The sequence below is a fragment of the Desmodus rotundus genome, chromosome 5 (assembly GCF_022682495.2).
Source record: "Desmodus rotundus isolate HL8 chromosome 5, HLdesRot8A.1, whole genome shotgun sequence".
Taxonomy (NCBI): Eukaryota; Metazoa; Chordata; class Mammalia; order Chiroptera; family Phyllostomidae; genus Desmodus; species Desmodus rotundus.
Genome location: NC_071391.1, coordinates 138,783 through 254,654, shown reverse-complemented (window position 1 = coordinate 254,654; position 115,872 = coordinate 138,783). Strand labels below are relative to the sequence as shown.

General features: G+C 60.7%; 12 protein-coding genes and 3 long non-coding RNA genes across 26 annotated transcripts; 7 read left to right on the top strand and 8 right to left on the bottom strand.

Annotated features, from left to right (window-relative positions):
• Positions 1 to 13,263: 13,263 nt before the first annotated feature.
• Positions 13,264 to 14,412, top strand: LOC112317450 (interferon-induced transmembrane protein 3). The gene is made up of 2 exons (XM_053923607.2): positions 13,264 to 13,512; positions 14,077 to 14,412. The coding sequence occupies exons 1-2, from the start codon at positions 13,327 to 13,329 to the stop codon at positions 14,269 to 14,271; spliced, it is 381 nt and encodes a 126-aa protein (XP_053779582.1). The 5' UTR covers positions 13,264 to 13,326; the 3' UTR covers positions 14,272 to 14,412.
• Positions 14,413 to 15,690: 1,278 nt separating this feature from the next.
• Positions 15,691 to 29,823, top strand: LOC128780798 (uncharacterized). The gene is made up of 3 exons (XR_008426794.1): positions 15,691 to 15,827; positions 28,736 to 28,911; positions 29,126 to 29,823. It is a non-coding gene; the product is annotated as an uncharacterized lncRNA (long non-coding RNA).
• LOC128780797 (interferon-induced transmembrane protein 3) lies at positions 16,806 to 17,796 on the bottom strand. Its single transcript, XM_053923608.2, has 2 exons — positions 17,568 to 17,796; positions 16,806 to 17,078 (listed from the first exon to the last, which is right to left on the bottom strand). The coding sequence occupies exons 1-2, from the start codon at positions 17,751 to 17,753 to the stop codon at positions 16,935 to 16,937; spliced, it is 330 nt and encodes a 109-aa protein (XP_053779583.1). The 5' UTR covers positions 17,754 to 17,796; the 3' UTR covers positions 16,806 to 16,934.
• Positions 29,824 to 34,914: 5,091 nt separating the features above from the next.
• On the top strand, positions 34,915 to 36,002 carry LOC128780796 (interferon-induced transmembrane protein 2-like). The gene is made up of 2 exons (XM_053923606.1): positions 34,915 to 35,097; positions 35,671 to 36,002. The coding sequence occupies exons 1-2, from the start codon at positions 34,915 to 34,917 to the stop codon at positions 35,863 to 35,865; spliced, it is 378 nt and encodes a 125-aa protein (XP_053779581.1). The 3' UTR covers positions 35,866 to 36,002.
• Positions 36,003 to 36,138: 136 nt separating this feature from the next.
• IFITM5 (interferon induced transmembrane protein 5) lies at positions 36,139 to 38,353 on the top strand. The gene is made up of 2 exons (XM_024574318.3): positions 36,139 to 37,762; positions 38,131 to 38,353. Exons 1-2 carry the CDS (start codon positions 37,571 to 37,573, stop codon positions 38,341 to 38,343), a joined length of 405 nt encoding a protein of 134 aa, XP_024430086.1. The 5' UTR covers positions 36,139 to 37,570; the 3' UTR covers positions 38,344 to 38,353.
• Positions 38,354 to 40,271: 1,918 nt separating this feature from the next.
• PGGHG (protein-glucosylgalactosylhydroxylysine glucosidase) lies at positions 40,272 to 46,719 on the bottom strand. 3 transcript variants are annotated; one of them, XM_053925415.2, is made up of 14 exons: positions 46,608 to 46,719; positions 45,895 to 46,178; positions 45,354 to 45,564; positions 44,843 to 45,278; positions 43,890 to 44,009; positions 43,403 to 43,534; positions 43,094 to 43,205; positions 42,852 to 42,924; positions 42,628 to 42,764; positions 42,380 to 42,513; positions 42,174 to 42,269; positions 41,911 to 42,008; positions 41,625 to 41,836; positions 40,272 to 41,532 (listed from the first exon to the last, which is right to left on the bottom strand). In XM_053925415.2, exons 1-14 carry the CDS (start codon positions 46,619 to 46,621, stop codon positions 41,477 to 41,479), a joined length of 2,115 nt encoding a protein of 704 aa, XP_053781390.1. In that variant the 5' UTR covers positions 46,622 to 46,719; the 3' UTR covers positions 40,272 to 41,476. The 3 variants fall into 3 exon arrangements, with proteins under 3 accessions (XP_053781390.1, XP_053781391.1, XP_053781392.1); XM_053925416.2 differs by having other exon boundaries at positions 43,890 to 43,973; XM_053925417.2 differs by having other exon boundaries at positions 46,448 to 46,703.
• A 2,097-nt stretch (positions 46,720 to 48,816) lies between these two features.
• Positions 48,817 to 55,580, bottom strand: NLRP6 (NLR family pyrin domain containing 6). 2 transcript variants are annotated; one of them, XM_053925323.2, is made up of 8 exons: positions 55,323 to 55,580; positions 54,346 to 54,626; positions 54,056 to 54,094; positions 52,037 to 53,813; positions 51,441 to 51,536; positions 50,245 to 50,415; positions 49,985 to 50,152; positions 48,817 to 49,560 (listed from the first exon to the last, which is right to left on the bottom strand). In XM_053925323.2, exons 1-8 carry the CDS (start codon positions 55,349 to 55,351, stop codon positions 49,422 to 49,424), a joined length of 2,700 nt encoding a protein of 899 aa, XP_053781298.1. In that variant the 5' UTR covers positions 55,352 to 55,580; the 3' UTR covers positions 48,817 to 49,421. The 2 variants fall into 2 exon arrangements, with proteins under 2 accessions (XP_053781298.1, XP_045039443.2); XM_045183508.3 differs by having other exon boundaries at positions 51,441 to 51,533; positions 55,323 to 55,578.
• Positions 55,581 to 65,995: 10,415 nt separating this feature from the next.
• On the top strand, positions 65,996 to 68,646 carry LOC123478088 (uncharacterized). Of its 2 annotated transcripts, XR_006653219.2 has the most exons (3): positions 65,996 to 66,010; positions 67,271 to 67,502; positions 68,483 to 68,646. It is a non-coding gene; the product is annotated as an uncharacterized lncRNA (long non-coding RNA). The 2 variants fall into 2 exon arrangements; XR_006653218.2 differs by lacking the exon at positions 65,996 to 66,010 and having other exon boundaries at positions 66,740 to 67,502.
• A 260-nt stretch (positions 68,647 to 68,906) lies between these two features.
• PSMD13 (proteasome 26S subunit, non-ATPase 13) lies at positions 68,907 to 80,069 on the bottom strand. 2 transcript variants are annotated; one of them, XM_045183509.2, is made up of 13 exons: positions 79,938 to 80,069; positions 78,711 to 78,789; positions 75,890 to 75,924; positions 75,752 to 75,807; positions 75,488 to 75,531; positions 75,222 to 75,308; positions 73,660 to 73,831; positions 72,852 to 72,931; positions 72,653 to 72,778; positions 71,375 to 71,437; positions 69,988 to 70,068; positions 69,684 to 69,842; positions 68,907 to 69,220 (listed from the first exon to the last, which is right to left on the bottom strand). In XM_045183509.2, the coding sequence occupies exons 1-13, from the start codon at positions 80,030 to 80,032 to the stop codon at positions 69,125 to 69,127; spliced, it is 1,173 nt and encodes a 390-aa protein (XP_045039444.2). In that variant the 5' UTR covers positions 80,033 to 80,069; the 3' UTR covers positions 68,907 to 69,124. The 2 variants fall into 2 exon arrangements, with proteins under 2 accessions (XP_045039444.2, XP_024430058.1); XM_024574290.3 differs by having other exon boundaries at positions 69,726 to 69,842.
• Positions 80,070 to 80,260: 191 nt separating this feature from the next.
• On the top strand, positions 80,261 to 92,309 carry SIRT3 (sirtuin 3). 3 transcript variants are annotated; one of them, XM_045183511.2, is made up of 7 exons: positions 80,261 to 80,366; positions 84,320 to 84,508; positions 84,590 to 84,822; positions 85,302 to 85,402; positions 86,958 to 87,119; positions 89,372 to 89,581; positions 91,083 to 92,309. In XM_045183511.2, exons 2-7 carry the CDS (start codon positions 84,462 to 84,464, stop codon positions 91,101 to 91,103), a joined length of 774 nt encoding a protein of 257 aa, XP_045039446.2. In that variant the 5' UTR covers positions 80,261 to 80,366; positions 84,320 to 84,461; the 3' UTR covers positions 91,104 to 92,309. The 3 variants fall into 3 exon arrangements, with proteins under 3 accessions (XP_045039446.2, XP_024429895.2, XP_071077462.1); XM_024574127.3 differs by lacking the exon at positions 80,261 to 80,366 and adding an exon at positions 80,530 to 80,663; XM_071221361.1 differs by lacking the exon at positions 80,261 to 80,366 and adding an exon at positions 81,017 to 81,103.
• LOC139440900 (uncharacterized) lies at positions 89,393 to 90,937 on the bottom strand. The gene is made up of 2 exons (XR_011651173.1): positions 90,278 to 90,937; positions 89,393 to 89,854 (listed from the first exon to the last, which is right to left on the bottom strand). It is a non-coding gene; the product is annotated as an uncharacterized lncRNA (long non-coding RNA).
• On the bottom strand, positions 92,027 to 97,648 carry RIC8A (RIC8 guanine nucleotide exchange factor A). The gene is made up of 10 exons (XM_024574126.4): positions 97,387 to 97,648; positions 97,093 to 97,140; positions 96,402 to 97,007; positions 95,959 to 96,050; positions 95,318 to 95,468; positions 94,330 to 94,425; positions 94,108 to 94,252; positions 93,894 to 94,038; positions 93,507 to 93,626; positions 92,027 to 93,225 (listed from the first exon to the last, which is right to left on the bottom strand). Exons 1-10 carry the CDS (start codon positions 97,468 to 97,470, stop codon positions 93,105 to 93,107), a joined length of 1,608 nt encoding a protein of 535 aa, XP_024429894.1. The 5' UTR covers positions 97,471 to 97,648; the 3' UTR covers positions 92,027 to 93,104.
• Positions 97,649 to 97,755: 107 nt separating this feature from the next.
• BET1L (Bet1 golgi vesicular membrane trafficking protein like) lies at positions 97,756 to 102,216 on the top strand. 3 transcript variants are annotated; one of them, XM_045183513.3, is made up of 4 exons: positions 97,756 to 97,933; positions 99,458 to 99,549; positions 99,791 to 99,863; positions 99,961 to 102,216. In XM_045183513.3, exons 2-4 carry the CDS (start codon positions 99,508 to 99,510, stop codon positions 100,317 to 100,319), a joined length of 474 nt encoding a protein of 157 aa, XP_045039448.2. In that variant the 5' UTR covers positions 97,756 to 97,933; positions 99,458 to 99,507; the 3' UTR covers positions 100,320 to 102,216. The 3 variants fall into 3 exon arrangements, with proteins under 3 accessions (XP_045039448.2, XP_053779679.1, XP_053779680.1); XM_053923704.1 differs by lacking the exon at positions 97,756 to 97,933 and adding an exon at positions 98,120 to 98,580; XM_053923705.1 differs by lacking the exon at positions 97,756 to 97,933 and adding an exon at positions 98,129 to 98,580 and having other exon boundaries at positions 99,791 to 99,847; positions 99,961 to 100,272.
• An 830-nt stretch (positions 102,217 to 103,046) lies between these two features.
• On the bottom strand, positions 103,047 to 106,796 carry CIMAP1A (ciliary microtubule associated protein 1A). Of its 3 annotated transcripts, XM_053925762.1 has the most exons (7): positions 105,741 to 106,796; positions 105,458 to 105,573; positions 105,077 to 105,277; positions 104,612 to 104,713; positions 104,408 to 104,529; positions 103,650 to 103,790; positions 103,047 to 103,332 (listed from the first exon to the last, which is right to left on the bottom strand). In XM_053925762.1, exons 2-7 carry the CDS (start codon positions 105,564 to 105,566, stop codon positions 103,243 to 103,245), a joined length of 765 nt encoding a protein of 254 aa, XP_053781737.1. In that variant the 5' UTR covers positions 105,567 to 105,573; positions 105,741 to 106,796; the 3' UTR covers positions 103,047 to 103,242. The 3 variants fall into 3 exon arrangements, with proteins under 3 accessions (XP_053781737.1, XP_024430341.1, XP_045039495.1); XM_024574573.3 differs by having other exon boundaries at positions 105,458 to 106,796; XM_045183560.2 differs by having other exon boundaries at positions 105,077 to 105,231; positions 105,458 to 106,796.
• Positions 106,797 to 106,894: 98 nt separating this feature from the next.
• SCGB1C1 (secretoglobin family 1C member 1) lies at positions 106,895 to 108,096 on the bottom strand. Its single transcript, XM_024574563.3, has 3 exons — positions 107,989 to 108,096; positions 107,280 to 107,479; positions 106,895 to 107,018 (listed from the first exon to the last, which is right to left on the bottom strand). The coding sequence occupies exons 1-3, from the start codon at positions 108,041 to 108,043 to the stop codon at positions 106,986 to 106,988; spliced, it is 288 nt and encodes a 95-aa protein (XP_024430331.1). The 5' UTR covers positions 108,044 to 108,096; the 3' UTR covers positions 106,895 to 106,985.
• Between the last annotated feature and the right edge of the window lie 7,776 nt (positions 108,097 to 115,872).

Below are 115,872 nucleotides of genomic sequence, written 5' to 3'. Positions count from 1 at the left end.
GACCTGCCTGGTAGGGACGTGGGCTATCCTCCGAGAACTGGGCCCACTTCCAGGCCGTGTGTTGGGGACAGGGACTGGGGCCACTTCTCCAGTCAACTGCTGAGGAAGGTCTCCCTCCTCACCTCTGATGACCACTCTCGGCTACAGGAACAATCACTGTTTGCACATGAACTTTGCACCCGGCGACCTCCCCCAGCCCTCTTACTAGCTCTAACCACATCTCTGTCCCTCTGTCACCATTTCCTATGAATGTGAGGCTTTTCCACACTCTGTGTCTGCCTCCGCAGGGGTCGCCTTTGCAGCTATGACGGAACCCCGGGCTCTGTGCTCATCGAGACAAGGGGCACTGGTCCTGCCTGACCATGACCTGGGGCCTCGGGGTCCTGGGTGCGCCCCCGGACTCACCCTGGCGGGCGGCAGAGCCTGTGGCTGTTTTTTGTCTCACCCGGGAGCCGCCACCGTCACAGCTGGTGCTGCTGACAGCTGGGTTGCTGGACACGCGGGCCCCAGTCCTGGCTCTGCAGGGTGTCCCCACAGAGTCCCTAAGTGTGGGGGGCCCCTTCAGCTTCCCCCTCAAGGCTTTGCTGTAACCTGAGCCCTCTGCTTTGTTTCCCTGAAAACACCCTCCTTTCCGCTCTGTTCCCGGACAGCCTAACCCTGGGAGCGGAGTTTTTGGGCAGCCTCGGTGACCGTCCCAGGGCCCTCTGAGTCTACAGTTGTGATGCCAGCTGCCAGCTGCGTGTCACCACCCTCAGGAAGCCTGTGCCCTTATCAGGCTCTTTGTCATTCTGCTGTTGTGTTTGGTTTTCTGCGGTTTCAGTGGGACGTGGGTTCGCCACTCTTTCTTCTCGTGGAGACAGCTCGGGCTCCTCAGGTCCTTGGTTCTGGTCTCCCAAATTCTCGGGCAGTGCCTTGTCACACATTGTGTCTCCCATCACTCCCCATGCCCTCCCCTTCCGGACCCCAGGGCAAGGGGGTGGAGCCTTTGCTCTTCTCGCCTCCTCCCACTTGCCTGCCTGTGTCTCCCCTCTTGGCCTCGGTGCTTCCCACTGAAAGATGGCTTCTCCGCCAGCTCAGGGTGTGTCCCGTGGCAGCTGCATGGTGACCAGACCCTGGGCGTTGGCGGGACCCCCGTATCTGCCTCAGGGCACAGGCACTGGCAGGGTGGCTGGTTCCCGGGCAGATCTGCAATGGCACCTGTCACGGGGCCCCCTTCTGTACTGAAATGTGGGACTCACCGTTGACCTTCAGGAGGTCACCTGCAAATGCCAGTGTCCAGCGTGTCTGTGGCCTGAGTTTCCGTGGATCCTCAGCCACGTGGTTCTGTGTCTCGGGTGCCGGGTGCCCAGCCAGGTGGGGGCTCGGGTGACGCCCTCCTGAGAGGCCCCTCCCAGGTCTGGAGGTCCCAGGCCGAGACTGCCCTGTGTTTCTGGGTGTTTTCTAAGTTGCATCTCCTGCTGAACCTCGTCCTGTAAATCCATACTCGTTCCATGAATTTCTCTATTGAGACTCAATTCCTTCACGGTTTTCATATCAGTATTTGCCCAAGTTTTGTTTCTGCTTTCCATACTCGTTGGCGTTCATGGATGATCTTTTTCATTTTATAACTTCTAGGGAAAGTTCTATTCATTTGTTTATCCAGCAGGGACTTCCTGAGCCCAGACTCTGGGAGGAGCGGCTGCAGGGGTGGACACTCGGCCGGCCTGTGGTGCGTGGTGGCCGTTGGCTCACCTGAGGCTGCCTGTCCCCGTCCATCCCCCCCCCAGTCTGCGCGCTGGGGCCTGGCCCCTCTGCTCTGTGGCTCCCTCTCGGTCCTCTTGTCCCCCCGACCCCTGCTGGACCGGCCAGCCCCGCAGCTGCTGGGGGCGGGCATGGCTGCCCTGCCTCCTCCCTGCTTGTGGGGGCTGGCTTGTTCTTGGGACACAGGCATGGGACCCTGACCCCGCCAGGGCCCCGGCCATTTCTGGGCCTGGCTTCCTCCTCTCTCAGTTCCTCCTCCAGTGCAGATGTCTGGGAGGGACGCGTCCTGAGGCTTCCTGGTGCCCGAAGCAGGCCCTTCCAGGCCGCGTGGTGTGTCCCGAGCTGGACATACTTGGCATATGCTAATAGATTGCATGCCCGTGGGAACAGGGGAAGTGCTGTTATTTTCCACATCATCGCACAGGAAAGGGAGACACAGAGACGTTGGCCGCCTGGCCCTGGTCACACAGCCTCCCAGCCCCAGAGCAGGGCTGTCCTCCCGGCCGCTCTGCCCCTTTTTCAGTACTTCTCTCAACATGTGACTTCTCCAGCTCTGTATTCTGATGCATATTGAGACTTAGGAAGGATGGGAGGCAGTTCGGAGAGCTTCGGGCCCCCTCCCCCCACCCAGAACTTCCTGTTGACGCCTTTCCTCTGCCCCCAGGACCCAGACCAGCACTTGCCCTGAAGGGAAACCCTCCCCGAACAGAACACTTCACCTGCTGTCTGCAGGGCATCACTGAGGTCCTTCCCGGGGCCAGGTCCCTGGTCCCACCAGTGGCAGCCTGTCCACGTGTCCTGGCCCCTTGTGACGGTGGCCCCAGGGAGAGCACCCCTGTGACTTCACAAGCCGTCCAGTCTGTGCTGTGCGGGGCGGCATGAGGCTGCGCATTGCTGGCAACAATGTTGCAGAAATGGGGTTGGGACCTGCTCAGCACCCCTCTCAGGGAGCTGCCCAGGGTGACTGTCTCCACAGTGACCTGACCCAACCCTGAGCACCAGGCCCGGGTGGGTCTGGGGGTGTCTCCCCGTAAAACCAGTTTTCGGGGCCCATGGTGGTGCATTGCACAGACACTTCAAGGCTCGTGTTGTCCAAACTCTGCCCCGCGAACCCAGCCCATGGGGGAGCTTCCCAGGGTCACTCCCGTGCCATCTGCCAATGGTGATTTTCCATTTCCTCTGTCCCCCGTCACTTGCTGACTGGAATGCACTGTGAGGACGAGCTGTCCCTCCCCCGGGGACGTGCCAGCAGTGACTCCTTTGGGGCACTGAGGACTGTTATACTACCCTCGGCTGAGAGCCCGCTGCTCCAGCCATTCCCGATTCCACTGTTCGGAGCCCCACTGGGGGCCGCCCAGCCCTACAGGACCCAGCGCCTTTCTCAGCAGGGACGGGTCCAGTTCCCGTCACAGAGGCGGCCGCGTCTGATCAGTTCCCAGTGCAGATGGCGCAGTGTCAGGGTCCCCAGACCACACTCCCGAGAGACGTCCCTTCGTGAGGCCACGCGGGAGCTCCGTGCTGGGTGCTGCCAGCACTGGGTCCAGGGTGCCCGTCCTGCCCGCCTGCGGGAGCGTGTCCCCTGGAACCCTCGCTTCCTCTGCTAGGCTGCGCCTGTGTCCTGACGCTTTACAGTGCTGGTTGGTCCGGTGCGTGTGATCATGGACAGTGTGATCTGGGCTCTGAAGCAGAGAAATGGGGCCATGGGGACAGGGTTGGGGCGCAGCCCTGGACAAGCTGCTGCCGCCCACTCCACTCCAGCTACGAGTCTCCTGGGGACCCGGGGGGGTTTAGGAGATGCTCGCTGCTGGGGGAGGAAGGGCGTGGAAGTGCTTGTGGCAGGGAGGGCAGGCTGGCGTGGACCTGCGCTGTGAGGCTTTTCAAAGGCTGGGCGTTTGACCCTGGCTGGTGGGGCTCAGTGGATGGAGCCTTGGCCTGAGAACCCGAGAGCCGCAGGTTTGATTCCCAGTCAGGGCACATGCTGGGTTGCAGGCTGTGTCCCCAGTCGGGTGCCATGTTTCTCTCCCTCCCCTCCCCTCTCTCGTAAAGTAAGTACATGTGATAATAACAGAGAAAGTGAAGGCTGGGGGCTAGAGGAGGTCTCAGGCCAGGCGGGGTGTCCGTAGAAGACTCCTCTCCTTTCTGCAGACCCCAAAATGAGGTCATTCCCTGCACTTCCTGGTGCTGGGTGGGGTCGGCCAAGGGCACTGACTGGACTTCTGCTCTGTCTCCCCCAGTGGGTGGTTTAAGCAGTTTGCCCTGTGGTTGGGGTGAAGTGCAAACCATTTACTCCTCAGTGTCCTTGGTGGAGGGGAGATCGCATCTCCTAGACGGCTGCAGAGTGCCTGCTGGACTGTCTGTCTCAGTGTCCCTCTTCCAGGGTCCTGCCTTCCTCAGTGGGACCAGAGAGGGGGGAAGTGAGCGCCCCAAGGCATGGGGTCAGGAGGGACACTTCCCTGCAGCGACACTCTGCCAGGTCCACAGGGCAGGCGCTGTCCCTTTCACGTGACCATCTCCCCATCCAGTGACTCTGGGTCTTTGTTTCATTGGCACTCGAGAACATTTGCTCACTGCTTTTACAGAGAGGGAGAGAGAGGGAGAGAGACACTGATTCCTTGCCTTCCCATCCAAGACCCGAGAAGACATGGAACCCTCCACCTACCTAGGTGCCCTGACCGGGAATTCCAACGAACTGAGCCACACGGGCCAGGGCCACTCTGGTCTTTTCAGACGAGTGGCTCTGGGCGCAGCTGACTTAACTCTGGGGCCCCAGGACACCCCCAGGCAGAGAGGGGAAGGCCTGGCAGAGAGTGATAAGGGAACCAAGGGCCTCTCCCGGGTCCCTCCAGGAGCAGCCTCTGAAGACCTGGAGAAAGATCTGGAAGCAAACAACCTGTTCTGATTGTCAAAGCAAAGCTCAGCTGCCCGGACCAGCAGATCTGCAAGGTCTGGGCCTCCTCTGCACAGGTCCCCAGGGCAGGACCCCGTTCCAGGCCCCCAGCCCCCCCGGCCCGCCAGCCCCCCCAGCGCACAGCCTGGAGTCAGATGGGCGTTTAATCAGAAACAGCACCAGACCTTTGCTTTCCCGGACAAAGTTCTGTTTCCCCTCGTTTGGGATTGTTTTCCTTCCCACTACTGCAACTTTTTGGACTTGAACTTAAGAATTTTAGCCCAAGTCCTTTGACGCTCAGCTCATTGAGGGAAAAGATTCTTTATTTCCTCCACCAGAGTCGACAGACAATATTCTGTCAGTCTCGGGCGTGCGCCCCCGTGGTAGGCAGAACTGAGCCATCACCCCCATGCACCTAGTGCCCACGAGACACCGTCCATGGTGCCGACAGGAGTGTCCCCTAAGCCGCCCTGACATCCCGTGACTATTCTGTCATCCCCAGCGAGTGCTTCTCATCCCTTCACCTGGCTCAGCTGTCCCCATCACCCCCCCCCCCCCCGTATCTCTGAGTCCCCTTCTCTTTCCTTTGTTGGATTCCCCATAAGTGGGCTCACGTGACTTCGGTCTTTCTCTGGCTTGTCTCTCACACAGCGCGATGCCCCCTGGGTCCATCTGCTCTGTTGCCAATAGCTCCCCTCTCGGCAGGGCCTGTCTGTCCGTGGTCTGTCTGCTCCCCTTCACTTGTGCTCCCTGCGCAGCGAGGCCGCCTCCTTCCCTCGACTGTTGTAGGTGCAGCAATGGACTCGTGGGTGCGCGGGTCTCCTCTAACGAGTTTCTTCTGATCCATCATCAGCGGTGGAGCCACCGGGTCCTTCTTGGCCTCTTGTGACCGTCTGTGGGTCACAATGCCTTTCCTCTGGTTTAAGTATTGGTACCCCAGCTTTTTTTGTTTGTCCCCGATATCGTGAAATGTGTTTTTCTCCACCCTTTTACTTCAGTCTGTGTATGTCTAGTTTTGGAAAGATCTTACTTACTCGCTTTCAGAGAGAGGGGAAAGGAGGGAGAGACAGTGAAACATCGATGGGAGACACTGACAGGGGACTCAAGAGTTGGGCCAAGCCTAGTAAGTGAGGCATATGTTAAAGCTTTTGCTTCAGAAACTACAGACACATAAGGCCCATTCTGGCTCCTGGGAGATAGCCCACCTCCTGGGGCCCTGGTAAAGATGACCACCTGGGGACAAGTGGAGGCATCCGGGCCCTTGAGTCCCAGGGAGAGACAGACCACCACCAGCCCCTGGGAACAGTTAACTGCCCAGGGCGAGAAGAGTGCAGTGTTTTTCGAATCTAATCTTCCCTTTTCTGGTTTCAAAACATCAGGTGTTGCCTCTGGACCAGGCCCCACTGGGACCAAATCCGCAACCCAATCTGGGCCCTGAGTGGGGCGGGGCGGAGGGTAGTGGGGTGCAACCCGTGACCTCTGGCTTTGCAGGACGACCTTCAACCACCTGAGCCCCGAGGGTCGGGGCTGTGAGCGTCTGTGTATTTGAGGTGTGTCTCCTGTAGACAGCGTTAGCAAGGGTACGGACTGGTAACCCTTCAGCCCCCTTCCACGTGTGTCTTGATTTGCACAGGAATTTCTCCCCAGACAGCGGATACGGGGAAGGGGCTTCTGTTCTCAGTCCGGGATCTGGGATGCTTGCTGTCTCAGCCTCCGCGGGGGGCGTCTCTACTCTGCACCCCTTCCCGCTTCCTACCGCCCCGCGCACTGCGGAGTGAGCTGGCGCAGGCTGCGCTAGAGGCCGCGGGGCCGGACCAGCGGGAACTCGTCTGACGCATGCTGGGCTCGTCCTAGTCCCGGCGAGAAGGAAGAAAAAGCTGCCCTCGCCGTCCCCGCGCCGGGGAGGACAGATCTCTCTGCCGGCCGCCCCCTCCTCTTTCTGGGCAGCGGCCGGGTGCGGGATGGGGCGCTCCCCGCCCCCGCTTTGCCTCCCGCAGTCCCGGCAGCTGCCCTGCGAAACTCCGACGACCGGGGGCGGCCAGCAGACCCCGAGCCAGCACGCTCTCCACGCCCACTAGTAACCGCAAGTTCGCGGCTCCCCGCCCCAAACCCACCCGACGCACGTGACTTCGGGGAAACAGAAAACTGCTCCGCGGGCAGGTTGGGCCCCTGTACCGGAACACCCGCGCCCCAAGTCTGGCCCCGCCCCTCCGCGCTGTCTCTCCTTTGTGCTCCCGCCCCTTGCACCAGCCCCGCCCAACCGCAGACGCCCCGGTCCAGCCCCCCTGCCACCCTACCGCGCTCCTCTTCCCGCGCCCCTTCACTTCCGGATCCTCTGCTAGTCCTCCCCCCCTGCGCTCCCAGCCCCCCACCGCGGCCGGGAGCGGTCCTTGGCGAAAACACGCGGTTTCTGCGGCACCTTCTGGACAACCGTGACCCAGCCGCGGCCTCGAGCACAGGGTCTGGGCCGGGCACCAAGTGCACGGCCTCCAGGACGCGCCGGGAAACGGGTCCCCCTCCCGACACAGCACGCGAGCTGCCCGACGGCTCTGGCCCCGTCGGCCGTCCGCGGGGTGCAAACCCGCGCCCGGAACAGCGAGTCCGCCCCACTGCCGCGGGAGCAGCCCAGCCGCTCGGCCTCGACGCCTCCAGCCACGCGTGGTCCTGCGCTGCCCCCTGGCGGCATCGCGAGCAAACAACGGCCGCTGGGTGTGTGCGGGGCAACGCCAGGGGGTGCGGAGTGGGGTCTCTATTGGCGCGGTGTCACCTTATGGGCACTGTCAGTCCCCCAGTCCCAAAGCCAGGGAGGGGCGTTAGACCCCGTAAGACCCAATTCTGACTTCATCCGAATTCTGACCCAGATTTGTTTCCACCGCGTTCCGATGAGACCGAAATCCAAATTAGGACGCGCTTTAACTAGGGGCCAGAAGGCCTGTCGCTGGACCCAAAGGTGGTGTTTCCTGGTTTAACCTGTGGCTGTTGGCCCCGCGCACTGGGGACGACCTGCAGAGATGGGCCAGGAACGGTGGCTGGACCTGTCCCTGCTGGCGTGCGGTCAGGGCCAGCATCCCCTGGGAGGGATTGCTGCTTTTTCCCAGAGTCCTTTAGCGCTGCTGGTGAATCCCAGGACACCCCCGTCTGAGAGCTGCAGGACAGATACCCCCAAGAACACCCCGCATTTGTTAAACGGCCAGCGGCCAGCAGAGCGGGAGCAGGTGCTGAGAGTTCAGGCAGAGCCCTCTGAACCCACACACCCCTTGAAGAGGAGGTTGGGTAAGTGTCCCCAAGAGTTGGGGACACGCTGGCAGAAGGTCCAGGCTGAGTCCTCACGGAGCTTCAGGTGCAGCAGGGTAAAGACAGGCGAAGAGGGAGCAGGGTACTTTCAGAATTTGTGAGGCGGGGAAGCTGTATGAACCGATGAGAGGGGAGGGCTTGCCAAGGACCCTCCAGGGGAGAGAGGGGGATGAGAACCCAGACCTTCAGGGATGTGGTCAGAGGAGAGGCTGTGTGAAGGTCTCCAGTCCCGCCCAGTTTGCAGCTTGAGTCACATGCTTCCCAGGCTGGTAAGGAGGAGCTGCTGGGCGCAGGGAAAGAGGCGGCTTGGGGGCCACTTTGGGGCCACGTGGATCCCAGGCTGGGTTCCATGGCTGCCACTCAGGACCCTGTTGACCACAGAGCTCTGGGGTCCTCTAAGGCCAGAGGAGAGGTTCTGGATCAAGCTCCCTCTGGACAGTGTGGGCCGAGTGGCACCCAGGCGCCTTTCTCTCCTTGCGGGGCGAGCTTTTGCCTGGTGGGACGGACTGACGGGCATGATGGCTGTGGAGACGAGGGCGCAGGGCGACCCCTGCCCCACCCATGTCCTGCCCCTCACACACATGGGAAGGGCAGATGCGACCTCTGACCTCCTCAGCAGCCTGGCCGGGACACTCAACAAGGTCAGCTCCCGGAAAACAAACAAGGCCCCAGGCCTGGTGGGGAAATCTTTCTAATTCGCCCAGTGATAAACCCTTGCAGATCCCCAAGCTGCCTAGGGTCTCGAGTCTGCATTGTGCTGACGGTTCGGAAGGTCCCCAGGACTTGGAATTCTGAGTGCCCATAAGGTCAGGGGCTCTGGGGCCCAGGGTCAGGGAGGTGGTGGAAGGCGGGTGCTGTTGAGTGCCCAGGGAAACGCAGGACCTGGGGGGCAGCGTGTGGCTCTGTGCTGCCCTGGCCCAGTTTCTGTGAAACGGGGGAGAGCACGTACCCTTCTGAATCCTGGGGAGCGCTGACAGGACAAGCTAAGACCGCAGTTCGGGAGGGGGAAAGTGCCTGGCCCTCAGGAAGAATAGCCCACGCTGAGCGGTGGGGGGGGCCCCACGGCCCAGGTGCACCCTGTCCTCCCAGCACTCAGTCCCTGTTCTGTGACACAGGAAGAGAACCCTTGCCTTCCCCGGGGCTTAGCCGCAAGGAGCCCTGCAAGCCCAGACCACCAGGCCAGGCGCCTCCCCGCCCTGGGGCAGCGCCATGTCTGCCCGGCCCAGGGAAACCGCCTGGCACTGCTGATGTTTGGGGCGGGCTGGCCTCTGTGGGGCACTGTCCTGGGCACTGCAGAAGCCCCGAAACATCCCTGCTCTCCAGCCCCAACAGGTGGGGAACATTGTCCTGCCCGACTATGACCAACACCTCATCTGCAGGCAAGGCCAGCTGTCCCTGTGGGGACCACCAAAGATCAGGAGCCCAGCCTGTGCTTTGTACCGTGTCTGGCCCTCCCCTGGACAGGGGCACCTCAGGCTCTTCCCGTCCTGCACCCAGCTGGGCCGACACTGTGTAAGGGCTCAGCCAACCTTTCCTGCATGAATGAACCAAGGAGCCAGCCCACCATGGGGTGTGAGCGCCAGCAGCAACTTCCTGGAGCAGGCCTGCTGCCAGCCGGGCGCTGGGCGCCGAGGGCGGCCGCCTCCAGGCAGGGTCCTATGAGACTCTGTCAACCTCTGGCAGTGGGCAGGTGCCCTTCCCTGATGACCCGAAGGCCTACTGAGCTCGACAGTGACACCACTTGCCAGGGCTCCTCCCCATTGTTGCCGACCTTGGACTCTGGGCCACCACCCAGTCCCCATCACCCAGGCAGGAGGCAGGCCCAGGCCAGGGACGAGTCTGTCCCAGTTGTAACAGGGGCGCGCGGAGGGTGGGGAAGCAAGCTTACCAAGTCTTTGGTTCTGTGTAAAAAGGAGCACAAACTCACAGAAACGAAGGTGGTGCAGAAGTGACTGTTTACTTAGAGTGAGGGTAAAAAGACAAATGGCGAGTTTGGAAATCTGACAAATACTACAAACACACACAATGTGTAAAACAACATGTTTTCATTCATCAGCTGCCCGATCCTTCCCATAATAGTGGTTCCTGCCTTGTTTGGCCGCTCACTTGGAGGTCACCTCAGTGTGTGACAAGCGTCACCATGTTCCATAGAAGGACTAGAGCAGGGGCCCCAACCCCAGGCTTTGGGCCTTGGACTGGGACCAGTCTGTGGCCTGTTAGGGACCCGGCTGGCTGCAGAGCAGGAGGTGAGCAGCACAAAGGTGAGGGGAGCTCTGCTCCCTTTAGGGCCTGACTCTGCCTCCAGTCTCCCCACCCCCCGCTTTGTCCGTGGAAAAATTGTCCTCCATGAGACCAGCCCCTGGTGCCAGAAAGGTCGGGGACGGCTGGTGGAGCCCTTTCCTCCAGTGGAGTGGCCTGGGGTTTGTTGTCCTTCCCTACCTCGGGAACCCACCCGCACTGCTCACGCACACAGGAAGCTTCCTCCGCCCAGAGCAGCAGATGTGATCAGTTCTCATCCGTGATTCCTTCTTAAAACCAATTTCTAATCGTGTGCAGTGTGTGGTCGGCAGCACTTTCTCGGGTTGGCGGGGGCCACCGATGCCCAGCTCTGCCTCCACAGGGCCCCCGGTGGCCTGGACCTGCCCCGGCAGCTCCTGGTGCCAAAGGGATGATTTGTGCCTGAGTCTTCACTTACAAAGGTGACCGAGTGAGGACTCGGAAGCCAGTGAATGAAAAGTTCAAGGTAACTCCCAGAGCCCTGGAAAGGAGGGCCTGGTGGTCCCTGAGGCCACGGCCAGGGCCTGGTTGGGGCAGGCTGGGTTTGGAGGCAGGAGGAGAGGGAAGAAAGGCAGGTTGTTGGGGAAATCGCTAGGAATGGGCTGGTTTGAATAATTCCAGGAGGCTAGGGCACAGGGGCTGTCCCCCTCTCTGGCACCTGGCCCTGGGTGGTTTGGCCTGAGGACCATCGTGGAACTGTGTTGGTTAAGGCGGTGGCCGGGACTGTGGACTCAGCATCACAGGGGGTGCAAAGCAGGTGGGCTGCTGTGTGGTGTTCTGACTGGTGGAGGCCAAGTGGACGGATTCAGGACCCAAGAGAGGGCGGGACAAGGAGGAGCCAGCTGGGGGCCCGTGTGGGCAGGGTGAGCCCGGGGCCGTTATTCCTCTGGCCCCTGCTTTCCAGGCAGTAAATTCTGCTCCTGCTCCCCAAACCGCAAGTTCCTTCCCAGGGAACATTCACACGTTCACCCGTTAAAAATACAAATGCATGGGACCTGCCCACAGACAGAGGAGAAGCTTCCCGAAAATTAATTTTCTGATCTCAGGAGACTGGCGCAGCTGCTCGGAAAGAGAAAGGAGCACGGTTCATCTGCAGGGAGCCTCTCCCAAGGCCTTGGACAGTCAGCGTGTCAGGGGGGATGCTGGGATGGAGAGGACATAGGGGCCCCACTGGCACCGCCCCTGGAAGGAGGCCTGAGTGTGGCTGGTGAGCCCGGGAAGTTTGTGAGGAAAGAAACCGAAGGGTCTCCCCTCGCAGGCGACACGGCCGTCGTGGGATGGGCCCTTCAGCTCTGTACACACTTTCTGGTAACAGGTGGGGAGTTTAGCCAAGTCGTGGGTTCAAACTCTGTGTGTGGGATTCACCCGCAATCGCACACGTCAGCAACGATGTTGGGAAATGGAGTGCCACCCCAGTGCAGGAGCAGCGCCCAGCGTCACCCGGAGAGGCCGTGGGGCACTGTCAGCAGGCGAAGAGATGACACAGGAGGCCGTGTGGGAGCGTTTCTTCAGAAAGACGCCAAGAGCACCAACACTTGCCGGGAAATACTGATGATGTCGAGTGAATTAAGCTGTCTCTGCTCCAAAGACGCCGGCAAGGGTGAAGCAGCCAGGGATGGTGGCAGTGGCAGCCCAGGAGGCTGACAAAGCCGCGGTGTCTGGAGCGAGTGAAGACAGGAAAGGCCACAGCCGGACGGAGCAATGGGTCCGAGGACGTGACCGGGAACCTCGTGGAGGAGGAACCCCAAGTGGCTGACGAGGACCAGGGTGGGCTGGGTGGTCAGGGAGACCCACAGTCGGCCCACGGGAGGTGCTGCCCCAGAGTCCCTGGGCGCACCGTCCAGGCAGGCACCGCACACCACGGCGTCCAGCCACGCGGCAGGACAGCACTGACATCCGCTCCAGTGGAAGAATTGCGGGCTGTAGGACCCGCAGGGTCAGCTCCTTGGTCAACACTCCAAAGAGAAGGGGCGTGGGCTGCTGACCACGGCCACCGCCCTCGGCGTAACCCTGTGGAGGCTGAAGGTGCCAGGACCCCACCCCCACCCCGGGATCTGAGCCCACAAGGTCTGTGTGTGCTGGTCCTCCCCACCGACTCCCGGAGCTGGGTCGTGGCATCTGACGTGGGGCAGGAAGGCCCTGCCTGAGTCCAGTCGGGGGCTGCAGGGGTCTGGCCGTGGGGCCCTTGGGTGTGGTGGCCCCCAAGAGCATGGAAGCGGGAGTGGGGTCCGCTGGATGAAAAAGCACAGCACCCCATCCCCAAAGCCTGCTCCCGACATCCTCGTTAGCCCCAATGTTTCCTTTTTTTGAAGATAATCTTCTGAGTTCTCAGAAAAACTTGACAATGGCTATAATAAGACACCTACAGTGAAGCTCTCCTGGCTCTCAGGGAACCATGTGACCGAGCTGGGAAAGACACCCAAGGTCAGAAGGCACTGCCAGGCCCTAGCGCCACGGGCCCCACAGCCCTCCGGGGCCAGCTCCTCAGAGACACAGGGTCACTGCTCTGCGCCCCTCGCCCACGGTTCTGAGCTCACAGGGACAGAGCCACACACGCTGACGGTGGTTGGTGGTTCCAGACTGGAGTGTCACAGCTGCCTGCATGCTGTCCTCAGAGCAGACGCTGGGCTGCAGACAGAGGCTCCTACTGGGGGTCTCAGGGAGGCACTCAGCAGCTGTGAAGAGGCGCCACCTGGTGCTGGTGACAGTGCCAGTCACAGACCCACTGTGATGACCTCTGCCAGGGAAAAAATTTAAATCTTGTATCCATCACTTGATTAATTATTAGCTCAGGAAATCTCCCTGCGAACACAAAACCCAGGGTCCCTGTTTGTTCACCTGGGAAGGGCCCCTTGCCGGACCTGGAGCAGAGCAAAGCTGGGTCCACCCTGGAGAACAGGGCCCATAAGCTTTTATCAGACACTCATTCCTTCCTTCCACACTCCTGGTTACCACAGTATTTACCAACACACAAACCGCAGGAGATAGACACTCCCGAGATATCAGAACTGCCCTGGAGCGGGAGGGGCCCCGAGCACTGGCCCTGCACCTAAAAGCTCCTGCTCAGGGCTCTGCTTCAGGAAGCGTCCACCTTCTTCACTGGAGACCACACCTGCACCTTCAACCAGATGATCAAGGAGGAACACAAGGTGGCGAACTGGGGGTCTCCCCAGGGCTCAGGACCCGTGATGTCCACCGTGGTCAACATCCACAGAGAGACCGAGGTGCCCGACCACATCGTCTGGTCCTTGTTCAACACGCTCTTCTTCAACGTCTGCTGCCTGGGCTTGGTGGCGTTCGCCTACTCCGTGAAGGTGGGTGGGTGCCTGGCGGCTTCTCAGAAAGTGCGTGTGGGCTCCGAGGTTCCCCTGCCCACGGGACCCTTGACACGGAGGCTCCTAGTGAGACAAGTTTTCTGAGTGGGGGGGGTGGGGGCTCCTTCCCCACGAGAGTCCAAGGGGGGCTACATGGACGTCCTCCCGATGGGAGGGTCTGCACCATGTCCAGGAGCTCTCCTTTCCATCCCAGTTAGAGAAATCACGTCCTTCACACATCCAACCCAGACCTCATGTCTGGTCCAGAAAAGGAAAAGATCCTCAGAGACGCTGACCCCTGGTGGGGTGAGGCCAGCAGAGGGGCCAGGGCAGGGGGAGGAGGTGCCAGGGACCCCAGGAGAGGGTGAGAGGCTCTGAGAGAGGGAACCCCATGGCCAGGACCTGCCCAGACTCCAGGGAACAGGCAGAGGAGGGTCCTGATGTGGCTGAAGGGCAGGGGGAGGGGCTCTGGGCAGGGACCAGCAGGGGAGGACCTGAGTCAGCAGCTGGCTCTCCCCAGGCCCAGCTCCACTCTAGGCCCCCTCACCATCTCTTCTCCCCCAGTCTAGGGACCGGAAGATGGTGGGTGACGTGACCGGGGCCCAGAGCTACGCGTCCACCGCCAAGTGCCTGAACCTCGTGGCCCTCATCCTGGGCCTCCTTGGGACCATAGTGCTCATTGTTCTCTTGGTGTTGGTGGTGTTCCCGGCAATCAACAATGCAATAACACAGGCCGGGCAGAACCACGGAGGGTACTAGTTGCTGCCCTTGGCAAGGGGACCTCATCTTCGCCACCCCCTCCTGGCTCTGCCCCCACCGCCCCCCCCCCCCTGCATTCAGCACTCTGTGCAGACATAGCTGTCCCCACTGAACCCAATAAAGTGCACTTGGATGTCACAATGCCGACGTTTCCTGGGCCACAGCTCCTGCCAAGTGCCCAGCCTGCCCCTGATACTGAGCCCACTGCCCCCTGGCCCACCTGCTTGCTTCTCTGAGGGGGGTCCAGCTCTTTCTCAGATGGTCCTGGTTTCTGGTCTCCTGCTGGGTGCAGCAGCTGGGTCCAGGACACCCTGGGCCCCTAGGACAATTCTCCCTGACCCCAGACTGTCTGGGAGCAGGGTGAGTGCTGCAGACCAGTGCCCTGGGAGGCCATGGTGTTTGCAGGTCCAGTGCAGGGTGGAGCCCAGCCCCACAGCCCCACCTGGGTGGTCCCGCCATGGCTGTGCTTCCCCCAGCCCACCAGGTCTGTCCTTGCTCCTCCTCAGGGGATAGGAGCAGGGCTGTGCTGGGGCCTGGGAGGGACAGAGCAGTCAGCCCTGAGGGACAGAAACCCTGAGGGAAGGACCAAATCCTCCCACCAAACCGCTGGGCCTGCTAGCTGGAGCCTCTGCCAGTGCTCAGGAAGGGTCCTTCAGCCTTCCGGGATCCCCAGGCTTGGGGTGGGAGGCTTTGCCAGGTCTGCTGATGAACCTGGGCCCGGGGCTGTCCTGAGCTTGACCTGTGCCCTCCCCCCAGGCCCTGCACACTCACCCCAGAGAGGCTGGGGAAGTCCCAGGGGGCACAGGCTTGTGTCTGGGAGGTGAACCTGTCTCCACAGGAGCCTCGCCCTTTGGGGACGAGCCCTGGGCTCGTGTGGGCTCTAGCTGTGGGGCGAGGTCAGTCCTGCTGGTTCCGGTCTGTGGGCAGCATTTCTTCCCCCTGTGGTCTTGTTGGGTCCTGGCGCCCAGGCGCTACACAGATCCGGAACCCTGGCCCCTGTAGCTGCGCCCCCTCCCGCCCAGTTACAGACACTGGGGCGCCCTGACTCTGGGGCCCAAAGAGGGCTGGGCTGTGTCTGCGGTGGGCCTTGTCTAGGGCGATGCGCAAGGAGGGGGTCAGGCCCAGGGAAGGGGTCCTGCAGGAGGGGACGCTGGCGGACCTGTTCCTCTGGGTCGGGGAAGAACTTGCTCCTGGCGGGACCAGAGCGGGATGCCGTCACGTGACTGCGACCTCGGCTCCAGGTACAACCCCTGCCGGGCACCGGTCAGGAAGTGCGCTCAGCACTGAGCGGCCCGCATCTGAGCGGCTGCGACTTGGGACGTAGTCGGTGCTACGCGGGAGACATCGTGCGGCCAGCAGACCAGCCGCGGTGTGGAGCTTTGGGAAAATTACACTGGCGCTTGAGGCTTCACGCAGGCGCAGTGCAGGCCCTTCGGAAGGTCCTGGGTCCTGTCCGCTGGGCTCCCGACGGCTCGACCCCGAGCTCCCAGAGTGCTCGGAGCCGCCCCAGCATCTCCGTCTGGAATGTGGGTTGACCAAGCGTCACCTTTACCCAGGTGGGCGTTTCCAGGGTGGCGGGTGGAGTGGAGTCCAGGCTGGCTGGGTTCAGAGAGTTGCGTGACCCCACAGTGGGCCAGGAGGGGCGGGCCTAGCAGGGGGGCGTGGCGGAAGTGGGCGGGTGCCAACGTGTGGGCGGGGCCAGGCCTGCGGGGAGGGATCCAGTTGAATTTTCCCTGCGGTTCTCTTCTCACAGTCTCCAGCGAGCCCCTCCCCACCTCTCTGCGAGTGTTTTGGGGACCCAGAGATGTTGGTCCGCCATCGTCCCTTGTGCAGGACCATCTTCCTCGGGCCTGACCCTCTCTTGCTCAGAGGTGGGGCCCCCGGGGACAGCCTAAGATCCTATGGCTTTTCCTCAGGGCCCCAACTGGCCAGCCCTAACGAGAGTTAGTGCGCCGCTGTTGGGGACAGAAAGGAGGTGGGGGTGAGGGTGTGGAGGGTCCACAGCAGGGGCTCTGGGCAGAGGGAGGAAGGGGCAGTCTGGGCTGGCCCAACTCCTAACACTCCTGTCCCGCTGGTAACCGCTGGGTCTGCCCTGGGCCACCCTTAGTGCCCGACATCTGGGAGCCTTGAGAGAAAGTGGTTCGGAGCTTACTTCCAGGTCAGGGCTGGGTTTCTCTTCCACCTAAAGAGAAGGGAAACCCGGGGCTGCCTCGCCAGGTGGCCTGTAGCCTCCCAAACTTAAGTCCCCTGCAGCCTTCTGGAGCTGATAGGGGCCTTGGGGGCCGAGGGTGTTCTGGACCAGGGCCTCTGTGCCTGAAATGAGCCATCCTGGGTCAGGGCTCAGACCTCTGGGGAGGAGAGGCCCCCACCCCTAGCTTTTCCCTTTGTTGCCCCAGCAGGGTCTGGGTGCAGGTAAGGCCACAGCACAAGCTGCACCCCACCACCAGGGCCGCAAGCAGGTGGGAGGGGGTGCGGGGTGGGCTCAGCCCCAGGGGCAGACTGGGACTCTCACAGGACCCCTCCCCAGGGGAAGCACAAGGATGTCAGTGCGTGTCCTTTATTGCGTTCAGTTGTGGACACACGAGCGTGTGAACAGCTGCGGGAAGGGTGACGGCCTCAGAAGCCTCCTATCTCTTCATGACGTCATAGCAAGTACTGAATAGTTACACCAAAGTCGTTGCCTTAATTACGATTAAAATGATGACCAGAATGAGGCCCAGGACCAGGGCCGCGATGTTCAGTTTCTTGGCAGTGGACGCGTACTCTTGGGCCCCAACCATGTCTTGCACCCTCTTCCGGTCCCTGGACTGGGGGAGAAGAGATGGTGAGGGAGGCCTGGAGTGGAGCTGGGGAGAGCCAGCTGCTGTGACTCAGGTCCTCCCCTGCTGGTCCCTGCCCAGAGCCCCTCCCCCTGCCCTTCAGCCACATCAGGACCCTCCTCTGCCTGTTCCCTGGAGCCTGGGGAGGTCATGGTCACAGGGGTCCCTCCCTCAGAGCCTCTCAGCTTCTCCGGGGGTCCCAGGGGACCTCCTCCCACCCTGCCTTGGCCCCTCTGCTTGCCTCACCCCACGAGGGGTCAGGGTGTGGCAGTCCCTTTGTTCTTTCTGAGAGAGCTAATTTCTGGATGCTCAGTAGGGAACTGCTTGGAGTCCTGGGGACCAAGGCTGACCCTGTCACCCCATGCACCCGGTATAGACTCACTGTGACTTGTACACACTCGTGTGCATACACCCAAGGACTCCCCCGTCCCAGGGCCATGTGGGCAGGAGGACCCTCATGGACTAAAATGTACCCACCTTCATGGAGTAGGAGAACGCCACCAAGCCCAGGCAGCAGACGTTGAAGTAGATGGAGTTGAACAAGGACCAGACGACGTGGTCGGGCACCTCAGTCTCTGCCTGGATGCTGACCACGGTGGACATCACGGGTCCTGAACCCTGGGGCGCCCCCATGATGGCCACCTCGTGTTCCTCCTTGATCATCTCTGGGTTTGGGGAGCAGGTGTGGTCTCGAGTGAAGAAGGTGGAAGCTTCCTGAAGCAGAGCCCTGAGCAGGGAGCTTTTAGGTGCAGGGACAGTGCTCGGGGCCCCTCCCTTTCCGGGGTAGTTCTGATTTTTCAGAAGTGTCTATTTACTGAGGTTTTCAAAATTGGTGATTTCACTGCACACGAGAAAGTGGGAAAAACACATCACTGTGAGTTGGCGGAAGTTGGCCTAAGGGCTGCTTCCTGTCCCTGTCACTCAGGACAGCTCTGTTGCTCCTTCAGGGCTGTGGTGGGCCCTGGGGGCTTTCTCTCTCCCGGAGGTACCCCTCCCTTCCCCCTCCCCAGGCCCTGGACTCTGCAGGTCTCACTGTACCCAGGCAGGGCCCCTGCAAGTGGCCACACAGACCCCCGCCCCAGCCCAGGGGGAGCCCCGCCCCCACAGCCCACACCTCTGCTGTCACAGGCCTCCTCTCTGAGGTCCAGACTCCAGATGGGGTTGGGTGCCTCGTGGGTGCAGACCAGGACCCTCTGCCTGTTGCCTGTCCCCTGGGAGCTCAGCAGGGTCCCTGTGAGGCAGGACACGTGCAGACATAGGAGGCAGCTGTGGTGGGACAGGGCACCTGGCTGCGTCCTGGAAGCACAGGGTGGCCGGCTGTGCAAGCCCCTGGTGCTCCTCCCTCCTGCCCCTTGTGGGGCAGAGGTGTTGTGGGGCGGTCACGGGACAAGATCGAGGTGGCAGGATGAGTCCCGACTCTGGCCCGGGCCCCCTTCTCAGGGAGAGTGCAGAGCTGCCTCAGGACCCTGCTCTTTGGAGATGAAGAGGTTGAGTTGTGCTGGTGGCCATCTGCAGGTCTCACCTGCGAGGAGGAGGGAGCAGGATGCTGGTGGCCCAGGCCTGGACTGTCCCTCAGGACCGTGGCCCTCACTCTGGCAGCCCAGCTGGGTCGAGGCTCCAGACCCGTGTCCCGGTGCCCCATGGCTCCCTTGCGTTCCAGAGGCCGGAGTCTCCAGTGCTGGGCCTTCCCGCAGCTTCCGGGTTCTGGTCCCGTGGACATCTGTCTTGTGTCCCCTCACAGGGCAGCAGCCACTGCCCGCAGGTGGCACCTGCCGCCCATGTGCACGTGATGTCGTGCTGTGGAAGGAGCTGGTGTGGCTGTGTGTTCCTGTGGACCCGCCAACACAGGGGTTGGTCCGATGGGCGGAGCCAGGGCACACTGGGCAGTCCTGGGCGTGGAGGGTGAGCCCCACCCCTGGTGGGCCTGGTCTCGGGACCCGTTAGGGGGCAGGGCAAAGCTGACAGGTGGGCTGCGTGCACCATCTCGCCTGCCCCCTCGCGTACTTCTGTCTGTATCTCCGGGACGGTCTGCGCGTTGGCAGAGGGAAGCCTGTGGCGTGCGGGGCTCTACGACTGACTCGTTCAGTGTAGGAGAACGGTGCTCGCCGCTTGTCGGGGCCTGTGCCAGTGCTTCCCTCCTTTTCACGAGAAATCCCCGTCCATTATGCGGGATGTCTGTCTTTTTATCAGTGGCAACTTCGGGGATGTTTGAGCTGTCTCTGCCATTTGCCTGCCACGCATGACGTGGCTTAAACGCGTGCACAGTTCCGTGCGATCACGTTTCATCACTGGCTCTCGCGTGGTGGATTTGGGGCCTTCTGAGTGTCTGTATTCAATCTTTCCTGATCTGCCTCGTGGTTTCCTCCGTCGTGGCCCAGTTCCTCAGCCTTGGTCCTCGGATCTCCTTCGGGAGCCCTGTGGGTGTGGCCCAGGCCGGGGGGAGGCTGCCCACAGCCTCCTCTCGAACCAGCCCTGCCCTTGGCTTTTCCATTTCCCCTGAGGTTATCCAGAACAGCTCCAGAGCCCCAGGCGGGTATTTCTCACCCAGCCTTGGGCTGTGCTCTTTGGTGAGGCCAGGCCTTTGCTAAGAACAGCAAAGCACCTTTTGGGCCCTTACATCCCTTTCCCTGCCAGAGCGCTGCGCTCTGAGAGTCTGCTGGGGCTCTCGGAGATCACACTCACAGAAGTGTGGGGCGCCCTCTAGCGGGGCCCCGGGAGCTCCAGTCCCTGGAGTCGGTCTCCACCCGCTGCCCAGCGGAGAGGCAGTGCAGAAGCGGCCCGCCGGCTCGGCTCCCGCGGCGGAGGGAACCTGCGCGCCTCCCGTCCCCGGGCTCCGCCTGTTTTGGGTTTGTAGTTCGCACTGGGACCTCACTTCTCTGACAGAGCTAACAAGAAGGGATGATTTTCAGCGTCTCCATCTTTTTTCTTGTTGTAAGGATGGGAGTCCCAACTTCCAGCACCTGTACTGGAGATCAGGAGTTTGTATTCAATTTAATTTTTAAAAAGATTTTATTTATGTTCTCCCAGAGAGAGGGGAAGGGAGGGAGAAAGAGAGGAAGAGAAACGTGGGCATGCATAAGTTGCCTCTCATGCGCCCCCCAACTGGGACCTGGCCCTCGACCCAGGCATGTGCCCTGACTGGGAATCGAACCCGTGACTCTTTGGAAACTGAGCCACACCAGCCAGGGCTCATTTGTTTTCTTAAGTAATTCATTTCTTTTTATTCATATCCTCTCTCTTAAGTGACATTATCCTCATAGCCTCCTTTCTTGTGTGATCAGGTCTATAATGGCTGGTGTGAATTCTTTTCCTTCGAAAGGCGCCGGGCTGCCGGGCTCCCACGCAGGCTCTGTGGCTCGACCTCTTCTGGGGGAGGGTCCCATGTGTGGTTTCTGTCAGAAACTACACATTGTAGATGGTATGTTGTCCTCCCTGTGGGCGCCAGTCTCTCCCTCTCGGAGCTTGTGGTTGCTATTTGTGCGTGTTCAGTGACCGAGGGGTCGTTTTGTTAGTGCAGGGGGCGCAGGTGTGCTACCCCGTCCCGCCGCTCACCCGCTAACTGCATGGACCCCTCGACGGCCCTGATGGCCCCCCAGCACGGCGGCCACTCTGTGTGCTGAGTCCTCGCTCCTCTGAAGGAGCCGCGTCTGATGTGAGTGCTGGTGGCTCTTCTGACCCCAGGAGGGCTCGCCCACGGCTCACTCCTACTGGTCCTCTGCCCTCATGGTGTCCACGAGACTCCCCCCGATGGCCTTGCCTGCAACCTCCACTGCTTCCAGACTTCCCACTCTGTTGTGAATGCAGCCAGTTCCCTTGGGAAGAGATTGGGAGCCATCTGCCTGACGGGCTGCCTGTCCTCCCTGCCAGGACCCCTGCCCAGTGCTCTGTGGCTGCAGGGGGGCCACGGCCAGCTTCTCTCTGAGTGACTGAGCAGTCGGAGCACCGGTGGAGGAGGGCAGCCTGGAGCCCTTCCAGCCCGCCTCTGCTGGCATGGAGAGCCACCAAGCCGTCAGCAGAAGCCAGGACGGCCAGAGCTGCCCGCCCGAGGCAGAGCCTCTGTCCCGTGAGCAGGGGCCCCTCTGGACTGCAGCCACCTGGGCGTCAGCCTCAGCAGCAGAGCTGGGGCAGCCATGTGGCGGGCCCTGTGGAGAGGCAGCCACACCCTCCTGGTGAGGGCTCAGTGCCTGAGGGCACAGACTCTGCATTCACAGACTCTGAATTGCAGACTCGGAAATGCAGACTCTGAATTGGCATAACTGCCCTTGAGTCCATGTCTCTTCGTTTGCTCTTTGCTTGTAGCAGCACGCCAGAGGGTTTACGCGACTGTTGTACATAATTATCACCAGTCTCCCTGGGAGAGGCAGGGGTGGTGGGAGACTTCCTGGTTCCAGGCCTTCAACCTCTGCGCCCACATGAGCTCACCTCTCAGGGAACGGATGGACCCCCAGGCTCCAGTGAAGCACAGGCTGAGGTCCCCTGCCCTTCCCCACTCCACACTGGGGGCTTGGTCTTCTGGTTCCCATCCCAGGCTCTGGGGCTGGCTTCTAGGGCCTCAGACCTTGTCCAGGACGCCACGGGCTTCTGGTGTCTGGTGGTTGCCGCTCCCTGGGAGTGTCCCAGCTATTTTCAAAGTGAGTGACTGGTATGAGGAGACTGATACTTGTCACAATTGGTCATTTTGTTTGTCTGTCCTAAGGCATCCTGTCCCCAGTGAAGCTGGTGGGAACTGGCCAGGTGGTGAAACCCTCGTCCACCTGTGCCACCCAGGGCGCTCCGCAGCCGGCGGTCCCCACGGGTCCTGGGTGCGCCAGCCCCAGGGGACGGTGCAGGAGAGCGCTCTGGAGTCACCAGTACTCCTAACATCCTGACCTGCAGCTCCATCTCCAGAGGCACATCCAAGACCCAGTCGTCCCTGCAGCTGATCCCTGTCGCCGCCCCACAGTGTGGCCCCGGACACGGCCCCGCCCAGGGCAGCCAGGACCCGCAGAGCACAGGGCCGAACCCCGGGGAAGCGAGTCCAGTTGGGGCCTTGGGTTTTCACTAAACTCACTTGCCCGTGAGTCATTTCTGTTCTTTCATTTAATATTTTACATATTTGCCTCGTGTCTCCCTCAGGACACCAAAGTGTATAAATGTATCAACAACATGTTTCTGACTAGACGCATATTTTCCCAGTCTCTCAGCTCAGGCTCACCTGGAAGCCCTGCGTGAGCAGGAAGTGAGAAATGAGGCAGGTTGCAACCCCACCCCACACGCAAACACACAAAACCCTTCCGGAAAGACTGGTTTCGGCCACTGAGTCTCTGGCTCGCCCACCGCGCAGTGTCCGTGCCAGGAGGACACAGGCTGCGCGGCACCAGCCCCGGACGCGGTGGCCTGACAGCGGCACACGTCCTCCGGGCAAACGAGCCCTGTGTGGGGGGACTGGGCTTCCATGTTGCCACATGACACTATTTGAAATGTCCGGTTTCAAGCTCAAAGTATTGGCTATCCGAGTGGACAAAGGGAAACACCCATGAGAGAACGTGCTTGAAGAAGCCCAGGCGTCAGGCGAAGGCTTTTTTTGTGTGTGAACAAAGAAAGTGGTTATGTACTGAAAGGTTAGACAGATTTTGAATAATGGCAGATTTCTGCCTTTACGTCCTGCTCCCTTTAAAAACTCCCAAGAACACATAGTCTGGCCTCCCTCTGCCAGACCAGGCCAGTCCAGAATACGCCAGTCGGAGGTCCCGTCTTTCAGAGAAGCAGGAGCCTGCACATCAGCCTTCCCGGTCACAGCTCAGCTCCCAGCGTCCCTCAGAATCCGGGGGGCGAGGCAGGTCCTACGCAGCTCCATGGGCTCTGCCGCCGTCTCCCGCAGGCAGACTTGAATCTGGGCGGCTGGGCAGGCCCACGGCCGCACGCCAGCTCTGCACACTCGCTAGACTGTGGCTTTCAGAGGTCTTCTCTCCACTTCGGACTGCGTGGCTTCTCCCTCTTACTTTCAGATCTCCCAGTGGGCCTCTGGACGTACCCTCCCGACCTCGCGGTGGACCTCCAGGTGAAGACGTTTAATCTCCCCTTTAAAATGCCCCAACGCAAAGGAGCCCATGTCTAACAAGTTAGGGGAAAGTTTGAGAGTAATGTTTTACTAAATAGAGACCACGAAGAAAGAGGGAACATTTTTAAAGGAACCAGGTAAATATTCTGAAGCTGAAAAGCACAACACGTGAAAAATCAGTGGGGCGAGAGCCCGCTGACCTCCCGCAGGAGCAGGAGAGTGAGCCCGAGGACAGGCAACGGGGGCGTCCAGTCTGAAGGACAGACAGTGCAGAACAGGGGGTCAGCCCTCAGACATGTGTGGCCAAGGGAGAGCCAGAGCAGAGGGGAGAGAGCATGGAGCGAACACGTGAAGAGAGAACGTCTGAAAACTCCTCAGCTTTGATGAAAAGTCCACACTGATTCACATGTCCAAGAAGCTCAGTGGATCCCAGCAAGGACACCCTGTAAGAGAGACACCCAGACCCGTCACAGGCCAGCCGTCGAGGCCGAAGCCGAAGCCAGCCGCTCGCTCCCCTAGTGGAAAGCGGCCTCCCCTTGGGGCCCTCCCCTTGGGGCCGCCCTCGTGCTCGGCCATGACCGTGGTGCCCAGGTCATCCGTGACGCTGGCGTTGTGATCTTCCCGGAGAGTGTCTGTCCGAGCCCTTTGCCGTCTCGAATTGGGGCGCTTGCCTCGTCACTGTTGAGCTGTGGTATCCACCTCCTCGAACAGGTCGTAGGAATTCGACTGTTCCCTCTAGATTATCCGGCTTGCTGGTGGACAACTGTCCCTAGTTGTCTCTTATAATTCTTCTTTTATGAATATTGGGTTATTGTCTCCACTTGCACCTGATTTTAGAAATTTGAGTTTTTTCCTCTTTTTTTTCAGTCAGTCTAGCTGAAGGCTGGTGGTCAATTTTATTGATTTTTTTTCAAAGAACCAGCTTTTGGTTTTGTTGATTGCTTATATTGTTTTTCTGTTTTTGATTTTCTTTTTTTTATGTTTTATTGATTATGCTATTAAAGTTGTCTCATCCCCCCGTTTATTCCCCTCCACCCTGCACGCCCTCTCCCACCAGCATCCCACCCACCTCCTTCAGGTCATGTCCATGGGTCGTACATATAAGTTCTTTGGCTTCTCCATTTCCTATATTATTCTTAACCTCCCCCTGTGTATTTTCCACCTACCATTTATGTTACTTATTCTCTGTACCTTTTCCCCCATTCTTCCCCCTCCCACTCCCCTATTGATAACCCTCCATGTGATCTCCATTTCTGTGGTTCCGTTCCTGTTCTAGTTGTTTGCTTAGTTTGTTTTTGTTTTCTTTTTTTTTTAGGTTCAGCTGTTGATAGTTGTGAGTTCGTTGTCATTTTACTGTTCATAGTTTTGATCTTCTTTTCCTTAGATAAGTCCCTTTAACATTTCACATAAGAAGGGCTGGGTGATGATGAACTCCTTGAACTGGACCTTATCTGGGAAGCACTCTATCTGCCCTTCCATTCTAAATGAAAGCTTTGCTGGACAGAGTCATTTTGGATGTAGGTCCTTGCCTTTCATGACTTTGAATACTTCTTTCTAGCCCCTTCTTGCCTGTAAGGTCTCTTTTGAGAAATCAACTGACAGTCTTATGGGAACTTGTTTGTAGGTAACTGTCTCCTTTTCTCTTGCTGCTTTTAAGATTTTCTCCTTATCTTTAATTTTGGGTAATGCAATTATGATGTGCCTTGGTGTGTTCCTCCTTGAGTCCAGCTTCTTTGGGACTCTCTGAGCTTCCTGGACTTCCTGGAAGTCTATTTCCTTTGCCAGATTAGGGAAGTTCTCCTTCATTATGTTTTCAGATAAGTTTTCCATTTCTTGCTCTTCCTCTTCTCCTTCCGGCACCCCTATGATTCGGATGTTGGAACATTTAAAGATGTCCTGGAGGTTCCTAAGCCTCTCCCCATTTTGTTGAATTCTTGTTTCTTCATTCTGTCCTGGTTGAATGTTTATTTCTTCCTCCTGCTCTAAACCGTTGATTTGAGTCCCAGTTTCCTTCCCGTCACTGTTGGTTCCCTGTGCATTTTCCTTTATTTCACTTTGCATAGCCTTCACTCTTTCCTCTATTTTGCAACCATGCTTAACCATTTCTGTGAGCTTCCTGATTGCCAGTGTTTTGAACTGTGCATCTGATTGGTTGACTATCTTTTCATCGCTTAGTTGTATTTTTTCTGGAGCTTTGATCTGTTCTTTCATTTGGGCCTTTTTTGGGGGGGGGGGGTCTCAGCAGGCCTGTTATGTAGTAAGGGGCAGAGCCTTAGGTATTTACGAGGGTGGGGCAACCCATGTGGCTCTGTTGTGGGCTGTGTGTGGAGGAGGGTCCGAGAGGGAACAGTGCTGCTTGCTTGGCTCTCCACCAGCTTTCAGTCACTTCCCCCACTTCCCGCCAGCAAATTGGGTCCTTCTGGTGCTGATTCCTGGGTGGGTGGGTTTGTGTACATTCTAGGCCCCTGTGGGTCCCTCCAACAAGCTCTCCTGTGAGGCTGGGAGTTTCTCCCACTGCCACAACCCCCACAGGTTTTTATAGTCAGAGGTTTGAGGCTTTATTTCCCCACGACGGAACCCTGGGTTGCACGGTCTTCCTTGCTCCCCAGTTGTTCCTCCTGGTTTATCCACATGTGAATGTGGGACCACCTGCTCCTCCAGCCACCACCTCGCCCTCCCAGGTCCTCCAGCTGCCACCTGGCCTCGAGTCCTCTCTGCCCGGCTGCCCGGTCCGCCCCTCCTACCAGTGTGGGTGTGTTTCTTCTTTAACTCCTTGGTTGTCGGACTTCCATACACTTCTGTTTTCTGGCAGTTCTGGTTGCTTTTTGGTTTTTAAATTTGTTGTGGTCCTGTTTTTGGTTGTGTGAGGAGGCACAGTGTGTCTACCTACGCCTCCATCTTGGCCAGAAGTCCTGACGCATGGAACTTGTGTCCATCGGAATGTGAGTGTCTTGTAGGCTTGTCACATTTATTGCTGTGTCTCCATTGCCACACTGCAGTCCGGACCAGCCACATTTCAAGCATTGAACAGTCACATGTGGCTCTTGTGTCGGACAGCCCAGGGCTAGCCAGTTTTCTTTACATTTGCTCTAAACTTTATGACTTCTTTCTTCTACAAACTTTAGGTTATTTTTAAATCCTCACCCAATCTGATGACATGCTCATTGATTTATTTTTCAGAGAGAGGAGAGGGGAGGGAGAAAGAGAGGGAGAGAGACATCCATGTGTGGTTGCCTCTTGTGCACTTCCCACTGGCCCACAACCCAGGCATGTGCCCTGACTGGGAATCGAACTGGCCACCCTTTGGTTTGCAGGTTGGTGCTCAATCCCCTGAGCCACACCAGCCAGGGCATTTTTTTAGTTTCTTAAGGTGAAGACTTAGGTATTGTGATTTTGATATTGATGTCACCTGTATGTGTCTCTCTTGGTACTGTTTTCGGGGCACACACGTCTCCCCACCCCTTCGCTGTCAGCCTGTGTGTGTGGTCAGGTTGGGTTGTCGTGTGCAGACTGCAGACGCTGGGACCGAGTTTTCTTCCTCGTCTGCCCTGCCCGTCTGTCCCCCGCCCGTCTGTCCTCTCACACGCAGTCCAGTTATCTGAAGGTAAACGTCTGTCTTGACAATTTGCCATTTTTCATATATTGTGCTTTCTTTTCTATATTCTCTCTGTCAATAACTGCCTTTTTTGTATAAAACAGATCGTTTGCATTTTAATATCTTTTATTATGCTTTTTGCCAGTTACTTTCTTAGCAGTTGCCTGGGGATCTACGTTAACAATGTAACCTGTGAGGAAATGGTTTGGATCGATCTCAACTTGATTTCAGCAACACGCAGCGTGTTTGCTTCTGGGAAGCCGCGTTCCTCCTCGTTCGTGCCGCGCCGATGGCTCACACGGCGACTCTATTGGTTGTGTGTAAAGGCACATGGTGTATGTACCAGCTGGGTAATATTTCTCACTGCGTGTGACTTCTAACTCCGGAGAAAAAAGTCAGACCCATTTATAATGTGTTTAAAATATTTCCAAAGATAGTTGCCTTGACCGGTGCTGGTATTTCTCCATCTAAAGTTGAGCCAGTGTGCTTTCATTTCAGCCTGGAGAAGCCGTGTGGGCATTTCTGCAGTCCAGAGTCCCTTCCGGTTTCGCTTATCTGGGAACGTCTGTTTCTCCTTCATTTTGTGAGGCCAGTTGAGCTGGATACAGAATTCTCGAATGACAGCCGTTTCCGCTCAGCTTTGCGGGGCCTGACCTCCCAGCGCTGGGGAGGAGCCCGTGCTGGTGCTGCTGAGGGAGCTGCTGCGGACAGCGGCTCCTCTCTTGAAGCCTCAGAAGTCTCTGCTCGACTTTTCCTGCACGGCCTGGTTGCATCTGTCCAGGCTGGGAGCCTCCGTATCGTTCTTCTTGCAGGTGAACCTCTTGGACGTGCAGGTTGCAGTTTTTTGCCACATTTGTGAGGTTTCAGCCCTTACTTCTTCCAATACGATGCACGTGCCTTTCCTACAAGCCCTCCTCTCCTGGAGTACCAGCACTCGGGCGCCAGTGCGTTTTACGCAGCCCCAGGCCGGCACAGCAGTTTCCCTCTCTTTCTCCCTGTTTTCTGCTCCCAATCGGGGTGATCTCACCTGACCTCTCTTCGAGGTCACAGGCTCCCCCTGTCCTGTCTCAGGTGGGCCACCGAGCTCCTCTGTGAGATTCCGTGTTCCGTGTGTCGTCTTTCGGTGACTTCTATCTTTTTCCTGATATTTTGTGTTTGGGGAGACATTCTTCTCGTACTTGTCTTCGGTGTGTTGGTACGGTTTTCTTTATGTCCTTGAACGTATTTCAGATAAGAGAGTTAGAGTCTTTTTCCAGCAATTACAGTGTCTACGCTTCTTCAGAGACAATTTCTGTTGACTACATTTTTTTCCTGAGTATGGGCCATAGTTCTTGTTTATTTGCATTTCTCATAATTCTTTGCTTGAAAACTGGGATTTTTAAATGATAACATGTGGCAATTCGAACATCGAAAACCAGATTCACCTGTCCCCCTGGGGGGACCGTTTCCCCGTTTTGCTGTTGCTCCCGCCCGCTCTGCACTCTGAAGCAATTCTGTGACATCTGTCGTTCATCCTGCGTGGCCACGGATGTGCCTGATGAAATCTGTGGTAAGCTAATGTTTGCACAGCAATTACTTAGATGCCTGAAACCGGTAAGTCCCACATCTTTGCCAAGGGGTTCAGGGAATGTGTTGGGGTGCGCTTGCAACACGCAGCCTGCGGGCACCGCCGGGTCTTTCCCGGCCACAAGCATCTATCTCCCCGAACATGCGTCTGCCTTCAGAGGAAATCCGAGTCGCAGACAGCTAACCTTTCAACACTGCACAGTTCGGTGGCATTTACTATATCCACAATGTTGTACAACCCCCACCTGTCTCTAGTTCAACTTTTTTCACCCCAGAAAAACATCCTGTGTCCATTAGCTAATCGCCCTCCACTTCCTCCTGCTCCCGTCTCCCGGTAGCGAGTAACTGGCTCTCCGCCTGCTGGAACTGCCTGTTCCGGATGCACCTATCGTTTGAAAGGAACGCTATAATACGTGCCTTCTGAGTCTGTCTTCTTCTTCTCAGCAAGAGGTTTCCGAGGTCCGGGCAAGCTGCGGGATGCATCAGGCCTGTTCCTGCTCGTGGCCGAGTGGTCTCCGCCCAGTCTGTGTGATGGCTACTTTGCTCTCTCACCCGTCACCGGGCCTTTGGGTCCTGTGCGCCCTTCGGCTGTCTGCAGAGTGCTGCCGTGACCACCCTGTGTACGTTTCTGTGCGGACACACGCTTCACGCCTCCGCGGACCCTGGGGGAGCGTGCGGGGTCACATGGCCCCCCACACCCTTCACATCCGCGCCCCCCCGCCCCCCTGTTTCTCTTCATCTGCACCCACACTTGTCACTTTCTGGCGTCTTGCTGACAGCCGCCCTGATGGGTATGAAGCGGTTTCTCATCGTGGTCTGATTTGCATTTCTTAGTGATCATGATGCTGACGGTCTTCTCACGACTTCGTGGCCATTCGTGTATCTTCTCGGGAGAAACGCGGTTCAGGTCCTCGGCCCCCTTAAAAATCATCGTTGAATACTTGGACAACAATAAAAAACATGGGGAGAAAACGACAAAAACAAAGAAAGAACATTTACTTTAAATCAGAGACAATACTTTTGTTTGCATATATGTCTTCTGGCCTTTTTTTCCTCAAAAGAATAAGGGTAGGACAGGCACATAAAAACACCATCTGTTCTCTCTCCGAGGAAGTAATGAAATTTAAGGTCGGTGCAGCTGATAGGTGGCAGACTTCATGGCAAATGAGAACTTCTGTTCAACTTCCTGTGAAAATAAACTGATTTTTACAAAAAAACCCATCAGTTACAGCCCACTAACACGATGGAATTTATGTAGTCTGGAAAATAAACGAAACAGGTCTGAATAAATAAATAAGGCATAGAATAGTGTGTGGAAAAACATATACAGAAAGTGTGGAAGAATAAACCAGAAAATGTTCACACCAGTTACTTCTCAGGAAGGATTAGGAAGAATTATTTGAAATGTTTGGTTTTCTGTTAAAATCAAAGAAAGCAAAGAAGTTATGATATTTTCATAAGCTTATTCTTATTTAAATATGGATTAAAACTGGGTGGTGAAAAGAACAGGCAAATGTTAAGAATATCGAACTGACAGAAACCAGAGGGGGGGGGGGTTGGGGGAAAGGGGAAGGGTTTTCAGGAACATGTATAAAGGACACGTGGACAAAACCAAGGGGGGTGGGATCAAGGGTGGGAAGTGGGGACGGCTGGCGGGGGCGGGGGGGGGCAGTGGGGGGGGGAAATGGAAACAACTCTACTTGAACAACAATAAAAAAATATATATATATGTAAAGCAAGAATAACTTCTGCTTGTCATAAAAAAAAAAAGAGAGAGAATACCAGAGAGGAAAGTCTTTTGACTGATTAAATAAGTGAAGGATATGTGTATAAAAAGTCATTGTTGCAGCTTTTCTAAGGCCCCTGCGGCTGTCTCACCCCCCAGCTTTTCCTCTGCAGCTTCCTGACCGGCTTATTTCCCTCCCGCCCTGCCCCCCACCGTGACAAACAATTGGTCCTGCTTCTGCCCATTTTGAACAAATGTCCCTGGGGGGCAGCTCTGAGTCAGGCCCGCAGAGGAGATGTTGTGGGCAGTGTCCCCAGGCGTCCTCGCAGACCCGTAAGAGTGACAGTTCTGTGGGCAGGAACCCCAGCCTGACAGGCCCCACCCCACCCGGGGTTGTGGGCTGTGGGTTTCAAGTGCCCAAAGGCTGATGACAGCAGCCGACAGAATACGGGAAGGTCAAACATGGTGCAAGGATCAGGTGCCTTTCTTGGTTATCCCACACCCAATTAGGGCAAGGGTTTTATAGTTGCTAGAGTTCGGACAGTTTCCATCCTTACATGTTTTGCCAGTGTTACCATGGCTTGCGTGGCAGAGAGGGTTTGGGGTGGGGAGGGGGTGCCACCTGACCACTGTTGCTGAAATCACCCCATGTGTTTTTTTAAGTAAGAGCCCTGCCTTGAAGTAACACTGCGAGCTTCACGGGCCACGCGGGAAACCGAGAACAGACGTTGCCGGTCCCTCCCTCAGCCAAACACGGCAAGAACCAAAGACATCGTCAGCATTTCCTGTAACCTGACAGTTATTCTTATTTCTCACTCAATTAAAACTTAGAAACAGAATATTTTTTTTACCTTCACTTATTCCTCCTCTAATGCATTGTCTGTCTTAGTGGAGGTCCGAGTTTCTCACCACAGTTTGGTTTCAGCCTGGAGAACTTCTTCTTTTTTCCTAAGATTTTATTTATTTATTTTTAGAGAGGGGAAGGGAGGGAGATAGAAAGGGAAACATCACTGTATGGCTGCCTCTCAAGCGCCCCCTACTGGGGACCTGGCCTGCAACCCAGGCATGTGCCCAGACTGGGAATTGAACCAGCGACCCTTTGGTTTGCAGGCCAGTGCTCAATCCACTGAGCCGCACCAGCCAGAGTGAGAACTTCTTTTAACTTTTCTTACAGGAGCAGGGTGCTGGCATACACATTCCCTGATCTCGTTCACTTGGGAAAATCCGTTTCTCCTCCAGTCTTGAGGAATAATTTCACCAGACAGAGAATCCCGTACAGGGGGGTTGTTTCCTCTGTCGGCGTCCGGTTGGCACCTTGCCTCACTTCTGGCCGCATTCTTTCAGACACGGCAACTGATGAGATTCTTCTCTTTGATTTCACCATAGATAAGGTGTATTGCGTATTTAATCTTTTTTCAATACTGTTGTACCCTATAACAGAGTATGATATGTCTTGGTGTGGGTTTTTTTTTTTCATTGTGAAATATCCTGTTAGTAAGGTTTTTTTCCTCAAAGTCTACACTGTTCAATAGTAATGTAAATGCAAAACAACCTCTTGGTTAATATTTTATGGTGTATATTTTTGTTTTATAAAATTAAAACTTTTCTAGCCTTTTCTCAAAATTTGTGTCTGATAAGAAGCATAAAGTTTTATTTAAAATTTTTAAATCAGCTTTAGCAATCAATGAATTTAATTCGAAAAAGTTTAAAATCTTACCATTTTAGCCCTGGCTGGTGTGGCTCAGTGGATTGAGTCCCTGTGGGGGGGCTCCACCTGCAGAGCGCCCCCTCCCTCTGCCCACCACGGATGAGAATGAGTTTACCAAGACATGATCTGCTTGGGGAGGAAAGGTGGCTGATCTCTCAAAGGAGAAGGGCCAGGAGCCTGTTACTCACTGGGTTTAATTTGCACAGGAATACAGGTAAAGCTCATCAATCTTTGGGCCGTAGTGATCAAACAATAGATAACATTCAAAGAACTCTGAGGGCTTATTCTGAGTCAGGGTCAGTTAGCTAAAGGGCCATAAAACTTTGGAGAAACAGACTCATTCTATGCTTGGACCCTTATCATTTAAATTGAGGGTATTCTTAGTAAAGCAGGTTTCACAGGATTTTATGCATTCTTTCTTAGGTCTGATCACCCTGGGGAACCTGCCCTTTCCTGCCCTTTCTCTCCACCTCTGGCATTGTTTCAGGCTTCAGTCAGGCAGGGGAAGTAAAGCAGCCAAGAGATTAGGAGGCTTCTCACAGACAGAATGAGGACTTAGGCTATGTCAAAGCCAAGGGGTGAGGGTCCATCACCCTTTTTTCTATAGCCCCCCAAGTCCTTCCCTGGGGGACCCCTTCACAACTGTGTCTGTCTTAGGTTGTCCCTCCTTTGAGGAATCTTACTTGTCATTGGCTAACCAGTCATCCCCCCAGGGACCAAGCAGGGTGAAGTAAAGGGGGCAGAGGTGGTGCCCCTGCCGGGGAGATAAGCTTTGTCTCCTTAGTGGCTTATGGTCCCAAGGTCCTTTACTCAGCCTTAGCCATGGGGTTACAGCTTCTGAAACCAGGCAGGGCGGTTCCCAGCAAGTCCCAGCCTGTGAACTATAAGGTCACCTGTTCCCAGTCAGAGCACATGCCTGGGTTGTGGGCTAGGTCCCCAGTTGGGGGCGTGGGAGAGGCAACTGATCAATGTATCTCTCTTACATGATGTTTCTCTCCCTCGCTTTCTCCCTCCCTTCCTCTCTTTCTAAAAATAAATAAAATCTTTTAAAAAACACCTTCCAAAAATTAAAAATAAAACCTTACCATTCTATTTAACTTTCTTTTTTCTGTTGTACATTCATTTTACCCCCTTTCTTAGTTTCTTTGAGGATTCACTATTCAACTTTTGTTTTATTGAAGATACGTGTGTATACCTTGTAGTTCAAATTTATTAGCGTCTATATATTAATAGTTAGCTACGTAAATATCCCCTGGACGATGAAAGGACCTCAGGAGCTTTAACGCTTGTCACCTGCTCTACTTCACCTTTTTTCTTTGCATTTTAATCCTGCTTTTGCACCTGATGTCCCTACTCAGCTGACATGCAATTCGGACGTTCGGGGCTCCTTTTCTGATTTCCTACCTGACGCTAAGCACCGAGCGGCTCCCTCCTGCGTTTCTCTCTCCGCCGCGTCACCTTTCGATAGCAGCGTCTACACTCACCCCGCTGTCGTTGTGGAACTGACTGCGAATTTGAAAATGTCTCCTGTCTGTTCACACTGAAGGCAATTGCACAACTTCTATGAACCTTTGAAACCCATGCTGTGTTTATCACACCCACACCCTCTGCTCACACACACAGCGCGTGGTGCCAGAGAGCCAAGTAAGTCGATTATGTTACTGTTCTCTGGCGTTGTCACTGCAGCCAGCACTGTCTTCCCGACGACAGTGGACAGTGGTCCGCTCGGCTTCGCGGGACCTGTGTTAGATGCGCACAGTGTGGCTGTGCTCGCAGGGACAGGCACAGGCTGTGTTTGCTTTCACCTGGTGCCGACGTCTTGGGTGACCGCCCCCCAGCTCTGTGACTCCCATCCAGGAACGGTTGCCTTCTCTCCCCCTCCTGCCCCAGGGTTTCATGCAACTTTGGCAAGTGTGCCGCTGGCAGCACAGCCGGCTGGCCTAGGCCTGGCCCCGGACGTGGGACCTGGGTCGGGGCTCTGCCTCAGAGGCGCTGCTGGCTGCTGGCAAGCCCCTTCCTGCAGCTGGGCCACCCCTGCACAAACTCGTCACCTTTCTGGGTTTTCTGTGCGGATGTGCGCTCACCAGGCGCTCAGGCCCTGGGGCTGGGGCCTCCGCTCCCAGTTCACAGGGACTCCCAGTGTCCTGGTGCCTTCTGTCCCCCAGCCTGGTCACTGCCCCGTTCTTCTGTCGACAGAAGCTCGCGTGCTGGGAGCGAGGTGGAGACTCAGTCACAAGCACTGTCCTGAGTCCGGAGAGGGACGTGAGTCCCATCGTGTGACATGTGAGACTTCGGCGTGTAGACCAGGTGGAGTAACTGGTCCCCCTTCTCCCATCTGCCAGCACCGGCCGTCACACAGAACGACTGACCCTCAGCAGCAGGAGCACTGCACGCGGGCATTGCTTCGTAAGTCTCTTTCTTTCCGTTTTCAAATCGAGGCGCGTGGCATGCCGCGGCGTGGAGCCTGGCTGGAGGATTCTGCAGCGCCCTTGCCCCCACACGCATCCTGGTGAGACACCCCGTGAGGGGCCACTCCCATCCTCCTGCCAGAGTGGCTCTTTCGTCACCAGGCGCCTGTGCGCTGGTGGTGGCCCACCGTGAGCATCGTCGAGGGGTCAGGGAATCCCAAAGCCCATCCCTCTGGCCACCAGCATCAGAAGAAACACGTTCAGACTCTGGAGAGCATTAGAAGCTCACAGAAACCAGCGGATGCTGAATCAAGAGAAGACAGGGGGATCTCAGCACAGAGCTCCCCCCACCCTGGCTGGATTGGGGTCTGTGTGACCCCTGGCAGGGGCCCTGCATGGGGACAGTCCAGGGCTTGGGGTGGGGTGAGTGCAGGCTGGGAAAGGTCCCCAGGGCCCACCACAGCCCTCAGTGAGGAGGGGGGTGGCTGAGACAAGCCCCGACGGGAGTGCCTGGAGGGGGAAGTGCTTCTCTTCCTTGCCTGCTTACCTCCCACATTCTTCTAGTGTAATGCACATGAGTGGTGTGTGCCACTCTCCGAGGACCCAACCAGGTGACCAACTGACAAAACACCAGGAAACAAAACTGACAAACCAGAACTCCCCCGGAGCGGGAGGGGCCCTGAGCACCGTCCCTGCACCTAAAAGCACCCTGCTCAGGGCTCTGCTTCAGGAAGCTTCCACCTTCTTCACTTGAGACCACACCTGCTCCCCAAAGCCAGAGATGATCAAGGAGAGCCAAGTGACCATCACGGAGGTGCCCCAGCGCTCAGTACCGGCGATGTCCACCGTGGTCAACATCCACAGAGAGACCGAGGTGCCCGACCACATTGTGTGGTCCCTGTTCAACTCCATCTACTTCAACATCTGCTGCCTGGGCTTGGTGGCCTTCACCTACTCCATGAAGGTGGGTGGGTGCCTGGCAGCTTCTCAGGAAAGTGTGTGCGGGCCCCAGAGGTCCCCCTGCTCACAGGGCCCTTGACACGGAGACTCCTAGTGAGACAAGGTTTCTGAGTGGGTGTGGGTATGTGTTGGGTGGGGGCTCCTTCCCCATGAGAGTCCGAGGGGGGCTACACGGACACGCCTCCCGATGGGAGGGTGTGCACCGTGTCCAGGAGCTCTCCTTTCCATCCCAGTTGCAGAAATCACATCCTTCACACATCCGACCCAGACATCATGTCTGGTCCAGAAAAAGGAAAAGATCCTCAGAGATGCTGACCCCTGCTGGGGTGAGGCCAGCGGAGGGGCCAGGGCAGGGGGAGGAGGTGCCAGGGACCCCAGGAGAGGCTGTGAGGAAGGGACCCCCCCTGGCCTGGACCTGCTGGGGCTCCAGGGAACAGGCAGAGGAGGGTCCTGATGTGGCTGAAGGGCAGGGAGAGGGGCTCTGGGCAGGAACCAGCAGGGGAGGACCTGAGTCAGCAGCTGGCTCTCCCCAGGCCCAGCTCCACTCCAGGCCCCCTCACAATCTCTTCTCCCCCAGTCCAGGGACCGGAAGATGGTGGGCGACGTGACCGGGGCCCAGAGCTATGCGTCCACCGCCAAGAAAGTGAACATCGTGGCCCTGGTCCTGGGCCTCATTCTGACCATAGTGCTCACTGTTCTTCTGCTGGCGGTGGTGGTCCCGGCAATCAACAATGCAATAACACAGGCCGGGCAGAACCACGGAGGGTACTAGTTGCTGCCCTTGGCAAGGGGACCTCGTCTTCGCCACCCCCTCCTGGCTCTGCCCCCGCCACCCCCCACTGCATTCAGCACTCTGTGCAGACATAGCTGTCCCCACTGAACCCAATAAAGTGCACTTGGATGTCACAATGCCGACGTTTCCTGGGCCACAGCTCCTGCCAAGTGCCCAGCCTGCCCCTGAGACTGAGCCCACTGCCCCCTGGCCCACCTGCTTGCTTCTCTGAGGGGGGCCCAGCTCTTTCTCAGATGGTCCTGGTTTCTGGTCTCCTGCTGGGTGCAGCAGCTGGGTCCAGGACACCCTGGGCCCCTAGGACAATTCTCCCTGACCCCAGACTGTCTGGGAGCAGGGTGAGTGCTGCAGACCAGTGCCCTGGGAGGCCATGGTGTTCGCAGGTCCAGTGCAGGGTGGAGCCCAGCCCCACAGCCCCACCTGGGTGGTCCCGCCATGGCTGTGCTTCCCCCAGCCCACCAGGTCTGTCCTTGCTCCTCCTCAGGGGATAGGAGCAGGGCTGTGCTGGGGCCTGGGAGGGACAGAGCAGTCAGCCCTGAGGGACAGAAACCCTGAGGGAAGGACCAAATCCTCCCACCAAACCGGCTGGGCCTGCTGGCTGGAGCCTCTGCCAGTGCCCAGGAAGGGTCCCCCAGCCTTCGGGGACCCCCAGGCTTGGGGTGGGAGGCTTTGCCAGGTCCGCTGATGCACCTGGGCCCGGGGCTGTCCTGAGCTTGACCTGTGCCCTCCCCCCAGGCCCTGCACACTCACCCCAGAGAGGCTGGGGAAGTCCCGGGGGGCACAGGCTTGTGTCTGGGAGGTGAACCTGTCTCCACAGGAGCCTCGCCCTTTGGGGACGAGCCCTGGGCTCGTGTGGGCTCTAGCTGTGGGGCGAGGTCAGTCCTGCTGGTTCTGTCTGTGGGCAGCATTTCTTCCCGCTGTGGCCTTGTTGGGTCCTGGCGCCCACGTGCTACGCAGAACCTGACACATCCCCACCCCCTGACAGTCCCTGACTCGGGGGCCACATGCACCCTGTGCTGTGTCTGCGCTGGGTGATGCCCAGCATGAGGGCGCCCCTGTCCCCAGGGACCCATGTCTGAGCAGGAAGGGTGAGTCCCAGGGGAGGGGTCCCGCAGGAGGGGACACCAGCAGGGAGTTTGTTCTCCCCAGGTGGGAGCCTGGTGTCTGGATGGTGATTCGGGCAGAGCCTGCCCGCTGGGCACTGGGGATGGAGAGACAGTGCTTTCCGCAACCCTGGCCTCAGACTGCCCTGAAGCCGAGGTGCCCTTGTCCCCACCAGGGCCCCCAGGTGGCCCCTCTGCTGCGCAGGAGGAGCTGTGGTGTGTGGCCCGCATCCCCTGTCCATCCCAGCAGCAGCCTTCGCTGAAGGTCAAGGAACAGGGTGCACAGAGGGGGCATCGCTGGAGGGTGCTGTGCGGCTGCCGCAGGCCCATCCACGGGCAGGGGACTCTGGGCGGGGTACCAGGGTGTGGGGCCCTGAAGCCCCGTCCCAGGCTCCCTGCTGTTCTCAGCGCGCAGCGGGGCCCGTCGGGGGCGGGGTGCAGCGCTCAGTGGCTGGGATTCCGGGCTGTCATTTGTCGTTATATTTAGCGGCGGCACCGGGCCGGCGGGAGGCGGCGGGTATAAGCGGCCCTGGACTCCCCTCAGAGCGGGAGTGGAGCGCGCGGCGGCGACGGCGCTGGAACCCATGGACACCGCGTACCCCCGCGAGGACCCCGCGGCCCCGACGCCCCGCACGGCCGCTGGCACCGCCCACACGGCCGTAGCGCTGGGGCCGCCGCGCGCTCCACCTCGAGACCATTTGATCTGGTCGGTGTTCAGCACCCTTTACCTGAACCTGTGCTGCCTGGGCTTCCTGGCGCTGGCCTACTCCATCAAGGTGGGCGCGGGCTGTGGCGCGCCAAGGGGCGGGGACTGGGGTGGTGGTGGTGTAGGGGGTCCCCCGCAGGCAGCCGGAAGGGGCTCCTGAGTTCCTGAGCTGCCCACTAAGTGGGGGCTGCTTCTCATAAATGACTCCCCACTCACTGAGGGTCCTGGAGGCTTGCGCTGGCGGAATCCCCGCTTCAGGGCCACAACCGTGTCTGGCTGGCGGCAGTGAAAGGAGGGGGTGAGCCCAGGGCAATGTCCCCTCAGGCCACATCCTAGCGTGCAGATTTGGGGTTCAGCATGGCTCTCCGTGGTGTGGACCCAGTGCTGCCTGGGGTGGAGGGGCCACAGGTAGAGACCCGACCCTGCCACCCTTCGCAGGCCAGAGACCAGAAGGTGGCTGGAGACCTGGAGGAGGCCCGGCGCCTGGGCTCCAGGGCCAAGTGCTACAACATCCTGGCTGCCATGTGGGCCGTGGTGCCGCCGCTGCTGCTGCTGGCGCTGGTGGTGACTGGTGCCCTGCATCTGTCCCGGCTGGCCCGGGACTCGGCCGCCTTCTTCAGCACCAAGTTCGAGGACTCGGACTATGACTGAGTGGCTGGGCTGCCCCCTGACCCCCTGGCCTGACGCCATCCCTGGCTGCTGGCTGGGCACCTCATGCTGACCATGAAGACCCTCCGTGGGACCCCAGGGGCCACACCCTAACCTCGATGGTCCCTGGTCCCCTACCTACTCCCTGCCCCTGCCAGATGCCGCCCACCCCTCACCAGGCCCCGCCTGGGTTTCCCGATTAAAAGTACTTGGTTCCACAAGGTGCCAGCTGGGCCTGGTTCCTGGCTGGGGCGAGGGTGTGTGTCCTCCTGAGGGGAATAGCCCTAGGGTCGCCCATAGCCAGCCCCCCTGGGCGGGCCCCAGCAGGATGGTGGGTTGGCTCGTTCTGAACACTCTGCTTTTGGCAGTGGTCTCTGACTGTCCATCCCCTGGGCACTGGGTGGCCTGTGGCTTCTGGGCGGAGGCGCCTGAGTATTTTGGAATCAAGTTTGGGAATGCAAGCCTTTCATCTGCCTGCCCTGCTGGGCACCGCGGTTTAGCGGCCCGTTTTCTGGAACACATGTGGTATGCCTCCTTGATTCCACGTGTGCCCCCCCAGTCTGCGTGTGCAGCCAGCGAGGCTTCTCCTACGTGTTCCTGTCTGGGGGTCTGGTGTGTGCCGATCTCCTTCTTTGGGTCATGGGGTCAGTGGGGCTGGACACAAAGACACACACACACACAGGCACGCTCACCACACACTGCTGCACAGATGGGACCACACTCCCACCACAAGGCTGTGCAGAGGGCACACTGGGGGCTGAGGACATTCTCTGAGCATCCTTGGTGCCAGACGTGTGTCCTTGCCTCCCCCACCTTGTGCACCCCCTGGGCCAGTGGTCTGGCCAGGGGGAGGGTGCGAAACACACGCACACACCCTGTGCGGCTGGGGGGAGGTCCCCTGGGCCTTGCTGTGGTCGGGCCAATGGCAGAGCAGGCTAATTGCAGGGGCCGTAAGCACAGGGCGGCTCAGCGTTGTGAGCACCCCACCCCAGGTCCCCTCCGTCCGTCCCCAGGGAGCCCCCTTCACCTGCCCACTCTGACTGGGTTGGGGGTGGAGGTCTGTTTGCTGTACTTGGAGTCCCCAAAGTATCCCCCACCCTCCCTGACCCCCACCAGCTGGCCCCGCTGTCTCCAGTGTGGAGGCAGACAGCGCCCCAGCCCCAAGCCCAGGGGTGTGGTGTGTGCTGCCCTGAGCCAGTGCCTGGCTGCGACTGGGGATGGACACACAGCTGTGCCAGGCACAAGTCCCACACTGGACCAAAGACAAAGGCCGTGGGTCAGTGCGTGGCCCAGGATGGAGACGGCCCGCGGACCCTGAGCTCCAGGTTTGGCTCAAGAAGGGACCAACCTGCTGGATAGAGAGGCTGGGAGCAGGGGCCACCAGTCCGTGTGTGGCCAGGTGCGTGTCCCCAGCATGGGAAGGGCTGGGGGTCGTGGGGGGAGCGGAGGTTGTCCAGCCTGTGCCCAGGTGCTGCAGCAGTGTGTGGTCGAGCCAGGTAGGGGGAAGGTCACCAGCACTAGGCTGTGTGCTGGGCAGGCTGAGGGACCCTGGTCCAGTTTAGGCCTCTGGCTACCATGGGCCCTAAGCCCAGCACATGTGCACGGCCACCCACAGTCCCTCAGAGGGTCGCCCTGCCATAGACACAGGCGGCCACACACAGGTGGCACGCGTGTGCAGCAGGACCACGCTCCGCCAGGGCAGTGCCCCCCGCCCCCAGCTCCAGGGCTGCCTCCCAGGACAGCCTCTGCTGCTTCAGCAGACTGTGGGGGCCTCGCTGGGGAGGGAGAGCCTGTGGGCACCCGAGAGCCCCACCAAGGACCTCGGGGAGCCAGTGCTGGCCCGTGTGCTGGTCTGCAACTTGGCCACCTCCTTGGAGGTCACTCCGTGCTGTGTGCTGCCCTGCACCCTGCCCCACAGCCACAGAGAGTCAGGCCCGGGATCCCCCATGCCTCCACTTACCCCCTGCCCCCCGCAGTTCACCTGCCCAGTGGCTGCTTCTTGGGGAACTGGAACCACCTGCTGCTAGAACTCGAGTGGCCGCAGGGAGGAGGGTGGGAGGGGCAGACGTCAGGACCCAGCTACTTGCACCAGGTGAGCGAGTTACTGGCAGGAAATGTGATGCATCATGTCCCCTCACTCCTCACAGCAGACACGGCCTGTCCCAGCCCCGACTTTAATTCCTAAGGGGTGCACAGGTGGGGCCCTCCCCCAGGTCCTTGCCTCATTTTCGGGGGAGCCCCTGAGGACCCACTCTTGATGTGCCGACTGCAGGGCTGAGGCTCCAGCAGAAGCTGGGCGGAGCCTCCTTGAGGGCAGCCTACCCAGGTCAGGTGGGCCCAGGGCCACGGCTTCGAACCCACGTGCACTTGGCTCAGTCCTCCTGGCCCGTCGGAGAGAAGATACGGGGTCCTGCTCCACACCCCACTCGGCTGAGGAAGGGCATGTGACAGGGGCTGTCCAACCTGACTGAGGCGGCCCAGAGTCAAGGGCTGAGGACGCTGAGCCCCCACGACAGCCCGAACACACCCGGGCCCAGCCAGGACGGTCCTCGGTGCTGTGACACAGGAAGTTCTCTGGCGGAGCTGCGGCTGAGCGTCAGAGAGATGCTGCAGGGTGAGCCCCCGCCATGGCCCTCACCCTGCCACCTCCCACATGCAACTGAGCCTGCCTCTGCCTCTGCAGCCTGGGGGTCGAGGCAGGTGTGAGCGTCAGCCCCGAGGAGCAGGTGCAGACCGGCTCGTGCGGGAGGCCACGGGGAAGCCCCCTGTCTGTGGGGCTTTCAGCAGAGTCTTGCGCTTCAGGCCACAGAACCAGACCTTGCCTGGAGCCCAGGAACCTGGCTGCCAGATGGAGGGTGGGTGGGTGGGTGGCGGACGGTAGACTGGGGCCGCGTCCAGGACGGGTGGGTGCAGCCCACCGGGGCCCCGCACAGGGACAGCCAGAGGGGAGCATCCCAGAGGTGTCCCTAAAGCCCACTGCACCGCCGGTTCAGGGGCAGGGCCCAGGACAGCACCCTGTGAGGGACTCTGTGGGTCTAGAGGGCCCAGGGGTCCTGTGAGGGGCTGCGGTGGGCTCCAATGTCTGCAACACTCTCTCCCAGGGTTTTCTTGGAGCAGAACTTGCTGCCGCTGCGTCCTACAAGACCGAACTTTGTATCCGGCCAGCCGAGCAGGGGAAGGAGACCTTGTGCCCTGCGGGGAGAGGGGGCCACCCGGGGGTGAGGGCACGTACCTGGGGGTCACAGGCCCTGGGCCCCTGCGTGGGCCTGGGAGTAGCAGCCTACCTGGGGGCAGAGGGAGCCGATCCCGTGACGGCCACAGCTCAACCTCTAGCAGAGGCGCCCAGGGCCCTGCCCGGGTCCTGACCTCGACCGTCACTGAGCCCTCGGAGAAGGAGAAGTCGAGCTTGTTCCCCAGGTAGGAGACACCAGAGACACACACGCCAGAGACCCCCGCCGGACATGAGGGGTCAAAGGTCACGCCAGCCCTGGTAATCCTGGGAGGGGGAGGAGGCTCTGTGTGTTGGGCAGGTAGCGCCGGTGACCGCCTCCTGCTGGTCAGCCCACTCACCTGAACCCTGTGAACCCGAAGAGTGCCGCCTGTAGGAAGCCCCCCATGCCCGTCAGGAAGTTCACGGCCCCTGATCCATCCGCATTCTCCGTCCACACCTGCAGGGTCAAGGTCGTCAGGACACAGGTCTCCTGAGGCCACTGTCCCTATCCCTGGAAGGTCAGGTGGGAATTGCCAGGGCAGTGACCCCTGAGACTGGGCTCCCACCCCTGCCGCCCAGGGGGTCTGAGGAAGGGGCAGGTGTGGCCAGGGGCCAGGCTGGCCTTGAAGGGCTCCGTGATGTTGGCAAAGCTCCTCTGCAGGAGGTCCCACGCCCGCCTGGGCTCCTTCAGCTCCATCCAGCCCACGGCAAACATGCTCTGGGGTCAGAGGTCAGAGGACATGCTGAGGTGGGTCCACTGCGTGGGGAGGGAAGGCTGAGGCCGGCGGGGTGGAGCCGGGCTACTGTGAGGACTGCCACCCATCTTACCCAGGTCATGGCGGGGCCCCGGGGGGATGTCACAGCCTCGTAAACCTCCAGGTTGTTCCTGCGAACGCGAGGACTCAGGGGGAAGGGGACGGGGTACCCCAGGAGCACAACATCTGCCTGCTTCACCTCCTCTCCTGGGGGGGGGCATGGGTGAGGCTGATGCTGGGGGCAGGCAGCCAGGGACTCAGGGTCGGGAAGGGGACGTTGGGAGGGGGAAGGGGCCTCGAAGGGGCTCTGAGTCCACTCACCAAGTTCATACCCATCAAACTCGGGGTGGAAGTTCCGCGTCAGGTCAAAGGGCACCTTGATCTTATCAGCTACCGCCAGCCACCGGCTGGGGACCGGCTGACCCAGGTCCTGGGCCAGGGCAGCAGCAAAACGCAGGCTAGGGCAGGGGTGGGGAGAGGGGGCTACAGCCGGAGCGCACCTGGCAGCCCCTGCATGCTGGGCGGGGAGGGGGCTGGGGTCTCACCTGTTCTGGGCCAGGACGTTGGTGTACACGGAGTTGGTGACCCCCGAGTGGTACTCGTCGGGGGGCATGACTCCTGGACGCCGAGGGCAAGATGGTGCTCAGTGCAGGGTCTCAGAGACCCGCCCGATGCCACAGGCCAGTGGGGGCTGGCCGCCGCAGGCACCATAGGTCACATGCAGAACAGAACCAAGGAGCGCCGCCGGCCCTGCCCCATGACCATCCGCCCTCCCGCACGCCCGCACCCTTCAGGTGGTACTTCTCCTCTGCTGGGCTCCACTCCACACGGCTGCACCAAAACTCCGCCACGGCACTGACCACGTCCCAGCCACCAGCCTCTTGGAAGAGCTGCAGGTCCTGGCGGAGGACAGGGCGGAGCGGGGCCGTGAGACCCACGGTTCTGGTTCCCAGTGGTCACTGCATTTCTTGCCAGTGCCCATCCGTTCAAGTGGCTGGGAGTGAAGGCTTGGCTCCAGATGCCTGGACTGGCTGCGGCCCAGTGGGGTGGGTGGCCACACGAGGCGGGCACAGCTGGGCCCACAGCGACGCCGCACCTGGGTGCAGTGACGGTACAGCTGGAAGGCCAGCACCACGGCCCCGTTGACGTGGACTTCCTGGGTCCCGTAGACGTCCTCCGGGCAGACCTCCAGGCCAGAACCGGCGCTCTCCCAGGCGAACTTGGCTCCCTGAGGGTTGGGGGTGACTGTCCTCAGGGGGCCTGGTGGGGAGTGGCCCACACATCTCCCAATGCTCTTGGCCTCAGCCTCTCACAGAGGGTGGAGGTGGGGGCACCACCTCCCTGGGTGCCCCTGTGGGGGCCTGCCGGCTCCGAGTGCCCACTGCCTGTCCCCTGTGCGGGCCATCTGGCCTCTGCCCGGTTTCCCCTGTGCGTTGCCCCTGGCGCAGGGCAGTGAGGGGCCCCGGCTGGGTCCCAGCCAGGCTGTTGTCTCACCTGTACCACAATGCAGGCTGTGAGAATGCAGGGTGCCCGGGCCCCTCCCAGGGAAGGTCCCTGTGGGGGCTGTGCTCAGGCCCCCTCACCTGGTAGCCCAGGTTCCGGGCGTTGTCCAGGGCCCCGCCCAGTGTCTGGATGCGGTACTGCAGGAGAGCCCTGGCGGCCTCTGGCTGGAACAGGAGGATATTTGGGAACATCCAGAGATCCTGAGAGCACAGCCGAGGGGTCCTTGTCCTTGAGCTCTGCCAGCCTTCTCCCCACACTTGTTCTGCCCTGGCGGGCCTCGGAGACAGCCAGCTCCTTGCTGCCCACTGGGCCTGCCCCAGGCCGCCCCCACCACCTCCCACCACACTCCCCCATCTCCAGCTCAGACCCCCTGGTCCCCAGCCCAGCGGCTTTGCCTCCCCAGTGGGCATCTGGGACCGGCCCAGCAATCAGACCAGAAGCTGGGTGTGAGCAGCCTGGAGGGGAAGCTCCATGCCCACTGGCTGCATGCCCTGTGGGGAACGACTCAGCCTCCCCCAGCCCCTCAGCACAGTGGGGGCCACAGCACCAGCCCGCTGGACCCTCCCACCTCCACTGGTCACCAAGTCCCAGCTTCTCTAACTCCCACTCCTCGTCCTCCTCCATCCACTCCCTCAGCTGCTACGACGGCCTTTCCAGAACACACACCTGTCTGTCCCACCTGTCCGTGTCCCTCACTATTCATGGCTTCTGCAGGCCCCTCCCCAACTGCTCTTCCTGCCTCTGTGAGCCCCTCTCCCAACCCTGGCCAGAGCCACGCACCCTCCCAGCTCTGGGACTTTGTGCCCTCTGGTCCCCTTGCCTGAGCCATCAAATGCCCACATATCCTTTGGCCGAGACACCACCTCCTCCAGGAAGCCTTCCCTTTTGCCTCGGCCCCCAGGCTTCCCCAACTACAGCCCCTGCCCCAGGTGGGCAGAGGCAGCAGTATGCCTGTGCCCTTAGCCACAGGACCCTCTATGCCCGTGTGCCGCCCACCCTGTGGCAGGTGCGTGTTGGGGTGGACGGTGCACACCTGGTCCCAGAACACATGGCCCCAGTAGCATTCCTCACGGCTCCCATTGGAGAGCCCCCCGGGGCTGAGTCCGTGGCAGACATATCCTGGGGCCCCGGGCTCAGGCAGGGCACTGAGCAGGTAGTAGAGGGCACCTCGCAGGGCCTGGCGCAGGGGCAGGGGCCCCACCACATCCAGGCCACAGCTGTCCCAGAGCCGGGCCCAGGCCTGGGCGTGGGCAGTGTACAAGGTGCCGCTGGCCTGCAGCCGCAGCGCCTCAGCGAGGCCAGCCCGGACCTCAGCCTGGCTGCCGCCCACCACAGCCAGGAACTCCCAGGTCCCGTGCTCCTGGCCTTCCCCCAGGGTCAGGGCCGGGGGCGCTGGTGTCCACAGCATGTGCACCTCCTGCTGCGGCCCTCCCGGTTGCTCAGGAGTGAGTGTGTGGCCATACAGGCACCTGCAGGAGCACAGCTGTGTCTCAGGGACAGGCTTCCTCCTGGGCGCCCCGGCTGGCCCCCGGGCCCCTCCTCACCGGGCTCCCTGGAAGTCAGGCCCCAGATGCAGGGCCAAGTCCGGGCTTTCTGGGCAGAAGGCAGACCGCAGCGTCACGGTGATGGGCCGGCGCCCGGGGGCCAGGCGGGCGATGGACACACTGCAGGCCAGCACGCGTGGCAGCGTGCGGTGGGCGTAGATGCGCTGGGAGGCCCGGAAGCTGGAGTCCTCCAGGGTGTGCAGAAAGGAGCCTGGGGGCAGAGCGGGGACAGGCAAGTGGCGGGCACAGTTACTCCCAGCGAGCACAGTTACTAAGCTCCTGGACTTTCTGCGCTGGAAGTGGCGTCCACCACTGCCTCAGTGAGGGGGACCCACCTCTGCAGCCCGCCTGCCCTGGGCCAGAAGCTGCAGCTGCACCGGGACCACAGGCCTGGTCCGACCAGAAGCACCGCTCCCCTCCCGGGGCCTCCTTTCCCTGGGCCGGGAGGGCTGAGTTAGGCGATGCCAGGGTGGGGTTGCTGTGGGTCCCCCGCTAACCTGGAACAGTGGCTGGGGGTGGGGCTGGGACAGGCGGTGGCTACCTGTGTTAGTGTCCAGGATGAAGGTTTTGGTCAGCTGCTCTCCTGTCCCCACGGGGGCCTCCAGCTGGATGTTGAGGGGACTGGGCAGAACAGCGCGGTGCGTGTCCCCCAAGGCCCCATTGTATATGCCACTCACGTGCAGTGTGTCGTGGTAGACACGTGTGCCCAAGTATGCATTGGTCACGCTGGCCCAGAGCCGGCGGTCACTGGGCAGAGAGTGGGCAGTGAATAGGGTGGGGTCTTCACCTGCGTCTGCCATGGAAAGGCTTGCACAGTGGAGGGGCCTGGAAAAGGGTGGGGTCAGAGGACCTCCAACTGGCTGGGTCTCCATCTTCTGACGCTGTTAACCCCAAAGCCCCCCGCCCCCCGCCTTGGAACTTGGCTGATGCCCCCAACAGATGGTGGGAGGAGTGTGGACCCATCGGGCCAGTCCTGGTTCTCAGAGCCCCCACTTTGGAGCCTCCCTAGGAAAAGCCCTGGACCCCTCACACTGATCACCAGGGACCCAACTGAGTTCCCAGACTCCGACCTACGGGCCCTCTCCAAGCCGCACCTCCAGAACCCCGCCCCGAGGGTGGAAGTGAGGAGGCTTCCGCCAGCGAACACTGCTCCTCTTGGCAGCAGGGTGGGTGTAGGGAGTGCCGTCCCGGGTGCTGGGACCGAGGGGCTGGGCTGGAGCCCTAGCAAGGGGTCACCGCGGTCGCTGGGCTCACCACAGCCCTGCCATGTCCCTTGGCTTTAGCCGGGCCGGTGCTGCCGCTCCAGGGCCCAAGGCCGAGGTCGCTGTGGCTGCCTAGTCGGCCGGAAGGCCCCTGGGTCCCCGCCCCCGGGGCGGCGCCAGGCAGCAGGACTTGGGCCTGGTCCCCGCCCTCGGGGCGGCGCTGGGTGGGCGGGCCGCTGGCAGACTCGGTGGTGCTCAGGCGGGAGGTGGGACTGTGGGTGGTGTGTTGGGCTACACCCTGTCCCTACCCGAGGCTGCCGGGCCGTCTGCACACCAGGTGTGACAGGTGCGGAGGTGGCGCTCTAGGGAGCCTGGGTGAGAAACAGTGCCAACTCTGCCCTCAAAGACTTCTCCTAGGGTGGACCTGAGAGGTGCAGGGGCCTCTGGCGGTGGTGTCCCCCTCCCGTCCGCCCTCTAGGGGACGTCCAGGTGTCCTCCTGCGCAGGTGTCCTTCTCTTTGCCGGGGTGCAGCCTGTGCTCTCAGCTGCCAGCTCCCCACTTGCCCCCCTGGACACCCGGGCTCTGCCCTGGGCCTGTCCCGTCCTGTGTCCCACGCCCAGATGTCTGAGCCAAGTGACGCAGGTGCTCTGGCCCCTTGGCCTGGCCAGAGACACCAGATTCAACACGTCCCCGACACTGCTCTTCCTGCCGCCTCCCCCAGCACAGGCCAAGGCCACACCGCTGACACAGCTGCTCTGGCCACCGGTGTCCCTCCACGTATATCCACCCAGGAGGCCCGCCTTCCACGCTTGCCCGCCCTCCCTGTCCCTTGCCCCGTGGCCTCCTGGGCTGGCGCACTCCGCACTTTCTGCTCCTGCCCTGCCCTTCCTTCCTGACGGTGCTGAGGTCAGACCACACCTTCTGCTCTGCTGTGGTGCCCACCTCGTCAGGGGACAAGTCACCAAGGTCCCCTCCCCCACCACACGCCATCAGCTGGCTCCCTTCTCTCTCTGAGGCATCCAGACATTCTGAGCGTGCTCCCTGCTGAGGACTGAATGGTGGTGTCCCCCAAATCTGTCCATCTGTTGTCATCTAATCCCCAATGAGATGGCATTTGGAGGTGGGGCCTTTCGGAGGCCATCGGGTCACGAACCACCAAGAATGGGACGAGTGCCCTTAAAAGAGGCCAGAGAGCAAGCAAGACAAGGAGAGGACAGCCACCTGCGACCAGAAACAGGGTCGTCACCAGACACTGAGTCACCGAGTTGACTGGCACCTTGGCCTTGGGCTTTGCAGCCTCCAGGACCGTGGGGAATTAGTCCCTGTGGTCTGTGACCCGTCAGTGTCTGTTTTGCCACAGCAGCCTGAGCTCACCAAGACACCCCCTCTGTGGCCCAGCGCTGGCCTGCTTGTCCATGGCCTGGAACACTTTCTCAGGGTGTCCTTGGGGTCCCCGTCCCCATTTAGGCTTCCCCAGGCCCTTCCAGGAACAGGAAACCCTCGCTCCTCCCCTCCTGTCCCCTTGCTCTGGATCCCTCTCCTCCACAGCGCTGATCGGCCCTGGCCGCGCAAATTTGCTGCCTGTCTTCCTGCACCCGCGCCAGCTCCCGCGGGGCGGGGATTTCGTCTGATGTGTGGAACGAAGGACGGGATTTGAAAGGGATTATAGAAGGGCGCGTCCCCTGGGAAGTGGAGGGGCTGCCTCCAGGGCCCCCTCCACCTGGATGGGGGCTCAGGGGCAGGCCAGGCCCAGCAGTGTGGAGCAGAGGACGCCTGAGGATGTGAGAGCTACCCGCTGCTGGCCTGTCCATCGAGCCTCAGAGCTTCCTGCTGCCAGGCTGGTCCCTCGAGTCTCGGCTCTCTCGTCCCTGAAATGGGGACTTTGGCCCCACCCCACACAGATGGGTTAGGCACCAAAGGAGAGATGGCCGAGTGCAACGGGAACCAACAGACAAATGCAAAGAAGACAGCCTTGGCTGGTGTGGCTCCTGGATTGAGCATCGGCCTGCGAACCAAAGGGTCTCGGGTTCAATTCCCAGGCGGGGCACATGCCTGGGCTGCGGGCTGGGTCTCTGGTATGGGGCACGAGAGAGGCAAACTCACACTGATGTTTCTCTCCCTCTCTTTCTCCCACCCTCTCTCTAAAAAAACAATAAAGAAAATAAAAAAAACATGTGGGGTGGGCTGGAGGGATGGGGAGAAAAGGCATACAACTGTAGTTCAATAACAATAAAGATTTTTTAAAAAGAAAAAAACACGCAAAGGAGACTTTATTTTCAATGCACACCACCTACCCCCATGCCCTCCGGGGTCGGGCCACTGCCTTCTCCACTCGGCCCTGGTCTCGGTTCCCGAAGACCTTCAACAGCCTGTGGACCCCTCTGGGCCCAGCCCACGGCCTTGGGGACAGCTTCACTCCTGGTGCCAAGACCCAGACTCCTGGGGAGGCACAGTGACCGGCCTACTTCTGCTAGAGGGGCAGCCCCTGCTTGATCCTCAGTGGCCAGGGACAGAACTGTGGGTCCATGGGGCTGGTACTGCAGATGGCGACAGGGTCAGTGAAGGTGTCGCTCTGTGCCCAGCACACCAGGGAAAGCTCAACACTTAGTCGCTGGGGGTCTCAGCATCCTTACTGTTGCTGGGGACATCGGCAAGGGGGTGGCTGGAGGGCCCCAGAAGGGGGAGTTGGGTGGGGACAACATGGAGGTTGGGGGGAGGAGTGGTCTCTGGCTATCCTCAGGCATGCCCTGCGCCCTGTCCAGGACCATGAGAGGGACCACGTCCATCTGGGCCCCTCCCTCAGCACAGGGAGGTCTATTTTGCAGGGCTGAAGGCAGCCCCCCTGGCGGCGCTGGCCTTCGGGGCCTCAGAAGGCCATGCTGAATCCCTTGAGGGGCTCGGGGTGGCTGTCCAGCGCTGGGTGTGTGATGACCAGGCCTGGCTTTGCTGCCCTCACAGCCCGCAGCTCCTCCAGCGAGCGCTCACTCAGCTCCATGGAGGCCAGACTGTAGCCATGGACACGGGACGAGGGGGGAATTGGTTGGGAGGGAAGAGGAGTCCCGGGTGGGGGTAGGTGGTGACAGGGGAGCAACAGGGGGCAGCAAAGGTACACAGTGACAGAAGATGGCCTGTCAGGGGCTGTCAGAGGCTGGGGAGAGGGGCAGGAGCTGGGGGCCGAGTCTTTGGGGAGTGAGAGGGTGCTGGCTCATTGACCCAGACTGTCCCCATGGGCACCAGATGACAAACGGACATTCAGTCTGGCGGAGTGTCGAGGTACGGGCTGGGCCAGGGCTTTGGAGGCTGTATCTCCAGGGACTGTGGTGACTCAGGGAGAACCTGGGAGGGGCTCTTCTCCAAGGTCAAGGGGAAGCCCCCAGGTGCCCGCCCCAACCTGGGCTTGAGAGGTGCGTCCCCAAGCCCTTCCTGCACCTGAGGGTCTGCAGGTGGCATCCTGGATGCTGCAGGACCGCACACAGGTAGGTCAGCATGGGCTCCGACAGCTGGCAGCCACTGAGATCCAGGGTGGCCAGTGCAGGGCTGTGCCGGAGCAGGGCAACCAGGTGCTGGAGGGCTTCCTGGAGGCCAGGTTGCTGTAGCCTGGAGAATGGTTGAGCTCAGGAGCCTCTGGGGGGGCCCAATCCTGGGGGGACCCCACCCCCTCCCTAGGTCCCTCCCAGACCCAGCCTCACCTGAGTGTCTGCACCCGGCACCTGGGCCAGGCCAGGCCCTCGCTCAGCACACGCAGGCCCTCCTCGCTGAGCCCGTTGTGGAGGAGGCTCAGCTCGGTCAGGGCAGGGGCCTGCCTCAGGGCCTCGGACAGGTCACGGCAGGCCGAGTCCGGCAGTCTGCAGTGGGACAGCCTGGGGTCCGGAAGCACAGGGTCTGTCTCAGGCTCCTCAGCCGCCACGCGGCCCCCAGCTGTGCAAACTGCCCGCTCCCTGGGGCTGAGGCCCGGTCTGGAGATGTGTTGGCAGCACGGCCTCCCTGCCCTTTGTCACCAGGGTGTCCCTGGGGGCAGGACCGCACGCCAGGCTTCCCCAGGACACCACGGCACATGAGCTTTAGGAGGAGCCCACGCAGACTCTACCCTCTGCGCGTCACCTCCACGCACTCGTCCCTCTAGCTAAGGTGGCCGCAGTTTGGCTGCTGGGTCCCCAGCAGCCCGGCAGGGTGTGGCTTCTGCTCTTCCTGCCGCACTGGGTAGATGCTGTAGGGCTGATGGCCATTCCGCTCCCTGTGTTTGCTTCCAGTCACTGGAAACTCTCAGTTCCCACGAAGCTGCCGCAGCGCCGTGACAGACGGCCCTCCTTGCCGAGCCCCACGCACACCAGCTCTCCTGTTGCCCTGACTTCCGCCGGCCGGGTACCGACCACAGGGAACGCCAGGACGCACTGAGCTGGGAACCTCGCTGATGCTCACGGCAGCCCTGAGGCCGACCTCCGTCTCCGTGTCCCAGGGGAGGGGCCTGGAGCTTGGACGGACTGACCCGCCAAGGGGGCAGAGTGCAGCCCGGCCTCCTCTGCTGCCCCTGAGAGTCCAGAGGGGCTGCTCGGCAGTTGTACGTGGTACGGAGCATCCCCCCTTGGACGGGAAATACATTCTGCTCTCCTGCATGCCCCCCACCCCCGAGAGCTCAGCTGCACCTGCGTCTGGATGGAACCCAGCCAACCCCCTTCCTAACCAGCACCTATGTAGTGAGGGACCCCTGCCCCTGCCCTCTGCTGCCCCACCTGGTCAGAGCCTGTGGACCCGGCACAGGAAACCAGAGGCTCCAGGCTGTCAGCCCTCTCCTCAGCCCTCCCCAGACAGGGACACACCTCTGTCCTTCCCAGGGCACGCTGCTCTGTGTCCCTTCCGGGAAGGGGTTGGGGGCATGGTCACTCACGTCAGGCTGGTCAGACCGCACTGCTGGTCAGTCAGGGCCTCGCAGAGCAGGCGCAGTGAGGAGGCCTGGGGTTTTCTTGTGGTGGCTTGAGAACTGCTGGGGGAGAGAGAGGTGAAGCCCCCCGCCCCTTCCAGCCCCTCCCTTCTCCCCGTGGTCCGCAGGTGCCCGATCTGCCTTCGTCCTCACCCCAAGCCCAAAGTGGACCCTCTCACCCACGGCCCCACGCGCCTCCCGCTGCTGCCTGCTGTGCAGGGCCGTGGGGTCGCAGATGCTGAGCACGTGGGTCAGGTGCAGGTGGGGGCTAAGTGCCGGAAACACCAACACCAGCCTCGCCTGGGGGGCAGCTGAGAGCCTGGCGAAGGAGACAGGCATGGCCGGCTGTTGTGACACCTGGTGTACTTGGGGGTGGGCATGGGGGGCACGGGGTACTTGGAAGGCTGCCCCACAACGGCGGGGGCAAAACTGGCCCTAAGGTCCTGCCTCTGGTAAGGTGGTTGAGCAGGCTCCCCACGCCCACCAGGACCTGCAGGTGGGCAGGCGGTGGATCCGCGCCCACAGAGCAGGCCTGGGAGAGGAAACCCGCCCCCGGGACTCACGAGCTGCCGCCCAGGCTGTTCTGCAGTCGCTTCACCAGGCTCTTCTTCTTCTTCTTCTGCAGGGCAGGCAGTGTACAGCTGACCAGCCGCAGCGCCGGTCCGGCCGGGCAGCACCGCACGCAGTAGCTCAGGACAGCCAGGTCCATGCGGCTCAAGCGCAGGCGCTCCAGCGCGAGCTCAGGGTGGCCCCGCAGGGCCTGGCGCACGAAGGCGCTGTCCTGCGTCTCGTACAGGCAGTACAGCAGCACCATCAGGAAGCTGTATTCCCCCTCCCCCTCCTCCTCGTCCTCCTCGTCCTCGGACTCTGACCTCTCAGTGCCCTTGAGCGAGTTGGTGTCCTCCGCTCGCTCTGGCGCCGCCCTGGGGCGACCCTGGCCCTGGTCCCGCGCCCACTTCAGGACATCCTGCTTCACGCGCTCCGAAACCACGCAGCCGAAGTGGTGCTCAACGTCATGTAGCCGCTCCACGCTCAGCAGTCCGAAGAGGAAGCGCGTGGTGAGCGCCAGGTGGCGGCGCGGCTGCGGGTCTCCCCGCAGAAGCTCTCCAACTCCGCCAGCCGGCGCCCCGGGAGGCCCCTCGTCCCCCAGCAGGTAGGAGAGCGCAGCGAAGAACTCCTGGAAGCTCTGGTCAATGAACTGGTAGGTGACCTCGGCCTGGAGCACGCCCGGCAGCTCTTTCTTGCTGAGAAACAGCGTCTGCACCTTGGAGCCACGAAGCTGCAGTCTTTCCAGATCCTTCTCCGTGAAATGCGCCCTGCGCCCCAGAACACCTTCGCGGGCCAGGCGGCACAGTTTGCGCAGCTCGCCCTGCAGCTGGGGCCGGTCCGCCGCGGGCGCCGGGCTGAGGACGCTGACGACGAAAAGCAGGTACACGGACGTGGTGGTCTTGGTGGTGCGCGACAGGTCCTGGCCGAGCTCGAGCTGCTGGCGCAGAACCGTGCACACGATCCAGCACACGAAGGGCACGAAGCACAGCGAAAACAGCGTCTCGTTCTCCTTCACGAAGCGGTAGGCGCGCTCCGCCCTCCACTCGTCCTGGAAGAACTTGTAGAAGTATTTCTTCTTGTCCTTGTCGGAGAAGCCGCGCACCTCGGCGCACTGTGGGGAGCACAGGCGGCCCTGCAGCCCGCCCGGGGCGGCGGCGCGCGTGGTCACCAGCAGGCGGGCCCGGGGCAGGAGCGCCTTGCTCAGGAGGCCGCCCAGCACCCGCTCGCCGCCTGCGGCCTCGAAGGGGTCCGAGCAGGGGGCGGCCTCCGCCGGCCCGGGCGCCGGCAGCTCGTCCGCGCCGTCCAGGATGAAGAGCAGCCGCTCGGACTTCTGGAGCATCTGCCGCAGCGGGGCGCTGCGGTCCGGGCACTGGCCCAGGATCAGGTCGGCCAGGCTGCACGCGCCGGGCCGCCCCAGCAGCTCCGCGCAGGGCAGGAAGAAGGCGAAGTCCACCTTGCCCTGGTACAGCTTGCCCGCCGCCCAGTCGTAGAGGATTTTCTTGGCGGCCATGGTCTTGCCGATGCCCGCCGGTCCCTGCAGCACCACGGTCAGCGGCCGCTGGCCCTCCTCGTCGCGGCTGAACAGGCGGTTGAAGGTGTGGGTGTCCGAGCGCTGGGCGCGCTCCGGCTCCGGCTCCTCCGCGGGCCCCGCGGCCTCGCACTCCGGCGCGGCGCTCTCGGGCGCGATGAGCAGCTTGGTAAAGCGCTTGGTGATCTTCACCGAGCGGGCGTTCCTCTCCTTCACCTTGGCGTGCTGCCGGAGCACGTGCTCCCGGTATTTCTTCTTGTACTCTGGGGACGGGTGGTCGGGGGCCGGGGAGGGGGCCGGCTGTGTCAGCTGACCCCCGGTGCCCGCTGCGCTCCCCACCCGGCTCCAGGCTCGACGTCCCCGGCTGCGCCACGACCCCCCGACCCGTTGGCCCTGCCGTACCCGCTGCTCTCTGCGAGCAGCTGTAGGACCCAGACTGGCGCGAGGGCACTTGTGCTCTAGCCCAGGACAGCCCAGGGCCTGCGCTTCCCACCCAGAGACCTACCGGACACGGAGAGCAGCGCCGCGGAGCTGGGGCCGAGCCCTGAAAGGAAGACCTGCCGTGAGGCCACCGGCACTCGAGGGGGGAGGGGCGCAGTGGGGGGTCGTGGCCACTCCCAGGGGCACCCGGGGATCCCAGCCTCGGGCCCGGGAACCTGTGGGCGAAGCCTGCGCGGGCAAGGGGCGCGCCGGGCTTTCCTGCGGAAGCGGAAACGAGGGTGGCTGCGTGCCGACCCTGCCCGGACGAGAGGGAATGGAGGGGTAGGCACCCGGCGCCCCGCGCCCCGAGCTCACGCTGCAGCCGCTGCTCCTTGAGCCAAGCCGCGATGTCGCGCGCGTCCGCCCTCTTCAGGGTCTTGCGGGCCACGTCCAGTGCGGGCTCCGGCCCGTAGAACTGGGTCAGCTGGTCGGCGAGGTCCACGGCGTCCGCCCTCTCCAACCGGCCCCACGGGATGCTTCGGCCGTCCACCGGCGCGTCCCGCAGCTTGTGTCGGAAGCGCTTCAGCTGCTCCTGGCTGAGGTCCTCGAGTGCAGCGAGAAGCAGCTCGCGGGCGGCGGCGGCGCGGGGCTGCACGCTGTGGGCCAGCGGGTGGGTGAGCAGGTTCAGCACGTGGGCCCCCGTCCGGAAATGTGCGCCCGCCTTGCTGCACCCGGCACCCGAATCCGGGTGCCCACGATGGGCAGGGGCTCAGACCCACGGGAATCTCCTCAGGTGGCTCCAGGCCCACACTCTGCAGGGAGGGGAGTCTTCCCCTCCCAGGACCCAGGTCAGGGTTTTGCTCCCAGGCATTCCCAGATTTTGCTGGTGAAAGTGTCGCAGCCTGGTGGTGAGGTGGGCGCACTCCAGGGTGGGTACTGGCTGCTTAGGGGTGCCTTTCTGCTTCCTGCCTCCCCTCCCCACTCGGTGACTTTCACAGGCCTGGCCTGGCCAGGTCAAACTCCGTAGCTGAGGTGGTAAGGAAGGCTGTGCCCTCTGCTTCCCTGCCTTCTCTCCCCTGGGAGCCTGGGGCCACATGGGCTGTGCTCCTGAATCCCCACAGCGCTGCGCTCAGCCCCAGCCAGGGGCCTTGCACCCGGGTCGGCGGGGTCTGTGTCTCAGCACCGGTGGGGAATAGACCCTGGGAGGCACCCCTAGAATCCAGAGCTGGGGGCCGTGGGGGAAGGGTGTGGATGGGGGCCGTGAAGCCCAGGGAGCTCTCAGGGTGAGGCGCTGGCCCCAGCGACCTAGACTAGCCGGTTCCCAAGTCACCGCTCTGAAACACAGCACTCACCTGGAGCAGGGAGCCTCTGGCTCATCCATAGCCACGGGCCCTAGGTCTAGGCCTCTGGGACAGAGGTGGGGATCAGGGAGGTGACCCCTCTGCACAGTGACTGGAGCCAGGTCCTAAGGGGCTATCCAGCACTGTCCACGCCCTGGGCCCAGGTGCTTTAGCTCAGCCAGTGCTGAAACATCCATCCGACAGACACCCGGCTCTGAAGCTCAGGCTCTGCACACCTGTGCACTGTCACCCTTTCAGAGCTCTGCCTGGTGACCTTTGAGTCTCTCCTCCTTTTCATTCGGTTAACGTTCCCTGAGGACCCATGGGGTGTGGCAGTGAGGCCTGGCTGTGAGCAGGTAACTGTGCAGATCAGGGTGGACTGCATGGAGGAGGTGGCTGGCTCAGAGCTAGGTTAAATTCTAGGCAGGGGTGAGGAAGGGCTTCCTCGGTGGAGGGAGACAGAACAAAGGAGGAGCTGGCAGTGTTTTCAGGGAAAGGAAGGCTGTCACCTGGGGCCAGGAGATACAGGACAAGGAGGACTCTGTGGCTTCCAAAACTGGGCTTGAGCAGGCTGATGGGAAGCGGTTTGGGCGTGAGGAGGATGTGTGACTGATGTGGGACCACACGGGCCATGTGAGTGTGGGGTTCTCCTGACAGTGTCTGCCTGTGTGAGCACGTGAGTGCTTGCGTGGACAGGTCAAGGCTCAGTTGCGGGGGGGGGGCACCCCAGCCCCTGCGAACGCTTCCTCCGCTTCCTCCTGTCAAAGGGACTTTGCCAATGTGGTTAAGTTCAGGATCTTGAGATGGGGAGATCATCCTGGGTCATCCAGGTGGGCCCTTCGTGTCCTCAGGCCTCATGGAGGGAGGCAAAGTGACGGGGAGGCTGCTGGCTTTCCTTCCGGAAGAAGGGCCCCCGAGCCCAGGGGCTGAGAAAGGCCTGTTCTCCCCAGAGCCTCCGCGGAAAGTGCGGCCGGGCCCACGCCTGGGTCTCCGCCCGGTGAAACTGGCTTTGGACTCCCGACCTCCGGGACTGTGACAGAAGAAACGTGTTGTTTGAAGTTGCTGCGTTTGCAGTAACTTGTTTCAGCAGCCAGTGCGTGCGAGAGCGTGCGTGCACGAGCGTGTGTGACCCGCATCTTCCCGAACGCACATCTTCAGACAGGCGCCTGCCCGCGGGCTGCTGTCTTCCTGGCCCCGTCACCTGCCGACCCCAGGTCACCCCTGCGTTCTGTCCGGCTTCTGCCAGGACTTGGGGGAGGGCGGGGGGGGGGCCCACTGGGGGGGGCCCACCCACTGACCTGGCTGCCCCCCCACTGACCTGGCTGCCCTGCACATGGGCAGCCGCATGGGCCCACGTGCTGGGGGACCAATCTCACCTGCTCCCACAGAGCCCTGAGAGGTGGAGAGCGAGCCTCCCACAGAGCACGGGGTGGGCGTCACCCGCGAAGCAGAGCAGTACACAGGGGCTCCAGTCGGCAGGGTCCTGGGGACACTGTCTGGGCAGAGCCTGCCACAGCTGCCTGGGGTGACGCCTGCCATGGCTGTCTGTGGGGTCCCTGCCTCCGCTGCCCTGACACGCTGGCGTTCCGCAGCGGGCACTTTGCGGGATGGCAAGTGCAGCCGTTGTAGAGCTTGGCTCGGCACGGACGCTGGACGCAGCACTGTCCGGCAGGCATTGGTGGGGGGAGGCAGGGGTCCTGCCACTCGCCCACCCGGGGTGCTGGAGCACGGACGGACACTCCCCACGGGCACTGGCACGCACGGGCACTCCCTCTGTGCCGGCGCACGTTCGTGAGGAGAGTTCCCCGCAGCTGCGCTGTCTGCCTTCCTTGCCGCTTTCAACAGGACGGGCCACCGTCAAAGGCACAACCTCCTAAGCCACACCGTCTGGGACCACATCCGGCTCCACAGCCGACTGCTGGGGGACCTTGGCCGAGCTCCTCAGCCTCTGTGCCGCACTTCCTCACCTGCACCTGGCGAGGTCAGCACGGAGAAGAGCGGGGCTGTATGTAATGCATGGGCCTGCGTTCCAGGCATCCGTCATTGTCACCACTCCTGGCGCTGGGGATGGCCCCTCGCTAGGAAGCTGTGTTGTCTGGGGTCACCAAGAACGGCCCAGTTTCTACACCCACTTCAGTCTGGCTCCACGCCAGTTAACACGGTGGTCGTGACCTCTTTCTTTTGCCAAAGGAGCCGAGGGATGCAGGTCAGAGACAGTGCCGGACCGCCATGCGGGCCGAGGGGGTGTCACCTCTGCTCTGCCGCAAGCAGCACTGGACGGTCCTGAGGCCTGTGGTGTGGGGGTGCCAAGGCCGTGCCCGTGCCCAGGTGGACTCTCCTGGAGTGGACTGTGCACCCAATAACTCTCCGCACCTGCTGATAACAGCCCAGGAGCGGCTTTGATAAAGGGCTGGCGTTTCTAGGAACCGGGTGGGCGGCCAGGTAGGTGGAGCCACGTTGGGTGAGGAGGGGTGGCAGGGCTCGGGGTGGGGGCGAGAGGGAGTGAGCAGGAGAGAGGAAGAGAGGAAGAGGAGGGATGGGCAGGAGCTGGTGCTCCATGAAAGGCCAGTTCCCTCTGGATTTCTGTCACCTTAAGGTTTAGCTTCGGGACGCTTCCCAAAGTAGAATTTTTAAATCTTTCACGAATAATTTACACTGCATTTTTCATTTCCTCCCAGGTCCCGCAGCCACATCCGGAAGCAGCAGTTCAGCTCTGGGAGTCCCTGCCACGCTGGGCGCCTGCTTCTCCCAAGGGGCTCCCCCGGCACAGAGCAACCCTCCCCTCGAAGAGACGTGGGTGCTTCTTCCTCCCCTGCTCAGGGCAGTGGCTAGACATTCCCCTCAGCTCTTTCTACGACTCTAAGCCTCCTGTTCACAGACCCCCAGCAACACGCTTGCTCCCCTCCACTTCCTCTGCTGCCCCCCAACGTTCTGACGCTTCACGCCACTGTCCTGCTGGCCTGGCCCACACCTCTCCCGAGCAGCAGCGCCGAAGCCCGGCCGCCACAGCCCCTCTCTCGCTCCTGCTGGCTCGATTGGCCTGGAGCCTCCAGGGTTCCCGAGGGTCCTGCTCACCGCATCCTATCAGCTTGATCTCCCAGGAGGGGACCCAGGCACCTGGCCTTAGCCAATGAGAGGGGCGAGGGCATGTGCCCCGTGATGGTCGGGAAGCCCGTGCTCCTGGGGGTGGGTGGGGGAGTGGGCACAGGCTTTTGCTCTTGGCTCCCCCGCCTCTGCCTTGTCCTGAGAGGATGAGGGCACAGGGCCCGGAGGTCCAGGAGGCTCTGTGTGTGAGAGCGAAGGATCCCGGCCCGAGGACAGCACCTGGGTCCAGGGCCAGCTTGGACCCGCCTTCAGTGCCCTGGCTCGGGAGACCAGGAACCCATGGTGTCTGTCCCAGGCAATGTTCAGTGATGCCCCTCGCTGAGCCCCTCCCTGATGCCACTCCGCCCTGAGGTCCTCGGGAAGGCCCAGCCCTTCCCTCCCCGTAGATGGGGGAGGTCAAACCTCTTTGTCTTGTAAAAGAGGACAAAGAGCAGAACTTGAGACTGTGTTAGTCAGTCATACCTGCAGACCCAGACCCACTCGCAGCAGGGCCCCGGAGGAGCCCGACTCACAGAAACGGAAAGTAGATGCTCCAGCCGGGGCTGGGGCTGGGGGAGGCGGAGAGTGAGTGTTTCCTGGGGACAGAGTGTCAGTGGGGAAGACAGAAGGTTCTGGAGGTGACGGCTGCACAGCAGTGTGAGTGCCCCTCACGCCACTGGGCTGTGCACTCAGCAACAGGGTTGAAATGGTACATTTTGAGTTATGTAGCTCAGTTTACAAATATAGGACAAAGGGAGTCAACGCGTCAATAATCTGATTAATTATTAGCTCAGGTGTTCTCTGCAGGCCGGCTGCAAACGCGTTTGTCCGCCCAGGAAGGGCCCCCAGCAGGACCTTGGCAATAGCGAGGCTCTGTCCCACCCCAGACAACTGGGCCCATAAAGTTTTATCAGGCTTATCTCGCACGCACCCTGGTCCCCTTGGGTGACCTGGGCCTGCTGGGGGCCTGCGTCATGCCCGCCTCCCTCTCGGAGCCGGGCTGGTCTGAACCCTGTGGCCCCTGTGACCCCGTGAGGCTGCAGGAATCGCCACCTTGATGGCAGCCGGCAGGCTCCTCTCACCAACCTGCCATCCGAACCTCCGGCCACAGCACCTCCTGTGGGGAGGGAAGAGCCTCCCACCCGTGTCTGGCCCCAGTCTCCTGCTGGTGGAGGAACCTGGGGGAGGGTCAGGGATGGGGGGTTCTCCTTGGACAGTTGGCCACCCCAGCTTCAGGAGGCAGACCCACCAGGCTGCCTTATCATGCGGACGAGGTGGGCACCTACCATGGCAGGAGGCCAGGCCAAGAGCACAAAGGCCTGGCAGGAGCAAAGAGCCGGGTGGCACCTGAGTCACCTGGGGGGGGTGCCCCAGCGCCCCTGTTTTCTTTAAGGACTGGGGACTCTCCTGGCTCCTGAGAACATGGTGGGGGACGGGGGGCACTAGACACTGGGAAGCCCCTGGGGCCTGGTGGGGGCAGGTGGGGGCCCCTGCCTAAGCTGCTCAGCCTCCTCCTATCGCAGATCAGCCCGAGACCCTGCCCCCGCCCGAGGCTACACTCTGCCTGTTACCTGGCTCACCCCTCACCTGGCTGCCCACCTGCGAGCCTCCTCCTCTCTGAGACGTGACCCTCAGTGCAGCACACAGCTCCGAGGCTCCCCCTCCTGCCCCAAGGTCACCCCCGAGGCCTCCGACTGTAACCAAGAACGCAGGTGCGGCTGCCTACTGCAGCAAGCACCAAACTCGTGAGGCTGGCGCTGGTGCGAAAGGAAAGAGGTTTGCTTGGGTGCCTCCACCTGGGAGACGGGTGGGCCCGTCTCTCTCTTGAAGACCATCGCCCCTTCCCTCTCAAGCCCGCGGTTCTCATAGGGATAGGAAGAGGCAGGCTCTTTTTTCTATCCAGTTACCTTGCTAGCTGTTGGGGGGCCGGGGCCCTGTCCATTCACGTTTTTAGTGTCTGGCGCACTCCGTGTAAGAGCCCCCCCAGCGCCGTCTGGGTTGACAGGGGAGAGTCCCTGGCACCCTCCGACCAGCTCCGGTAACCGGGACACCTGTGTAATAAGACGGCCTCCCCCGTAGTCTGGCCCTTGTCCCCAGAGGCAAAGCCTGAGGGTCTGGGGTCGACACACGGTCTGACTCCAAGCTCTGCCACTCACGGGCCACTTCATGACCCTAGCCAAGCTCTTGACCTCCCTGGGCCCCCATTTCCGCATCTGCAAATGGCCAGTACCCACCTCCTGGGGCTGTTGGGAGGTTAAAGGGAGGTAACATGAAAAAATGGCTTAAAGCCCTGGAAATATCTCCTGAGTAATGTTGGGTCCTTATCTAATGACACATAAGGAATGAGCTCAACGTAGACCAAAGGCCTAAATTCAAGAACTAAAGTGATAAAACTCTTAGGGAAAAAGCATGAGGGAAGATCCCCGTGACCTTGAATCTGGCCATGGACCCAGCCATGGCACCAACAGCATGAGCAACAAAAGGGAAAAATAAACTTGAGTCCATCAAGTCAACAATGCTTGTGCATCAAAGGACGCGATAGGGAGAGTGAAAAGAAAACCCTCAGACGGGAGAAGGCGTCTGCAAATCACACGCCTGGTGAGGGGCTAACATCCGGAATACGTGGGACCTATCCAGGAAAAGCTCAGCCCCCGTTAGTACAATGAGATCGGTCTGTGCAACCTCGACGTGACCTGGCAGCCAAGGCGAGTGGGCTGGAGCTCGCATTCGTGAACAACGAGTCCACCGCACTGGTCGGTGGGGGCAGCGGACACCGCTGAGTGAGCCTGTGTCCTGTGTGGCCATCGAATTCAAAATGACTGCGCGAGCAGAGCAACGGATCTGCGTGGGTTTTGCATTAAACTGGAACATTCCTCTGAGGAAACCATTTGGGTGATTCACGGGCTGCAGCTGTGGGCAGCCGGTGACGGGCACCTTCATCACGACAACACGCCCGCTCACGCATCACGTCTCCTGCAGAGATTTGTGGTGAAACATCGCATCCCCCAGGGCACTCAGCCCCCCACAGCCCAGATGTGGCGCCCTGCGACTCCTGGCTTTTCCCAAAACTAAAATCACCTTTGAAAGGGAAGAGATTTCAGACCGTCAATGAGATTCAGAAAAATGCGATGGGGCAGCTGATGGCGATGGGGAGGACTGTGTAAAGCCCCAAGGTGCCTCCTTTGCAGGGGACTGGGGTGTCATTGTCCTGTGTACCATGTTTCTTGTATCTTGTGTCTTCAATAAATGTGTCTTTTTCATAGCGCACGGCCGGATACTTTCTGGACAGACCTCATATGAAGAATGCTGGCTGCTCAACAACAGAACCCAAATATCCTGAATAAAAAATGGGCAAAGGACTTCCCAAGAAGACACAGAAAGGACCAATGAGACAGCACCCCATCCCTCCCAACCCTCATCCCCCGCACGTCCCATCTCTGAACCGCATTTCTGCGCCCGGTACGCCGACCCTTCCCTTTGCTTCTGGACACTCTGGCTCCTGGCCCCCTGCCTTCCCAGCCGAGCACTCGTGTGCCTGCTGTGCTTCCACAGCCAAAGCAGGTGGTCTTCCCAGCATCTTTGACTCCCTGGCTGGGCCTCCCCTCCAGAGAGGGTCCCGTCGGGGCCCCTCAGCCTCTCGCTCCTCTGGTGACCCCTGAGGTCCCCGAACCCACAGCCCCCTGCAGCCCCACAGCTTTCTCCACGGCCCCACTCTGGTCCCCACCTGTGCTCACACCCCTGGACCTCCTCTGGCTTCGCGGCTCTCACTTGGCAAAGGCCTAACTGACCCCAGGACCCCGCTGAGCGTGGCTGGAGACGGTCTGTCTGGGAAGACCCACAGAGGTGACCCTGAGCCTCAGGGCCCGACACGAGCTTCCCGGGCACACTGGCCACGTCTGCACCCACTGCACCCGTCACAGAGGTCCTGCTGGTGCTTGGTGCCCTGGGGCAGGTCTCCCGCCGCCCCCGACGCCAGTGGCCTCTGCTGGGCCTGTGCTAGAGGTGGGTGCTCTGCCCCTCCCACCCTCTGCACCGCTGCCAATTCCCCCACTCGGCCGCGCCCAACTGTCCTGCAGGCTCCACGTTCTGGCTCCCGCATCTCACCCCAGTCTCTCCTGATTCCACTCTGGAAGAGCTGCTGTCTGCCCCCAGCACTGCTGAGCCCAGGGAGCGCCTGCGCTCCTCAGTTGCCCATAGGTGCCTGAACCTGCTCTACCTGCCCCTCCCGGCTGGGCGCTCAGCCTGCCCTCCTCTGGCTGTGAGGGTGACAGGTGACACCGAATGACTCCAGCACCACTGCCACCCAAACTCTGACTCCGCGCCACTGGAAGTCCTACGGGAATCTCACACTCACGTCCAAAAGCGAATTCAAGTCTCCCTGTGGCCTCCGCACCGGAGACACTGGCAACGCGCTGCTTCGCCGGGGACTGCTGGCCCTGCAGACCTCCCACCACGACTTCCTCGCGACACACCCAGGTTCCCACCAGCCGCCCTGCTCCCGCAGGCCCAGCCCGTCTCCGGGCTCCCCACCTTCTCCGCCCCCACCCCACCCAGGGTCTGCTGAAACCCACATCTGCTCAGTAAAAGGGACCAGGGCCCCTCGGCTTATTTTAGGGCTGGACAGAAAATACGCGGGACGAGTCTGGGGTGTCCCATAGTGCCAGGACGGAAGGAAGGAAGTGCTCAACACAAACTAGAAAGGAGGGTTCCAGAGTGACGAGGGCACGGCAGCGGGCACGGCAGCGGGCACGGCAGTGGGAAGGAAGAGCACCCAGTGGCCCAACCGGAAAATCGCAGCAGCAGCAGCGTGAAGCCATGCCACACGCCAGACAGACACCCCGAGTCCACACCGACCTGACTCACTGAGACTAGACAGTGACACGTGGATAAAAACTAACGCGTAGAAATACTAAGTAATAGTGAGCGGGGGAACACGTCCCGTGCAGAAGAGTTCCGGTGATTCCTGTGGAGCCTGCCCCTCCCAGCGGAGCAGCTGCAGGGTGGGCACGTGAGGGTGGGGGTCGGTGTACAGGGGCATCATCCCAGACACAGAATGGCAGGGGGAGGGGAGAGGGTGGCTCTACCATGAAGAAACAGACAAAGCCACTTCCACCTGGGGCTCAAGGTCAATGTCTCAGTGGGAAGCTGAATTGCCCTGGACGGTGTGGAAAGAAGAGCATTTGACCCCCGTGGTCGTCCCCTCAAACCCAAGCTCCGTCTGGTCCTGGAAAAACGTCAGACAAACTCCGGCAGGGGGCACCCTCCCCACACCTGAGCTGCCCCCTCCAAACTGCCCAGGTCAGTGTCAAAAGCAGGGGAGTCCGAGGAGCTGGCCCAGCCCAGAGGAGCTTTGGAGGCCCGATGACTCGAGTGCCTCACGGTCATCCCTCTGGAGGGGTCCTGGCGTAGGAAAGGGACACGAGGGGAAACCTGAGGGAGTCTCAGTAAGGCGTGGTCTTTAGTTACGTAGGCTGCATGAGGCCGGGTTCTCCAGGGAAACAGAACTGGCAGGACAGGCAGGTACGGCATATCCTAAGAGCAGACTCGTCACCAGGCCTCGGCTGGCACGCTCACCCCTCGGCAGGCTGGAGACGCTGTTTCAGCTCTTGTCTACTGGCGGGAGGAAGCCCGTCCCTCCCGGGAGAAGTGGTCAGGCCACTGCCGGGGCGGGGTAGGGGGTCTATTTTAGGGAGTTGGCTCCTGTGAGTGTGGAGACTTGGAAATCTAAATGCTGTGGGTGGCAGCCAGGGCCCAGGGAAGGTCGGGTGCTGGGGACAGCCCCTCCCCCAGCTCAGCCTTCCTTCTGTGAGGCCTTCGACCGACTGATGAGCTCCCTCGTCTGGGGGGTAATCTGCTCCACTTAGTCTACCAATTTAAATGTTCGGTTAATTTTCTCCAAAAATCACCATCACAGAAACACCCAGGAAAACGTCTGAGCAAATGTCAGTGACGAGCCCCAGCCTCGCGGACGCGCACAGCCAACCGCCAGCCAGCAGAGCTGTGGGGCCGAGACACGCCCTCGCGGCACAGCCCTCCTCCGGCGGGCGGGCTTCCTCGAGGGAGGCGGAGGCGCTGAGCCCGGGGAGGGCGAGGGACAGGGTCCCCACCCACGGGCCCGAAGCTTCAGGAAACCCTGCTAACCTAAAACATTCTTAGTGGAAGGGTGTTTTTGTAGGTCAAAGGGAAGGACTGAGTTTTGCAACCTGGGTGAGATTTCAATTTTTCTGAAAGTGGCCACTTAGTTTGGAAGGAAACAGGGTAAAGCACTGTGTTGATGTGACATGATAATAGTTCTCAAACTTAACTGTGCATCTGAATTTCCCAGGGTGGGGACTTGTTGGAACAGGTGACGCGGAGAAGCCTGGAGTTTCCAAGTGACTTCTGACCAGCTCCGGGCGCTACCAGGCTGCCCGTCCGGGCACCACACCATGAGGACCACCTTGTGTGATGAGAGTAGACTTCAAGGCAGCGGGTGTCTGCAGGCGCCTGTCCTGGTCTCCACCCGCACCTCCTCTCTGCTCCCTCAGCAGCGTCTGTGGCTCTGAGCTTGGACACAGGGTGGCGCCGTGTGACCACAGTGAGCAACCCAGAGCTTGCTGTGGCCTTGCAGCTCTTCCAGCGCCAGGTGTGCATGGTGGCTGCCCCCGCCCCCCACCCCACCCCCAAAACACACACCTGCCACAGGCAGGAGGGACAGGTCAACACAGGCGGACAGATGGCCCTGAGACGAGGGTGAGGATTTGAGCACCTGGAGAGCTCTTCATCCTCCTGCCCAGCACAGGCCAGGGCAGCCTGGCTGGCCCCCAGCCCCCGGCCCCACTCCCTCCCCAAGCCTCAGTTTCCCCCAGTGCTGCAGGGGGCCCTCTGCACCTCGCACCCTTAGAGCCTTTCCCTCCCTCGTGCGAGTGGCCACCCCTCCTCCCAGGTCGCAGCAGACCCGAGTGGGGGAGGGGCACCTGGGACACAGGCCCTTACTCTGTGGGGCCTGCAGGCTTTGGGGTGATGACGGAGGGGTCCTGCAAGACCCCACCTCTGATGACTTCTGTGAGGGGTGTGGGCAGCAGGGACCTGTGCAGCATTTGGTTTGAACAAGGGGTTCTGGGGACCAGAAGCCCGGTTGGGGTGAGGCCCGGAAGCTGCGTCCACAGGGAGCCAGGAGGGCAGGTGTGGCTGGAGCGGGTGGAAAGGTCCAGGAGGGCTGAGGGCCTGCAGCCATCCAGGCTTGAGGAAGTGGCTTGGTCCCCTGGGGGCAGCCTCCCTGATCCAGCACTGGCAGGGAGCTGCCCCCACTGCTTACTCCCCACCACACCAGAGCCAGGAAGAGTGGGGCAGCTCCCTGAGCCAAGCCCTGGGGTGGGGGGCCGCAGGTCTCATCTGGGAAAGGAGAACTCCATCAGCTGGGTGACTGATCCTCTAATCCACAGCCTTATCCCAACTGCACCCCAAAGCTGTAATTAAAGTTTCAGGCGGAAGGGATTATTCTGGAGGAGGGGCGGCGCCCCCATGGCCTGAGCTGGCAGCTGGACCCAGCGCTGCTGGAGGTGACACTGAGGACACCGGGCTCCTGCTAGGGAAACCAGGTCACGGGAGCCGGTCTGTGGGGCAGGGGCCCAGAGGTGAGTCCTACCTCTGGCACAAGGGTGGCTTCCAGGCAAGAGCGGAAGCGACACTGTGTTGTGTGGGTAGTGCGGGCACGTCCTCACCTCACCCGTTTCTGAACCGACTCAGCGGGGCGTGGTGGTCCCTGCAGAGTCTGGGGCCTGACCCCGTGCCTGTCTGGCCTGGAGACAGCAACACTGGCACCGGGGGCTGCGGCCCTCGTCACCGGCGGCTCCTCTCTCGGTCCCCGTGCCCCAGCTCTTTGTCTCCCTCAGTCTAACCGGAGCCACCGCCTCACCACCCCAACCCCTTCCTCCAGCAAAGACCAGACACGCTCCAGGCCCCAAGACCAAGCCTGTGTCCTCACAGGGCTTGTATTCCAGCCCCAGAAGCAGGTCGTGGACAACATGCACCTGGAGAGGCCACCTGCCCAGGAACACAGCTGAGGGCACGAGGTGGCCTCGGGGCAGGTTGGGGCGGCACCACCAGGTGCGGAGGCTGTGGGTCACGGGCAGAAATGAGACCTGCCTGTTCTAGGCTTGTCCGGCTGCTGTGTGGACTTGGGGGCGACCCCTTCGAGGTCAGAGTCAGGGTGGGGACGTGGGTATGGTGACGGTGGTGGGCTGATGCACAAGTGAGCAGCAGGCAGACTCTAGGCCTGAGGGTGGGGGACACAGACAGGCCCACTGCCCTCCCTGGGGGCTGGGGCTGGGGTGGGGGGTGTCTCTCTGCACAGGGAAGGCATACAATTGTCCCCAGGACTTCAGGAAACAAGTTCCTAACAACCATTTGCTGGGTGAAGAGGCGAGCAACCAGAGGAGAGAGGTGGGGATGCTCAGGCCTGCTGGGACAGGTGGCCCGCCCCAGGGCACTGCCCTGAGCGCCTGGACCTGCACTTGGGCTGTGGGCCCGGAGGCAGGGGGAGTCCACGTCAGCAGCCAGCGCGACCCAGGGCGAGCAGGGCTCCGAACACCTGCTGCCCCGCCGGTGGGGGAAGAGTGAAGAAGCCTGGCTGCCGGGGAATGTGAAGCAGCCGTCCGTGGAGTTGCTGGCTGCCAGCCCACAGTCCAGGCTCCCCCAAAGCCTCCTGACACCTGCCCTTCCTGCTCCTCTCTTTCCTCCACTGGGTCCCTTTTCCACAGAGAAGTGAACACCGGCTCTGGTGCGGGCGGGGGCAGAGTCTGCCCACATAGCAAGCGAGCCACAGTGGGGGGACAGTGTCCAGAAACTGTGGTCTGAAGCTGGTCCCAGTTCTAAGCAGGCGTCCTTTCTGCCAGCCTGTGACAGGAGGGGACAGCTGCGGCTGCCCCTCGAGCTATAAAAAGCCCAACACTGGAGCCGGCAGAGGTCAAACGGAGCAGACACAGGACTCACTGGCCTCGGGGAGCTCAGCCAGCAAGCATGAGGCTGGCCCCTGCCATCAAGCTGCTGCAAGCCCCCCTGAGGGGCTGCGTGGTGCCTAAGGCACACATCTCCGCCAAGCCAGCCAAGACACCCGTTTCTCCCCAGGTAGGTGCTGAGCCGCCAGCCGGCAGGGCGGGGGTAGGGCAGGCAACCCTGATATGTTCTCAGGATGAGGCTGGATTCAGGGTGCGTGACAGGAGGCCCGGCTGGGAGGAGCGTCCTCTCAGGTGCTAGGTCTCAGTCCTACGGCCGGGAAGGCATCCCCCCCCTCAGGAAAAGGGTCCCCACAGCCATAGCCTGCAGGCCAGTGACCCAAGCAGCCGGCAGTCCATCATGGGGGCGGGGGACACCTATTCTCAAGCCCCTGCTCGCCTTCTAGCAAATGTCAGGTGCGGAGCTGAGCTGACCTGGAGGGTACTCACTGGGTCCCGTGGCTTCACACTCGTTAAAGGGGAAGGTGGGCTGCCTGGAGGGGAACACAGGTGAACCCTCAATCTCAGCTACCCACCTCGGACACCCAGAGAGCAGGCAACTGTTTGTTTCAAGCATAAACACCCAAGGTCTAGAAGGTCACCCGCCCAAGGTCACACTGCTGGATGACACTTAGATCTGAGGCTGGCCCATAGCCCCTGGCCCGGGCCAGCCTTGCTCTTAAAGCTCTGGGAGTTGAAGGGAAAAGAGGTCAGTCTGATTTCGGAAACGGGAGGGATGCCTGGGTGCAGGCTGTTCTAGGGGAAACTGAGTGAGGAAGATCAGCCGCTTTCTTCTGAGCCTGCCCTGAAGGCCCAGCCCCTTGAGGACAGGCATCAGCCCACACAACTGGGGGCCCCATCCCATCCCCCCCATTTGGCCCCTCACTCAAAGGTCCTGTACTTGTTTGCAAGCAACTTAGAACCTCAGCTGAACCTCATATGTACCTGACAAGCACATAGTGCCCTGGGGAAGGTCAAGGTCAAGGTCGCTGGGCTGGGGTTCAAGAGTGGACAGTCTGTGTAACACTGTACTTGCCATTAGGGCCGGGGCAGGGAGACAGCCTCCCCTGTGGAACCAACTCTGACCCCCTACACGGGCTTCCCTCCACCCAGGAGCAGGCTGTGGGGCTCGTGGTGACATTCCTCAGCTTCCTGATCCCTGCAGGCTGGGTCTTGGTCCACCTGGAGAGCTACAAGAAGAGCTCCTCGACCTGAGTGCTGGCAGGCAGCGCTTCTGCACCAGAGGAAGAGTCCCATTAAACCCTCTCCCCACCTAAGGCTCTCGTGGTGATTGACGCATGTGTGCCTCTGGCTTGGGGGAACAGGGGGCGGGGGTCACACACCTGTCAGAAGGGACGTTGCCCTGGCCACCTGTCCCAGCCCTGCCCTGCATGGGCAGGGAGACCCCTTTCTCAAAGAAGAGGGCAGGCTGAGGCCAGAGTATCCTCGAACCCTCCCCAATCCCATCCCTTGCTTCTAATCTCTCCAGACACAGGCCTGGCCTGGAGGCTAAGCCCAAGAAAACCACCACAGGGTGCACCGAGCAGAGGCGTTTACTGCGCACGCTGGGGAAGACGTCCTCACGGGGGTGGGGGGGTGGTCACAGTGGAGGGGGGGGCCCACAGTCAGGGCCATCCCTTCCTGCTCCTCCGGCCCCCACGCACCAGCGACAGCTGTTCTCACAGCGAGAGCAGTCCCTCCTCCCAGCAGAACCCTGCTCCTCCCCCTCTCAGGGAAGAGCTCGGGCCGGGGCTGCTAGGTGAGGATGTCGTGGGCCTGGTGCTCCACCAGCATCTCCATGCTCCTGACGTCCGCACACCACACCTCCAGGCGGTCCTTCATCCCCTTGATCTGAGAACAGAGCAGGGGCACGGGGCGTCAGGATGCCCACGGGGCAGCACTAACGGGGGGGCCAGCGAGCAGGGGCCAGGGTGCAGAAGATGGCACCAACTCGGCCTGGGGCCACAGGGACATGTTCTCTTCAAAAACTGGCAGGAAAGGAAGCTGACGAGAACGGGACTCACAGGATTAGCCCTCCAGCAAATCCGAACCAGACTGTGTGAGTTCCAGCCCCAGGGGCAGGAAGGCCTCTGAGCAGAGGACCAATTTTAAGATTAAAAGGCATCACCGCTGCCCAGCACTGTTATCATAATCACTGTTTAAATACAGGGTTCAAATCTCAGGCTGGCACTGGAGCACTGAGGGTTCTTTGGAAAAGCCTTAGTCCCCACAGCCCTAATTCACTCTCCAAAACATCACCTGACACGCCTGCTTCCTGAGGGGCTCCCATGCGGAGCAAACTCAGCACACAGACCTGTCCCGAGGCCCGGGGGCAACTCGCACTCCGCCACGTCACCTGCTGCAGGTCCAACACGCGGGGCTGCACCCAGGTCATGTGGACGCGCCTGTCCACCTCGTCGATGCTGCCCTTCACGAGCCCCACCGAGAGCGCCTTCATCACCAGCAGCTCCACCTGTGTGGGGAGGGCCGTGTGAGCCTCGGACACCAGCACGCCCCCCGCGCACCGAGACCCCGTTTCTACGGGGGTTTGCGTCAGAGAGCAGGGTGCTGCCACTGCGAGCCCGGCCCCTCGGGGGCACCCCAAGCCCAAGAACTACCTCGTTCACACTGATCTTAGCACTTTTGGCAATTTCTTCAAAAGTGAGTTGTCTGTGATTGGCAGGTCGTGTGAAAGTCATCTGAAAAAACAATGTGATTTGTTACCTACTTTCCCAGATAATAAAGACATTCTTATTAACACTGGCTCTGAGCCCTGGCTGGTGTGGCTCAGTGGACCGACCGAGCGCCAGCCTGTGAACCAAAGGGTTGCCAGTTCGATTCCCGCTCAGGGCACGGGCCTGGGCTGCAGGCCAGGTCCCCAGTGGGAGGCATGTGAGAGGCAACCACATTGATGTTTCTCTACCTTTCTTCCTCCTTCCCTTCCCCTCTCTAGAAATAAATAAATAAAATCTTAAAAAAAAAAAAATAGCAGCTCAGAAAATACAGCCAGTAGTACCCTAAGCTAAGACTCTCAGTATCAGTGGCACACGATACTGAGCAGCAGCTCTCAAGGCCGAGGGAAGGCCGTGTGGCAGTTCCCTACACGGTCACTGTCTGCTTCCTGAGCAGCACCTGGAGCTGGGGACGTGTGCTGGCCCGGAAAAACGAGGGGGACCCGAACCGCCAGGAACTCAGTCACGCAGAAGTTGTGGTTTCTATGATGCAGTACCCCTGTGGAGACTTTCCTCCACTGCTCAAGGGATTTTGAATTTGTTCATTTTGATGACTTTCAGTGTTTCTGCCATTTTTTTGCCTTACCTCTTCCACATCGGCCAAATGTTTCCCTTTGAGGACTTTTTCCACCCAGAGAAACAAACAAAAGTCACTCAGGGGGAGATCTGATGAGTACGGAGGGTGGGACACAGGGGTCACGCCATGCTGGGTCAAAAACTAATGAGCACTCAGTGTGGTGTGGGCAGGTGCGCTCGTAAACCGCCCACTGTGAAACGGGCGCACTCGGTGACAGAGTCTCACAAAAACTCACGGAGACCGAACACAGCCTCTCACAGCAACGCCAGCTGGTGCCCTGACACAGGTGGGTTCCTAGAAGTCTCACCTAGCGGGGCAGGTGGGGGGCCTGGACTACAAGGGGCTGCTCGCCAGAAGGCAATTCCGGACTTTGGGACCCCCTGGCACAAGCTCACACTCTAGTGGAAAGGCGGACGGACACGCGGACGACGGACAGTGTGTGCAACGAAGGGACGGCGGCTTCAGCTCAGGTGGTCTGGCCGGTCCTCTGAGGAGGGGCCTTGGCGCTGAGATCGAAACAGAGACTCAGAGAAGCCCGTGGTGGAGGCCGCACAGGAGGGCGGGCGGGGCAGGCGCCTCAGTGCTGCCGTCTCAGTGGAACCGCTCCCCTCTCCACTGCACCCGGTGGCTGGGAGGCTGCAGGCCCACAGCTCGCCTGCAGGGACATGTCACGGAGGGTACTGGCTGCTCGCTTACCTCCATGAGACACAAGAGCTGGATCTTCCTCAGAAGCTGCGCCTCGTTGGCGGCTAGGTCAGGCTGTGAAGGGAGAGACAGCGGTCACCCGACCAGCCGAGGGAACAGAGATAGGCAGGTCCGACAGGGACGCTGGATGCCAAAGCAGTAATCAGCTTCCAGCCCTCTGGACCCCATGTTCTCAGCTGACCGTCAGAATGGGGCCCAGCTGAGCAGCCGTTGCCCAGGACCAGGAACGCATGAGGGGAGAGGCTCACTGATGCTGCACGCACTGGGGGCCCAACCGGGGGCCCAGCCCCGGTGCTCAGGAAGACTCCAGCACGGGGACCTGCATGCCGCGCCTGAGCAGGGCCAGGTGCACGGCACATCTGCAGTGGGGCGGGCAGCTGCTGACTTACGGAGACAGCCATGAAACCCAGACCAGCACCCTCACCCTGCAGGTCCCAGACCGAACCCCAGAGACTGGGGTTTGTGGCTGCAGCCCTGACGAGGCAGCCCCGACAGGTCCATCTCTGCAGGGACTGGGCAGGTGGAGCGCTGCGCGCAGGGCCCTGTCAGCCTGCGCCGCGGCAGCTCTCTCGGCTCTGAGATTGGCCTGCTCCCTTCTGAGCCGCTCCCCTGTTTCCCTGAGGCACTGATACACCAACTACAGCTGGGTTGGGCTGGATCTGCTTTCTGCCTCGTCACAGTGCACTTGTACCTACCCTGCATCGTTATGGGTGAATTCTACAAGTTTTTTTGAAATTTGAGAAACGTGAAAGTTTCAGAAAAGTACAAAAACAGTAACGTGCCCTGGCCAGGTAGTTAGGTTGGCTGGAACATCGTCCCCATACGCCAAGGTCTGACCCCTGGGCAGGGCACCTACAGGGCACAACGATGCGTGAGTGGAACCTCCAACGGATGTGTCCCCTAACGTCACCTCACTGAAAACTAGCTCACTGTCAAGCTCCGGCCCTTGTTAAGCTGCTCTTCTCCGACTCCCTGTGCAGGGCCCGTTATTAGCACGCCCTCCCCCGCACTGAGTGCTCCTCACCTACCTCGCTTCTGTGTACGTCTAAGGCCACGTTTCCTGGGGGGCCTGCCACACCCCCTCCCCCTGCACTGTCTGCAGCACCCCTATGACCCAGCAGTCCCTGACCCCTGCTTGATTCTGCCTCCCCCATGGCGCCCGGAGGAGGGGAGGGAGGGAAGGTGCTCAGGAAGCGGCTGCTGAGTAAGCGCGCACACACACAGAGCCAGGGGCAGGGGGGGTGCTCAGCCGGCCCTGCCTGCACTGACCTGCTGGCCCCAGGCAGCCTTCAGAGTCTGGAATCGCTCTACGTTGCCACTGTTGAAGGCATAAAGGGTGTCGATCAGCCACTGCCGGTCAGTGCCCCTCAGGGACTCCAGCACAGGGTGCATGAGCTGCGGGGACAGAGACGGTTAGCTGGCAGTGCGTGGAGCCTCCCCACAAGGACGCTGCCCGGGGCGCACTTACGAGCTCTCCAAAGTTGAACACGCCCTCGCCAAGCAGTCCCGCCAGGCCCAATGTGAACGCTCTCTCCTGCTGCTCCGGCACTAGGACGACAACACCCCCGTCACACACTGGCTACGAGCTCTGGTCCCGTGCAGCTCTACACGTCTCACGCAAAAAGCAGACAGTTCTGGGAGGGTCACAGCAGAGCTCTGACACGCGCCGCCTCCTCCTAGGTGCTGGGCTGGTTCAGCTCACACGGGAACCACACTCTCTCACGTCCGTCCCCTAAACCCGTGTGACTGCTCGTGGTTCCCGACCGTCTACGCCCTGCAGCTCTGGGCTCCCTGCGTCCCCTGCCTTGGACAGGAGACCAAAGTCCCTCCCTTGGCCTCTTCCAGCCTCTTTTCAGACCAGCTTCAACAGTCCACAGTGAGAGCCTCTAAAACATGAAGTCTCCTTTCTGAGTACGTAGTTACTGCATTTCCCCCAAACGGCAGCCACTCTTCTTCCCACCCTCCAATCCTTGAAAGATTTTTTGTCACTTATTCCCTGGGGTCTGGCATCTCAGTTTTCAGGAGTGTCTTGGGGGCAGGAACAGAGGTCCAGGCACCGGCACCACTGAACTGTCACAATGACCTGTGACGTGGGCAGCAGCAAAGGCCGGGGGAGGGAGCAGTTGGCCTCCTGTTCGCCTGAGGCTAAAGCTCACACAGCTCCGCCCCCTCTAACCACATGGCCTTTCTGGTGCCCGTGAGGACCTCCAGCCCCCCACAGCTGCTGTGTCTGCAGCGCCAGCTCCCCGGGTGACGCGGATACATGTCGGGGCTACCTGGCAGGTCCTTGATGTCGACACAGCCCAGGAACCGCAAGGCGTCTTTGTAGTAGGATGCGTGGCTCCCAACTGTCTGGTAGTATTTACTGGACAGGTCGTAGAAGCGGCTGTGCACCGACGTCACCCCCGGCAGGTTGTTGAGCATCTCTTCGACATCCTCGATTGTTTCCTATATGTGGGAAGCAAGACCGCCTTCCTGTCCAACTTACAACAACGGAAAGGTATACAGGACAAGGTGAACTCACACAAAATCTGACCCCACTAAACTAGGAAACTTCCATTTGTTCAAAACAGAAAACGGGACAGAAGGAAAGACAGTTGTGGCTCACGTGACCCACAAGGGACCATGAGCAAAGCTACAGAAGGGACTCTCACAAGGGAAAAGGACGCACACAACACAGGAAAACGGGCAAAAGAAAAGACATTAGCAGGCGACTTACAGAAGTGGAGACAGACAGGTCAATAAACCAGCAGTGATCAAGAACCAAATTACCCCCCAACAAGACACCGTTCCACCTCCGTGAGATTGGCAAGCGTTGGGCCGTCTGAAAACACCAAGTATCGAAAGCATGGGGGCTGTGGGAGCAAGAGCCACTGCGGAAAAACACTGGGCGAAACCTGGCCCAGGTGCACAGCTTCTGCCACACATGTCGTCTCACCTCCAGGCGTAGGCCCACCTGCTGAGACGGCCCACGCACACACGGAGCCCGGCACAGAAACGCAGACACAGCATTGTTGGTGACAGAAAACACTGCCTGAACCCTCCCACACAGACGCCGTGAGCGTTTATGCGGTGAGATGCCATGTGACAGGAAAAGGCAGCTGGTCACATGTATCAGAAAAGACCCCACACCCGACACCCAGCCAGGCGAGGTGAAACACCACCACACTTCATCCAGAGCTGCACACCCCGATCTAGCGGGGCGCGAGGACAAGGGTGCCCCCTGGCACGAGCAGCGGTGCTGCCAGGGTGGGCGTGGCCGGGGCCCAGCTGCCCCCGCTGTTTCCTGCCCACTCCGTCCTTCTTCACGGCATTGTACAACTTTCAAATACTTCAAAACAAAGGCAACAGGTGTGTACGAGGGCTAAGACTGGGAAGCAAAAAGAAAGTGTTTAGGGCAGCGAGGACGTGAACACTCACCCCAAGTACTTCCTTCAACATTACAACCACCCAAAGCCCACACAGGCAGCCTGTGGTCAACAAGTTGCACCGACCATGTGAGGTCGACACCCGACACCCACACCTGTCCCCAGTCACACCGAAGGGAAAACAAGAAAGGCACCAACTCAGACAGGAAGCTGGGACAATGATCAGGGTGCAGACGGAGGTGGGGGAGCAGAGGAGCCTGTCCGAGAGTGGCTGACCCAGTGGGCAGGAGCCCGGGGCTGCGCCTGGCACGTATGGGTGCACGTATGGTGGTGACAGGCAGACTCCTGCGTAAGGGCAGTGGCTACACACCAGCCAACGACGACAGCCTGGGTCAGGGCGCAGGGCTCTCCCCCCACCCCCTAAATCGACTTTGTAAATCAGAGGCAACCCTGGATCACGGCAATCTCACCTTCGTAACCTGTAGGTCCCCGATGTTTAATTTTAGGGCTCCAATTGCAGTTTTACACAGGATCACCGCCTCATCGCTACTTTTCACCTAGGGATGTCGGAAACAAGGACACTCAGCAGTGGGGGCCGCGGGGCCTCCCCACAAGGCTCCAACAACGAGCGTGGCACACACGGGCAGACACCGGGCTCCGGAGCTGTGGGGGCGGCAGGCGCACACCCAGACAGGCCACCGCACTGCAGACGGCCTGGCTCCGACTCCACACTTACTTTCTCACGAGTCTTCTCCAGAAAAGTAAGAGCCACGGTAGGATCTAGAAAAGAAGGCAGAACAAGGTCAGAAGAACCAACAGAGTCTCTTCACAGACTGGTTTTGACCTACCAGGACCCTGTTAAGTGGGATAATCTTCAGGTTTAGAACATAAAAATAATAAAAATACAACTCCGAACCTGCTGTTTCCCACCCACATGCAACAGCGGGGCTGACTGTAACTAGCACCTGGACGGGCCCCTCCCAGACACGGGTGGGCTCACCTGTCATCTGTCTGACCACGTGCAGGGTGATCTCTACCAGGGACAACGGGTTCACCCTGCAAGAAACCACCAGCCTCGAGTGCCTGCCAGCACCCACGTTCTCATCCTCAAAGTCAGAAACAGACGACAGGGATTTACCTGTGTTCAAATTCACTGATGAAGTTTTCATAGAGCTGTGGAGTGAAAACACGGAGAGAAATTACAGGATGCCCCTCATCCTGTGACCCCCTGACTACGGGCACCGCCACGGTGCCGTCGCACGGCCGGCCCTGCACACACACTCGACGGGAGACCCGTGCCCTGGCTCCCGGCTCGCACACGTGGTCACCAGGGGACGAACAGGGAACGCCAGGGCTTTTCCAGCTTTGGGAAGAGAACCCGCCATGTGAAAACCTCCAGAAGGCCAGCTGCTAGTCCTCCTCCAAAGCACTCTGAGGAAGACAGACTCGCGGTCTGAAAGGCTCAATGGCCTAGCACGCTCTAGGAGACTGCAGGCTGCTTACACCCCACCACCAGTTTCCTGAGCCCGGCAGCCAACTTGTGGGCACGTCCTCCAATCCTGCTGGCGCTACCAACTCAGAGACCGTCCGGCCGAGGAGACCTGGGAACAATGCAAGAGTGAACCCCCCGAATGCTCAGGAGCAAGGGAAGCCAAAACATACAGGTGGGGCAGCCAAAGGTCACCATTCCAGGCACGGTGGGGAGTTCTGAGGAAGGAAGAGCGAAGGGGAGACGAAGCTGGTGTGGGAGAGGCGGCTGCGCGAACACTCCAGACAGGGGCAAACAGTGCACCTGTGCTGAAGTCACACCTGCAGTGCTTTGGGGGAGTTTCCGAGGGGCAGACAGTGACTGGGGGCACGGAGAACAGCCGGGGGAGGCGCAGGGAGCAACCGCGGTGGCAGACGCGCAGTCGGAAGGTGCTGCTGGTGAGTCCAACCAGACTCTGTGGGCAGGTCCCAGAGATGGGGAGCCCAGTACAGCCACTGAGCCTGCAGCTGGGTAACTGGGCAAAGCAGGGAGAGGGAGCGTCCAGACAAGGTCAGGTTAGGATAAGGAGAGTCTGAAGTTCCTCTGGGACACGCAGACAGAAAGATAGAGAAGTGTGAAAGCAAATCCGGTGTGCACGCGCACACACATCATCCAGCCACAGAGAGAGCACACCTGCCCCTGTGGCAGGGGGTCTGGAGGGCGTCACGCTGCGCGAAACTAGCCCGACAGACAGCGACGAGCAACATGACTTCATTTACATGTGCCACCTAAACAACTGAACTTCGTAGCCACAGAGAGCTCCGTGGGGGTGGCCAGAGTGCGAAATGGGGGCGAAGGAGGGGAGAAGGTCCAACGCCCGCCCGTGAGACAGGAAGTCCTGGGGGAGTGGCACCGGGCGCCGCAACTGCAGCGGACAGCACCGTGCCACCTGTCTGCAAGCTGCCGGGCAGGTGCGTCCCCAAGGGTCCCCTCACAGAGAGCCTCCTGCGGTGAAGGGCGTTAAGTGCACTGCTGTGGTGACCACTTCCCGCTCACACACACGTCAGATCACCGTGCCAGGTATTTTGCAGCAAACCTCGGGAGGAAGAAAACCAGCCCCGGCCCTGCCACCCAGCAAGAAGCACCGAAAATAAAACGGCTCTCTTGTTACAGAGGACTACTTCAGTGGTATCTTTCTCATTAAAAGGGACTGTTTCAACAGCTCTGATGCCTACTGTAATTTATGGAAGTACCTAAAGAAAGCAAGTCCTGTACAGAGAGAAGTCCACTGAGCCTAGAAACTCAAAATTACTCCTGAATTCACAAATATGACCTATCTGTAAGTTACATGGGCTGGGACCCAACAGTTTTTAAAGGTTTGCTTTGTCCTCGGAAATACTGAACTTAAATCTATGAGCCTGAATAAATGCCATGTCCCAAGGTTCAGGAAATACCTCGCTAGCCATAGAAAGTGACTTAAAGACCGGAAAGCATAGGAAACAATAAACGATTATAAGCCGTCCATCACTGTGGTGCGGAACCTCAGGGAACGAACAGTGAGACAGCTCTAAGTTGTCATTTCTTCACACAGCCCAGCAGGTCTTCAGGCTTACAGATGACTCCAAGTTCCTCTGAGTGTAAAATGCCAAGCTGACGGGCATAGACCACAGATCTCGGGAAGTCAGGTGGCACTAAAGTGGTGAGCATTGCCGTGGGCACACTGAGCGGCATGTGCAGGGCGAGGAGCTCACGCTGTCACTGCAAACCGTCTCTCAGTTCCACGAAGGTATAGATCTCTGATTCATTCAGAATCCAAGAGGAAGATGGCAGGAAACTGCGAAAGGAAGTGGCCAGCGAACAGTTCCGGGGGGCTTTCTCAGGAGCCTGGGAGCGGCTGGGGCAGAGATGGGCTTTCTGGTGCTGCCAAAACCCTGCAAGGGCTCCACCACAGAGGCAGCATGCCCCTGCCTGCGCCCCTCCCTGCCCCAAGGTGAGCGCAGAAGGTGCTCCCTCTTCCATAGGACCCAGGACAGAGGTGTGGGCCAGCAGGCATAGTTGGTGGTGGGGAAGGGGGGCTCTGGTGAGCCCCCTCCCTGCATTCTACCCTGCCCTCAACTGATTTTGAACTTTCAACTTTTGAATAGCAGTCTTCTAAAAGTACAGCACTGAAACAGTAAGGTTCAGGGGCATGCTGTGAGATACTATTTCAGCCTGGGACTTTACAAGACAGAACGTGTGTCATTTCATAGCTGCGACCTACCATCAGTCACTTAATCTCTTAGTCCTGTTTCAATGCTGAGAAGGCAGGTGACAGCAGCGCCAGTCCCCCAGTGCTGCTGTGTCAGTGAGTGCAGGTGTGCAGCACTCGGAACAGCACCTGACACAAAGTAACTCCTAAACAGGTGTGGCACTTTGTTACAGATCCCGCCTACGGATTTTAAAGAGCCCTCGGGCCGTTCACACGACCCGCCCTAGCAGGACCAATGCGTACCTTGATGAGACCGTCCCCTTGGGCGAAGCACGGGTCCTGCACAAAGTCAAGCACCTGGAGTGTCAGCTGATGCCACAACCTGGAAAACATTAAGGCCCCTGAGACACAGACCCAGTGGCAGCCACGGTGGGCCCAGACCGGCCCAGCAAACAGCAGACAGGCCCCGGGCCGTACTGTGCGCCAGGGAGAACAGGACGCAGGTGCTGCCAAACCCGCGCTCTCTCCTGGCTGGGCTCCTCCGTGCTCAGTCCCCTGAGATCACCTCTCCTCCTGGGTCTCAGTTTTCCCAGCTACAGAGAGCATCTTTCTGGACTGCCTCAAAGGGTTCCTGTGAGGTTCCACTGAAAATGAGAACTTTGGAATCACACACATTCAAGCTGAGATCCTGACCCTTCCTCCTACTGGCTGAGTGTCTCAGGGAAGGAGCTCACACCAAGCTCCAGTTTCCTTATCTGTGGATGGGATGCTTGAAGACTTGAGTACAGAAAACCTCTGGAACATTTAAAACAAAAGGCTAATTTTAAAAAATGCAAATAAAATACTTTGGAAAATACAAAGTGCTACCCAATACAAGCAATTGTTTGCTAAATACTGAGTCTTTTCTCTCACAAACTGGTAATGGCAGAAGGTTGAACACCAGCCAAACACATGCTGAGTATCTATGTGAAGGGCACCATGCGGAACGCTGGGGTAGTTAATTTAAGAACTGACAACTTAACCTTTCTGAAACTCATCCTATTTCTAAACACGCCCAAACTGCGGTCGCTCTAGGGGCACAAGCCCAAGATGAAATGCAGATGAAATGGGTGAGGGGAGAAGGGGCTGTACCCCGGCGTGTACCCAGCCGCAGAATCGACGCGGAAAAGGACAAAACTGCGCTGGCCTCGGGTTCATGCCCCCAGACCAAAGTGGAAGACGGCTGTGGATACAGGCCACGTGCAAGACACAGGGTCTGCTCTGCAAAACCGGGGGCAGCTTAACCCCGCACGGAATCGAGAGCTGAAATCACAGTCCAGCCTTGAACCCGCTTCCGAAGATCAGCAGGAAGGGGAGTTCAGAACCTCAGCACAGCCCCTCAGCCAGGAAAGCAGTGACCTCAGGACCCCCAAACCCCCGCCCTTTGCGCTGTCACCCCTCCCCTCGACCCTGCCCCTCCAGGTTCCCCCCCTCTCCCGCCTCCCCTCTCTGTCTCGCCCTGTCCGCAGGTCCTCTCAGCGTGGCGCTCACTTCTTCGTGTAGAGTTCCTCCAGACGGTGCCACACGGCGGCCTGGCCGGGCCCGGAGCTCTGGCTCTGCTGCAGAAAGCCGGTTACGTCCTTCATGACGGCGAAAATACAAAGAACTACGGCACCACTGAGAAGTCAGCGCCGCGGAAAGGGCAGCCGGAAGTGCTCACTCATTTCCGGCGCCGCGCAGGGCAGGCCGGGAGCGCCGACTGCGGCCCCGGGCGACCGCAGGTTGTCAGGGTAACCGCGCCTGGATGCCCCAGGTTGGGCCGGGTTTCCGGCGGCAAGGCGTCTGAGCCGCAGTTTCTTCCCGCGAGTGGGGACGATGATAGTACGTTCCCAGTAGTGTCTTTCGAGGGCCGGGTGTAAATGTAATCCCTGATCAGAGTCAGCACTCACGAAGCTGCAACAACGTCCCTAGTGCAAAAAGGTGCGTCTGCGGGATGGAGAAAGGCGACCTCCGGCTTTGGTCTCGAGGCGGAGCTCTGCAGAATAGGGAACCGCCCCTACGCGGAGACTACCAATCCTGGGCCGCGTGGGGCGGGACGAGGCGAGAGCGCGGGGCGGGGCCGGGGTGGGTTGGGCGGGCTGAAGGGCGAGGGACTCTCGGAGACTACCGCGTGAGCGGGTGGTGGCGAACGAACATGGCGCTGTGGGTTCGCTCTGGTGTTCGCGCTGTCAGGCTCTGGGGCCGGGGCGGTGAGCCGGCCTGGGCCTGCAGCCATCGGTTCGTCCGGGTAGCAGTCGCGGGGCGGGCGACGGGGGGCAGGGCGGAGACGGGCCGCCTCGGTGTTGCCTTGGTGGCCAGAGGCCGGGGTGAAAGCCCGGAGTGGGTTCAGAGTCCGGCGGGGCAGCTATCGGACGCCCCTCGCCTGGTGCATGTGGAGACGGGAGAACCGGGACTGTGCTGTCTGTTCCCGGCTCGGTTCTCAATTCTTTTCGCGGTATCCCGTGTCCAATGTTGACACCGCCGCTCTTAGAGCCCAGTCTGTACTTGGCCTTTCACTTAACAGTATTTCTGGGACTTAACTTCCATTTCAAAACAGAAGTGCTTATTCATCCGTCTCTACTGGTCTGTAGAATTCCATTCTCCCGCCGTCTCCCGATTTGTGTAACCATTCTCTTACCGGAAGAGTTTCCAATCTGAGCATTACAGATAATGCTGTGGTGAGTTACCTTGTCTGTGTCGCTTCTTCGATGAATTCTTAGTAGCGGAACTGCTTGGTCTAAAGCTGAGTGCACTTTATCGTCCCCTGTGGAGGTCGCGCAGGTGACGCTCTCACCAGCACGTGTTCACACCCTCCCTTCTACACAGTAATTGTATAGTTTGGAATCCTTGTCTGGGAACTGAGCCTGCTTATGGAAAAACCTTAAGGCCCACAGTTGTTAGGAAACTAATTTAAATGGCCAGTGTTGGGCGGATATTAAATAAACAGTGGCACATTCGCTCCATGCCATCTTACCCAGCTCCTACAAACGTTGGTGAAATGTCCTATAAAGTGGTACTGAGGAGTCTCTTAGTCATCCAAGAAACCTTTAAACCCACCCTGTGCCAGACTCTGCTATGGACACTGAGGGCACAGCAGGTGCTGGACAGACAGTCGCTTCAGGGCAGCCCGTTCCAGGACGAGGCTCGGCAGGCAGCCGTGAGGGTGGGACGCGGCTGAAGAGTGACCCGAGCTCCCAGGTGCTGCTTAAGAGACCAGATGGTCACAGACAAGTCCTGGCTGCCACTGTCCCCAGAGCAGGTGGTGCAGGCGGCCTGCAGGGCTTCCTGCAGCTGGAATTTCGGCCCCTTCAGTTTTGATTTGGGGGTTTCTGTATGGAGTCATCCTCTGCTTCCCTTTCCCAGGCAGCCCCCAGGCTTGCCCCTCAGGGTGCTCCTACACCCGATAAATCTCACTCCATGAAGCACGTGGACGTATATGCTGGACATTTGCTAAAGTCCTGTGCATGTGGTTTTCAGTGGCGAGCATTTGTGCAGGTGAGAGACGTGCGTGGGGCCCTGAGTGGGACTCTGCACACAGCCGGCTCTGCAGTGACGGGCTCAGTCCCCAGCGCGGCCCCCACTGCGGATGCCAGTGCAGGCTGTCATCTGTGCTGCTGGCCAAGTGGCGTCAGATCCGAGGCCCCCACCGCCCCTTCGGGTTGGATGGATTTGCTGGAGCAGCTCACAGAACTCAGGAGACCCGTGTACTTACTCAATTCGCGGCGTGTTACAAAGGACGTTGAAGGACACAGACAAACAAATGAAGAGACACATAGGGAAAGGTCTGGAAGGGCCCCTGCGTTTGGGGCCTGGGGCCTGGGGCCTGGCACGCGCATGCTTTCCGGGTCACCTGTCTGGCGGTTCTCTGAGTCTCCCTCCTTTTAAAATTTTTTTAGGGAGGCTCCAACGCTCCATGGTTGGTTCCCCTGATAACCGGTCCCCATTCTTAGGAGATTTCCAAAAGTCTCTCATTAACAGAAACTCAGGTGTGGTCGAAAAGGGCTGTGAAGACCAACATACGTATTTATTATAAATCCCAGTATCACAAATTCCCTCTCATGCCGCCTGTGGTTCCCATAATCGTTGGCATTTCAGAGGAGCTCCATAGATGCTGGGCGTCGGTGCCAGGGTGGAGCCGGCGTGTGGTCGTTCCTTCCCCCTCGGACTCGCACACGGAGGAGAGCTGCAGATCTTCCCTGCGGCAGAGCCGCATGCAGAACCAGGGCCACCTCTGCAGGAGCGCCATTTGCCGGCTGGGAGGTTGACAGCCCCTGGGTCTTTTCAGGCAGGGTCGTCTCTTCCCGCCCAGCTGGGCTTTGGCAGCTGAGGCGCAGGGCACCCGAGCCATGAGGAGATGGCCGCGAGCTCAGGCCCCGGCCCCTGTTGGTGCCCTCAGCCCTGCACATGCGCCGTCCCTGTGCCTTTCTCTCTCTCATTGTCCACCTTTCAGAAGCCTGTTCTTCGGATAACCCAGGTGACACTGTGTGGCAGGAGAGGTGACAATGCGAAGGCTGCATAAGGAGGTGCCTGAGCTGCAGGTCGCTGACCCCAGAGTGGAGTGAGGCAGCCCTCAGGGTCACTGCAGGGAGAGGAGGGCTGACCCTAAAGGGAGAGGGGAGCCAGTACTGACACCTTCAGAGGAGGGGCAGTGGCTTCTTGCTGGGCTCAGTGGTGGCTTCATAAGGAACTGGCCTTGCTGCAGGAGACTTGGGCATGTGGAGGTGGGGAGAGGGAGCTGGGTGTGGGCGCACAAGGACCGGGGCGGAGTGGCCCTCGTCTGGCTGACAGGAGGGGCGTGAGAGAGGGCCGTCCCTGCAGTGGGTGGCCGGTGCCCGGACATCGGGCCCGTGGGGGCAGAGAGCTGCAGGGCAGTCCCTCTGCGCAGAGGGTTTACTGTTGGTTTTGGAAGGAGCAGAAGGAAACACAAAAGACAGAGCAGACCAGAGAGGGAGTTGGGGACGTCCTCCTCCAAGGTAAGCTCTAGATGGCCCTACTGCGTCTAAAGGTGTGCACGCAGGGGGCTTGCATGTATCACAGGTGAGTTAAGGAAACACTCAGTTTCCTGTGTTTAGGTCTGTGTTTACTGTAGAGTTATCATCACCTGGGAAGGGTTGTCCATTCCACTTCTTGACCCTGTTTGGTCATGGTGGAGGGATCTGTGTGCCAAAGTCATGGACGCCAGCCCCTGGGGTTCAGGAAGGCACCCTGAGCAGGGGATTGCAGTCCCAGACTCTGGGTGGGGCGCCAGTCAGACACCAGGAGGTGGAGGGCTTCCCGCGGTAGCTCGGTAAATGCCAGCGAGGGCCCTGAGCTGCCTCGGCCTCTGGCGGGACTGAGCAGGTGCCCGGAGCGTGGCGGCGATGTGCTTGGCTGTGACGTGAGTGGCCTGCGGATCGGCTGCGGTCGTGAAGTCGGCAGCAGTTTGAACCCCCAGCTGTCAGGGTGTGGGTGTTTCTTAACAGAAGGGTCTCCAGAACTTACTTCTTGTCCTGGTAAGTTTTGGTGTCAAGTATTGAAGTTGGAGAGGTGCAACTTTCTTGAAATGCCTTCACCTGCACGTTTGCCGAGTCCCAGGCGAGTTAGTGTGGCGGGGTCTGCAGAGGGGCCCTGGGCGGAGCCGGGCCTGCGGGCACCGGCCTGTGATGACTGGGCGTGGGAAACGTCGCTTCCCTCGTTTGCGCGGTTCCCGTTCCCACAGCTTTTTGCCCCCAATGAGCCCGAGTTGCTGAGGTGAGGCTGCTTTCTTCTGGAACCCATATTTGAGAGAGGAAAGTGGCCCTCAGGAACAGGAGGGGCTGTGGCCATCCCACTGGTGGGGTGGGGGCTTCTCACTCTCCACCGCTGCCTGGACTTGCTTGGCAGCGGTTCCCTGACCACTTTCCTTTTTCTGCCAGTATTGCAGGTGGGAGCACGTCCACACCTTTCTCTGCTGGTGTCTCGAGTGCCTTTGGAAACGGAGGTGACTGTAAGGAGAAGCTCTTCCTACAGGACATCGCAGAGCTGATTCGAGCCCAGGCCTGCCAGACGGTGGTGGTCATGGTGGGGGCTGGCATCAGCACAGCCAGCGGCATCCCGGACTTCAGGTGGCCCCCCGTGCCCACACGCCCCTCCGTCCCTGGCTGACCCACTCCCAGTCCTCTGATGGCTCTGGCTTCTCTTGGCAGGTCCCCTGGGTCCGGCGTCTACAGCACCCTGCAGCACTGGGACGTCCCGTACCCAGAGGCCATTTTCGAGCTCTCATTTTTCTTGGACAACCCCAGGCCCTTTTTCGCATGGGCCAAGGACATGTACCCCGGGAACTTCAGGCCCAACGTCATCCACTACTTCCTCCGCCTGCTGCACGACAGAGGGCTGCTGCGGCGGCTCTACACGCAGAACATTGACGGTCTGGAGCGCGGTGAGCCCCACAGCCCCCCGACGCAGACGCCCCCTGAGCCTGGCATCAGGGGTCTGTAGTTTGGCCCCCGACCCACGGACGTCTTGTTCAGAAGCGCTGTCACGGAGTTTCCGAGCCTGCGAAAGAGAAGACTGTGAGGAGCCCTCAGGTCCTCATCAGGCCCTCCCATCATCTCTCTTGCTCTGGATTATTTTGAGGCAAATTCCTCACTTTATAACTTTAGTCTAAAAGTAAATACCAAAAAATGCCCAAAATATATCTAATCTGTAAACCCACTGTGGGTGTCTGCGGAACTTTGGAAACATAACTCTGCTGTTACCACACGAATCACTAAGAGCTCCGTGCCACTATCCGACTCCGTGAGAGACGGGCAGTTTCTGGGCCGTGACTACATAGTGGCCACGGGCAGTGAGCCCAGAAGTTGTATACCACCCCCCGGCCACCAGAGACATCGCGCTTAGCTGTGCTTTCACTTTCAGCCTCGGGCATCCCTGGCTCCAAGCTGGTCGAAGCTCACGGGTCCTTTTCCTCTGCCACCTGCACCGTCTGCGGAAAAGCCTCCCCGGACCAGGACTTCTGGGTGAGCTGCCCCGCAGGCGGTTCTGTCCGCATGCGCGGGGGAGAAAGGTGGTGTTTTATGAGCGCTGTGTCCCACCGGTGGAACGGTAACGGTGTGAAAGTGTTTTTCTTTGTTTTAGGAGTGTCATTTTAGGAATTAGAAATGTAATACGTGCTTGTCAGTGCAGACATGCGTAGGAAATGTGCATCTCCCATCAACCACTTGTAGCAGTTTGGTGTGTAAGGCTGATGCCTGTGAACACACACACGTGCGCGCGCGCTCCTCCCACCACACACAGGCCCAGTGTGTTTTCAGTAGTGGGCCCGTGGGGCCTCAAGTTCTGCCGCCCTGTCACTGAGCAAAATTCCACGGGGGTCTTCCCAGCAGGGCAGGTCTGCTCCCAGAAGCAGTGACTGCAGAGCTCTTGTGGGGTGCTCGCCACCAGCCACGCCTCAGTGAGGCCAGTGCTCCCTCCCCGTGCACTCCGGGGGCTTCCTGTGCGCGGGCCCCGCAGATGCAGCAGGGCAGAGCGGAGCAAACTCCTTGGAGACGGAACTGAAGCCTCGACCTGGCCCAGGGCCCTCTTTCCGTTTCCGCCGAGGGGACGCTCGCAGCAGGGAGTTGTCTGTGGGGCAGTGTGCAGGTCACTGGCTCGCCGTGCAGCACATGCTGGGCTGCCACCACCTCCGTCTAGTTGGAAACCCTGAAAGGGGGCCTGGACCCATGCATCAGTGAGCCCCGTTCCCGGCCTCCCGGCCTCCCCGCCTCCGGGCACCCCGCCCCTTCCCTGTGCCCTCAGGTCCCTTTTTCAGAGTGTCAGAGTGAGAATCACAGTGTGTGGCCCTCTCCAGATTTGGGGGGCTCTGTGAAACAAAATTGGTGAAGTGTCACGTTGAAGTGGGGTTTAGTACATACAGGGGGACTCAAAAAACTGGAATTTGTTTATGAAAAACTGTGTGTTCTTCCGTGTGTAAACCTCAGTCACCTTCGAAGTCCCCTCCATTCGCTGCAGAACCCTGTGGAGACGTTTTCTCCACTGCTCAAAACAGTTTTGAACTTGTTCGCTTTGATGCCTTGTAGTGCTTCTGCCATTTTTTGGTTTCACCTCTTCCACCTTGGCAAAACATTTCCCTTTGAACCAAAACAAATAGTCATCCAGGGTGAGATTGGGTGAATAGGGAGGAAAGGTCACGGTCATCACGCTGCTTTTGGTCAAACACTGCTGAGCAGTCAGTGGGGTGTGGGCAGGTGTGCTCATCCACCATCCGTCACGAGATGGGCAGAGGTGTTGAAAGTCTTCAAAAAAAAATTCACCAAAGCCAAACGCAGCCTCTCACAACAACACCAGCTGGTGCACTGATGCAGATGGGTTCTCAGAACTCTCACCTAGCGGGGTGCCTGGATTACAAGGGGCCTGCCCTCCAGAAGGTAATTCCAGGTTTTGGGGGTTCCCCTTGTACATGGAGGTTAGTTATACTACTCAGCTAACGTGCTAGAAAATTGCTTAAGTTGTTTTGCCCTTTTCTTTTATGTGTTGTGCTAACTTCCTCAAGCCCATTTTCTGCATGTTTCCCAGGCTGCAGTGATGGCAGACAGGGTCCCCCGCTGCACCGTCTGCACTGGCTTGGTGAAGCCCGATGTCGTGTTCTTCGGGGAGGCGCTGCCTGAGAGGTTCTTCCTGCACGTGGTGGATTTCCCCACCGCAGAGCTGCTACTCATCCTCGGGACCTCCCTGAAGGTGTGTCCGCAGGCAGGATGCAGGGAGTGGGGAGCAGGGGGTGGGGGTGAGGAAGCTGGGGAGCACCCTGGGGCCTACCTTTGGAAGGCGATTGGATTCAACCAGTGAGGAAGCAGGTGTCTAGGCCTAGGGAGCAGCAGAATGGGAGTGGGCGCCGGGTTCTGGAAGTGCTGTGAGTGTGAGCATGAGCAGGCTGGGGGCTGCAGGGGAGGCGGAAGCAGGCTTCCTGGGTCACAGGCCAGTTTTACGCAAGCAGCAGCGACACGCTCGACGGGCTTGGGCCAGGGACACCGTGGGAGCCGGAGCAAGCATCGAAATGAGCAGAAGTCTAGGGGCTGGTCCTGGAAAAGGCAGAGCGCTGGGCACCCTCATACCCTGTGGCCACGAGAGGGGCTGAGGACAGGGACTGCTGTACTTGAGGCCTGGTGTCACTTTGAGGACTGGAGACGGGGGACTCTGTCCTGGTGCTCAGGGGCTCAGCATTTCTGGTGAGGAGTTTGGAGGGAGGGTGCTGAGCCCAGCTCTGCACCTGTGTGTTTGAAAGGCTGGGGCTCGCCTGCTGGGCGTGTGGAGGAAGTGTCGCTGTCTGGGTCTGATGCTCGGGAAGTTTGCAAAGGACGTGAGGATGGCAAGCGAGGTGACCCCAACCCTGGGCCTGGCTGGCTGGAGGCACCAGGGTTGATGGGCCAGAAGGACCGGCGCCCATGGCCCAGCCAGCCTGGCAGGATGCACAGCGAGTGTCGAGAGCAGGCTGTGCTCTGTGTGGGGAGGTGGCATGTGGCACAGAACGTCTGGAGGGGCTGGGACTGGCCGGGAGCTGGAGGAGGTTTGGGTGTGAGGGACAGACATGGCGGGGGACAGTGCCCAGTGGCCTGTGGCCACATGCCGCAGTGCCCGACAGTATCAGCGATGACCGGCCGGCTTCTGTCCCTCTGGGTACTGTGTCCTGAACAGACCCCGGGACCAACATGGAGCAGGCGGCAACCCGGGGGCTGTGGGGCCGCGTGTGTGCAGCAGGATAGCGGGACAGGGTGGCTCTTGTGGGGTCCGGGGCTGCGGCCTGAGCAGCTGCCCCATCCTGGAAGAGCTGATTCCTGACACACGAGGCCTGTTGGGCGGGTCTGGGGGACGGCCCCGCTGATCCGAGGGGCGTGCTGGGTTGCGGGGTGGGCATGCGCAGCGGGCCGGAAGGGCCAGAGGTGGGAGTGCGGGTGGCAGAGTGGGGACACAGTGGGGTACCCTCGCTGGGCCTCGGTGGGGCACAGCTGTGGCAGGACAGGCAGGGGCCCAGGGCTCTGGTGCTGGGCCTGCCCGACCTGTGCCAGCCACCGGGTGTGGACACTGGGGCTGCCAGCCCTCTTTATTTTTATTTTTTAAAATATTTTATTTATTTATTTTTAGAGAGAGGGGAAGGGAGGGAGAAAGAGAGGGAGAGAAACATCAATGTGTGGTTGCCTCTCACGCGCTCCCTACTGGGAACCTGGTCCACAACCCAGACATGTGCCCTGACTAGGAATCGAACCAGCGATATGACTCTTTGGTTTGCAGGCTGGTGCTCAATCCACGGAGCCTCACCAGCTGGGGCTCTCCCCTTTTATTTAGAGAAGAATGTGATGGTGTTCCGTATCAAGTCTGCCTTATCTGACTTCAGTCATCATGCCTGCGGAGTCCTTTGCTGCTTTTACTTAGAAACCCAAAATTTTCTCCAAGAGCTGTTTTGCTAACACTTAAATCTTTAATCCATTTTCAACTATTACAATGAAAGGCAGGTGTGGAGCCACTTCCTCCCAGGGATTGAGCATGTGTCCGGACCGCTCACCAGCTGGTCTGTCTCTCACTCCATGGGGCCCTTGACTGTGCATGGCATTGGCAGCTGGCGATGCCGAGGGTGGTGGCGGAATGGGGCCACTGTGGCCAGCGGTGTGTCAGCAACCTTGTCAGGGAGGATGCAGGTCGCTGGTCGTTAGAGAAACGTCAGCTCTCACCCCCACTCTCATACTTAGGAGTGAGGACGGGGGATGAGAGGGGTCACAGGTCAGGGTGCTGGGAGATGTGGCCTGGTGGGGTGGGGGGACAGTGAGACTGCAATTGCTGGAACTGAGCCTGGAGTGGGACACAGAGAGCCGAGGTGGGGGAGGGTGCCACGGGGAGGAGGTGGAGCAGGTGGTGGGCTTTATCTCCGGGGCCCACACCGCTCTACTGGGGGCGTGGGTGGGGGGGGACTCGGCTCCTCACGTGTGGGCAGTTTCCAGGTGGAGCCTTTTGCCAGCCTGTCTGAGGCCGTGCGGAGCTCGGTGCCCCGAGTGCTCATTAACAGGGAAGCAGTGGAGTCCTGGGCCTGGCATCCTCGCAGCAGGGACGTGGTGCAGCTCGGGGACCTGGTGGACAGCGTGGAAAGGCTGGTGGAGCTGCTGGGCTGGACGGAAGAGATGAAGGACCTGGTCCAGCGGGAGACTGCGAAGGTAGGCTGCGGAGCAGGGTCCTCTAGGGGCTGGAGCCTCCTGCTGTGGAGCCGTTTGGCTGAGGCTGGAACAGCCGTGCTGACTGTGACTGTCAGTCCCGCACCGCGGCTGCCCGGGGTGGTCTGGGTTTCTGGATCGGGCAAGGTGGTCCTTGTTACCTCTGTTCAGCATTGAAGAAACCCACTGAGCACTTGCTTGCAAGTGTGGAGCAGGGACGCAGGTCGCATCCGTCTGGGCCGTCTGGAGTCTGCACGGCAGCCGTTGCTCTTGTTCCTGAAACAGAGCAGCACCCAGTGGCTCCAGGTGAAGGCAAGATTCTGAGGGGACCGGGCAGGAGCTGTGAGGCTGAAGTTCTCTGTGCCTGTGCCAGACGGAGCCCCGCGGTGGGAGAGCCGCTGGCCTGCTGAGAGGCAGAACAGGTGCCGGAGCCCTGGCGTGCGAGGTTTCGAACCCCACAGACAGGAAGGCAGGTTACAGACAGCGCAGCTTCCCAGGAGACTCAGCAAATGTCCCCTTGCTGTGTGGGGGGGCAGTTGGCACCTGGAGTCCAGCTCTCGGGACAGCATGCAGCAGGCGGGGAGAGCTCTGCAGGCGGGGTTTGCCACTGGTGCTGATCCGGCTCCTGTGGCCCCCACCCTCCAGCTGCGTCAGTCCCCTCCGCTGTCACAAGCCCCCACCCCCTGGCCGCAGCCTCACCTGTCCAGTAGGACCAGAGAGAACTCGAGGCTGAGCTGGCAGAGACAGCACTTGCGCTTCCACACGTCACACATCCGAGCCACTGTCCTGCTGGCCTGCCCTTCCGGCGGGGTTTAGGGCTGAGACAGTTGCCTGGCGCCACTTCTCTTTCCGTGGAAGGAAGCAAAGACTTAAATCTTTAATCCATTTTCAACTATTACAATGAAAGGCAGGTGTGGAGCCACTTCCTCCCAGGGAGTGAGCATGTGTCCGGACCGGACCGCTCACCAGCTGGTCTGTCTCTCACTCCGTTGGGCCCTTGACCGTGCTCTCACGCGCCTCTCACGCATTGCCGTCACCTCGCAGAAGTGGAGAATCAGCCTGAGGCGCCCAGGGTGCTTTGGGAGCAGAGGCAGCGGGTGCGCTGCTCAGAAGCCTTTTCTGGGCTCCGTCTCCTTCCATCAATAGCAAGGTCAAGTCCAGTGGCCCCTGAGGATTTTTGGAACTAGTACTGTAAGGTTTGGCCAGTGGTATTTCCTAGTTTCCCAATTTAAATAAATTGGGTTGCAACTTGAGGGGTTTAGTCAGGGGCCTGCTCTCCAAGAGTAGATGCTGGGGCACGTCCTGATTGGCTGCTTGGATGCGGCCCTCCCTCCGGTGCACAGCCTGCACAGCCTGCCTGCCTCACCCTGACCTGGCCCTGCAGCAGCTCTGGGGCAGAGAAGCAGCCGTTCATGGCAGTGGTGTGGATTGTCCCAGGCCTCGAGACCTGTTTGCCTGCCCAGGTGCTTCCAGGTAACCAGTCCCCTCTCTCCCTGTGCTCCAGCTCAGCAGGCCGGACAGATAAGACGGACAGCTGCGTGGAGTCACTGCCCACTTCTGAACAGACCTCACACCTGAAGAGCAGCCTGGGCAGGTTTACAGACTTTGGCTGAACCAGAGCACGGGGCTGCTGCTGGCACACCTTCCCAGGCCGCATGCACACTGTGCGCCGCCCCCTCGGGTCTCTTCCCCCCTCTGGACGCTTGGTGCTGACTGCTGGCCCGGACTGCAGCCCTAGCATGCAGGCCGCTTCCACTCACTGGGTCCTGGGCTCCGCCGACAGGCAGGCTCAGCTCCGCAGCTGGACCATCGCAGGCCGAGCGGGCCAGGTCCCAGGAGGTGCACTGGGCTCTGGAAGGCCCGTTTCCTTAGTAGGGTCATTTTTAATTAGAGTTTGTCCTTCCCATACAATGCTGACAGAAACTGTACTGTGGAAGTGGGGCGTCCCCTCAATGGGGACATGGATGCTGACAACTGTGGAAAGGGGACCTCGGGGTGCAGGGAGAGGTGTCCCCGATTCACTCCTCACGGAATGTCAGCATGTCCTGTGTGCCCTGATGCCTTCCCTTCACAGTAGCCTCCACCACCCCCCACCCATTCCAGACTCTACCTAGATCCTCCCCACTGGGCCTTCCAGGAGCACAGCTCCAAGGGACCCCCTGGACATGGGCAGCATCCCTCTCCCTGGCTGGCCCTGGGCTGCTGGGGCCTGTGGTGGGCTGGCACATGGCACCCTCTGTGGGGGTGCCCCCCCCCCCCCCCCCGCATTCCCTCCTTCCAAGGCTGAGACCCTGGTTGGGAGCTCTCCAGGTTTCACTGACAGGGCCTCAGATGGCTCTGGTGGGAGCCATCTTCGGTAGTGGTGACAAGGAGCCAGCTTAGCGGTGCAGAGGACAGGCTGGGCTAGCCAAGAAGTGCGTCAGGTGTCTGCCGCGGAATGAGACATGCTTTTCACTTTCACCAGCAGCTTTATTGAATTGGATGTGTTGAGTCAGCCATCTGCTACTGGCTTCTTGTGGGTGGAGGCCAGGGGTGCTGCTAAACACCTTCCACTGCACAGGATGGCCTCCAGCACAATACTGTTTGACCACAATGTCAACAGTACCAAGAAACTTTGAAACCAGCTTTGACACATTCGACCAGTCACGGCACCTTCTCCGTACACCGCACAAATCTTGTTTCAGCTACATTTTTACCTTTCTTGAGATAATAAAGCATGATGTGCCAGTAATGTCACGCATTTCCTCCCATATTTGTATTAAAACAGCTGCACAGAAACCCGCCCATTTTGGTGGGTGGTTTAGCGCATGCTGATGTGACGGCCACGACGCACTCTCACAGAACAAGGCAAGACAACTAAGCACTACTGGAGTCACTCCCAGGAACACGCACAGACTCGGGCCAGGCCAGTGCTTGCACTGAGGGTGCCTCTGCCGGGCGTCCGACACGCTTACACACACACACACATCCTTCCCGAGACGCTCGCAGGACGATGCTTCTGTGGCACCTTGCGGCACGTGACAAGCGCAGACCCAGCCTCCCCAGCAGTGTTTTATGTATGTACGACCCACGCCAGTGGGGAAGACGGGGTGCCGGCGGGGTGGGGCGGGGAATGCGGGGCTGTGGACCGCACAGCAAGTGGCTGAGCCAGGACCCAGAAGGCAGGCGAGGCCTGTGCACACAGGCTGCACCCAGGGGGCACACCGCACCCCTTCCGTCAGCATGTGGGTTCCAGCAGGTTCTTCCCCCCTTTGCAGGGCAGCCCCTGCCGACCTCCTGGCCCTGGGCCAGCAAGCAGCCCCGCTTCCCCGACACCCAGCCTCCTGGCTCAGGAGAGTGAGCACTCTGTGGGAGGCCATCAGGTGGACTTCCAGAGTGCGGAGAGCACAACCCTTTCCCGGCCCCAGAGGTGGGGAATGGGGCCAGAGGCAGGTCAGGGACGAAACTTGGGGAGTGAGGAGAAAGGGACCCCGAGGACATCTCTGGAAGCAGCACCGGTTCTGACGGGGGAGCAGTGTGGCCATTCTCAGTCAGGGTCCGAGTCGGGGTCTGAGGAGAGCCGGCCCTCCATGCTCTCGCACATGGCGTCCTGCAGGGAGGTGAGGTGGCCCCGGGGACTCACCCCCATGGGCTGGATGACTCTGTGCCTGTGAGTAGAGGGGCAGTGGGCGGGCGCCCTGCCCCCCGCTGTCCCCTTCTGCCCCCCTGGCTGCTCCCGCTCTGGGTGCCAGCCAGGCTGGACCCTAACTGCTGTGGTGCCTGGGGCTCTGATGCCCCAGGTGGCCTCTGTTCCCAAAGGACATAATGCTGGTCTCAACCCAGCTCCAGCCTGGGGGGTTCCCTCCAGGGCAGCTGAGCCCAGACTTTAGGGACCTCGCCTCCTGTGACCCCACCTCCCGGGCCTTACAGGACAGCATGGGCCACACACCTGGAGAGTTTGTCAAACATGTTCACCAGCTTCATGGCCTCGTGCTCCTTCTGTTCTTCCGTCATGCCCTCCATGGGGTTGGGCAGCTTCTCCTCCACCCTCCCCGTCACCGGGTTTATGCTGCTTCCGGGGTGGGGGGGGGGGAGCATGGGGAAGGCATTAGTGAGTCTGGGGTGGGGGGCTATGGGGTGGAGCAGGTGAGGTGACTGCGGGAAGAGAACCCCCTCCTGCAGCAGTAGTCTGGGCCCCCAGCCTGCCCAGCCGCTTCCGCCTGTTCTCAGCAGGACCTCCAGACACCGGGACCATGTGCCATGGGAACCGTGCTGGGCTCTGAGGGGCCTCACCCACAGGCTCCACTACCTGTCCGCTGCAGGCCCTGGCACACACCTGGCCTTGGCCTCCTTGTACTCCTCGGTGTCTGTGTCCTCGTCCTCCGAGTACTGGCCCTCGGGCCGGCCCCCTGCCATGAGGCCCCGGGCGGCCAGGAGGCCGGCCGCGTTCCCGTAGCCCGTGTACTTGATGAAGCGAGGCACTGAGGGCAAGGCAGAGGTCAGTGCGTGCCTGAGGCTGGGGTCGGGTGAATGGCTGCCCCCACACTCACCGCTCTCGGAGCACAGGACGAACAGGAACTCTGCGGCCACCCTCTTCACATCTGTGTCCAGGTGCGTCATGAGGCGAACGAGCTTGTTCCGCAGCTGCTCCCCAACCTCGGGCCGGGTCTTCACGTCCCTCAGTGGGGGCAGCACCTGGGGGCAGCTGTCCGTCAGCCTGGGCCTGCAGCAGCTGGGGTGACCAGGCCCCTGCCCCCCGGCCCCTGACATACCTGGGCCTTCAGGAATTTCCTGGCAGGGCGGTGCGTGCGGGCACACTCGGTCAGCACGCTCAGCACTGGGGCCACGCTCTCCTTCAGCCTGTGGGTCTGCAGAGGAGCCTGTGTCTGCACGTGGGCAGCCCACGCCCCAACCATGTGGTCCTGGCGGGCGGCCCAGGGAAGAGACCCCACTGAGGGCTGAGAGTAGGCAGCAGGTGTCCGCTTCGAGAGGGACCAGGGTGGACCCTAACTCCAGAGGCCAGCTGCGTGCCCTGTGTCTCCCCTACTCTGAGTCTAACCTTCCCCCACGGACCAGGGCTGTGGGGAGGGGGCAGCGTGTAAAGCTGGGAGCACGCCACTGACATGCAAGTTGCCCTCAGGAAACAGTGGCCTAAAAGACAAGAACAACAGCCCCGCTCTGTGGGTTTCACGGACCCACAGAGCAGGGAGTTCTGGTCCCTGTCCCTGGATACCATTTAACAGCAGGACAGACAATCACAGAAGCGTGTGCAATGCCAGGCACATGTCACTCTGGCCACGCAGCTCCACAGCGTCTGCAAGCTCCCAAAGGGCCGCTTGGAGCCTGCTGGCCAGTGTCCGGCTGGAGGCTGCTGTGCTCACGGGACAGCTGATGCTGCTCCCCGAGGGATGCCTGTGCACCACGGCACTACAAGTCCAGGGCTGCAGGCAGGGACCGGGGGGCCTCCCAGGACCACTCAAGAGGGACCCACAGGCAGGTCTCAGAAACAAGAACTTTGCTAGACTCTGCAAACTTGACTCCGGAAGCTAAACCATCAAGTGTGTGGGGGCAGGTCTGCCTGCTTCTCAGGGAGGGGGTCGGCTTTCTTGCCTGCTGGACTGCAGAACGGCTGGGGGAATTGCCGGGGCACACTGCTGTGGAGCGATCTCCCCTTACCAGGGGAACTTCGCCAAAGCAGGGGCCACAGCTGTTCGGGAAAGCCAGAGCCTCTGGGAAGCCCACAGCGGTGCCCCTGCCCACCTGGTGCAGACGCTTCTCCAGGAAGCTCAGGAGGGCGCTGACCGCATCCATGCTCACTCCCAGGAACTGCACGGAGCCCTTGTGTGGCTCCAGGCTCAGGAGCACGTCCAGACACTTGAGGGGCAAGTTCCCCAGGAGGTTCACTGTGTGGCTGGGGACAGATGAGGACGGGGGGTTGGTAAATCCGGTCCCCTAGTGCAGCATAGGTCTTGGTGCATCCTGCCGGGGTTACACCACAGGACCTGAGCCAGCGTCTGCATCTGGAGCACTCAGTGGGGTGGGTCCCTAAGGAGGGCACTGTCTGTGGATGCCCCACCTGCCACCCTCTGTCTGGACTGACACATCACAGGTCATCTCTGGATACCCAGGATCTGCCCAAGCACAGGTCACCGAGAATGGGGGTGAGGGCCCTACAGACGCCACGCCGCCCACTGCCACCACACGAGGTTGGGGGCACGTTCCCCTCCCCCGCTGACGGCTCTGGTCCAGAACGCATTGCGAGCGCCAGGGCCCTCGGGGAACTCAGGGACACATCGATGTCTGGTTCCACCCAGACGGACAAAGACCCTCTAGGGTGGAGCCCGGTCCCCCATCTAGACGGGGGAGTGCACCTCCCTCCGGCGCAATGGGCCCCGCCTCACCCGTGGAACTCCTCCGTGCGGTCTCCGGCAGCGGCGACCATCACACAGTGCCGCAGGAGGGTCCCCAGGCGCCGGTAAAGGGCAGCGTCTTCCTGACCAAAGAGAAAGGGGCTCCTGTGACAGAGCTACACCTGTCCCCTCTGCTGCCAGCTGAGCTGTCTGCCCCACACCATAACCCCGTGTGCTGACTGCATCTGCTCCAGGGTACACCTCACCCCGTCCACAGCTGCGATGGACCCCTTGACCTCACGCTGTGTTCTGGCCCCACACTCAGTCTCTCTCCACACAGCCCTCCCTCCCTTAGAAAACTTCCCCCTTGCCTCCTCCCAACAGGCTGAGGGCTCCCCCAGACACCCAGACACTTTGTGGTCAGTGACGCAGGTCCAAGAAATGTCCAGCTTGTTAAGCACAAGCACCAGCAATGGGTTCAGGTGAGCCCTCACCTCGTCCACCTCCCTCCTGATGGAGTCGAAAGTGATGTTGAAGAGAACCTTGAGGATCTCCATGGCCCGCTCAGTCTCCTGGGGTGGGAGGAGCTCAGGAGGGCTCTGCCCTGGGGCTATTCCCAGCGTCTGCTGCAGCACACCTGTCAGCAGGTGCACGCCCTGCAGCTCCTGGAACAGCTGCTGGCGCACATCTGTGCGAAGCGCCGTAAGCAGGAAGAGCAGGCGCAAGTCGAAGAGCTGGACTTCGTGCGGGAAGCTGCCCTGGCGGTGCAGCCCCACGCGCTCTGACAGCCTCACCACCAAGCGGGCCTCCGCAGCCAGTACCTGTGCCCTGGGGCTGCTGAGCACGACGTTGCATAGGCACTTGAGGGACTCGAGTACCACGTCCATATCCAAGGGCTCAGGGACCAACCCCCCGGCGGCGGAGATGCCGGCATAACAGATGCCGGCATAGCAAGCAAGGGCCTGCAGGCTCCGTTGGCTGGTGAAGGGGTCCAGGCAGCTGCGGTCCCTGGACAGGATGCGGATGCTCTGCAGCCAGGTGACACGGCGGGAGGGCGGCAAGCCCTGCTCCAGGACCGAAACCAGCAGCTCTGCCAGTCTCTGTGGGTAGAGAAGGGCGGCTCCACCAGGCCCCTCTACCAGGAGCCACCTGTCCCTGCCCCTTGGCCCCTCGGTCAGCACCCACCTTCCTGTCCTCCTGTTGGGCAGCATCAAACGTGAAGCTCTGGGAGTTCTGTGGAAAGACCCAGAGGCTCAGAGAGCACAGGCCGCAGGCACCGCTCTGAACAGACCGAGCTCCACCCTACACACCTGCCTCCAGGTACGCACCCGACCCGCTCCCCAGCAACTCCTCGCCTGGGCGCCCCGCCCCCCTCGCCGCGAGTCCTCCCTCCATCCCACTCCTGCACCTTCGCGGGCACGCGCGTGCCCCACCCTGCTTCCTCCGCCTCGCTCGTCCCATCTCCACAGTCCAGCTCACCTCCCGGTTGTACGCGCGCAGAGCCTCCACGATCACATCCTCCTCCCCCGTCTCCACGGCGTCCGCAACCGCTCGGGGTTCCATGGCGCCCCCGGAATCCAACGCCGAGGGGGCGGGAGGGGCTTCGCCGCTCGGTTCCGGGTGGAGTCCACCCGCCCCGCCCTGGCTCCGCGCGCAGGAGAGGCCGGGACCGGCGTGCGCGGCGCCGCGGGGCGGGGCCTGGCTGTGCGCCGCGGAGGCAGAGCCGGGGGCGCGCGCGCCTTCAGGTGGTGGGGTTCCCCGGAGCTTCGAGACTACAGTGGGCGATCGTGGGACCTCGGGGCCCGAGTCGCCCTTGAACTGAACAGTGACCCCTTCAGCGCTTCTTGGGCCGGACCTGGGGTGGGGAATGAGGTTTTGAGAGGGGATTCTGACTCGGCTTCATGGTGGGCTGCAATGGGATCTATCTGCTAAGGGCGGTTTCGCCGAGACCAGACGATAAGAAATGAGCCAGGAAAAAGATGTGGGGGGAAAGTCACCGAAAGCAGAAGGAACAGCCCGTGGAAAGGTGGGAATGGCCTAGTGGGAGAAAGGGGAGTGTGGGGAGAGGAGGTCAGGACGGAGGCAGAGCCTGGTCACGTGCGGAACGCCCTAGCTGTGCGCCCCGGGTACACTGTCTGGCCCACCCAGTTTACTCTTGAAAGACAGCGCCGACAAAGATTCCCATTTCGTTGGGCGGTTGGGAGGAGTCAGGACACCCGGCAAACGCTCCGCTGCGGTGCGGGGCGGGGTAACTTATGCAACCAGCGTTCGTCGAGCGACTGTGTCGTGCAAAGGCGAGAGGCCCCAGCTCCGATCTGCCCTGCGCCTCTACTCCCACCGGGGCGCTTCGCGCCTGCGCGCGTCCGTGGCCGCGCCTATCTCTACTCTGTCCGTTCGGGGAAGGGTCCGACGCAGCCGGCGCCAGTCAGCCCCGTCCCTGGCGGGGACAATAGTGACCCCCGAGCGCCGGGGGCGCACAAGCAGCCCCTGCGTAAGCCGGGACCCTTCGGTGCCCTCCGCGCGCCCCAGCGCCGCCGCCGGACCTCCGCCGGAAGTTGGCGGCCCGAGGCGGAAGGGGCGTCGCCGGAAGCCCCTTCGCGGGACGGTGCCACGTCGCGGGAGGTTGTGGTGGATCCCGGGACAGGGCCAGCACGATGGCGGACTGGGCTCGGGGTGAGCGTAGGGGAGCGGAGCCGGGGAGTGCGGGGCCGGCCCACACCCACGCCGCTGCCTGCAGGAGCCCGCCCCGGTGTTGTACCCCTGGGAACCCCTGGGTGGCGGGCGGGGCCGGCCGGCCGGGCCGCCGCAGGGTCGCGACGCCCTGAGGCCGCCCTTCCCTGGGCCCCGGTGCCCACGTCCCCGAGGCGGCGTGGTGGCAGGGCCTCCGCAGGACCCCCATTTTCCTGTGGAGGCCCTGTGCTCACCTGCGGAGTGGGGCGCCGATGCCGGTCTCGCTGAGCTGTCAAGTGGCCGCGGGGTCTGTAGGCATCAGTGACGCCCCCGGAACCCGGTCTCACTGAGGCATCTGGTTCTCCGCCAATGGGGGGCCGTAGTTTCCACAGACCTGGTGCGGCGGGATTCCGAGTTACCTGCCTCAGCCCTGTCTCGCTTCCCAGCCGGCCCTGGTCTGGGGGGTGGGGGAGCGAGGTTTAGTGGTTTCCTCCCAGGTTACTGGTCACTTCACTGCTTCGGACTCAGTGTGCGGGTGGTCACTGCCTGCTGTCCTCTGGGTGCCCTCCCTAAGTCTTCCCTAGTCCACACCAGCCTGTACTGTTTACCCCTGAGAGCAGGTCGCAAGCACACCGGTGTGTGGACAGGCAGTCCAGAGCTGTCACAGACCACCTGAAAGTGCCAGTGGGGGTTCCTTCCCCTCCCCACCTGGGCGTGGACACGCGCAGCCTGCCCACACGTGTGAAGTCTGTGCACCAGACCCTGGGTCCCCCAGGCGTCAGGGCGGGACTGTCGTGAGAGCCCTGAGGCCACCAAGGGCTGCTGGGTGGGGTTGAGGGCTCGAGGATGGACATGCCCCTCAGCCTCTCTCTCCCTGCAGCTCAGAGCTCCGGTGCCGTGGAGGAGATTCTAGACCGGGAGAACCTGCGGATGGCCGACAGCCTGGCCTCCAAGGTCACCAGGCTCAAATCGGTCAGTAGTGGCCCACTGCTGGCTTCCAGCTGGCACCCTGCAGTAGGCCCAGAGAGGGTAGAGGCCTGGAAGGGCTTCCTGTCCTTCCCACCTGTGTGAGGCCCGGGTGGCACTGGGCCTGACCCCTGGTGGTGGCCATGTAACTGGCAGAGCTGTTGGCAGGGTCTGCTGGTCTTGGGGGGTCAGGTGCCCTCAAGTGTGTGGCCCTGGCCTGACCCTGCCCCATCTGTGTCCCAACCAGCTGGCCCTGGACATCGACAGGGATGCGGAGGACCAGAACCGGTACCTGGATGGCATGGTAAGGTCTGCAGCAGGTACGGGCCTCCGTCAGCTCTGCCCTTTGCCTGCTGCCAGGCTCCGGCATGGGCGTAGAGGCGCCGCCCCTGGTGACGAGCTGGGTTCCTCCCCCAGGACTCGGACTTCGCAAGCGTGACAGGCCTGCTCACGGGGAGCGTAAAGCGCTTTTCCACAATGGCACGGTCTGGGCGAGACAACCGGAAGCTTCTGTGCTGTGTGGCCATGGGCCTGATCGTGGCCTTCTTCATCCTCTCCTACCTCCTGTCGAAGGCAAGGACGTGAGCCAGGGGAGCTGGCTTCTGTGGGTGCCCAGGGCAGCCACAGCCTTCCCCCACCTGGTGTCCAGGGCTCTGGCAGACCTCCTGCAAAATACTCCTTTGAAATGGTGGCTGTGGTCGAGGAATCTTCCTGTGTGGCTGGGAGGCCACGCTGCCTCTGAGTGGGAGCCCTGTGTGCCGGGGCCCCATGTCTGAGCAGAGCAGTTGTAAGTCCTGTACGTGGCCACCTGTTTGCAGCCCTTCCCCAGCCCTGAGGGCTCCTCCACTCCACACCTGCCGGGGTGAGGCCACAGCTCGTCTCTGAGGTTCTGACGGGGGCAGGGGCTGAGGCTGTGAACCTCTGATCAGCTCATCTTCGCTACCCGGGTCCTGGCCCAGGGGCGGCAGTTACTCCAGGCCAGGGCTGCGTGCGTGGGTGGACCCGTGCTGAGGGCCCCCACTTGGCCTCCGCCTGCCCTCCCATCCCATGTCTGAAGCCAGACCATCGGGGAGGGGCAGGGGTGTGGATGGAGGCCCTGGGCCCTGTCCCTTTGGATCCTGCAGCTGTGTACCCCAGGGTGGGGAGCCACAGCTTCTCGGGGTGAGGATCTTCCCACACATGCGTCCTGGAGGCCAGGCTGCTGGAACGGGGCTCTGGGGGCTCAGAGTCCGGCTGAGTGCGTCGTGGGGACTTGTGGGTCTTGACGGGACCCCCTTTGTAGGACTCACAGGTCACTTCCTGATGGTCACCGGGCTATTTCTTCTGTACCAAGCCAAGCCGTGCCTCCCTCAGGGAGCCTCCCCTTGCTGTGAGGGGGCCCTGGGCCAGCCCCTCACCCCAGCTTCTCCATACTGTTCTCCCTGGGCCCCGGCTGCCCACTTGGCCAGCTGCACGTACCACAAACCAGACCCCAGGCCCAGCCAGGCCAGTGGCTCCCCCGCAGTGAGGCCCCAGCACCCTGTCTTTACGTGGAGACTTGTCCTGGGCTCGGTGTCCCTCCCTGTCCTCGTGCCCACCGTCTCCCTTCCTGGTCAGGTGGCGCCCTGCCCGCCCTCCTGCATGGTCACCCCACGTGTGGTCACACCCATGGGCCTGTTGGCTCCTGCCTTCCCGCTGCTGCTCCCAGCAGGCCCGGCATGGTCACCACAGTGTCCTCTTCCACACACCTGGATGGGCCCGTCCGGCTCTGGAGGAGGACCCCACCTTCCCCCTCCCGAGGGCTCTGCCCTGTCAGCCCCACTGTCCAGCATGTGCTCACTTGCCTCCAAGGCTGCCAGCCTACCTCTGTCTCAGGCTGCTTCTCCTTGACGGTTCAGCCCTAGGGTCCTGCCCTGCTTGCGGGTGAACCTGTGCACCTTGACTTTGGCTCAGCCCCCCGCCCATCTTGAGCGAATGGGGACTTGTCCACAGTTCACCAAGCGGCACAGCAGCCGCTGCCTGCGTGTCTCCGTCTGCTCACTGCAGACACCGCAGCCCGAGCGCCTGCCCCCCATCCCTTCTTGGGCCTGTGGTGCCGCCCTCAGGCCCTGAGAACAAGGCCCGGCACCAGTCACCACCAAGGGCGGCTGTGCCACCCGTGGCCGGTACAGACGAGGAACATAGGCTCTGTGCTCTCTGCGTCCTCGGGTTGCTGGTCTTGCCTTGCAGCTTCCGTTTGTATGGGGGCCTGGGCTTTAGCTCCTTTCGTTTTGCTTCTTGTTCCTCGTTCTCATTGTGTTAGGGGGGTCGGCGACTCAGAGCGGGGTGTCCTGCGGGCTGTACCCTCTCGCCTGAGCACAGCGCTTGACCCTGGGGCAGGAGGGTTTGCTGACACTGACCCCCAGGACCAGTCTGTGTCACATGAGGACAGCTGGCCAGGCCCTGTCCCATAGTTTGATGACAAAGCACTGAACCATAAAAATTTGGAGTAAACAGCCCTGGCTGGTGTAGCTCAGTGGGTTGAATGCCAGCTTACAAACCAAAGGGTTGCCAGTTTGATCCCCGGTCAGGGCACATGCCTGGGTTGCAGGCCAGGTCCCCAGTAGGGGGCACTTGAGAGGCAACTACACATTGATGTTTCCCTCTCTCCCTCCCTCTCTCTCTAAAAATAATAAATAAAATCCCTTTTAAAAATTTGGAATAAACAGCTTCCTCCTTTCCTTGGGGGCTGGGGACGGTTTTGCGTGGCACTGACCCTGGTCCAAAGACACTGGGGGCGCAGGCGGGTCTTGGGCTCCCCCAGGTCCCGCACCTCCTGGCTTGTGCCCTCAGGCGGCCTTCCCTGCCACGTTTCTAGCTCTGGGGCGGCGGGGTGGGGGGGGCTGGGGGCCGCCTCTTCAAGGTTCAACAGAGAACGGGGATGATGGGGATGAGGGTCACCGGGAGCCAGCTGGCACCTTCCCTGCCCGCATCCTGGGCTTCCTGCCTCGTCACCGATCACCTCGAATCCCAGTCACTTGAGTGGCAGTAGTGACTGACTCATGTCTCACAGTCACTGTGGTTGGGACTTGAGACAGGCTGGGGGTCAGCACCTGAAGGCTCGCTCGCTCGGTGGCAGGTGAGGGCCAGGGCGAGCAGAGGGCTGGGTGCTGCCCACAGCCTCACAACTTATGCTATTACGGAAGGTGAGCAAGGTGCGGGGGTGGGGATCCAGGTGGAAGCTGCCTGCTCTGTGCGCTGTGTGGTGTGGCCCTCGGGAACCCTAATGTCACTTTGTTCAGGGACATCACAGGCTCCAGTCCAGATTAGAGGGGAGGGGTACAGACCCCTTCTCTTGGGGAGGCTCCGTCGCGGGGGGAGAAGAACACATGGGAGGGGACAGGCCAGCGTGGCCGTCTGGAGCCTCTAAACTCACAGGGCGCGGCCCAAGGAGAAATCGGGAGGACAGGTTGGGCGTCTGAGCTCCCGAGCCCTCCTGGAAGACTTGACCCTGCCCCCAAGACAAGCCCATTGCTAATGGAATCGTGATTTATTAAATATGTGGGCACAGCAGGAAAGAAAATCAGCAAACAGAAAAGTAGCATAGAAAAAATGTCACAAGTCTCCAAACAAGTGTGCTGGACCCTGCAGGGCCAGGTGGCCGCCGCTCAGCGGGGCAGTGTCCGCGCCCACGGCCCAGGCCCGAGGCTGGGGCGCCGTGTGTGGGGCTGCGGGGTGGGGCTAGTCCGCTTGCACGACCAGGGGCGTCATGTAGTCAGAGTGTTTGATGCCGAAGGTGATGATGGGAGCGCAGGGCTTGGTCATCGTCACCTGGGAGAGAAGAGGCTGTGAGAGGGGCTGCCCCCCCGCCCGCACCCCACAGGCTCTGCCCTCTCAGGCTGGGCTTGCTGGTGGCTTTACTTTCCCAAGGACGGCTAGCGTGAAGCTCACACTGCCAGGTTCGAATACAGGGCCTGCTATGTGGCAAGTGCTCAGTAGCATTAACTATCTGGGGACGAGGAGCCTGCCCGCTGGGGGAGGGGCCAGGTGCCTGGAATGCACCAGCAGGCCCCCCAACCCCTCCCTGTCGGGGCAAGGTCACCCCCGGACCCACCCCCTCCGCTGACACCGTCCCCTGCCTTTCAGACCTTCTCAGGGCTGTGGGCCCCCGGCCCTGGCTTGAGGGTCTTGTCCCCGGGGGGCTCCACGCGGGCCGCGATGGTGTACTGTGGAGCCTTCGCCTTGGTCACCTGCACGTCGGTCTGGTGGTAGGCTGCGGGGCCTGGGGTCTGGGGGGCCAAAGGGGCTCAGACAGGCTCTGCCTGCCTGGGCATGTGGCCCCAGAGGGCAAGAGGCCAGTGCCAGACTTCAGACCTCAGGCCCTGGGTCTCCGCGCGTCCATGCAAGGGCCCCTCCGACTCCAGTGTTCCCCGCGGGGTGAAGCCCCAGTGCTGTGGGACCCTGTCTGGGTGGGACGCTGCCCTCGACTTCAGCCTCACGGTGGCAGGGACACCCAGTGCGTGGTGGCCTGGGCTCACCCTGCCGCATGTGTGAGAGGCCCTTTTCTGGGCCGGGTGCTGTCCTGTGGGGCCAGACTGCACAGGAGGGGCCACCGGTGCAACTGGGGCGTTGGCACTGGCTGCCACATCCAGTCCCCAGCTCCCCTCGTCCCGCACCAGCCCCCTGCCCTCGCCCTCGTCCGCACGTGGGGCTTTGTGGCCCCTGCCCTGCTCAGCCCTCCCCAGCACTGCAGTGTGACTGGGCACGTGGTGGGTCCCCAGCAGATGAAGTGCTGAGGGCCTTCAGGGGGGCAGGGGCAGGCTGGTGGGTGCTGGGTCCTGGGGAAGGGGCCACTAGGGCCAGTCTCGGGGTGCGCTGCCCCCCCCCCCCCCCCCGTGCGCCTTGCCTTGTGCAGATCGTCGCTGAAGCTGCCCAGCTTGCTGCGGCCCTTGATGGAGAAGGAAGGCTGGGAGGCCTTGCCCACAGAGTGTGGCCCCATCACAGCAGGCAGCATGTACGCGGCGGGGCCTGCGGGGGGCGCCAGCACTGAGTCTCTCCCGCCCCAGCAGACCCCCACCCAGCCGGCGGGGCTGTCAGGGCTGCCACGGACCTGGGGTGCTGTCCACTCGGAAGGTCCTGGTCCGGGCGGAAATGGAGTGGCTGGGCGCTGAGTCGAACACGTGCTTGGTAGATCTCTCCGGGAAGTAGTCGCCTGCAGGAGGGAAGCAGCAGGGGGTGCTGGCAGGGCAGGGGCCGTCCTGCACTCGCCTGGTTGGCACAGGGGCCTCAAGGATGACCCCTGACATTGTGGGCACCCGGCCCCTGGGTCCCCCAGCTCGGGTAGTGAGGATGGTGACGGCGAGGGGTCAGGGGTGTAGGGAGGGGAGGTGCTGCGGGGTGGGGACCGGGGCCCTGGAAGGCCAGGTCAGAGCTGGCTCAGGTGTCTCAGAGGCTCCCCTGTGGCAGCAGCTCCTCTGGGGCCTGGTGGTCACTCCCCTGGAGGAGGGCGGCGGCTGTGCTCCCTCACATGCCAGCTCAGCGGTGCGGTGGCCTCGGCAGGGCCACTGTCACGCACCAGGGCCGGGGGTCAGCATGGTCTTGGTGTGGTAGCGGCCCAGGATAGAGAAGGAGGGGCCGTAGTCCTTGCCGGTCCTCAGTATCTTGGGGTTCACGCTGTAGCGAGGCCCTGGGGAGCAGTTCTCTGCCAGGAGCATGGGGGCCCCGCGGAAGCTGTAGGCGGGTGCACGCAGCTTGGTGGGCGTGTGCTTCACAAAGCCTGCGGGGTGGGGCTCTCAGCCGTCAGGAGCCAGACCCCGACCTTTTCCCCACCCTGTTGAAGCCAGAGGGGTTGATGCTCTGTGGCCCAAATGAGCCCCAGGCCCTTCCCCCGACCCTCCCCAGGCTCTCCCTAGACCTGGCTCCTGTCCCCTGGGAGACCAGGCTCCCAGGCACCTACCTGTGGTAGGTGGAATCAGGTACTTGGGCCCGGGGCTGCTGTACAGGGCCATGATGGGCCCCCGGGGGCGATGGGGCCTCCAGCTTCCCACCCATACTTCCTCCACCATGGTGGCTCTGTGCGCGGACAGGAGGGTGAGCAAGGGCTGGGAGGGTCCATCTCCCCCCCTCACCGTCACCCCTGCCTGTGTCCGCACCCACTCCTCAGCAGGGTCACAAGCTGTGACTAGACCTAAGGGCCATGGAAGCTTCTGTTTGGAGTCGTGGGTTTGCTCTGCCCTCACCAGTGCCCGAGACAGCGGCCTCAGACGCCCGGGCACAAGCCCAGACCAGCTGTGTCTTCGGGGCCTCAGAGACCGCCCCTCACTGGCCCTAGGGGGTCTGGCTAGTTCTTCCCATTCAGAGGCTGCTGGGCGGGAGCAGCGGGCAGCTGGGCTGAGGCTGAGCTCTAGGCTGGGGCGGGACCCCTCTGGAGGGGCCCTTGCCTCTTGGGTCCGGGTGCAGCACTCAGCAGCCTCAGGACCGAGCCTCCTCAGAGGTGGTCCCGTTGCATTGTCCTTGGTGCCGGAGTTCCCCAGAAAGCAGCATGCAAGGAAGGCCTCTGCCCCTCTCCTCTCCCGTGGGGGGGCTGGAGGCGTTGGGGCGGGTCCCGGCCCCTGAGCTCTGGAATGTAGGTCTGGGAGGATGGGTTCTAGATTCCTGTCTGTGTGAGGGAGACAATGGTCTCTACTGGAGGGACCCCCCCACCCCACACCTTGCCAGGCATGGCTCTGATCCCGGGACTTCACTCTGCTCCTCGTCACCCAAAAGAGTTCGTGGGGACCCAGAGCCAGGTGGCCCAGGGGCAAGGCTGTGAGGGGTGGAGTTGGGCCTGCTGAGTTCTGACCCTGGAGACCACTGAGCAGGGGAAACAGAGGCAGGAAGGGGTCCTGGGGTCCTGGGCTAGGGCTGGAGGGGAGCTGGCGGCCTCTGCCTGGACCCCGCTCTGTCTCCCGCCACAGACGAGGCCAGCCGGCCCCTCAGGCTCAGGGTCCTCACAGTCTGGCACACATCTTTTCGCCTCTGCTGGGCCCCTCTTGGGGCTCTGGCTTGGGCATCTTCCAGGCTCTTTCCTTGGGTGACTTTGCGGGGAGACACTCCCCTCACCCCTGGACCATGCCACGTGTGGACTGTGGCAGCTTACCGGCTCAGAGTGAGCGCCCCTCCCAGCCGGGCCCCTTCCCGGTCGGGCTCTCTGCCCGGCCCTGCTCTGGGCCCGTTCCCAGCTCCACCGCGAGTGTCTGTGCCTGTCCCTGTCCTCCGGCCCCCACGGGCCTCGGACTGGCTTTGCGTTGCTGGGCCACCCTCTGTGTGGGGAGCTTCCACGGGTGTGCCTCACGCATGTGCACCCGTGTGCATGTGGTTGTGTCCCTGAGTGTGGAAGGAGACAGACGGAGCCTGAGCTGCAGGAGGCTTTATTGAGTGAGTAGTGGAGGAGGACCTCACGCACGGGGAGGTGGGCGTGGGCATGTGGTCACCGCTGGGGTCCGCTAGGTGCTGTCCTCACTGCCCAGCACTTGCACCTGGAAGGCAGACATGGGGGGGGTCCCTCCTGGTGACCAGTCACCAGAGAGCCACAGCTCTGTCAGGAGCACGGGTGCAGGCCACCCTCTGGGGGACCGTGGGCTCGCACCACTGGGGGGCAGTGTATACGGGCTGAGGGCTGCCCTGTGGGCAGTGAGGGCTGTGGTGTCACCCCCCGCCGGTGCGGCAGCGTGGGGTGTCTGCGGGTCGGAGGGCCGGGGGAGCAGGGCTGTGGGAAGTGGGTGCCCCCGACACCGTACCAGCAGCTTGACCAGCTCCGCCTTGTGCACGGGCTGCAGGCCGTCTATGCAGGACTTGAGCTCGGCCAGCGCTGCCTTGGCGTCGGCGTTGACGTCCTGCTTGCCCAGGGGCCCCTCGTAGAGCTCCTCGGGGGACCCCACCAGCAGCGTTTGCAGGAATTCCATGAAAAACTCACTGTTGTCCTCCCCCGTGGCCCGCCCTGTGGGGGGGGGGTTGCGAGGCGATGCCAGGACAGGGGGAACCTAGCCCTGGCCCCTAGCTGCCCCAGGCCTCCAACGTCTGTGGTCTCCAGACCCCCCATCTAGGCCCGCCTCACCTGCGCCAGGTGTCCCCCATGCTTACGCAGCCTCACCTGCCCCTGATCTTTCTCCACAGCACCCCCAAACCCACCTGCCCGCAGACCCCACCTGTGACCCTAACCTCAGCTTTCTGTCTTCACCCTCTGCTCCCTGGACTGCAGGGGAAGGACAGCCAAGCTCCTGGCACGGGGATCCCCTCCCTTTGAGGCTTGGAGAGCGGGGACTGGAGTCGGCAGGGGCTGGGGTTGGTGCCCACCTCTGTGTTCTGGGATGGAGGAGAGCTGGGGTGCTTGGGAAGTTGGGCACCCTCCACTGTGGGGGGGCCCAGTGCCTGGATTTCTAGCTTGCTAGTTCCCCACCCCCCGCCCACAGCAGAGTGTGCTGGAAGCACCTGTCTGCACAGACTCACCGCAGGTGCAGAGCAAGGTGACTGCCACCAGCAGGAGGGTGCTGCTCCCCTTCATGGCGGACAGCAGAGGTTCCCCAGGAGTGGCCTTGGCCGACTTTATGTCTCAGGGGCGGCCCCTGGCCAGGGGCAGGTGAGGGTGGGGGCGGGCCAACCTGCCCATCAGGACCTGCCAGTGGGAGGTGGGATGGTAGGGGTGTGTCCTCACCTTGCCCTCCAGGGGGCACTGTGCAGCCACAGTCTTAGGTGCTGGTGAGGGTGGGCAGCAAACAGTTTTGGGGGATTGGGCACGGGTGAGGGGTGCCATGACCCTGTTCAGGGAGGAAGGATGGTGGTGCCGAGGGCCTCTGGCTTGTGGCTCAGAGTGGCCGGCTCTGGGCTGGTTCTGAGTCTTTGTTTTTGCGGGGAAGTTCCCCTCCATTTGGTGAGCCACATGGGTCGGCATCTGGCTTGCAGCCCAGGGACTCAGGCCAGCAGAGGTGGGGGGCCTCCTGGAGCCTGTGTATCTGGCCGTGGGAGACGGGGAGTGGGGGTGGGGGTGCTCAGGAGGCCTGAGCGGGAAGCTGCATCCAGGGATGGAAGGTGGGCCTGGGAGGACGGAGGGGTGAGGAACAGGGCCGTCCCTGAGGCCTGGTGGTGCAACCGTGTCCTTGCCAGAAGCAAGGCGGCAGAGCTTCCTTCTGTGGCCTGGCCAGCCCAAGCTGGTCTCAGATACAGGGGGACAGTCACACCTACCCGAGCCCCAACCAGGTGCCTCCTGGTTTCTGGAGTCCTGGCCTTGCCTCCTGTCCCGTGCTGCCACCTGGCGGCTAATGGTGTCCTACTGGATGGTCCTGCTCGCCGCGGAGGACCCAGGAGCCCAGCCCCCGCCCAGCCAGCTCCGTTGGGCACTGACCTGCACATCCCCAGACAAATCCACAGATTGGCCTTGTCCATGTTGGCGACCATGGTGTGCTTTGCACCCTGTCCCTCATTTGCCTCCATCGGGGCTCGACTCTCACAGAGCCCACGTGAGGCTCTCTGAAGTATCGGAGTTCATCTCCGCTGCACGGGTCTTACCAGCATAATCTCGTGTGCAAATGTCCCAACTTCCAGCAAACACAGAAGAAACACAGCCCCCTGCTCAGTAATGCAGGGCCTCCCTGGGCCCCTCAAACCCCTTGCCTGCCTGCCCCAGCCTTCTGGCTCCCACTTGGGCCTGGCTCCTGGGGAGGGACAGACGCGGGCTGCATCTCCCAGCTGCCCGGGCCCAGGCGCCTTCCAGTGGGAAGTTACGGGCTGCACACCCACGCGGCTGCGGCTGAGCCGTATGCCTCTCGGTCAGAAGCCCACAGGTGCTCAGGTGACGTGGCGAAATCGGGGAAGTCCTCGCCCTGACCGCACAGGCCCCTCGGGTGAGATTCTGCACGTTTATTTTTCCTCGTGACCCAAGGGGCCCAAGGAAGACACACGTGTTTTGTTCTTGCGCAGAAACGCAAAGGCAGCTAAGCAGTGACAGTGTCGGACACATGAGCCGGCCAGACGGCCTGACTTACCGTGTTAGTGACCTGGGACCACAGCGGCTTCTCTTTTCTCAGAGTCCCTTCTGTGCCAACGCTGTGAGCTGGGCCCCCTGCCCCCGACAACCGTCCCGAGTGAAAACGTGCCCCAACTGCTCCAGGCAGCCGGCGGCCGCCCCACGAGGAGGGGCTCCCATCGCCATTGGTGAGGCTCTCCCGACGCACCCCCATCTGGGCCTGCCCGTGGTCCTGCCCCCGCCGAGCACACTGGGAAAGGGCAGCGTGCACTGCCCCGCTTACTTCTTCTTGCGGGTCTCCGTGACTCATCTCCGTCAGACTGGAGCTTCCTGGGGGTGGAGGTCAGGCCCCCCGCTAAGTTCTGTGTCACTTGTGCACGTCTGGCAGTCACCTCTCGGGCCAGACGCACTGCCGGCACACAGCATGGGCGTGGAAGGGCTCCCTGCAGAGGGCAGAGGCCTCCTGACCGGCGTCCAGAGCACAGGCCGGAGAACTGGCTGAGGGCTCCAGCCCCTCACCTCCCAGCTGAGGGAGGTGCTTGCGCGCCCCGGTTGGGCCGGCTTCCCCGGGACCTGCCGTCTTCTGTGTCAGTGGGGGCCCGGCCCTGTGTGGCATGTGGACCGTGACTCAAGTGCCCAGCGAGGTTCCTTCCTCTGTGAAAAGGCCACCAAAGCCCCAGATGTTCCCCGCCCATCACAGGGGTGTGGGCTCCGCCGAGTGAAAGGTGTTGTAAGGTAGGGTTTTTGTTGTTCTTGACCTTGAAACCTGGACAGGGCTTGTGAGAAGCATCTGCCCTGCTCAGTGAGGGAGCGGTGGGTGAGAAACCCTGACCCAGCCCAGCATAACACCGAACCTGCCCTTTCCTGAGGCAGGGTGGCTGTGGGTGGGGGGCTTCTACCCTGACAGGCACCCCCATCTCTGAACGCACTTTCCAGAAGGTCCATCAGTGACCAGGAGCCAAAGCTCCCCTCCACGGCCCTGAAGGAAATGTGTGTGTGTGTAGGAAGCAGGAGTCATTTTGATTTTGGCTGGAAACTGGAGCTCAGAGCCTCCCCACTAGCCACTGACTTGTCTGAGGTCCTTCCATCAGTTTGCTGGGTCTGGTATCAGCCGAGAGGCCACACCAAGGTCCGGTCTGCCCTCAGCAGGGGCAGGACAGGAAAACCAACCCACAAGCACTCGAGCACCCCAAGACACAAAGCACCCGGCTTCTCTGTGCCCCACTGGGCTGCCTGCCTTTCTCCCAGGAGGTTCCTCAAAAGAGGCTGCCTGACAGCCACAGAAGGGGGTCCCCCCTGGTTCCCCGGCCGCCCACCACCTGCCACGCTGGGTTCCGTGTGGCCTGTTCCATCCCTGCCTCTGTGGAGGGGCTGTGACGTCCTGGGGTCTTCTCCCAAGAACATGGCAGCCTTGGGGACACTGACCTCCAGCCTCCTGCAGGGGACTGGGCTAGAACCTGGGGACCGAGTCTCTGGCTTGCTAGGAAAAGCCTCGTACCGAATGACCCGTTCCATTACCTCCATTAATCATCAAAAATGCCAACACTTTGTCATCCAAGCTCAATGTTACAGACTGCCTTTGACACTCAGAAGTGGGACGGAAATTCTCAGGCAAGACACCCTGTTTCTGAGCTCAGAACAGTTGGACCCAGTGCGTTGCCTGGGGGTGGCTGCAGCACGCCTCCGGCCAGTTTCTCGGAGGAGGGTTCTCAGGCCTGAGCAGGTCAGGATCGCTGTGCTGCCGCCTCAGATCCTGGGCTCCTTGCAGCCCTGGGCTGAAGCCCACTCCACTGCCCTCCCGGGGGCACCAACAGCCCAGAAGCAAGGTCAGACCCTCACCTGGCCATACCTCAGCCCAGCCTGATTCCCTAACCAGAGCCCCCTCTGGCTGGCAAGCTGGTTCCTACAGAGGTGCTCATGGCCCACTCACTTCTGAAGTTCCAGCCCCCAATGGCCAGCAGCATCTTCAGCTTGGGATCCCTGGACAAGAGAAGGAAAGGGCCAGAGCTGACCCAGCCCATCTCCAGGGCTCACCTTGCTGACTGGGGCAGCATGGGGCTGGTGGGTGCCCTGGTGGGGTTGGTGGGTGGGCTGGGGGGCGTGTGAGCTCCTGTGCGCAGAGCCTTTGCTGGGGAAGCTCTAGACTGGGAAAAAAAGACGCGTGCCCACCTTTGAGGACCTGCTACGCGGCTGAGGGGACACACGTTAGGAATTCAGGAAGCGAGACATCCGTCAAGGCGGTGCAGACGGCTGAGCTGTGGATGGAGAGATTTCAGGAGGAGGGGCATTCACTCCCAGCAGAGGGAAACCGTTTCTCAGTCCAGATCCCACTTAGACCTGAACTGGAGGTCCCCGCGGAGCCCCTACAGTCATCTCTTCCACGGACACTCGGGAAAGCCCAGAGCGGTGGTGTCACTGGTCAAGTCACACAGCAGCTCGGGAGCCATGCTTCAGTGCTGGGGAAGGTTCAGCTCAGACACGGGCTTATTTCCTCACTGCTCTGGAGGCTAGAAGTCCAAGTTCAACGTGTCAGCGGGTTGGGTTCTCCTGAGGCACCTGACCTTGGCCTGCAGATGTCCATCTCCGAGCCGCGTCTCCACACGACCTTCCCGCTGTGTCTGTCTGTGCGCTCTCCTCCTCTTCTTGTGAGGAAGGGCCCACCTGTGTGACCTCAGTTTACCCCAATTACCTCTTTAAAAGTCTAGTCTTACAAACAGTCACCTTCTGAGGAAGTGGGGGTTAGGACCTCAACATGTGAGTGGGGGGCCACTCAGCCCACGCAGAGAGTATGGTGCGTGGTTTTCACAAAGCTCACTGACAGAGCTGAGGCCAGATGCAAAGTTTTAAGGAAGCAGATTTTAAGAAGGTGGACTGAAGATTAAAAGAGAAACCTAATTGTAGGTAGAGGACAGGTGCCCTGGAAGGAGTTAGGTAAATAACTGCAGTGAAGAAAGCTAGCAAACAAACTTCTTCATCAGAGGCCACATCGAGGTGGCCTGTTAGACCCTAACAGATGGCTGGAGAGATGGCGCGGCTGTGGGACAACAGCGATCCCGCCGGCAGCGTGCCGGCCGCGGGGCTGTGGCTGCGCGTGCGGATAGAAGAGGCAGGGAGAGGCCTAAAGGAGAGGCACTGAGCGCTGGAGCCCCTGTTGAGGGAAGTGGAGGAGGGAGGCAACGGCTGCACACTGAAGGGTCTTGGTGTGGTGTGGGGAGGCCTGGCTGCGCTCGAACACGAGTGTGCCTCAGCTTCCTCAGCGTCACTCCGTCCTCTGAAGGCACAGTCATGTTAGTCCTGGGGTTAGGACAGAAAAAGCCACTTCCTTTTTTTGAAAACATTGTTTCTTGATTGATTTTAGAGAGTGAGGAAGGGAGGGAGAGGGAGGGAGAGAGTGCGATTCGTCGTTCCACTTATTTATGCGTCACTGGTGGTTTCTCGCACAAGCCTGACCCAGGGTTAAACCCACGACCTCGGTGCATCGGGACGGCGCTCTAACCCACTGAGCTGCCCGGTGAGGGCAGCAGACCGACCATTTCCAGTGGATATTTGTGCCACTAGTACTTTCCATTGTCAGGGTTTTTTTATTGTTTAAGCTTATTTTATTTGCAAGTTATGTAAAACTAGTAGACTGTCCATGTGTATCAGTCACTTATGGCTGTGTAACAAGCCACCCCAACACTTAAGGGCTTAAAGCAATAACATACATTAGCCCACCTTTTCTGTGGGGCAGCCACTGGGGTGCCGCCAGCCGGGTCCTTACGGCTCACAGGCCCACGTGGGGCTGCCCGGGCTGTGCTGGCACCTGTGGCCTCACTGCAGGAGTGTCCGTCACGGACAAGAGACTGGGTAGCTAACCAACACCAGGACTTTTTTCTCACAAACAGGAGGCTGGGAGGTCCATATCAAGGCACCAGCAGATTCTGTGTCTGAAGTCTGTTTCCCACCTTGCCCCATTTTCCCCCTTTGACCTCACAGGACAGGAGAGCAATGGAGCTTTCTTTAAAAAAAAAAAAAATCTATTTTCACACTGGGGAGGGGTGAGGGAGTGGGAAAAAAGCCTCTTCTCTACTGGCTGCACTCAGTGGCAGCTGCTCGTTCTGGGTGTTGGGGAACTTGGAGGAGAAAGAAGGGGGAAGACCTTCCCAGGTGGAGGTGCCTTGTGCTGTGACAGGTCGGAGGGCGAGGGGTGAGGGTCCCCATGCCCTCCCTCTGACCGCAGGCCGTGTCCTGGAACCCTGGGCGGAGGCCACTCCACTTTCCTTCCTGCTGCTTGAGATTGCTGACGGTCGTCGGCCGCATGGAGACTGAAGGGCCCGCGGGCAGCAGACAGGTGCACTCCAGCTTCAGTGGCTCCTGGCCTGGTGCTGGGCCTGTCGCCTGTGTGCACGAAGTCGCGGTGGGGGACCTGGGCGCGCAGCGGTGTCTCTGCTTGATTTTCCTTCCTTCAGGCGGGCTCCTCCCTCGAGAACTGGTGACCTCGCAGCAGTCCCACATCCCGACACGTGGCTGCTGGATTCCTGTCCTTGGGCTGTGTCCCCTCAGGGAGCCCGGTTCCAGCGGCAGCGGGGGCGGCACCTATGGGCAGAGGGCTGCAGAGGGACCGTGTCAGAGCCCCACCCCACCTGCCAAGGCCAAAGCCAAGCATCAGTGGGCCTCTCGAAAGTACCGACCTCTTCCCGCCATCGAGCATTCGTTGATTTGTGTTCCCGCAGTAGGTGGGCGCAGCACATTGTGATCAAAGGGTCCTGGCGGCCGCGTCAGACTCTGTGGTCCCCAAGGTGCCCTCTGCTCGGGCCTCACTGGGGGGCCCAGCCAGGGAGGTGAGCACAAGGTAGGGGGGCTGCCCAGCAGCTCTGCCCTGTTCCTTTCCTGTTCTGGGGGTGGGAGGTGGGGGTGGAGGTGGACCCCAGAACAACAAAGAGACCACAATGAGCAGGGGAAACAGGGGAGGGGCCTGGATGAGTAATTTCTCTGTTTGGATTTTCCTTATTTTAGGGTCCATTTTATTTATTTATTTATTTATTTATTTATTTATTTATTTATTTATAGGGGGGAAGGGGGGGAGAGGGAGAGAAACATCAATGTGTGGTTGCCTCTCAAGCACTCCCTACTGGGGACCTGGCCTGCAACCTAGGCATGTGCCCTGACTGGGAATCGAACCAGAGGCTCTTTGGTTCCCAGGCTGGCACTCAATCCACTGAGCCATACCAGCCGCGGCAGGGTCCGTTTTAATAATGTGTATTTTTACTGGGAAATCACCCATTTTCTCTAATTTTCCAGTTATTTGACTCAATTTCTCTTGTCTATTTTTTGTACAGAAATGTTATAATTAATAAACAAATATTGATACATTATCGTGAACTAAAGTCTATATTTTACTCAGTTTCCTGCATTCAAGGCTCAGTCTCAGTGCTGGCGCCTCCATCTGTCAGAGCCCTAACTGGTCTCCCACCGAGAGGCTGGTGCTGGCCTCTGGGGTCCCCAGTGATGGAGTGGGGTGGGGCAGTCTGAAATGAAACCAGGGGAAGGAAGTGGGGCCTGGCAAAGGGTCTCAACACCGTGCTGATGAGGGAGACTTTATTCTCTAGCCAAGGGTGTCCAACCTCTGGCGCCTGTGGGCCACACTGGAAGAAGAAGAGTTGTCTTGGGCCACACATTAAATTCACAAACACTAACAAAAACTGATGAGCAAAAAAAAAAGGTTTTAAGTAAGTTTACGATTTTGTGTTGGGCCGCTAAGCATCTACTCATATCATCTTGCAAGGACACGCTGAACCTCCAGGGCACCTCCCACCACGCCAGCTCAGCGGTCTTACCTGCCCACGGTGGTGGGACCCAGAGCGCATGTGGTGGACCCACTACTCCCTCACGTGGGACCTTGCCCCAAATTACCAGAAGGAATATATAGCTAATTTGGCAGGAACCCCTATTGTCCCAGAGAGGGACCCTGTCCACAATCACAGAACCCAGAGCTGAAGCAACACCACCTCTTATTCTGGCAGGTGGGCTCCCTCTGCTTACTCATAGGACCTAAGCTGATGTCACTGCTCATTCTGGGTGAAACCCCTCCCCATGTTCACTGGACTTGGAGCTGACATGACACAACCTCTTATACTTTTTGGTGAGGACCCAGAGCTCGTGTCCCGGGGCTCCAACCTCTCTTGGGTGATAGTATTTCTCCCAGCAGTCAGAGGATCCAGGGCTGCCGGTAGGACCCCTGCTATCACTGCTGCCTGCAGGGGCCCCTTTTTACACAGCTGCACACCGCCATCTAGTGTGCATCTTTGGAATAGCATTTGAGTTGAGGCCTCCAGGAAATGCTCCTTTTTGTTGCCACCTAGCGGACATCTGGGAATAGCACCTTCCCCCAA

Bases quoted from the DNA above. Each gene is read 5' to 3' on its own strand.
- BET1L (XM_053923704.1), top strand. The intron at 99,550-99,790 runs GTCAGTAGTGGC...TGTCCCAACCAG, and splicing joins AGGTCACCAGGCTCAAATCG to CTGGCCCTGGACATCGACAG. The intron at 99,864-99,960 runs GTACGGGCCTCC...TTCCTCCCCCAG, and splicing joins CATGGTAAGGTCTGCAGCAG to GACTCGGACTTCGCAAGCGT.
- SIRT3 (XM_024574127.3), top strand. From the start codon at position 80,581: ATGGCGCTGTGGGTTCGCTCTGGTGTTCGCGCTGTCAGGCTCTGGGGC. The intron at 85,403-86,957 runs GTGAGCTGCCCC...CATGTTTCCCAG, and splicing joins CCCCGGACCAGGACTTCTGG to GCTGCAGTGATGGCAGACAG. The intron at 87,120-89,371 runs GTGTGTCCGCAG...GGCAGTTTCCAG, and splicing joins TCCTCGGGACCTCCCTGAAG to GTGGAGCCTTTTGCCAGCCT.
- NLRP6 (XM_053925323.2), bottom strand. From the start codon at position 55,351: ATGGATGAGCCAGAGGCTCCCTGCTCCAG. The intron at 50,416-51,440 runs GTGAGTGACCAT...TCCGGACCCCAG, and splicing joins TGCGGTCTGACCAGCCTGAC to GCTGTCCCACTGCAGACTGC. The intron at 49,561-49,984 runs GTGCAGGAAGGG...CCATGGCTACAG, and splicing joins TGCCACCTGCAGACCCTCAG to TCTGGCCTCCATGGAGCTGA.
- CIMAP1A (XM_024574573.3), bottom strand. From the start codon at position 105,566: ATGGTGGAGGAAGTATGGGTGGGAAGCTGGAGGCCCCATCGCCCCCGG. The intron at 104,530-104,611 runs GTCCGTGGCAGC...CGCCCCCCGCAG, and splicing joins CCGAGTGGACAGCACCCCAG to GCCCCGCCGCGTACATGCTG. The intron at 103,791-104,407 runs GCAAGGCGCACG...TTGGCCCCCCAG, and splicing joins TCAGCGACGATCTGCACAAG to ACCCCAGGCCCCGCAGCCTA.
- SCGB1C1 (XM_024574563.3), bottom strand. From the start codon at position 108,043: ATGAAGGGGAGCAGCACCCTCCTGCTGGTGGCAGTCACCTTGCTCTGC. The intron at 107,480-107,988 runs GTGAGTCTGTGC...CCCCCCCCACAG, and splicing joins CACCTTGCTCTGCACCTGCG to GGCGGGCCACGGGGGAGGAC. The intron at 107,019-107,279 runs GTACGGTGTCGG...TCTGCCTTCCAG, and splicing joins CGGAGCTGGTCAAGCTGCTG to GTGCAAGTGCTGGGCAGTGA.
- IFITM5 (XM_024574318.3), top strand. From the start codon at position 37,571: ATGGACACCGCGTACCCCCGCGAGGACCCCGCGGCCCCGACGCCCCGC. The intron at 37,763-38,130 runs GTGGGCGCGGGC...CACCCTTCGCAG, and splicing joins CGCTGGCCTACTCCATCAAG to GCCAGAGACCAGAAGGTGGC.
- LOC128780797 (XM_053923608.2), bottom strand. From the start codon at position 17,753: ATGATCAAGGAGGAACACGAGGTGGCCATCATGGGGGCGCCCCAGGGT. The intron at 17,079-17,567 runs GTGGGTACATTT...CTTCTCCCCCAG, and splicing joins CGTTCTCCTACTCCATGAAG to TCCAGGGACCGGAAGAGGGT.
- LOC112317450 (XM_053923607.2), top strand. From the start codon at position 13,327: ATGATCAAGGAGGAACACAAGGTGGCGAACTGGGGGTCTCCCCAGGGC. The intron at 13,513-14,076 runs GTGGGTGGGTGC...CTTCTCCCCCAG, and splicing joins CGTTCGCCTACTCCGTGAAG to TCTAGGGACCGGAAGATGGT.
- LOC128780796 (XM_053923606.1), top strand. From the start codon at position 34,915: ATGATCAAGGAGAGCCAAGTGACCATCACGGAGGTGCCCCAGCGCTCA. The intron at 35,098-35,670 runs GTGGGTGGGTGC...CTTCTCCCCCAG, and splicing joins CCTTCACCTACTCCATGAAG to TCCAGGGACCGGAAGATGGT.
- PGGHG (XM_053925415.2), bottom strand. The intron at 43,206-43,402 runs GTGCGGCGTCGC...GTCCTCCGCCAG, and splicing joins TGTACCGTCACTGCACCCAG to GACCTGCAGCTCTTCCAAGA. The intron at 41,837-41,910 runs GTGAGTGGGCTG...TCCCCCTCCCAG, and splicing joins TTCGGGTTCACAGGGTTCAG to GATTACCAGGGCTGGCGTGA.
- RIC8A (XM_024574126.4), bottom strand. From the start codon at position 97,470: ATGGAACCCCGAGCGGTTGCGGACGCCGTGGAGACGGGGGAGGAGGAT. The intron at 96,051-96,401 runs GTGAGGGCTCAC...CTCTTTGGTCAG, and splicing joins TCAGGAGGGAGGTGGACGAG to GAAGACGCTGCCCTTTACCG. The intron at 94,253-94,329 runs GTATGTCAGGGG...AGCTGCCCCCAG, and splicing joins GGAAATTCCTGAAGGCCCAG to GTGCTGCCCCCACTGAGGGA.
- PSMD13 (XM_045183509.2), bottom strand. From the start codon at position 80,032: ATGAAGGACGTAACCGGCTTTCTGCAGCAGAGCCAGAGCTCCGGGCCC. The intron at 78,790-79,937 runs GTGAGCGCCACG...AATGTTTTCCAG, and splicing joins GAGGAACTCTACACGAAGAA to GTTGTGGCATCAGCTGACAC. The intron at 72,779-72,851 runs GTAAGTGCGCCC...CTGTCCCCGCAG, and splicing joins TGTTCAACTTTGGAGAGCTC to CTCATGCACCCTGTGCTGGA.